General features: G+C 40.2%; 3 protein-coding genes across 6 annotated transcripts; 1 reads left to right on the plus strand and 2 right to left on the minus strand.

Annotated features, from left to right (window-relative positions):
* Positions 1-42,613: 42,613 nt before the first annotated feature.
* On the minus strand, positions 42,614-57,392 carry LOC310857533 (germ cell-specific gene 1-like protein; the record flags this gene model as incomplete). Its single annotated transcript, XM_083763241.1, has 8 exons — positions 57,270-57,392; positions 55,223-55,443; positions 49,068-49,262; positions 48,129-48,188; positions 47,346-47,504; positions 46,516-46,627; positions 42,968-43,322; positions 42,614-42,775 (listed from the first exon to the last, which is right to left on the minus strand). Exons 2-8 carry the CDS (start codon positions 55,422-55,424, stop codon positions 42,614-42,616), a joined length of 1,245 nt encoding a protein of 414 aa, XP_083619367.1. The 5' UTR covers positions 55,425-55,443; positions 57,270-57,392.
* A 5,542-nt stretch (positions 57,393-62,934) lies between these two features.
* Positions 62,935-81,712, minus strand: LOC310866681 (uncharacterized protein). Of its 2 annotated transcripts, none has more exons than XM_083776384.1 (10): positions 81,687-81,712; positions 79,624-79,732; positions 78,054-78,209; positions 77,158-77,286; positions 76,112-76,232; positions 71,815-71,990; positions 69,740-71,210; positions 68,401-68,553; positions 67,411-67,581; positions 62,935-66,619 (listed from the first exon to the last, which is right to left on the minus strand). In XM_083776384.1, the coding sequence occupies exons 2-10, from the start codon at positions 79,690-79,692 to the stop codon at positions 65,991-65,993; spliced, it is 3,075 nt and encodes a 1,024-aa protein (XP_083632510.1). In that variant the 5' UTR covers positions 79,693-79,732; positions 81,687-81,712; the 3' UTR covers positions 62,935-65,990. The 2 variants fall into 2 exon arrangements, with proteins under 2 accessions (XP_083632510.1, XP_083632511.1); XM_083776385.1 differs by lacking the exon at positions 81,687-81,712 and adding an exon at positions 80,893-80,921.
* Positions 81,713-86,726: 5,014 nt separating this feature from the next.
* Positions 86,727-125,954, plus strand: LOC310859933 (B-cell receptor CD22-like). Of its 3 annotated transcripts, none has more exons than XM_083766698.1 (12): positions 86,727-86,924; positions 88,446-88,506; positions 89,799-90,007; positions 90,700-90,859; positions 100,446-100,609; positions 101,504-101,645; positions 103,072-103,208; positions 120,315-120,453; positions 120,724-120,823; positions 122,236-122,254; positions 124,860-124,943; positions 125,690-125,954. In XM_083766698.1, exons 1-12 carry the CDS (start codon positions 86,916-86,918, stop codon positions 125,786-125,788), a joined length of 1,323 nt encoding a protein of 440 aa, XP_083622824.1. In that variant the 5' UTR covers positions 86,727-86,915; the 3' UTR covers positions 125,789-125,954. The 3 variants fall into 3 exon arrangements, with proteins under 3 accessions (XP_083622824.1, XP_083622825.1, XP_083622826.1); XM_083766699.1 differs by having other exon boundaries at positions 125,693-125,954; XM_083766700.1 differs by having other exon boundaries at positions 86,873-86,924; positions 88,441-88,506.
* Positions 125,955-144,179: the final 18,225 nt, after the last annotated feature.

A 144,179-nucleotide genomic window follows, 5' to 3' on the forward strand; every position in this document is an offset into this window, starting at 1 on the left:
TATCAAGTGAAAAGGAAATGTCGGGGAATCACCATTAACACCATTATCAAGCAGCGCAAACAAAAGACGAGAGGGGGAGAAAGGGTGACGGCGGTCGATTGGGCCGATTATAGTCTAAAATTCAAAAAACGATGGGCTATAACCCATCGTTTTTTTTTTTTTTTCATTTTTTTCAAATCCTCAAAAATGATGAAAAACGGCGTGCTATAGTATGCCGTACAGTATGGGCTATTAGACGAGCGTCTAAAAATGGGATAAAAACGTCTAAAAATAGACGTCTAAAACACGTCTAAAAATAGACGTGTTTTAGACGTCTATTTTTAGACGTTTTTTATCCCATTTTTGACCATGGGCTATAGCCCATACTGTACGGCATACTATAGCAAGCCGTTTTTCATCATTTTTGAGGATTTGAAAAAAATCAAAAAACGGTGGGCTATAACCCATCGTTTTTTTTTTTCTTCATTTTTTTCAAATCCTCAAAATTGATGAAAAACGGCGTGCTATAGTATGCCGAACAGTATGGGCTATTAGACGAGCGTCTAAAAATGGGATAAAACGTCTAAAAATAGTCGTCTAAAACACGTCTAAAAATAGACGTGTTTTAGACGTCTATTTTTAGACGTTTTTTATCCCATTTTTTACCATGGGCAATAGCCCATACAGTACGGCATACTATAGCACGCCGTTTTTCATCATTTTTGAGGATTTGAAAAAAAATCAAAAATTCAAAAAACGACGGGCTATAACCCATCGTTTTTTTTTTTCTTTTTCTTTTTTTTCAAATCCTCAAAATTGATGAAAAACGGCGTGCTATAGTATGCCGAACAGTATGGGCTATTAGACGAGCGTCTAAAAATGGGATAAAACGTCTAAAAATAGACGTCTAAAACACGTCTAAAAATAGACGTGTTTTAGACGTCTATTTTTAGACGTTTTTTATCCCATTTTTGACCATGGGCTATAGCCCATACTGTACGGCATACTATAGCAAGCCGTATTTCATCATTTTTGAGGATTTGAAAAAAATCAAAAAACGGTGGGCTATAACCCATCGTTTTCTTTTTTCTTCATTTTTTTCAAATCCTCAAAATTGATGAAAAACGGCGTGCTATAGTATGCCGAACAGTATGGGCTATTAGACGAGCGTCTAAAAATGGGATAAAACGTCTAACAATAGTCGTCTAAAACACGTCTAAAAATAGACGTGTTTTAGACGTCTATTTTTAGACGTTTTTTATCCCATTTTTGACCATGGGCTATAGCCCATACTGTACGGCATACTATAGCAAGCCGTTTTTCATCATTTTTGAGGATTTGAAAAAAATCAAAAAACGGTGGGCTATAACCCATCGTTTTTTTTTTTCTTCATTTTTTTCAAATCCTCAAAATTGATGAAAAACGGCGTGCTATAGTATGCCGAACAGTATGGGCTATTAGACGAGCGTCTAAAAATGGGATAAAACGTCTAAAAATAGTCGTCTAAAACACGTCTAAAAATAGACGTGTTTTAGACGTCTATTTTTAGACGTTTTTTATCCCATTTTTTACCATGGGCAATAGCCCATACAGTACGGCATACTATAGCACGCCGTTTTTCATCATTTTTGAGGATTTGAAAAAAAATCAAAAAATCAAAAAACGATGGGCTATAACCCATCGTTTTTTTTTTTCTTTTTCTTTTTTTTCAAATCCTCAAAATTGATGAAAAACGGCGTGCTATAGTATGCCGAACAGTATGGGCTATTAGACGAGCGTCTAAAAATGGGATAAAACGTCTAAAAATAGACGTCTAAAACACGTCTAAAAATAGACGTGTTTTAGACGTCTATTTTTAGACGTTTTTTATCCCATTTTTGACCATGGGCTATAGCCCATACTGTACGGCATACTATAGCAAGCCGTATTTCATCATTTTTGAGGATTTAAAAAAAATCAAAAAACGGTGGGCTATAACCCATCGTTTTCTTTTTTCTTCATTTTTTTCAAATCCTCAAAATTGATGAAAAACGGCGTGCTATAGTATGCCGAACAGTATGGGCTATTAGACGAGCGTCTAAAAATGGGATAAAACGTCTAACAATAGTCGTCTAAAACACGTCTAAAAATAGACGTGTTTTAGACGTCTATTTTTAGACGTTTTTTATCCCATTTTTGACCATGGGCTATAGCCCATACTGTACGGCATACTATAGCAAGCCGTTTTTCATCATTTTTGAGGATTTGAAAAAAATCAAAAATTCAAAAAACGATGGGCTATAACCCATCGTTTTTTTTTTTCTTTTTCTTTTTTTTCAAATCCTCAAAATTGATGAAAAACGGCGTGCTATAGTATGCCGAACAGTATGGGCTATTAGACGAGCGTCTAAAAATGGGATAAAACGTCTAAAAATAGACGTCTAAAACACGTCTAAAAATAGACGTGTTTTAGACGTCTATTTTTAGACGTTTTTTATCCCATTTTGACCATGGGCTATATAGCCCATACTGTACGGCATACTATAGCAAGCCGTTTTTCATCATTCAGGATTTGAAAAAAAAAAAAAAAACGGTGGGCTATAACCCATCGTTTTTTTTTTCAAATCCTCAAAATTGATGAAAAACGGCGTGCTATAGTATCCCGTACAGTATGGGCTATTAGACGAGCGTCTAAAAATGGGATAAAACGTCTAACAATAGTCGTCTAAAACACGTCTAAAAATAGACGTGTTTTAGACGTCTATTTTTAGACGTTTTTTATCCCATTTTTGACCATGGGCTATAGCCCATACTGTACGGCATACTATAGCAAGCCGTATTTCATCATTTTTGAGGATTTGAAAAAAATCAAAAAACGGTGGGCTATAACCCATCGTTTTCTTTTTTCTTCATTTTTTTCAAATCCTCAAAATTGATGAAAAACGGCGTGCTATAGTATGCCGAACAGTATGGGCTATTAGACGAGCGTCTAAAAATGGGATAAAACGTCTAACAATAGTCGTCTAAAACACATCTAAAAATAGACGTGTTTTAGACGTCTATTTTTAGACGTTTTTTATCCCATTTTTGACCATGGGCTATAGCCCATACTGTACGGCATACTATAGCACGCCGTTTTTCATCATTTTTGAGGATTTGAAAAAAAATCAAAAATTCAAAAAACGATGGGCTATAACCCATCGTTTTTTTTTTTCTTTTTTTTCAAATCCTCAAAAATGATGAAAAACGGCGTGCTATAGTATGCCGTACAGTATGGGCTATTAGACGAGCGTCAAAAAATGGGATAAAACGTCTAAAAATAGACGTCTAAAACACGTCTAAAAATAGACGTGTTTTAGACGTCTATTTTTAGACGTTTTTTATCCCATTTTGACCATGGGCTATAGCCCATACTGTACGGCATACTATAGCAAGCCGTTTTTCATCATTCAGGATTTGAAAAAAAATAAAAAAAACGGTGGGCTATAACCCATCGTTTTTTTTTTTCTTTTTCTTTTTTTTCAAATCCTCAAAATTGATGAAAAACGGCGTGCTATAGTATGCCGAACAGTATGGGCTATTAGACGAGCGTCTAAAAATGGGATAAAACGTCTAAAAATAGACGTCTAAAACACGTCTAAAAATAGACGTGTTTTAGACGTCTATTTTTAGACGTTTTTTATCCCATTTTGACCATGGGCTATATAGCCCATACTGTACGGCATACTATAGCAAGCCGTTTTTCATCATTCAGGATTTGAAAAAAAAAAAAAAAACGGTGGGCTATAACCCATCGTTTTTTTTTTCAAATCCTCAAAATTGATGAAAAACGGCGTGCTATAGTATCCCGTACAGTATGGGCTATTAGACGAGCGTCTAAAAATGGGATAAAACGTCTAACAATAGTCGTCTAAAACACGTCTAAAAATAGACGTGTTTTAGACGTCTATTTTTAGACGTTTTTTATCCCATTTTTGACCATGGGCTATAGCCCATACTGTACGGCATACTATAGCAAGCCGTATTTCATCATTTTTGAGGATTTGAAAAAAATCAAAAAACGGTGGGCTATAACCCATCGTTTTCTTTTTTCTTCATTTTTTTCAAATCCTCAAAATTGATGAAAAACGGCGTGCTATAGTATGCCGAACAGTATGGGCTATTAGACGAGCGTCTAAAAATGGGATAAAACGTCTAACAATAGTCGTCTAAAACACATCTAAAAATAGACGTGTTTTAGACGTCTATTTTTAGACGTTTTTTATCCCATTTTTGACCATGGGCTATAGCCCATACTGTACGGCATACTATAGCACGCCGTTTTTCATCATTTTTGAGGATTTGAAAAAAAATCAAAAATTCAAAAAACGATGGGCTATAACCCATCGTTTTTTTTTTTCTTTTTTTTCAAATCCTCAAAAATGATGAAAAACGGCGTGCTATAGTATGCCGTACAGTATGGGCTATTAGACGAGCGTCAAAAAATGGGATAAAACGTCTAAAAATAGACGTCTAAAACACGTCTAAAAATAGACGTGTTTTAGACGTCTATTTTTAGACGTTTTTTATCCCATTTTGACCATGGGCTATAGCCCATACTGTACGGCATACTATAGCAAGCCGTTTTTCATCATTCAGGATTTGAAAAAAAATAAAAAAAACGGTGGGCTATAACCCATCGTTTTTTTTTCTTCATTTTTTCAAATCCTCAAAATTGATGAAAAACGGCGTGCTATAGTATCCCGTACAGTATGGGCTATTAGACGAGCGTCTAAAAATGGGATAAAACGTCTAACAATAGTCGTCTAAAACACGTCTAAAAATAGACGTGTTTTAGACGTCTATTTTTAGACGTTTTTTATCACATTTTTGACCATGGGCTATAGCCCATACTGTACGGCATACTATAGCAAGCCGTTTTTCATCATTTTTGAGGATTTGAAAAAAATCAAAAATTCAAAAAACGATGGGCTATAACCCATCGTTTTTTTTTTTCTTTTTCTTTTTTTTCAAATCCTCAAAATTGATGAAAAACGGCGTGCTATAGTATGCCGAACAGTATGGGCTATTAGACGAGCGTCTAGAAATGGGATAAAACGTCTAAAAATAGTCGTCTAAAACACGTCTAAAAATAGACGTGTTTTAGACGTCTATTTTTTGACGTTTTTTATCCCATTTTTGACCATGGGCAATAGCCCATACCGTACGGCATACTATAGCACGCCGTTTTTCATCATTTTTGAGGATTTGAAAAAAAATCAAAAATTCAAAAAACGATGGGCTATAACCCATCGTTTTTTTTTTCTTTTTCTTTTTTTTCAAATCCTCAAAAATGATGAAAAACGGCGTGCTATAGTATCCCGTACAGTATGGGCTATTAGACGAGCGTCTAAAAATGGGATAAAACGTCTAACAATAGTCGTCTAAAACACGTCTAAAAATAGACGTGTTTTAGACGTCTATTTTTAGACGTTTTTTATCCCATTTTTGACCATGGGCTATAGCCCATACTGTACGGCATACTATAGCAAGCCGTTTTTCATCATTTTTGAGGATTTGAAAAAAATCAAAAAACGGTGGGTTATAACCCATCGTTTTTTTTTTTCTTCATTTTTTTCAAATCCTCAAAATTGATGAAAAACGGCGTGCTATAGTATGCCGAACAGTATGGGCTATTAGACGAGCGTCTAAAAATGGGATAAAACGTCTAACAATTGTCGTCTAAAACACGTCTAAAAATAGACGTGTTTTAGACGTCTATTTTTAGACGTTTTTTATCCCATTTTTGACCATGGGCTATAGCCCATACCGTACGGCATACTATAGCACGCCGTTTTTCATCATTTTTGAGGATTTGAAAAAAATCAAAAAACGGTGGGCTATAACCCATCGTTTTCTTTTTTCTTCATTTTTTTCAAATCCTCAAAATTGATGAAAAACGGCGTGCTATAGTATGCCGAACAGTATGGGCTATTAGACGAGCGTCTAAAAATGGGATAAAACGTCTAACAATAGTCGTCTAAAACACGTCTAAAAATAGACGTGTTTTAGACGTCTATTTTTAGACGTTTTTATCCCATTTTTGACCATGGGCTATAGCCCATACCGTACGGCATACTATAGCACGCCGTTTTTCATCATTTTTGAGGATTTGAAAAAAATCTAAAATTCAAAAAACGATGGGCTATAACCCATCGTTTTTTTTTTTCAGTTTTTTTCAAATCCTCAAAAATGATGAAAAACGGCGTGCTATAGTATGCCGTACAGTATGGGCTATTAGACGAGCGTCTAAAAATGGGATAAAACGTCTAAAAATAGACGTCTAAAACACGTCTAAAAATAGACGTGTTTTAGACGTCTATTTTTAGACGTTTTTTATCCCATTTTGACCATGGGCTATAGCCCATACTGTACGGCATACTATAGCAAGCCGTTTTTCATCATTCAGGATTTGAAAAAAATAAAAAAAACGGTGGGCTATAACCCATCGTTTTTTTTTTCTTCATTTTTTCAAATCCTCAAAATTGATGAAAAACGGCGTGCTATAGTATGCCGAACAGTATAGGATATTAGACGACCGTCTAAAAATGGGATAAAACGTCTAAAAATTGTCGTCTAAAACACGTCTAAAAATAGACGTGTTTTAGACGTCTATTTTTTGACGTTTTTTATCCCATTTTTGACCATGGGCAATATCCCATACCGTACGGCATACTATAGCACGCCGTTTTTCATCATTTTTGAGGATTTGAAAAAAAATCAAAAATTCAAAAAACGATGGGCTATAACCCATCGTTTTTTTTTTTCTTTTTCTTTTTTTTCAAATCCTCAAAAATGATGAAAAACGGCGTGCTATAGTATCCCGTACAGTATGGGCTATTAGACGAGCGTCTAAAAATGGGATAAAACGTCTAACAATAGTCGTCTAAAACACGTCTAAAAATAGACGTGTTTTAGACGTCTATTTTTAGACGTTTTTTATCCCATTTTTGACCATGGGCTATAGCCCATACCGTACGGCATACTATAGCACGCCGTTTTTCATCATTTTTGAGGATTTGAAAAAAATCAAAAAACGGTGGGCTATAACCCATCGTTTTCTTTTTTCTTCATTTTTTTCAAATCCTCAAAATTGATGAAAAACGGCGTGCTATAGTATGCCGAACAGTATGGGCTATTAGACGAGCGTCTAAAAATGGGATAAAACGTCTAACAATAGTCGTCTAAAACACGTCTAAAAATAGACGTGTTTTAGACGTCTATTTTTAGACGTTTTCTATCCCATTTTTGACCATGGGCTATAGCCCATACCGTATGGCATACTATAGCACGCCCTTTTTCATCATTTTTGAGGATTTGAAAAAATATCAAAAATTCAAAAAACGATGGGCTATAACCCATCGTTTTTTTTTTTCTTTTTTTTTTTTTTCAAATCCTCAAAAATGATGAAAAACGGCGTGCTATAGTATCCCGTACAGTATGGGCTATTAGACGAGCGTCTAAAAATGGGATAAAACGTCTAACAATAGTCGTCTAAAACACGTCTCAAAATAGACGTGTTTTAGACGTCTATTTTTAGACGTTTTTTATCCCATTTTTGACCATGGGCTATAGCCCATACTGTACGGCATACTATAGCAAGCCGTTTTTCATCATTTTTGAGGATTTGAAAAAAATCAAAAAACGGTGGGCTATAACCCATCGTCTTCTTTTCTCTTCATTTTTTTCAAATCCTCAAAATTGATGAAAAACGGCGTGCTAGAGTATGCCGAACAGTATGGGCTATTAGACGAGCGTCTAAAAATGGGATAAAACGTCTAACAATAGTCGTCTAAAACACGTCTAAAAATAGACGTGTTTTAGACGTCTATTTTTAGACGTTTTTTATCCCATTTTTGACCATGGGCTATAGCCCATACCGTACGGCATACTATAGCACGCCGTTTTTCATCATTTTTGAGGATTTGAAAAAAATCTAAAATTCAAAAAACGATGGGCTATAACCCATCGTTTTTTTTTTTTTTTTTTTTCAAATCCTCAAAAATGATGAAAAACGGCGTGCTATAGTATGCCGTACAGTATGGGCTATTAGACGAGCGTCTAAAAATGGGATAAAACGTCTAAAAATAGACGTCTAAAACACGTCTAAAAATAGACGTGTTTTAGACGTCTATTTTTAGACGTTTTTTTATCCCATTTTGACCATGGGCTATAGCCCATACTGTACGGCATACTATAGCAAGCCGTTTTTCATCATTCAGGATTTGAAAAAAATAAAAAAAACGGTGGGCTATAACCCATCGTTTTTTTTTTTCTTCATTTTTTCAAATCCTCAAAATTGATGAAAAACGGCGTGCTATAGTATGCCGAACAGTATGGGCTATTAGACGAGCGTCTAAAAATGGGATAAAACGTCTAACAATAGTCGTCTAAAACACGTCTAAAAATAGACGTGTTTTAGACGTCTATTTTTAGACGTTTTTTATCCCATTTTTGACCATGGGCTATAGCCCATACCGTACGGCATACTATAGCACGCCGTTTTTCATCATTTTTGAGGATTTGAAAAAAATCAAAAAACGGTGGGCTATAACCCATCGTTTTCTTTTTTCTTCATTTTTTTCAAATCCTCAAAATTGATGAAAAACGGCGTGCTATAGTATGCCGAACAGTATGGGCTATTAGACGAGCGTCTAAAAATGGGATAAAACGTCTAACAATAGTCGTCTAAAACACGTCTAAAAATAGACGTGTTTTAGACGTCTATTTTTAGACGTTTTTTATCCCATTTTTGACCATGGGCTATAGCCCATACCGTACGGCATACTATAGCACGCCGTTTTTCATCATTTTTGAGGATTTGAAAAAAATCTAAAATTCAAAAAACGATGGGCTATAACCCATCGTTTTTTTTTTTCAGTTTTTTTCAAATCCTCAAAAATGATGAAAAACGGCGTGCTATAGTATGCCGTACAGTATTGGCTATTAGACGAGCGTCTAAAAATGGGATAAAACGTCTAAAAATAGACGTCTAAAACACGTCTAAAAATAGACGTGTTTTAGACGTCTATTTTTAGACGTTTTTTATCCCATTTTGACCATGGGCTATAGCCCATACTGTACGGCATACTATAGCAAGCCGTTTTTCATCATTCAGGATTTGAAAAAAATAAAAAAAACGGTGGGCTATAACCCATCGTTTTTTTTTTCTTCATTTTTTCAAATCCTCAAAATTGATGAAAAACGGCGTGCTATAGTATGCCGAACAGTATAGGATATTAGACGACCGTCTAAAAATGGGATAAAACGTCTAAAAATTGTCGTCTAAAACACGTCTAAAAATAGACGTGTTTTAGACGTCTATTTTTTGACGTTTTTTATCCCATTTTTGACCATGGGCAATAGCCCATACCGTACGGCATACTATAGCACGCCGTTTTTCATCATTTTTGAGGATTTGAAAAAAAATCAAAAATTCAAAAAACGATGGGCTATAACCCATCGTTTTTTTTTTTCTTTTTCTTTTTTTTCAAATCCTCAAAAATGATGAAAAACGGCGTGCTATAGTATCCCGTACAGTATGGGCTATTAGACGAGCGTCTAAAAATGGGATAAAACGTCTAACAATAGTCGTCTAAAACACGTCTAAAAATAGACGTGTTTTAGACGTCTATTTTTAGACGTTTTTTATTCCATTTTTGACCATGGGCTATAGCCCATACCGTACGGCATACTATAGCACGCCGTTTTTCATCATTTTTGAGGATTTGAAAAAAATCTAAAATTCAAAAAACGATGGGCTATAACCCATCGTTTTTTTTCCCCATTTTTTTCAAATCCTCAAAAATGATGAAAAACGGCGTGCTATAGTATGCCGTACAGTATGGGCTATTGTACGAGCGTCTAAAAATGGGATAAAACGTCTAAAAATAGACGTCTAAAACACGTCTAAAAATAGACGTGTTTTAGACGTCTATTTTTAGACGTTTTTTATCCCATTTTGACCATGGGCTATAGCCCATACTGTACGGCATACTATAGCAAGCCGTTTTTCATCATTTTTGAGGATTTGAAAAAAATCTAAAAACGGTGGGCTATAACCCATCGTTTTCTTTTTTCTTCATTTTTTTCAAATCCTCAAAATTGATGAAAAACGGCGTGCTATAGTATGCCGAACAGTATGGGCTATTAGACGAGCGTCTAAAAATGGGATAAAACGTCTAACAATAGTCGTCTAAAACACGTCTAAAAATAGACGTGTTTTAGACGTCTATTTTTAGACGTTTTTTATCCCATTTTTGACCATGGGCTATAGCCCATACCGTACGGCATACTATAGCACGCCGTTTTTCATCATTTTTGAGGATTTGAAAAAAATCAAAAAACGGTGGGCTATAACCCATCGTTTTCTTTTTTCTTCATTTTTTTCAAATCCTCAAAATTGATGAAAAACGGCGTGCTATAGTATGCCGAACAGTATGGGCTATTAGACGAGCGTCTAAAAATGGGATAAAACGTCTAACAATAGTCGTCTAAAACACGTCTAAAAATAGACGTGTTTTAGACGTCTATTTTTAGACGTTTTTTATCCCATTTTTGACCATGGGCTATAGCCCATACCGTACGGCATACTATAGCACGCCGTTTTTCATCATTTTTGAGGATTTGAAAAAAATCTAAAATTCAAAAAACGATGGGCTATAACCCATCGTTTTTTTTTTCAGTTTTTTTCAAATCCTCAAAAATGATGAAAAACGGCGTGCTATAGTATGCCGTACAGTATGGGCTATTAGACGAGCGTCTAAAAATGGGATAAAACGTCTAAAAATAGACGTCTAAAACACGTCTAAAAATAGACGTGTTTTAGACGTCTATTTTTAGACGTTTTTTATCCCATTTTGACCATGGGCTATAGCCCATACTGTACGGCATACTATAGCAAGCCGTTTTTCATCATTCAGGATTTGAAAAAAATAAAAAAAACGGTGGGCTATAACCCATCGTTTTTTTTTTCTTCATTTTTTCAAATCCTCAAAATTGATGAAAAACGGCGTGCTATAGTATGCCGAACAGTATAGGATATTAGACGACCGTCTAAAAATGGGATAAAACGTCTAAAAATTTTCGTCTAAAACACGTCTAAAAATAGACGTGTTTTAGACGTCTATTTTTTGACGTTTTTTATCCCATTTTTGACCATGGGCAATAGCCCATACCGTACGGCATACTATAGCACGCCGTTTTTCATCATTTTTGAGGATTTGAAAAAAAATCAAAAATTCAAAAAACGATGGGCTATAACCCATCGTTTTTTTTTTTCTTTTTCTTTTTTTTCAAATCCTCAAAAATGATGAAAAACGGCGTGCTATAGTATCCCGTACAGTATGGGCTATTAGACGAGCGTCTAAAAATGGGATAAAACGTCTAACAATAGTCGTCTAAAACACGTCTAAAAATAGACGTGTTTTAGACGTCTATTTTTAGACGTTTTTTATCCCATTTTTGACCATGGGCTATAGCCCATACCGTACGGCATACTATAGCACGCCGTTTTTCATCATTTTTGAGGATTTGAAAAAAATCAAAAAACGGTGGGCTATAACCCATCGTTTTCTTTTTTCTTCATTTTTTTCAAATCCTCAAAATTGATGAAAAACGGCGTGCTATAGTATGCCGAACAGTATGGGCTATTAGACGAGCGTCTAAAAATGGGATAAAACGTCTAACAATAGTCGTCTAAAACACGTCTAAAAATAGACGTGTTTTAGACGTCTATTTTTAGACGTTTTCTATCCCATTTTTGACCATGGGCTATAGCCCATACCGTATGGCATACTATAGCACGCCCTTTTTCATCATTTTTGAGGATTTGAAAAAATATCAAAAATTCAAAAAACGATGGGCTATAACCCATCGTTTTTTTTTTTTTTTTTTTTTTTTTCAAATCCTCAAAAATGATGAAAAACGGCGTGCTATAGTATCCCGTACAGTATGGGCTATTAGACGAGCGTCTAAAAATGGGATAAAACGTCTAACAATAGTCGTCTAAAACACGTCTCAAAATAGACGTGTTTTAGACGTCTATTTTTAGACGTTTTTTATCCCATTTTTGACCATGGGCTATAGCCCATACTGTACGGCATACTATAGCAAGCCGTTTTTCATCATTTTTGAGGATTTGAAAAAAATCAAAAAACGGTGGGCTATAACCCATCGTCTTCTTTTCTCTTCATTTTTTTCAAATCCTCAAAATTGATGAAAAACGGCGTGCTAGAGTATGCCGAACAGTATGGGCTATTAGACGAGCGTCTAAAAATGGGATAAAACGTCTAACAATAGTCGTCTAAAACACGTCTAAAAATAGACGTGTTTTAGACGTCTATTTTTAGACGTTTTTTATCCCATTTTTGACCATGGGCTATAGCCCATACCGTACGGCATACTATAGCACGCCGTTTTTCATCATTCAGGATTTGAAAAAAATAAAAAAAACGGTGGGCTATAACCCATCGTTTTTTTTTTCTTCATTTTTTCAAATCCTCAAAATTGATGAAAAACGGCGTGCTATAGTATGCCGAACAGTATAGGATATTAGACGACCGTCTAAAAATGGGATAAAACGTCTAAAAATAGTCGTCTAAAACACGTCTAAAAATAGACGTGTTTTAGACGTCTATTTTTTGACGTTTTTTATCCCATTTTTGACCATGGGCAATAGCCCATACCGTACGGCATACTATAGCACGCCGTTTTTCATCATTTTTGAGGATTTGAAAAAAAATCAAAAATTCAAAAAACGATGGGCTATAACCCATCGTTTTTTCTTTCTTTTTCTTTTTTTTCAAATCCTCAAAAATGATGAAAAACGGCGTGCTATAGTATCCCGTACAGTATGGGCTATTAGACGAGCGTCTAAAAATGGGATAAAACGTCTAACAATAGTCGTCTAAAACACGTCTAAAAATAGACGTGTTTTAGACGTCTATTTTTAGACGTTTTTTATCCCATTTTTGACCATGGGCTATAGCCCATACTGTACGGCATACTATAGCAAGCCGTTTTTCATCATTTTTGAGGATTTGAAAAAAATCAAAAAACGGTGGGTTATAACCCATCGTTTTTTTTTTTCTTCATTTTTTTCAAATCCTCAAAATTGATGAAAAACGGCGTGCTATAGTATGCCGAACAGTATGGGCTATTAGACGAGCGTCTAAAAATGGGATAAAACGTCTAACAATAGTCGTCTAAAACACGTCTAAAAATAGACGTGTTTTAGACGTCTATTTTTAGACGTTTTTTATCCCATTTTTGACCATGGGCTATAGCCCATACCGTACGGCATACTATAGCACGCCGTTTTTCATCATTCAGGATTTGAAAAAAATAAAAAAAACGGTGGGCTATAACCCATCGTTTTTTTTTTCTTCATTTTTTCAAATCCTCAAAATTGATGAAAAACGGCGTGCTATAGTATGCCGAACAGTATAGGATATTAGACGACCGTCTAAAAATGGGATAAAACGTCTAAAAATAGTCGTCTAAAACACGTCTAAAAATAGACGTGTTTTAGACGTCTATTTTTTGACGTTTTTTATCCCATTTTTGACCATGGGCAATAGCCCATACCGTACGGCATACTATAGCACGCCGTTTTTCATCATTTTTGAGGATTTGAAAAAAAATCAAAAATTCAAAAAACGATGGGCTATAACCCATCGTTTTTTCTTTCTTTTTCTTTTTTTTCAAATCCTCAAAAATGATGAAAAACGGCGTGCTATAGTATCCCGTACAGTATGGGCTATTAGACGAGCGTCTAAAAATGGGATAAAACGTCTAACAATAGTCGTCTAAAACACGTCTAAAAATAGACGTGTTTTAGACGTCTATTTTTAGACGTTTTTTATCCCATTTTTGACCATGGGCTATAGCCCATACTGTACGGCATACTATAGCAAGCCGTTTTTCATCATTTTTGAGGATTTGAAAAAAATCAAAAAACGGTGGGTTATAACCCATCGTTTTTTTTTTTCTTCATTTTTTTCAAATCCTCAAAATTGATGAAAAACGGCGTGCTATAGTATGCCGAACAGTATGGGCTATTAGACGAGCGTCTAAAAATGGGATAAAACGTCTAACAATAGTCGTCTAAAACACGTCTAAAAATAGACGTGTTTTAGACGTCTATTTTTAGACGTTTTTTATCCCATTTTTGACCATGGGCTATAGCCCATACCGTACGGCATACTATAGCACGCCGTTTTTCATCATTTTTGAGGATTTGAAAAAAATCAAAAAACGGTGGGCTATAACCCATCGTTTTCTTTTTTCTTCATTTTTTTCAAATCCTCAAAATTGATGAAAAACGGCGTGCTATAGTATGCCGAACAGTATGGGCTATTAGACGAGCGTCTAAAAATGGGATAAAACGTCTAACAATAGTCGTCTAAAACACGTCTAAAAATAGACGTGTTTTAGACGTCTATTTTTAGACGTTTTTTATCCCATTTTTGACCATGGGCTATAGCCCATACCGTACGGCATACTATAGCACGCCGTTTTTCATCATTTTTGAGGATTTGAAAAAAATCTAAAATTCAAAAAACGATGGGCTATAACCCATCGTTTTTTTTTTTCAGTTTTTTTCAAATCCTCAAAAATGATGAAAAACGGCGTGCTATAGTATGCCGTACAGTATGGGCTATTAGACGAGCGTCTAAAAATGGGATAAAACGTCTAAAAATAGACGTCTAAAACACGTCTAAAAATAGACGTGTTTTAGACGTCTATTTTTAGACGTTTTTTATCCCATTTTGACCATGGGCTATAGCCCATACTGTACGGCATACTATAGCAAGCCGTTTTTCATCATTCAGGATTTGAAAAAAATAAAAAAAACGGTGGGCTATAACCCATCGTTTTTTTTTTCTTCATTTTTTCAAATCCTCAAAATTGATGAAAAACGGCGTGCTATAGTATGCCGAACAGTATAGGATATTAGACGACCGTCTAAAAATGGGATAAAACGTCTAAAAATTGTCGTCTAAAACACGTCTAAAAATAGACGTGTTTTAGACGTCTATTTTTTGACGTTTTTTATCCCATTTTTGACCATGGGCAATAGCCCATACCGTACGGCATACTATAGCACGCCGTTTTTCATCATTTTTGAGGATTTGAAAAAAAATCAAAAATTCAAAAAACGATGGGCTATAACCCATCGTTTTTTTTTTTTTTTTTTTTTTTTTCAAATCCTCAAAAATGATGAAAAACGGCGTGCTATAGTATCCCGTACAGTATGGGCTATTAGACGAGCGTCTAAAAATGGGATAAAACGTCTAACAATAGTCGTCTAAAACACGTCTAAAAATAGACGTGTTTTAGACGTCTATTTTTAGACGTTTTTTATCCCATTTTTGACCATGGGCTATAGCCCATACTGTACGGCATACTATAGCAAGCCGTTTTTCATCATTTTTGAGGATTTGAAAAAAATCAAAAAACGGTGGGTTATAACCCATCGTTTTCTTTTTTCTTAATTTTTTTCAAATCCTCAAAATTGATGAAAAACGGCGTGCTATAGTATGCCGAACAGTATGGGCTATTAGACGAGCGTCTAAAAATGGGATAAAACATCTAACAATAGTCGTCTAAAACACGTCTAAAAATAGACGTGTTTTAGACGTCTATTTTTAGACGTTTTTTATTCCATTTTTGACCATGGGCTATAGCCCATACCGTACGGCATACTATAGCACGCAGTTTTTCATCATTTTTGAGGATTTGAAAAAAATCTAAAATTCAAAAAACGATGGGCTATAACCCATCGTTTTTTTTCCCCATTTTTTTCAAATCCTCAAAAATGATGAAAAACGGCGTGCTATAGTATGCCGTACAGTATGGGCTATTGTACGAGCGTCTAAAAATGGGATAAAACGTCTAAAAATAGACGTCTAAAACACGTCTAAAAATAGACGTGTTTTAGACGTCTATTTTTAGACGTTTTTTATCCCATTTTGACCATGGGCTATAGCCCATACTGTACGGCATACTATAGCAAGCCGTTTTTCATCATTTTTGAGGATTTGAAAAAAATCTAAAAACGGTGGGCTATAACCCATCGTTTTCTTTTTTCTTCATTTTTTTCAAATCCTCAAAATTGATGAAAAACGGCGTGCTATAGTATGCCGAACAGTATGGGCTATTAGACGAGCGTCTAAAAATGGGATAAAACGTCTAACAATAGTCGTCTAAAACACGTCTAAAAATAGACGTGTTTTAGACGTCTATTTTTAGACGTTTTTTATCCCATTTTTGACCATGGGCTATAGCCCATACCGTACGGCATACTATAGCACGCCGTTTTTCATCATTTTTGAGGATTTGAAAAAAATCTAAAATTCAAAAAACGATGGGCTATAACCCATCGTTCTTTTTTTTCATTTTTTTCAAATCCTCAAAAATGATGAAAAACGGCGTGCTATAGTATCCCGTACAGTATGGGCTATTAGACGAGCGTCTAAAAATGGGATAAAACGTCCAACAATAGTCGTCTAAAACACGTCTAAAAATAGACGTGTTTTAGACGTCTATTTTTAGACGTTTTTTATCCCATTTTTGACCATGGGCTATAGCCCATACTGTACGGCATACTATAGCAAGCCGTTTTTCATCATTTTTGAGGATTTGAAAAAAATCAAAAAACGGTGGGCTATAACCCATTGTTTTCTTTTTTCTTCATTTTTTTCAAATCCTCAAAATTTATGAAAAACGGCGTGCTATAGTATGCCGAACAGTATGGGCTATTAGACGAGCGTCTAAAAATGGGATAAAACGTCTAACAATAGTCGTCTAAAACACGTCTAAAAATAGACGTGTTTAAGACGTCTATTTTTAGACGTTTTTTATCCCATTTTTGACCATGGGCTATAGCCCATACCTTACGGCATACTATAGCACGCCGTTTTTCATCATTTTTGAGGATTTGAAAAAAATCTAAAATTCAAAAAACGATGGGCTATAACCCATCGTTTTTTTTTTTAATTTTTTTCAAATCCTCAAAAATGATGAAAAACGGCGTGCTATAGTATGCCGTACAGTATGGGCTATTAGACGAGCGTCTAAAAATGGGATAAAACGTCTAAAAATAGACGTCTAAAACACGTCTAAAAATAGACGTGTTTTAGACGTCTATTTTTAGAAGTTTTTTATCCCATTTTGACCATGGGCTATAGCCCATACTGTACGGCATACTATAGCAAGCCGTTTTTCATCATTCAGGATTTGAAAAAATAAAAAAAAACGGTGGGCTATAACCCATCGTTTTTTTTTTCTTCATTTTTTTCAAATCCTCAAAATTGATGAAAAACGGCGTGCTATAGTATGCCGAACAGTATAGGATATTAGACGACCGTCTAAAAATGGGATAAAACGTCTAAAAATAGTCGTCTAAAACACGTCTAAAGATAGACGTGTTTTAGACGTCTATTTTTAGACGTTTTTTATCCCATTTTTGACCATGGGCAATAGCCCATACCGTACGGCATACTATAGCACGCCGTTTTTCATCATTTTTGAGGATTTGAAAAAAAATCAAAAATTCAAAAAACGATGGGCTATAACCCATCGTTTTTTTTTTTCTTTTTCTTTTTTTTCAAATCCTCAAAATTGATGAAAAACGGCGTGCTATAGTATGCCGAACAGTATGGGCTATTAGACGAGCGTCTAAAAATGGGATAAAACGTCTAAAAATAGTCGTCTAAAACACGTCTAAAAATAGACGTGTTTTAGACGTCTATTTTTAGACGTTTTTTATCCCATTTTTGACCATGGGCAATAGCCCATACCGTACGGCATACTATAGCACGCCGTTTTTCATCATTTTTGAGGATTTGAAAAAAATCAAAAAACGGTGGGCTATAACCTATCGTTTTTCTTTTTCTTCATTTTTTTCAAATCCTCAAAATTGATGAAAAACGGCATGCTATAGTATGCCGAACAGTATGGGCTATTAGACGAGCGTCTAAAAATGGGATAAAACGTCTAACAATAGTCGTCTAAAACACGTCTAAAAATAGACGTGTTTTAGACGTCTATTTTTTGACGTTTTTTATCCCATTTTTGACCATGGGCAATAGCCCATACCGTACGGCATACTATAGCACGCCGTTTTTCATCATTTTTGAGGATTTGAAAAAAAATCTAAAATTCAAAAAAAGATGGGCTATAACCCATCGTTTTCTTTTCTTTTTTTTTTTTTTTCAAATCCTCAAACATTATGAAAAACGGCGTGCTATAGTATCCCGTACAGTATGGGCTATTAGACGAGCGTCTAAAAATGGGAAAAAAGGTCTAACAATAGTCGTCTAAAACACGTCTAAAAATAGACGTGTTTTAGACGTCTATTTTTTGACGTTTTTTATCCCATTTTTGACCATGGGCAATAGCCCATACCGTACGGCATACTATAGCACGCCGTTTTTCATCATTTTTGAGGATTTGAAAAAAAATCAAAAATTCAAAAAAAGATGGGCTATAACCCATCGTTTTTTTTTTTTTTTTTTCAAATCCTCAAAAATTATGAAAAACGGCGTGCTATAGTATCCCGTACAGTATGGGCTATTAGACGAGCGTCTAAAAATGGGAAAAAAAAGGTCTAACAATAGTCGTCTAAAACACGTCTAAAAATAGACGTGTTTTAGACGTCTATTTTTAGACGTTTTTTATCCCATTTTTGACCATGGGCTATAGCCCATATTGTACGGCATACTATAGCAAGCCGTTTTTCATCATTCAGGATTTGAAAAAAATTAAAAAAACGGTGGGCTATAACCCATCGTTTTTTTTTTCTTCATTTTTTTCAAATCCTCAAAATTGATGAAAAACGGCGTGCTATAGTATGCCGAACAGTATAGGATATTAGACGACCGTCTAAAAATGGGATAAAACGTCTAAAAATTGTCGTCTAAAACACGTCTAAAAATAGACGTGTTTTAGACGTCTATTTTTAGACGTTTTTTATCCCATTTTTGACCATGGGCTATAGCCCATACTGTACGGCATACTATAGCAAGCCGTTTTTCATCATTCAGGATTTGAAAAAAATAAAAAAAACGGTGGGCTATAACCCATCGTTTTTTTTTTCTTCATTTTTTTCAAATCCTCAAAATTGATGAAAAACGGCGTGCTATAGTATGCCGAACAGTATAGGATATTAGACGACCGTCTAAAAATGGGATAAAACGTCTAAAAATAGTCGTCTAAAACACGTCTAAAAATAGACGTGTTTTAGACGTCTATTTTTAGACGTTTTTTATCCCATTTTTGACCATGGGCTATAGCCCATACTGTACGGCATACTATAGCAAGCCGTTTTTCATCATTCAGGATTTGAAAAAAATAAAAAAAACGGTGGGCTATAACCCATCGTTTTTTTTTTCTTCATTTTTTTCAAATCCTCAAAATTGATGAAAAACGGCGTGCTATAGTATGCCGAACAGTATAGGATATTAGATGACCGTCTAAAAATGGGATAAAACGTCTAAAAATAGTCGTCTAAAACACGTCTAAAAATAGACGTGTTTTAGACGTCTATTTTTAGACGTTTTTTATCCCATTTTTGACCATGGGCTATAGCCCATACTGTACGGCATACTATAGCAAGCCGTTTTTCATCATTTTTGAGGATTTGAAAAAAATCAAAAAACGGTGGGCTATAACCCATCGTTTTTTTTTTTCTTAATTTTTTTCAAATCCTCAAAATTGATGAAAAACGGCGTGCTATAGTATGCCGAACAGTATGGGCTATTAGACGAGCGTCTAAAAATGGGATAAAAACGTCAAAAATACACGTCTAAAACACGTCTAAAAATAGACGTGTTTTAGACGTCTATTTTTTGACGTTTTTTATCCCATTTTTGACCATGGGCTATAGCCCATACCGTACGGCATACTATAGCACGCCGTTTTTCATCATTTTTGAGGATTTGAAAAAAACCAAAAATTCAAAAAACGATGGGCTATAACCCATCGGTTTTTTTTTTCATTTTTTTCAAATCCTCAAAAATGATGAAAAACGGCGTGCTATAGTATGCCGAACAGTATGGGCTATTAGACGAGCGTCTAAAAATGGGATAAAACGTCTAACAATAGTCGTCTAAAACACGTCTAAAAATAGACGTGTTTTAGACGTCTATTTTTTGACGTTTTTTATCCCATTTTTGACCATGGGCAATAGCCCATACCGTACGGCATACTATAGCACGCCGTTTTTCATCATTTTTGAGGATTTGAAAAAAATCAAAAAACGGTGGGCTATAACCTATCGTTTTTCTTTTTCTTAATTTTTTTCAAATCCTCAAAATTGATGAAAAACGGCGTGCTATAGTATGCCGAACAGTATGGGCTATTAGACGAGCGTCTAAAAATGGGATAAAACGTCTAACAATAGTCGTCTAAAACACGTCTAAAAATAGACGTGTTTTAGACGTCTATTTTTTGACGTTTTTTATCCCATTTTTGACCATGGGCAATAGCCCATACCGTACGGCATACTATAGCACGCCGTTTTTCATCATTTTTGAGGATTTGAAAAAAAATCTAAAATTCAAAAAAAGATGGGCTATAACCCATGGTTTTTTTTTTTTTTTTTTTTTTTTCAAATCCTCAAACATTATGAAAAAGGGCGTGCTATAGTATCCCGTATAGTATGGGCTATTAGACGAGCGTCTAAAAATGGGAAAAAAGGTCTAACAATAGTCGTCTAAAACACGTCTAAAAATAGACGTGTTTTAGACGTCTATTTTTAGACGTTTTTTATCCCATTTTTGACCATGGGCTATAGCCCATACTGTACGGCATACTATAGCAAGCCGTTTTTCATCATTTTTGAGGATTTGAAAAAAATCAAAAAACGGTGGGCTATAACCCATCGTTTTTTTTTTTCTTAATTTTTTTCAAATCCTCAAAATTGATGAAAAACGGCGTGCTATAGTATGCCGAACAGTATGGGCTATTAGACGAGCGTCTAAAAATGGGATAAAACGTCTAACAATAGTCGTCTAAAACACGTCTAAAAATAGACGTGTTTTAGACGTCTATTTTTTGACGTTTTTTATCCCATTTTTGACCATGGGCAATAGCCCATACCGTACGGCATACTATAGCACGCCGTTTTTCATCATTTTTGAGGATTTGAAAAAAAATCTAAAATTCAAAAAAAGATGGGCTATAACCCATGGTTTTTTTTTTTTTTTTTTTTTTTTCAAATCCTCAAACATTATGAAAAAGGGCGTGCTATAGTATCCCGTACAGTATGGGCTATTAGACGAGCGTCTAAAAATGGGAAAAAAAAGGTCTAACAATAGTCGTCTAAAACACGTCTAAAAATAGACGTGTTTTAGACGTCTATTTTTTGACGTTTTTTATCCCATTTTTGACCATGGGCAATAGCCCATAACGTACGGCATACTATAGCACGCCGTTTTTCATCATTTTTGAGGATTTGAAAAAAAATCAAAAATTCAAAAAAAGATGGGCTATAACCCATCGTTTTTTTTTTTTTTTTTCCAAATCCTCAAAAATTATGAAAAACGGCGTGCTATAGTATCCCGTACAGTATGGGCTATTAGACGAGCGTCTAAAAATGGGAAAAAAAAGGTCTAACAATAGTCGTCTAAAACACGTCTAAAAATAGACGTGTTTTAGACGTCTATTTTTAGACGTTTTTTATCCCATTTTTGACCATGGGCTATAGCCCATACTGTACGGCATACTATAGCAAGCCGTTTTTCATCATTTTTGAGGATTTGAAAAAAATAAAAAAACGGTGGGCTATAACACATCGTTTTCTTTTTTCTTAATTTTTTTCAAATCCTCAAAATTGATGAAAAACGGCGTGCTATAGTATGCCGAACAGTATGGGCTATTAGACGAGCGTCTAAAAATGGGATAAAAACGTCAAAAATACACGTCTAAAACACGTCTAAAAATAGACGTGTTTTAGACGTCTATTTTTTGACGTTTTTTATCCCATTTTTGACCATGGGCTATAGCCCATACCGTACGGCATACTATAGCACGCCGTTTTTCATCATTTTTGAGGATTTGAAAAAAACCAAAAATTCAAAAAACGATGGGCTATAACCCATCGGTTTTTTTTTTCATTTTTTTCAAATCCTCAAAAATGATGAAAAACGGCGTGCTATAGTATGCCGAACAGTATGGGCTATTAGACGAGCGTCTAAAAATGGGATAAAACGTCTAACAATAGTCGTCTAAAACACGTCTAAAAATAGACGTGTTTTAGACGTCTATTTTTTGACGTTTTTTATCCCATTTTTGACCATGGGCAATAGCCCATACCGTACGGCATACTATAGCACGCCGTTTTTCATCATTTTTGAGGATTTGAAAAAAAATCTAAAATTCAAAAAAAGATGGGCTATAACCCATGGTTTTTTTTTTTTTTTTTTTTTCAAATCCTCAAACATTATGAAAAAGGGCGTGCTATAGTATCCCGTACAGCAGGGTTCCCCAATTAATTTTCCTCAAGGGCCATATTTTGACTAGCGTACCAGGCTGGGGGCCGAGTCTGCACGCGCGAGGTCGAGGTCTTGCCCTGAAAATTCATTTTCAGGGCAAGACCCCATTTGAAAAGGATGCCCAGTTTGACATGCATAGGCTACTGACCCCCATTTAATGCCATTTATATCTGGGACCCTTAAAAAAAAAAAAAAAAAAAAACCTTTTTTTTTTTTTTTTTTTTTGAAATTCTTTCATGGGCCACAAGGGGGCGCTCTGTGGGCCGCAAATGGCCCGCGGGCCGCCTATTGGGGTACCTTGCCGTACAGTATGGGCTATTAGACGAGCGTCTAAAAATGGGAAAAAAAAGGTCTAACAATAGTCGTCTAAAACACGTCTAAAAATAGACGTGTTTTAGACGTCTATTTTTTGACGTTTTTTATCCCATTTTTGACCATGGGCAATAGCCCATACCGTACGGCATACTATAGCACGCCGTTTTTCATCATTTTTGAGGATTTGAAAAAAAATCAAAAATTCAAAAAAAGATGGGCTATAACCCATCGTTTTTTTTTTTTTTTTCCAAATCCTCAAAAATTATGAAAAACGGCGTGCTATAGTATCCCGTACAGTATGGGCTATTAGACGAGCGTCTAAAAATGGGAAAAAAAAGGTCTAACAATAGTCGTCTAAAACACGTCTAAAAATAGACGTGTTTTAGACGTCTATTTTTAGACGTTTTTTATCCCATTTTTGACCATGGGCTATAGCCCATACTGTACGGCATACTATAGCAAGCCGTTTTTCATCATTTTTGAGGATTTGAAAAAAATAAAAAAACGGTGGGCTATAACACATCGTTTTCTTTTTTCTTCATTTTTTTCAAATCCTCAAAATTGATGAAAAACGGCGTGCTATAGTATGCCGAACAGTATAAGCTATTAGACGAGCGTCTAAAAATGGGATAAAACGTCTAACAATAGTCGTCTAAAACACGTCTAAAAATAGACGTGTTTTAGACGTCTATTTTTAGACGTTTTTTATCCCATTTTTGACCATGGGCTATAGCCCATACTGTACGGCATACTATAGCAAGCCGTTTTTCATCATTCAGGATTTGAAAAAAATAAAAAAAACGGTGGGCTATAACCCATCGTTTTTTTTTTTCTTCATTTTTTTCAAATCCTCAAAATTGATGAAAAACGGCGTGCTATAGTATGCCGAACAGTATAGGATATTAGACGACCGTCTAAAAATGGGATAAAACGTCTAACAATAGTCGTCTAAAACACGTCTAAAAATAGACGTGTTTTAGACGTCTATTTTTTGACGTTTTTTATCCCATTTTTGACCATGGGCAATAGCCCATACCGTACGGCATACTATAGCACGCCGTTTTTCATCATTTTTGAGGATTTGAAAAAAAATCTAAAATTCAAAAAAAGATGGGCTATAACCCATGTTTTTTTTTTTTTTTTTTTTTTTTTCAAATCCTCAAACATTATGAAAAAGGGCGTGCTATAGTATCCCGTACAGTATGGGCTATTAGACGAGCGTCTAAAAATGGGAAAAAAAGGTCTAACAATAGTCGTCTAAAACACGTCTAAAAATAGACGTGTTTTAGACGTCTATTTTTTGACGTTTTTTATCCCATTTTTGACCATGGGCAATAGCCCATACCGTACGGCATACTATAGCACGCCGTTTTTCATCATTTTTGAGGATTTGAAAAAAAATCAAAAATTCAAAAAAAGATGGGCTATAACCCATCGTTTTTTTTTTTTTTTTCCAAATCCTCAAAAATTATGAAAAACGGCGTGCTATAGTATCCCGTACAGTATGGGCTATTAGACGAGCGTCTAAAAATGGGAAAAAAAAGGTCTAACAATAGTCGTCTAAAACACGTCTAAAAATAGACGTGTTTTAGACGTCTATTTTTAGACGTTTTTTATCCCATTTTTGACCATGGGCTATAGCCCATACTGTACGGCATACTATAGCAAGCCGTTTTTCATCATTTTTGAGGATTTGAAAAAAATAAAAAAACGGTGGGCTATAACACATCGTTTTCTTTTTTCTTCATTTTTTTCAAATCCTCAAAATTGATGAAAAACGGCGTGCTATAGTATGCCGAACAGTATAAGCTATTAGACGAGCGTCTAAAAATGGGATAAAACGTCTAACAATAGTCGTCTAAAACACGTCTAAAAATAGACGTGTTTTAGACGTCTATTTTTAGACGTTTTTTATCCCATTTTTGACCATGGGCTATAGCCCATACTGTACGGCATACTATAGCAAGCCGTTTTTCATCATTCAGGATTTGAAAAAAATAAAAAAAACGGTGGGCTATAACCCATCGTTTTTTTTTTTCTTCATTTTTTTCAAATCCTCAAAATTGATGAAAAACGGCGTGCTATAGTATGCCGAACAGTATAGGATATTAGACGACCGTCTAAAAATGGGATAAAACGTCTAACAATAGTCGTCTAAAACACGTCTAAAAATAGACGTGTTTTAGACGTCTATTTTTTGACGTTTTTTATCCCATTTTTGACCATGGGCAATAGCCCATACCGTACGGCATACTATAGCACGCCGTTTTTCATCATTTTTGAGGATTTGAAAAAAAATCTAAAATTCAAAAAAAGATGGGCTATAACCCATGTTTTTTTTTTTTTTTTTTTTTTTTCAAATCCTCAAACATTATGAAAAAGGGCGTGCTATAGTATCCCGTACAGTATGGGCTATTAGACGAGCGTCTAAAAATGGGGAAAAAAAGGTCTAACAATAGTCGTCTAAAACACGTCTAAAAATAGACGTGTTTTAGACGTCTATTTTTTGACGGTTTTTATCCCATTTTTGACCATGGGCAATAGCCCATACCGTACGGCATACTATAGCACGCCGTTTTTCATCATTTTTGAGGATTTGAAAAAAAATCAAAAATTCAAAAAAAGATGGGCTATAACCCATCGTTTTTTTTTTTTTTTTTCAAATCCTCAAAAATTATGAAAAACGGCGTGCTATAGTATCCCGTACAGTATGGGCTATTAGACGAGCGTCTAAAAATGGGAAAAAAAAGGTCTAACAATAGTCGTCTAAAACACGTCTAAAAATAGACGTGTTTTAGACGTCTATTTTTAGACGTTTTTTATCCCATTTTTGACCATGGGCTATAGCCCATACTGTACGGCATACTATAGCAAGCCGTTTTTCATCATTTTTGAGGATTTGAAAAAAATCAAAAAACGGTGGGCTATAACACATCGTTTTCTTTTTTCTTCATTTTTTTCAAATCCTCAAAATTGATGAAAAACGGCGTGCTATAGTATGCCGAACAGTATGGGCTATTAGACGAGCGTCTAAAAATGGGATAAAACGTCTAACAATAGTCGTCTAAAACACGTCTAAAAATAGACGTGTTTTAGACGTCTATTTTTAGACGTTTTTTATCCCATTTTTGACCATGGGCTATAGCCCATACTGTACGGCATACTATAGCAAGCCGTTTTTCATCATTCAGGATTTGAAAAAAATAAAAAAAACGGTGGGCTATAACCCATCGTTTTTTTTTTTCTTCATTTTTTTCAAATCCTCAAAATTGATGAAAAACGGCGTGCTATAGTATGCCGAACAGTATAGGATATTAGACGACCGTCTAAAAATGGGATAAAACGTCTAAAAATAGTCGTCTAAAACACGTCTAAAATAGACGTGTTTTAGACGTCTATTTTTAGACGTTTTTTATCCCATTTTTGACCATGGGCTATAGCCCATACTGTACGGCATACTATAGCAAGCCGTTTTTCATCATTCAGGATTTGAAAAAAATAAAAAAAACGGTGGGCTATAACCCATCGTTTTTTTTTTCTTCATTTTTTTCAAATCCTCAAAATTGATGAAAAACGGCGTGCTATAGTATGCCGAACAGTATAGGATATTAGACGACTGTCTAAAAATGGGATAAAACGTCTAAAAATAGTCGTCTAAAACACGTCTAAAAATAGACGTGTTTTAGACGTCTATTTTTAGACGTTTTTTATCCCATTTTTGACCATGGGCTATAGCCCATACTGTACGGCATACTATAGCAAGCCGTTTTTCATCATTTTTGAGGATTTGAAAAAAATCAAAAAACGGTGGGCTATAACCCATCGTTTCTTTTTTTCTTCATTTTTTTCAAATCCTCAAAATTGATGAAAAACGGCGTGCTATAGTATGCCGAACAGTATGGGCTATTAGACGAGCGTCTAAAAATGGGATTTAACGTCTAACAATAGTCGTCTAAAACACGTCTAAAAATAGACGTGTTTTAGACGTCTATTTTTTGACGTTTTTTATCCCATTTTTGACCATGGGCAATAGCCCATACCGTACGGCATACTATAGCACGCCGTTTTTCATCATTTTTGAGGATTTGAAAAAAAATCAAAAATTCAAAAAAAGATGGGCTATAACCCATCGTTTTTTTTTTTTTTTTTTCAAATCCTCAAAAATTATGAAAAACGGCGTGCTATAGTATCCCGTACAGTATGGGCTATTAGACGAGCGTCTAAAAATGGGAAAAAAAAGGTCTAACAATAGTCGTCTAAAACACGTCTAAAAATAGACGTGTTTTAGACGTCTATTTTTAGACGTTTTTTATCCCATTTTTGACCATGGGCTATAGCCAATACTGTACGGCATACTATAGCAAGCCGTTTTTCATCATTCAGGATTTGAAAAAAATAAAAAAAACGGTGGGCTATAACCCATCGGTTTTTTTTTTCTTCATTTTTTTCAAATCCTCAAAATTGATGAAAAACGGCGTGCTATAGTATGCCGAACAGTATAGGATATTAGACGACCGTCTAAAAATGGGATAAAACGTCTAACAATAGTCGTCTAAAACACGTCTAAAAATAGACGTGTTTTAGACGTCTATTTTTTGACGTTTTTTATCCCATTTTTGACCATGGGCAATAGCCCATACCGTACGGCATACTATAGCACGCCGTTTTTCATCATTTTTGAGGATTTGAAAAAAAATCTAAAATTCAAAAAAAGATGGGCTATAACCCATGTTTTTTTTTTTTTTTTTTTTTCAAATCCTCAAACATTATGAAAAAGGGCGTGCTATAGTATCCCGTACAGTATGGGCTATTAGACGAGCGTCTAAAAATGGGGAAAAAAAGGTCTAACAATAGTCGTCTAAAACACGTCTAAAAATAGACGTGTTTTAGACGTCTATTTTTTGACGGTTTTTATCCCATTTTTGACCATGGGCAATAGCCCATACCGTACGGCATACTATAGCACGCCGTTTTTCATCATTTTTGAGGATTTGAAAAAAAATCAAAAATTCAAAAAAAGATGGGCTATAACCCATCGTTTTTTTTTTTTTTTTTCAAATCCTCAAAAATTATGAAAAACGGCGTGCTATAGTATCCCGTACAGTATGGGCTATTAGACGAGCGTCTAAAAATGGGAAAAAAAAGGTCTAACAATAGTCGTCTAAAACACGTCTAAAAATAGACGTGTTTTAGACGTCTATTTTTTGACGTTTTTTATCCCATTTTTGACCATGGGCTATAGCCCATACTGTACGGCATACTATAGCAAGCCGTTTTTCATCATTTTTGAGGATTTGAAAAAAATCAAAAAACGGTGGGCTATAACACATCGTTTTCTTTTTTCTTCATTTTTTTCAAATCCTCAAAATTGATGAAAAACGGCGTGCTATAGTATGCCGAACAGTATGGGCTATTAGACGAGCGTCTAAAAATGGGATAAAACGTCTAACAATAGTCGTCTAAAACACGTCTAAAAATAGACGTGTTTTAGACGTCTATTTTTAGACGTTTTTTATCCCATTTTTGACCATGGGCTATAGCCCATACTGTACGGCATACTATAGCAAGCCGTTTTTCATCATTCAGGATTTGAAAAAAATAAAAAAAACGGTGGGCTATAACCCATCGTTTTTTTTTTCTTCATTTTTTTCAAATCCTCAAAATTGATGAAAAACGGCGTGCTATAGTATGCCGAACAGTATAGGATATTAGACGACCGTCTAAAAATGGGATAAAACGTCTAAAAATAGTCGTCTAAAACACGTCTAAAAATAGACGTGTTTTAGACGTCTATTTTTAGACGTTTTTTATCCCATTTTTGACCATGGGCTATAGCCCATACTGTACGGCATACTATAGCAAGCCGTTTTTCATCATTCAGGATTTGAAAAAAATAAAAAAACGGTGGGCTATAACCCATCGTTTTTTTTTTCTTCATTTTTTTCAAATCCTCAAAATTGATGAAAAACGGCGTGCTATAGTATGCCGAACAGTATAGGATATTAGACGACTGTCTAAAAATGGGATAAAACGTCTAAAAATAGTCGTCTAAAACACGTCTAAAAATAGACGTGTTTTAGACGTCTATTTTTAGACGTTTTTTATCCCATTTTTGACCATGGGCTATAGCCCATACTGTACGGCATACTATAGCAAGCCGTTTTTCATCATTTTTGAGGATTTGAAAAAAATCAAAAAACGGTGGGCTATAACCCATCGTTTCTTTTTTTCTTCATTTTTTTCAAATCCTCAAAATTGATGAAAAACGGCGTGCTATAGTATGCCGAACAGTATGGGCTATTAGACGAGCGTCTAAAAATGGGATATAACGTCTAACAATAGTCGTCTAAAACACGTCTAAAAATAGACGTGTTTTAGACGTCTATTTTTTGACGTTTTTTATCCCATTTTTGACCATGGGCAATAGCCCATACCGTACGGCATACTATAGCACGCCGTTTTTCATCATTTTTGAGGATTTGAAAAAAAATCAAAAATTCAAAAAAAGATGGGCTATAACCCATCGTTTTTTTTTTTTTTTTTTCAAATCCTCAAAAATTATGAAAAACGGCGTGCTATAGTATCCCGTACAGTATGGGCTATTAGACGAGCGTCTAAAAATGGGAAAAAAAAGGTCTAACAATAGTCGTCTAAAACACGTCTAAAAATAGACGTGTTTTAGACGTCTATTTTTAGACGTTTTTTATCCCATTTTTGACCATGGGCTATAGCCAATACTGTACGGCATACTATAGCAAGCCGTTTTTCATCATTCAGGATTTGAAAAAAATAAAAAAAACGGTGGGCTATAACCCATCGGTTTTTTTTTTCTTCATTTTTTTCAAATCCTCAAAATTGATGAAAAACGGCGTGCTATAGTATGCCGAACAGTATAGGATATTAGACGACCGTCTAAAAATGGGATAAAACGTCTAACAATAGTCGTCTAAAACACGTCTAAAAATAGACGTGTTTTAGACGTCTATTTTTTGACGTTTTTTATCCCATTTTTGACCATGGGCAATAGCCCATACCGTACGGCATACTATAGCACGCCGTTTTTCATCATTTTTGAGGATTTGAAAAAAAATCTAAAATTCAAAAAAAGATGGGCTATAACCCATGTTTTTTTTTTTTTTTTTTTTTCAAATCCTCAAACATTATGAAAAAGGGCGTGCTATAGTATCCCGTACAGTATGGGCTATTAGACGAGCGTCTAAAAATGGGGAAAAAAAGGTCTAACAATAGTCGTCTAAAACACGTCTAAAAATAGACGTGTTTTAGACGTCTATTTTTTGACGGTTTTTATCCCATTTTTGACCATGGGCAATAGCCCATACCGTACGGCATACTATAGCACGCCGTTTTTCATCATTTTTGAGGATTTGAAAAAAAATCAAAAATTCAAAAAAAGATGGGCTATAACCCATCGTTTTTTTTTTTTTTTTTCAAATCCTCAAAAATTATGAAAAACGGCGTGCTATAGTATCCCGTACAGTATGGGCTATTAGACGAGCGTCTAAAAATGGGAAAAAAAAGGTCTAACAATAGTCGTCTAAAACACGTCTAAAAATAGACGTGTTTTAGACGTCTATTTTTTGACGTTTTTTATCCCATTTTTGACCATGGGCTATAGCCCATACTGTACGGCATACTATAGCAAGCCGTTTTTCATCATTTTTGAGGATTTGAAAAAAATCAAAAAACGGTGGGCTATAACACATCGTTTTCTTTTTTCTTCATTTTTTTCAAATCCTCAAAATTGATGAAAAACGGCGTGCTATAGTATGCCGAACAGTATGGGCTATTAGACGAGCGTCTAAAAATGGGATAAAACGTCTAACAATAGTCGTCTAAAACACGTCTAAAAATAGACGTGTTTTAGACGTCTATTTTTAGACGTTTTTTATCCCATTTTTGACCATGGGCTATAGCCCATACTGTACGGCATACTATAGCAAGCCGTTTTTCATCATTCAGGATTTGAAAAAAATAAAAAAAACGGTGGGCTATAACCCATCGTTTTTTTTTTCTTCATTTTTTTCAAATCCTCAAAATTGATGAAAAACGGCGTGCTATAGTATGCCGAACAGTATAGGATATTAGACGACCGTCTAAAAATGGGATAAAACGTCTAAAAATAGTCGTCTAAAACACGTCTAAAAATAGACGTGTTTTAGACGTCTATTTTTAGACGTTTTTTATCCCATTTTTGACCATGGGCTATAGCCCATACTGTACGGCATACTATAGCAAGCCGTTTTTCATCATTCAGGATTTGAAAAAAATAAAAAAAACGGTGGGCTATAACCCATCGTTTTTTTTTTCTTCATTTTTTTCAAATCCTCAAAATTGATGAAAAACGGCGTGCTATAGTATGCCGAACAGTATAGGATATTAGACGACTGTCTAAAAATGGGATAAAACGTCTAAAAATAGTCGTCTAAAACACGTCTAAAAATAGACGTGTTTTAGACGTCTATTTTTAGACGTTTTTTATCCCATTTTTGACCATGGGCTATAGCCCATACTGTACGGCATACTATAGCAAGCCGTTTTTCATCATTTTTGAGGATTTGAAAAAAATCAAAAAACGGTGGGCTATAACCCATCGTTTCTTTTTTTCTTCATTTTTTTCAAATCCTCAAAATTGATGAAAAACGGCGTGCTATAGTATGCCGAACAGTATGGGCTATTAGACGAGCGTCTAAAAATGGGATATAACGTCTAACAATAGTCGTCTAAAACACGTCTAAAAATAGACGTGTTTTAGACGTCTATTTTTTGACGTTTTTTATCCCATTTTTGACCATGGGCAATAGCCCATACCGTACGGCATACTATAGCACGCCGTTTTTCATCATTTTTGAGGATTTGAAAAAAAATCAAAAATTCAAAAAAAGATGGGCTATAACCCATCGTTTTTTTTTTTTTTTTTTCAAATCCTCAAAAATTATGAAAAACGGCGTGCTATAGTATCCCGTACAGTATGGGCTATTAGACGAGCGTCTAAAAATGGGGAAAAAAAGGTCTAACAATAGTCGTCTAAAACACGTCTAAAAATAGACGTGTTTTAGACGTCTATTTTTAGACGTTTTTTATCCCATTTTTGACCATGGGCTATAGCCCATACTGTACGGCATACTATAGCAAGCCGTTTTTCATCATTCAGGATTTGAAAAAAATTAAAAAACGGTGGGCTATAACCCATCGGTTTTTTTTTTCTTCATTTTTTTCAAATCCTCAAAATTGATGAAAAACGGCGTGCTATAGTATGCCGAACAGTATAGGATATTAGACGACCGTCTAAAAATGGGATAAAACGTCTAAAAATAGTCGTCTAAAACACGTCTAAAAATAGACGTGTTTTAGACGTCTATTTTTAGACGTTTTTTATCCCATTTTTGACCATGGGCTATAGCCCATACTGTACGGCATACTATAGCAAGCCGTTTTTCATCATTCAGGATTTGAAAAAAATAAAAAAAACGGTGGGCTATAACCCATCGTTTTTTTTTTCTTCATTTTTTTCAAATCCTCAAAATTGATGAAAAACGGCGTGCTATAGTATGCCGAACAGTATAGGATATTAGACGACCGTCTAAAAATGGGATAAAACGTCTAAAAATAGTCGTCTAAAACACGTCTAAAAATAGACGTGTTTTAGACGTCTATTTTTAGACGTTTTTTATCCCATTTTTGACCATGGGCTATAGCCCATACTGTACGGCATACTATAGCAAGCCGTTTTTCATCATTTTTGAGGATTTGAAAAAAATCAAAAAACGATGGGCTATAACCCATCGTTTTTTTTTTTTCATTTTTTTCAAATCCTCAAAAATGATGAAAAACGGCGTGCTATAGTATGCCGAACAGTATGGGCTATTAGACGAGCGTCTAAAAATGGGATAAAACGTCTAACAATAGTCGTCTAAAACACGTCTAAAAATAGACGTGTTTTAGACGTCTATTTTTTGACGTTTTTTATCCCATTTCTGACCATGGGCAATAGCCCATACCGTACGGCATACTATAGCACGCCGTTTTTCATCATTTTTGAGGATTTGAAAAAAAATCAAAAATTCAAAAAAAGATGGGCTATAACCCATCGTTTTTTATTTTTTATTTTTTTTCAAATCCTCAAAAATTATGAAAAACGGCGTGCTATAGTATGCCGAACAGTATGGGATATTAGACGAGCGTCTAAAAATGGGATAAAACGTCTAAAAATAGTCGTCTAAAACACGTCTAAAAATAGACGTGTTTTAGACGTCTATTTTTAGACGTTTTTTATCCCATTTTTGACCATGGGCTATAGCCCATACTGTACGGCATACTATAGCAAGCCGCTTTTCATCATTTTTGAGGATTTGAAAAAAATCAAAAAACGGTGGGCTATAACCCATCGTTTTTTTTTTTCTTCATTTTTTTCAAATCCTCAAAATTGATGAAAAACGGCGTGCTATAGTATGCCGAACAGTATGGGCTATTAGACGAGCGTCAAAAAATGGGATAAAACGTCTAACAATAGTCGTCTAAAACAAGTCTAAAAATAGACGTGTTTTAGACGTCTATTTTTTGACGTTTTTCATCCCATTTGAAAAAAAATCAAAAATTCAAAAAACGATGGGCTATAACCCATCGTTTTTTTTTTTCTTTTTTTTTTTTTTCAAATCCTCAAAAATGATGAAAAACGGCGTGCTATAGTATGCCGTACAGTATGGGCTATTAGACGAGCGTCTAAAAATGGGATAAAACGTCTAAAAATAGACGTCTAAAACACGTCTAAAAATAGACGTGTTTTAGACGTCTATTTTTAGACGTTTTTTATCCCATTTTTGACCATGGGCTATAGCCCATACTGTACGGCATACTATAGCAAGCCGTTTTTCATCATTTTTGAGGATTTGAAAAAAATCAAAAAACGGTGGGCTATAACCCATCGTTTTTTTTTTTTTTTTTTTTTTTTTTCAAATCCTCAAAAATGATGAAAAACGGCGTGCTATAGTATGCCGTACAGTATGGGCTATTAGACGAGCGTCTAAAAATGGGATAAAATGTCTAAAAATAGACGTCTAAAACACGTCTAAAAATAGACGTGTTTTAGACGTCTATTTTTAGACGTTTTTTATCCCATTTTTGACCATGGGCTATAGCCCATCCTGTACGGCATACTATAGCAAGCCGTTTTTCATCATTTTTGAGGATTTGAAAAAAATCAAAAAACGGTGGGCTATAACCCATCGTTTTCTTTCTTTTTCTTTTTTTTCAAATCCTCAAAATTGATGAAAAACGGCGTGCTATAGTATCCCGAACAGTATGGGCTATTAGACGAGCGTCTAAAAATGGGATAAAACGTCTAACAATAGTCGTCTAAAACACGTCTAAAAATAGACGTGTTTTAGACGTCTATTTTTAGACGTTTTTTATCCCATTTTTGACCATGGGCTATAGCCCATACTGTACGGCATACTATAGCAAGCCGTTTTTCATCATTTTTGAGGATTTGAAAAAAATCTAAAAACGGTGGGCTATAACCCATCGTTTTCTTTTTTCTTCATTTTTTTCAAATCCTCAAAATTGATGAAAAACGGCGTGCTATAGTATGCCGTACAGTATGGGCTATTAGACGAGCGTCTAAAAATGGGATAAAACGTCTAAAAATAGTCGTCTAAAACACGTCTAAAAATAGACGTGTTTTAGACGTCTATTTTTAGACGTTTTTTATCCCATTTTTGACCATGGGCTATAGCCCATACTGTACGGCATACTATAGCAAGCCGTTTTTCATCATTTTTGAGGATTTGAAAAAAATCTAAAAACGGTGGGCTATAACCCATCGTTTTCTTTTTTCTTCATTTTTTTCAAATCCTCAAAATTGATGAAAAACGGCGTGCTATAGTATGCCGTACAGTATGGGCTATTAGACGAGCGTCTAAAAATGGGATAAAACGTCTAAAAATAGTCGTCTAAAACACGTCTAAAAATAGACGTGTTTTAGACGTCTATTTTTAGACGTTTTTTATCCCATTTTTGACCATGGGCAATAGCCCATACCGTACGGCATACTATAGCACGCCGTTTTTCATCATTTTTGAGGATTTGAAAAAAATCTAAAAACGGTGGGCTATAACCCATCGTTTTATTTTTTCTTCATTTTTTTCAAATCCTCAAAATTGATGAAAAACGGCGTGCTATAGTATGCCGTACAGTATGGGCTATTAGACGAGCGTCTAAAAATGGGATAAAACGTCTAAAAATAGTCGTCTAAAACACGTCTAAAAATAGACGTGTTTTAGACGTCTATTTTTAGACGTTTTTTATCCCATTTTTGACCATGGGCAATAGCCCATACCGTACGGCATACTATAGCACGCCGTTTTTCATCATTTTTGAGGATTTGAAAAAAAAAAAAAAAAATCAAAAAACGATGGGCTATAACCCATCGTTTTTATTTTCTTTTTCTTTTTTTTTCAAATCCTCAAAAATGATGAAAAATGGCGTGCTATAGTATGCCGTACGGTATGGGCTATAGCCCATGGTCAAAAATGATGAAAAACGAGGATAAAAAAAATCGAAAATTCAAAAAACGATGGGCTATAACCCATCTTTTTTTTTTCTTTTTTAATCCTCAAAAATGATGAAAAACGGCGTGCTACAGTATGCCGTACGATATGGGCTATTAGACGAGCGTCAAAAAATGGGATAAAAAAGTAAAAAAATAGACGTCTAAAACACGTCTAAAAATAGACGTTTTTTTAGGTGTCTATTTTTAGACGTTTTTTAGACGTCTATTTTTTGACGTTTTTTATCCCATTTTTGGACGCACGTCTAATAGCCGGCTATTGCTCAGTGGGATGGTCAAAAATAAGAAAAAAGCGTCTAAAAATGGGATAAAACATCTAAAAATAGTCGTCTAAAACACGTCTAAAAATAGACGTGTTTTAGACGTCTATTTTTAGACGTTTTTTATCCCATTTTTGACCATGGGCAATAGCCCATACCGTACGGCATACTATAGCACGCCGTTTTTCATCATTTTTGAGGATTTGAAAAAAATCTAAAAACGGTGGGCTATAACCCATCGTTTTCTTTTTTCTTCATTTTTTTCAAATCCTCAAAATTGATGAAAAACGGCGTGCTATAGTATGCCGTACAGTATGGGCTATTAGACGAGCGTCTAAAAATGGGATAAAACGTCTAAAAATAGTCGTCTAAAACACGTCTAAAAATAGACGTGTTTTAGACGTCTATTTTTAGACGTTTTTTATCCCATTTTTGACCATGGGCAATAGCCCATACCGTACGGCATACTATAGCACGCCGTTTTTCATCATTTTTGAGGATTTGAAAAAAAAAAAAAAAAATCAAAAAACGATGGGCTATAACCCATCGTTTTTATTTTCTTTTTTTTCAAATCCTCAAAAATGATGAAAAATGGCGTGCTATAGTATGCCGTACGGTATGGGCTATAGCCCATGGTCAAAAATGATGAAAAACGAGGATAAAAAAAATCGAAAATTCAAAAAACGATGGGCTATAACCCATCTTTTTTTTTTCTTTTTTAATCCTCAAAAATGATGAAAAACGGCGTGCTACAGTATGCCGTACGATATGGGCTATTAGACGAGCGTCAAAAAATGGGATAAAAAAGTCAAAAAATAGACGTCTAAAACACGTCTAAAAATAGACGTTTTTTTAGGCGTCTATTTTTAGACGTTTTTTAGACGTCTATTTTTTGACGTTTTTTATCCCATTTTTGGACGCACGTCTAATAGCCGGCTATTGCTCAGTGGGATGGTCAAAAATAAGAAAAAAGCGTCTAAAAATGGGATAAAACGTCTAAAAATAGTCGTCTAAAACACGTCTAAAAATAGACGTGTTTTAGACGTCTATTTTTAGACGTTTTTTATCCCATTTTTGACCATGGGCAATAGCCCATACCGTACGGCATACTATAGCACGCCGTTTTTCATCATTTTTGAGGATTTGAAAAAAATCTAAAAACGGTGGGCTATAACCCATCGTTTTCTTTTTTCTTCATTTTTTTCAAATCCTCAAAATTGATGAAAAACGGCGTGCTATAGTATGCCGTACAGTATGGGCTATTAGACGAGCGTCTAAAAATGGGATAAAACGTCTAAAAATAGTCGTCTAAAACACGTCTAAAAATAGACGTGTTTTAGACGTCTATTTTTAGACGTTTTTTATCCCATTTTTGACCATGGGCAATAGCCCATACCGTACGGCATACTATAGCACGCCGTTTTTCATCATTTTTGAGGATTTGAAAAAAAAAAAAAAAAATCAAAAAACGATGGGCTATAACCCATCGTTTTTATTTTCTTTTTCTTTTTTTTTCAAATCCTCAAAAATGATGAAAAATGGCGTGCTATAGTATGCCGTACGGTATGGGCTATAGCCCATGGTCAAAAATGATGAAAAACGAGGATAAAAAAAATCGAAAATTCAAAAAACGATGGGCTATAACCCATCTTTTTTTTTTCTTTTTTAATCCTCAAAAATGATGAAAAACGGCGTGCTACAGTATGCCGTACGATATGGGCTATTAGACGAGCGTCAAAAAATGGGATAAAAAAGTCAAAAAATAGACGTCTAAAACACGTCTAAAAATAGACGTTTTTTTAGGCGTCTATTTTTAGACGTTTTTTAGACGTCTATTTTTTGACGTTTTTTATCCCATTTTTGGACGCACGTCTAATAGCCGGCTATTGCTCAGTGGGATGGTCAAAAATAAGAAAAAAGCGTCTAAAAATGGGATAAAACGTCTAAAAATAGTCGTCTAAAACACGTCTAAAAATAGACGTGTTTTAGACGTCTATTTTTAGACGTTTTTTATCCCATTTTTGACCATGGGCAATAGCCCATACCGTACGGCATACTATAGCACGCCGTTTTTCATCATTTTTGAGGATTTGAAAAAAATCTAAAAACGGTGGGCTATAACCCATCGTTTTCTTTTTTCTTCATTTTTTTCAAATCCTCAAAATTGATGAAAAACGGCGTGCTATAGTATGCCGTACAGTATGGGCTATTAGACGAGCGTCTAAAAATGGGATAAAACGTCTAAAAATAGTCGTCTAAAACACGTCTAAAAATAGACGTGTTTTAGACGTCTATTTTTAGACGTTTTTTATCCCATTTTTGACCATGGGCAATAGCCCATACCGTACGGCATACTATAGCACGCCGTTTTTCATCATTTTTGAGGATTTGAAAAAAAAAAAAAAAAATCAAAAAACGATGGGCTATAACCCATCGTTTTTATTTTCTTTTTCTTTTTTTTTCAAATCCTCAAAAATGATGAAAAATGGCGTGCTATAGTATGCCGTACGGTATGGGCTATAGCCCATGGTCAAAAATGATGAAAAACGAGGATAAAAAAAATCGAAAATTCAAAAAACGATGGGCTATAACCCATCTTTTTTTTTTCTTTTTTAATCCTCAAAAATGATGAAAAACGGCGTGCTACAGTATGCCGTACGATATGGGCTATTAGACGAGCGTCAAAAAATGGGATAAAAAAGTCAAAAAATAGACGTCTAAAACACGTCTAAAAATAGACGTTTTTTTAGGCGTCTATTTTTAGACGTTTTTTAGACGTCTATTTTTTGACGTTTTTTATCCCATTTTTGGACGCACGTCTAATAGCCGGCTATTGCTCAGTGGGATGGTCAAAAATAATAAAAAAGGAGGATTAAAAAAAAATATATATAAATAAAAACGATGGGCTATAACCCATCGTTTTTTTCCCATTCTTTTCAAATCCTCAAAAATGATGAAAAACGGCGTGCTACAGTATGCCGTACGATATGGGCTATTAGACGAGCGTCTAAAAATGGGATAAAAAACGTCTAAAAATAGACGTGTTTTAGACGTCTATCACATCAAAATGATGAAAAACGAGGATTTGAAAAAAAGACGAAAATCACTGCGAAAATCACTCTGAGTGATTTCCGCCTTTTTTTTTAATCGAAGGATTTGAAAAAAAGGTGAAAATCGAAAGGCTATAGTCCAAGGGTGCCCAGACTTTTTGGACTTGAGAGCTACTTTCAAAATGACCAGCTCAACAAGATCTACAAACCAAAAAGTTCTCACAATTGGTTCTAGTGAACAGAAAGAATAAATTAATAGACTTGGTAACCTAACTGTAGGGAGTACAAACACAGTAAAGAACCTGGGGGTTATCATCTATGAAAAGGCAACACAACGAGCAGAAATTAAAAATCAACCATGTAAATACAACAAATTGAGTAGGGCACAGCAGGGAGTTGAACCCCGTTCCGGTAAACCAGAAGTACCACAACCAGGGCCTTAGTTTGTTTTACAGGTCCATTCGTTGAAATGTAAATTTTACATTTCAACAGTAAAGTAATTTCACAATTTACATTGTAGGCAATAATTAATAACGGTATATAAGGAAGAAAAACACAGAAGCACAAAACTAACATTTTCGAAGTATGTTTTGGCTAACATTGGCTTTTAAAGTTTGCAGGATTTGCCCGTTTTGAACAAAAAGCCTTAAATCATGAACGCAGCGTGCAATTTACGTGAAATCTTTCACAGACTTTCCTACTAGGCTGAGGAATATATCCCACCCTTTTCACATTGGCCTGTTATAGCCGTCACTTTGGGACAACTAGCAGCATTTTTTTCCCTCAAGACTATTTGAATAGTATACAACAATCAGATTTAAGAACGCACTCGTGGGCGGCGCTTACTCACGGTCACATATTAGCAGCGATCTAAATGGTAAATGGTGCATTTATATAGTGCCTTTATCCAAGGCGCTTTACATAGATTGTGCATTACATTCACCCATTGACACACACATTCATACACCGATTGCGGCGGAAGCCATGCAAGGTACCAACCAGCATATCGGGAGCAATCTGGGGTTCAGTGCCTTGCCAAAGGACACTTTGACATGTAAATAGGAGGAGCCAGGATTCGAACCGCCGACCCATGGATCATTGGACGACCTGCTCTACCTCTTGAGGTACAGTCGCCCCTCAGTGATCTAGCCATTCGCCTCAAATCCCAACGATAGTTATTTTTCTAACAACCACGGACTACTCTTTTACTATAGTTTTCCCCCCACCAACTGTTTTTTTTGTGAGGTTAGGGTTAGTGTTAGTTTGACATGAATTAGGGCTACAGACTCCCATGGCAAATGAATATTTATTGGTACTGTGATATTTTGTAAATTGTGGAAATTCAATGAAATACTTTAAAATGTTCAAAGGAAATAAAGCATGCACCTCCACTCTAGCCCAGGTGCTAGACAAAAGGCAGTACAAGTACAGACAATCTAATTTGATCTACGAAGATAATTTTTGTAATATAGGCCTATATTATGTCAATAATGTTGAATTTCTAATAATAAATCTTCTCTTCTGGGGGTCCCTGGTACAACACATTTTCAGATGGGGTCCGTGGCCAAATGTACTTATGGCCTACATTAATTTTAGGGGTCCTTGACATGAAAAGGTTTGAGAAGCACTGATTTACAGCACCCATAAGCTTCAGCCACATGCAATGTCTGCTGGTGAACACTAGATGACAGAAAACGTCGGTTTTCCAGTCTGTCCATGCCATGTCACTACTAACAATTCAGGCATTTAGCAGACGCTCTTAATCCAGAGCGAGTTACAGTAAGCAAGAACAAAAAACATGGTAATACATCAAATACATAAAGCTCTGGTTTTATTCATTATACCCCCCTAGTCCCATCTATAAACAATGGTAACAATGACAGTTTATACAGTATACAATCAAAATAACCACACATTCAATTAATTTTATAGTTCACAGCAATGTCAGTCATTTAACATTAATAGGTTTATCCAACCAGCTACAGTATAAATCTAACAATTATTGGCCATTCTCATACAGGAGAGTTTATTGTCATTACAATGACAATCATGAAATCCCTGAAGCAGTCATTTGATAACTTTCTAAACAGCACATAACATTGTTTCCCTGTGCTTGTCCATGCAAACTGTTAATAAAGTATTCAATCAATCGATACATATTGGAATAAATGCGTTCAACAAGAAGAGGAGATGTACAGGAATTTGTCTAAGTAACATTGTTGCAAAAAAAAAAGAATACTAGTACTACTAATACTAATAAAAAGTATGAAAATCGCAGTGACAGACCGAAACCATCCAAACAATGAGGCAACCAGTTGCACAGGAAAAAACGATCATGTTCTGGTCTGGAATTGATTAGTGAGGTCACCCAGTGACGAACCGACTAGTAATGGATTAATCCTTGCCCGTTTTTAACCCCATGCCATCAGGATTTGATTATGTCATCGCCAGCTAAACGTCGAAAAACAACCGATTATTAGTCACATATTTTCTATAACCCCCTCCACATACCCATGAGCATACTTTCCTTTGCAGGTAATGTACAACATAATCATTCAGCATTTTGTTTAAAAAAAAAGAAAAAAAAGGGGGGAAAAGGGGAGGAAGGTGTGTTGACAAATGTTGACCATCTTATCATGCCATTTAATCAAGCTTACGGAATCTTACTGAAATTGACTGAACAAAGCAGAATCATGACAATGTTTCAAGACTTAAAATCATCAGTTCCTTGGGCATCAATGTCTGCTATGCCCCTCCCTCCCTGCCTGCCTCAGCACATGGAGCCCTCCCTGTCTCAGCACATGGAGCCCTCCCTGCTTCAGCACATGGAGCCCTCCCTGTATCAGTACATGGAGCCCTGGAACGACGAATTAGACCGTTCCTCACCCAGGAATCAGCCCAGCTCCTAATCCAGACAACAGTCTTGTCAAAACTCGACTATTGTAACTCCCTCCTTACTGGCCTACCAGCATGTGCACTTAAGCCTCTCCAGCTGATCCAAAATGCCGCAGCACGCTTGGTCTTCAACCAGCCAAAATTCTCACATGTCTCCCCCCTGCTCCGCTCCCTCCACTGGCTCCCGGTCGCTGCCCGCACAGAATACAAAACTCTGATGCTGGCATTCAAGGCAACCAAAGGTATGGCTCCCCCATATCTTGCAAGTATGATTGAGCCCTACAAACCCTCCCGCGCACTCAGATCAGCCAACGCAGGGAAGCTGGAAGTACCCTCACTAAAAACGCCGGGACAACGCTCCACACGTCCCAAACTCTTCTCCCTTCTGGCTCCAAAACTGTGGAATGCACTTCCCATTGCAGTCAGAACTGCAGCATCACTCCCAATCTTCCGCCGTAGTCTGAAAACCCACCTTTTTAGACTCCATCATGGCCCATAGCACTTACCCTACCCCCTTAGATAGCATTTCTGTAGACTTAGACAGCATCTGATACAGACTTATAGCATGTTATGTAGTCGGCACTATAATTGCATTGTATATAGTCATAGCATGCCATAGTACATATGTACTGTATAGCATAGTAGTATATATATATAGCTTATATGTATAGTCTCATAATATAGATATTCCACTGTTACTTTCTTAGCTTACGCATGTTTTATGATAAATGCTTTTGTGATGTATTCCCATGCTTTTGTTACTGATTATTGTAAGTCGCTCTGGATTAAGAGCGTCTGCTAAATGCCTAAATTGTAAATTGTAAATTGTAGTACATGGAGCCCTCCCTGTCTCCCTGTCTCAGTACATGGAGCCCTCCCTGTCTCCCTGTCTCAGTACATGGAGCCCTCCATGTCTCCCTGTCTCAGTACATGGAGCCCTCCATGTCTCCCTGCCTCAGTACATGGAGCCCTCCCTGTCTCAGCACATGGAGCCCTCCATGTCTCCCTGCCTCAGTACATGGAGCCCTCCCTGTCCTCCTCCTGCAGGTCGTAGTCCATGTCGTCCATCTCTCTCTCACAGTCCTCGCATCCCTCCAGCCCACAGCCCTCCACCACCCCGCTGTGAGGCTGCTCCACCAGCCTCCCTCCCCCCCATCCCTCCAGCCCACAGCCCTCCACCACCCCGCTGTGAGGCTGCTCCACCAGCCTCCCTCCCCCCATTATCATTCCTCCCGGTCCCGCTAATCCCACGCCCATGACTCCTACTCCTGCAACGGCACTTCCTATCCTCACTCCCGACATCCCTGGCCCCATTCCTGGCCCACCTACCATCATTCCTGGCCCAATTCCTGGCCCTCCTACCACTCCCATTCCTCCCACCCCGATCCCTCCCCCGCCGACCACCAGGGCACCGCCGGCTCCGCAGGCCAGGGGCCCCACGGCGGGGCCCACACCTCGGGGCCACAGTGGGTCCAGCAGCACCCCCCGTTGGGCCAGTTGCATCAGCTGACTGACTGAGTAGACTCCGGCTTCCAGTCCGATCAAGCCGCCTCCTCCTCCTCCCATCACCACCTCGTCATAGGAGGGGGCGTGGGAGGCGGCCTGGGCCTCCTCCAGGCGCATGCGGGCGCGGTGCCCCATCTCGATCAGCGTCTTGGTGTAGGAGTTGAGCGTGGCGACGGCCGCCGCCATGCAGCAGCTGAACGACAGCCACGCCATGCTGGGGAGGGTTGGGGAGCAGTGTTAATCTTTTCACAATATTTGTATTTAGTCTTAAACCCAAACCACACCAATGGGTCGAGACGCAACAAAGCGGTTTAGCGGTGTGTCCCAGTGGTGCGATATGTCCTGATGCACGGTGGTGCATGGTGGCGCATGCCGACGCAAGGCGAGTCGACCCAAGTGATTCAATTCAATGGTTGAACCTAAATATATTGACAATTTCGTCAACAAATAAAAACTAGACTAAAATGTTAGGGAGGGACTAGCGGAGAAGAGAATTAAGACGATACAAGTCATTTTTATGTTTGGTTGCACTCGGGTGTTGCACTCTCACAACTCGGCTATTTGCCTGTTAAAATACATCTTTGTTGACAAAATCAACTGTTAGTCGACTAAAATCTAAAACTAGACTAAACTAGACAAAAACGTTTCAGATGACTAAAATATGACAAAAACTAAATGGAATTTTAGGACTATGACAAAAATTGCTGTCAAAATCAACACCGAGAGAGACAGATCTTGTTGGTTTTAAGCAGCCTCTTTTTGACTACAAGATATATACGACCGTGTCGTGAACTGTATTTCACAGGTGGCTTTGTTTCTATACGTTTGGTAAATCCATAAATCCGGCTACCCAATACTCTGACCATAGAGCCCCATACTAAACCCATCCACAAACCCTAACAGACCATAGAGCCCCATACTAAACCTATCCACAAACCCTAACCCTAACAGACCATAGAGCCCCATTCTAAATCCATCCACAAACCCTAACCGACAATTAGAGCCCCATACTAAACCCATCCACAAACCCTAACAGACCATAGAGCCCCATACTAAACCCATCCACAAACCCTAACAGACCATAGAGCCCCATACTAAACCTATCCACAAACCCTAACAGACCATAGAGCCCCATACTAAACCTATCCACAAACCCTAACAGACCATAGAGCCCCATACTAAACCCATCCACAAACCCTAACAGACCATAGAGCCCCATACTAAACCTATCCACAAACCCTAACAGACCATAGAGCCCCATACTAAACCCATCCACAAACCCTAACCGACAATTAGAGCCCCATACTAAACCCATCCACAAACCCTAACAGACCATAGAGCCCCATACTAAACCTATCCACAAACCCTAACAGACCATAGAGCCCCATACTAAACCCATCCACAAACCCTAACAGACCATAGAGCCCCATACTAAACCTATCCACAAACCCTAACAGACCATAGAGCCCCATACTAAACCTATCCACAAACCCTAACAGACCATAGATCCCCATACTAAACCTATCCACAAACCCTAACAGACCATAGAGCCCCATACTAAACCTATCCACAAACCCTAACAGACCATAGAGCCCCATACTAAATCCATCCACAAACCCTAACCGCAAGCGGAAGCCACGGTTGAGTCTTAACCGGCCACGTAGTCGGACTAACGGGATGTCGGACTAGTTTCAGGTTATGAAAGGTTCGGTTTTGATTGATTGATTGATTGATGTATTAACAGTTTGCAGAATTACAGTACATTTCAAGTACAACTCAATAGAAAAACTGTCAACTGTGAGTGGACGACCCAATAAAGCATTACACTTGTTTACAATAGGGCCCACCATTTTCAATTCATCAAAACATTTAGAGACGTACGAATAGTCAAAACAGGAAAGCATCATAGAGGTAAAAAGGGAAAAGAAATATATACAGTGAGGGGGAAAAGGGGTGGGTGGGGGATTCAGATTTTACGGGGACCAGTTTCGAATTGCAGCCGTCCGTAGGTGCCCTTTGAGAGCGGTTTACCCCTGAAAAGTGCCTTTGGATCCCACTGGCCCGGTAGACCAAATTCAAACTTGACGAGGGCTTTAAATCAGGGGCCAATTTACATCTGTGCCACCAGGACAATCCGTATAAGTACAGTACAAATGGTCTAGTGAGTTGAGAACTATACTGCTTTTAAAGGATAGTCTTATAGTTCATAAAATGCTACTTCTGAAAATGTGATCAAAGTACAGCCAACTAGTTCAATTTGATCTATTTTTGGATAGGAAACAACTGGAGACATTATTGATTAATTGTATTATGATTTGGTGTTATGGATTGGTGGATAGTAGTTGTCTCATTATGTCCATCTTCCATAAAATGCCAAAACCAAAATAAGTGTGCGGAGGCGTGTGTACACTGACTGTACAGCCCACTAGTTCAATGTGATAATTTTTTGGAAAGGAAATAAATTATTGGTTGGGAGACATTATCGATTAATGTTATTATAATTTGGTATTATACTAGTCTAGACTGTTCAGCAAAGAATGGTCTCCTATAGCGAGTCCGATGTGACGTGATGATGAGCTTGTAGAGCTGCTATTTTTAAACATTTAACACCAGATAGGCTATCTTGTAAGGGGGTCCCTGGCACAAAATGTTTTCAGATGGGGATACACAGACAATTACATATTAATCTGGACATGAACATGTTTGGTTAAAAGAACATTATTATAATGATATGATGATATGAACTTTATTTGTATAGCGCTTTTCAAAACATAGTTCCAAAGTGCTGCACAGAACAAGATTAAAAACAGCAAGAAACACACAATAATAAAATGATAATGGCACACAAAACAATAACAAGCATGTACAGTATGTACAGTTGGCTATTAAGTAGTTAAAAACACTCTGTATAAAGGTGGGTTTTCAGGCGTGACTTAAATAGGGGGACGGATGGTCCTACCCTAATGTGCACTGGCAGTGCGTTCCACAGTCTGGGTGCCCAAGCGGCAAAAGCCCGGTCACCCCGGGTAACTAGGTTTGTACGAGGGAACAACCAGGAGGGCCTTATCCGAGGATCTGAGGGTGCGCCCGGATTTAGGGAGGGATAGCATCTCACGGATGTAAATAGGGGCCAGCCCATTTAGGGCTTTGAACGTGATTAATAGAATATTAAAGTCACATCTGGCGCTCACTGGCAGCCACAGTGCAGATTAGGAAGTAAGCCCAAATAAGCACATTTTAGATCAAGCCCAAAACCTTAGATTTCGCAACACGCAACTACCAATAGATATTTACAAGCGACTTTACAGACATGGTGAGTGGACAGATGAGGTGACTTTACAGACATGGTGAGTGGACAGATGAGGTGACTTTACAGACATGGTGAGTGGACAGATGAGGTGACTTACGCAAAGGACCAGCCATAGTCCCAGGTCTGTGGCCTCCAGTCTTTAGGGCCTATAGTGACGGTCATCTGGAACACTGTGGAGTACATCATATGAGCCACCATCCCCATCATCCCTGAGGAGAGAGAATACAGTACATCATATGAGCCACCATCCCCATCATCCCTGAGGAGAGATAATGCATGCCCGGATACTTCATTTATTCAATTTCTATATAACCTTGAATCTGTAAGTACATGCCATTAATTTGTCAGAACATAAAGCGTTCAGATTTTTGGACTTAAAGAGCTGTAGGAAATACTTTTCCATTAATATAGTGGTTGCAAGATATTAATTGATTCCCTGAGTCCTGTGGTGGGGAGTTATGGTCTTGTTTTGGTGAATGTTAAGTAAAGTAGTTCCGTTCATTTTTTGAGGGTCTGAGGGCCACGCATTCAAAATAAATTGTTCCACAAAGCGTGATTTGTATTGTTGACATATTTCTACCATTTAGTGCAACTTTTGTTCAACTTCGAACCCTCTGTCACATCCAGAAGTGAGAAGAGTCTGGGACATGTACGTCGTACGTGTCCCAGACTCTTCTGTCGTACATGTCCCAGACTCTTCTACTTTCTGGCTCCCAAACTGTGGAACAAACTCCCCATTGCAGATAGAACTGCAATGGGGAGTCGGTTGTGGAGTGATCGATTATCAATTAGTGCTTCAATCGATTAGTTTGAAAAACTTCTGCACCCCTATCTCCATCTCATCTCATCTCTCCATCCATTCTCCATCTCATCTCATCTCTCCATCCATTCTCCATCTCATCTCTCCATTTTATCTCATGGTCTGACCTGAGAGGATGGTGCACATGGCGGCGAAGGCGTTGATCTTGAGGGCATTCATCTCCCTCTTGGCACAGAGACACAGCACCTCCACCCACATCAGCAGGAAGCCCATGGCCAGCAGGCCAATGTACGTGCACTCACTGTACACTGAGAGCCACAGCACCCCTGAGAAGAGGTGGAGAGAAGGGCAAATTGGGTTGCAGCATAGACAGTACATCAAACAAATGAAACCATACAAATAAAAACATAAACAGTACACATGCAGATACCAAAAGTACAGTAAAGTGCACGTTAACCATTACAGTGCTATGCAATAAGTGCACGTTGGCCATAGAAAGTGCGTTTGCATAGGCACGAGACCAATAAAGTGCTCATAAGGATAAAGATATGTTCTAGGCTGTTCATCTGTGAACCAATTACCATAGAGGCCACTTTTACAATATTCCCAAGGGAGTTCTTGTCTCTGATACAAAGATTACCATACCAACAAATAATCGAAAATTAAATGACAGACTCGATGTAGGCACTGTCGACATTGAACTTAGCCAGTTTCCTTAAACAGTATAGGCGTTGTTGACCCTTTTTATACGTCACATCAGTGTTTAGGTCAAATTTGGTTACGATATTTCTGTGTTTGTCCATTGACAGGGAAATGGATCAATGCTACTGTTACATGACAATTTAATGAGCCTAGTACTGTATCTGTCCCCCATACCACCGTCATATTATGCGTACTGTACTGCATGTCTGGTGGCATACAGTACAATAAAGTGAATAAACAGTACAAACCCCGGGTCTCTCCTGGTGTCAGCTCAAGGAAGCTTCGACATTTCTCCTCCAGGTCATCACCTGAAAAAATAAATAAAAATAATATAATTATATGTATTGTGTGCGTGGTAGTTCAAGCACAGCACAATCACCTAATGTAACTTTACAAAATTAGCAAAAGCGCACACACACACACACACACACACACAAATGACTTAGTTACATTCCTGGGTCTTGAGCTCTGCAGTGTTGCTATAGTCTTTTTCAACGTAGGTGGACCACTTCCATTCCATTCCTTCCGGTTACCTGACCCAGTGCCCAGCCAGCCTCATCCTTCTCTCCCTCCATAACCTAGTCCATGACCCGTGGGAGCCTCCATAGAGGACCATGGTCTTGATGTGGTCTGCCTATGTTACATCAAGAGCCATTCGTAACATTCTTGTGTAGATGACATCCCGGGGTCTTTTCATGTTGCAATGAGAGTGTCCATCAGCCCTGTAAAGCAGTACCGACTCCACTTTAGCCATAACTGCCACGCAGAAGACTTGGATTAAAGGCCTGGTCACTGTTGACTTCAACTGTTCTGTCAAGCTGTGAGCTCCTTGTGTGTTTTGTTTCAACTGACATGGGGTCAAGTAGATTCAATTCAATAGCAGGAGCCCGTTCTCTCCTGCTTCTGTAGCGTGAGGCGGCTGGATGTCCCCCAGCCATGATGTAGTAAAGTAAATCTCCCTGCTATATGACGTCTAGTACAAGTACACCCCCCTGGACATGACGCTAGTGTGTGATAATGATTGATTATTATAAACACCCTCTGAATGCACTCTGCGCACCCATTTGACCACTTAACATCAAGCAGGCCCCTGGCTCTGATGCCATTGCTATACCTTTATGGCATGCTGATGCTGCTAAGATGTCATAAATCCTCAAGCGTGAACACTAGTCTGAACACTAGCTCACCGTCGTTGTGTTTCTCACAGGACTGCCAGAAGCCGGTATGGAAGTATCGCAGCATGTATTTGTCCTCTCCGGTCTCCCAGATGTACTGTACAGCGTTGGTCATCTGCCTCTTCCTGATCCGGGCCAGCTCCTCCCTCTGCTGCGGGGACTGGGTGATGTTGGGCGGCATGGTGGTGGGCTCCGGGGTCGGGGCCTCTGTAGGGTGGGAGGGGGGGGGGGGGGGGGGGGGGAGAAAGGGAGGATGTTTAAGCCATTTAGGACGGGAACCCACTTTTTGTGTTTTAAAGGACCACTTCACCACTTTTTAACCTATCTTCAATAGGTCCTCACTAATAATCATGATAAAACACCACAATTTTTTCCCTACTCAGTCTGTGTCTCATAGGAGGGCTGTGGGCAGTTTAGAAACAGTCTTCCAGTGACATCATCATTAGGCAGATTATTTTTTAAACAAGATTTCTTTACAAAGATGTTTAGATTTTCATTATCGTGAGAACGATGGCTTCCATTTTCGCATTGCAACTTTTCAGGACTATAAATCCTGCAGTTTTTATTAGCTTGTATTCCCCATCGATGATGTCACTGTAAGACGGTTTCTAAACTGCCCACAGCCACCGATCGAGTAGAAAAGAATTGCGCCATTTTTTCAAGATTAGCGAGGATCTATTATATGAAGATAGGTTGAAAAGTGGTGAAGTGGTCCTTTAAGCATTATGTTAGCTATTGAAAAATAACAGATCTACAAGCTCATAGCGCGCTACGAGCTTGTAGATCTGCCATTTCTTTAGAAATCGTGAAAATATGTGCAAATCTTTGAATATATATTCTTTCACAGTGAACATTTTTAACTCAAATATTTGCTTCTGGGGGTGGGGGGGGTCCCTCCTGGAACAACATATTTTGAGATGGGGGTCGGCGGCCATCATTCTGGGGGTCCTTGACATGAAAAGGTTTTTAGAACCACTGATATAGAATTATAGAAAACTATAATTATCAGAAAACTGTCATGATTTAGACATTTCTAGAATCGGTTCTCAGGTCTAAAAGGGTAAATCGAAAATAAATATAGTACTCAATGAAAAACTGACACGGACCACCTGAAGCTTCAAACAAAGTAAAGACCTTTGTTACTGTAACACACCACACCACACCACACGACCACACCACACAATACTGTGTGACATGTTTTCCCAATGCAATTTTATGGAAGCATGCAGACAGCAGTTGACTGGCCACAGGCTGAGTAGTTTCACCCCGCTAATAATCCATCATCTGTAGCTCTCAGGAAATACCTGAGACACAATACTGCGAAAAGAGTTTTCTACACTGCTCTTGGACGGGCTCTCCCAACACGGAACCTCTTCTCGGAGCTAATAGCGAAGGGTGAGGTTCCAAACGGGGCTATAGGTCAACCATAAAGTATAAATAGGGATTAAAGAGATATTTCACTTTCAAAAAATCTTTTGGTCATTTCATCGTCTATTCAGGCTCATGTGAACACCCCGGACAGTTTTTAAGTTGCTTGATTCAGTATATAGATATTTGATATTCATTTTAACTGCTCTGCCCCCTTCCTATACAAACCCACCGTAACTTCGAACTCCATTTTAACCATGATAGATTCATCGAAAACACCCGTCCTTCTTTTCTGGTGACTCATAGTGTCCTCCTAATACGTGAGGGGGCCGTGTTTTTTCCATTTACTGTATTCATTTTATTTTATCGATAAAATGCCTGCCTGTGTGGGTCATATCACAGCAGACAGTCAGTCACAGCAGACTGTTCTCGTATGTAAGCTAAGCTGCCAGTTTTATACGTGTAGTGAGGAAATTGAATTGAAATGGGCTTAACCTCTCTGCAGAGGATGAGCATTGGAGGTTGTTGGCTGAATCCAGATAACACAGATACAAAGACTTGGGAGGAGATTAGGAACAAAGCTTGGATTACACAGCCACTGCATACATGCAGTGCTATAGAGACTTGTGGAATGCTTAAACGCAGGTCTGGGAAGAAAACAAACAAGAACAACATGAGGTTGCCAAACAATTATATCGGGTAAATGTACAGCATTAACAACCACATATAAAACAACTTCTTGTGACATATATATATATTATGAAAACTTTAGCAATAGATGACTAATAGATGAGATGTTTCAGTCCAGTTGGCCTCCATCATAGCCTACATGATCACACACACACACACACACACACACACACACACACACACACACACACACACACACACACACACACACACACACACACACACACACACACACACACACACACACACACACACACACACACACACACACACATCTTGAGCAAGGTACTGGACCATATTGCTTTTGTTTCTCAAGGATGAAACCCCATTTCCCATTAACTGAGAGCGGAACCTGTGGTGCAGAGCATTGACAAAGTGCTTGTTGGTATTCTTCAGATTAATTGTAAACATACACAATGGAACGGTGCAGGGCTACACTGACTACAGCACACCTCGACTCTAGAATACACTGGTAGAAGAAAGGCACTGGAGCAGACTCAGACCGTTAAAGCCCTTATTTAGTAGGGTGCAAGTAAAAAACTAATCTTTGTCGGGCACTCTATAATCCTCACATTCTGTCATTATTAAACAACTCCCTGATCTCCGGCTCTGTTCCCTCATTTTTTAAATCTGCCATAGTCGGGTCATTCTCACGAAACATTGGTTTTCAATTAATTAATTTAGCTGGGTGCCCCCTGGAACTCCCTCAGGTACCCCTGGGGGTCCCCGGACCCCACTTTGGGAACCACTGACCTAGGGGGAGCATGTAGAGGGAGAATAGTAGAGGGCCGAGGATCGAGCTCTGGGGGACCCCACAATGTAGGGGGGCCTTCGATGATGACACATTGCCGATGCTGACCGAAAAGTGTCTTTTCGGTTAGGTAGGAGGAGGTGAACCATTGGAGAGCCACACCGGAGATTACCACGACTGTCTCCAAACGATTGAGGAGGACAGTGTGGTCGATGGTGTCGAAGGCAGCCGTTAAGCCGCTAAGCTTAAATGTGAAAGTTCATTATTATTGATATTTTATTCATTTTTAGCCGACATTCTCATTACCGCAATGCGGCAACGTTAATTTTAGTGGTGCTTAGACTGTATTTTAGATTGGATGAGCTATATGGATTTTACTCAAACTGAATTCATATTATTAATTATGGTTTGAAAAAATATAAAATGTATTCATTAGAAAAAAACACATTTCAATTAACTCCTTCAGCGCCACCTGGTGGTCACCAGTTTAGGCTCTGAGTGCCAATTCTCCCATTATAAAAAAAGAGAGTGCGTTTAAAAAAAAAAAAAAAAATTACGTCTTGTCGTCTTTGGCACTCGACACACGTATTGGGAAAATAGGTGTCGTCCACAGTCACAGTTCTCATCCTCCGCTACATTTTTGAAGGACTGTTTAAATACACACAGATGATTGCAAATAAAGTTAGATTTTGAATGACTCAACACCAGTGTAGTAGGTCTCTTTACATGTATCCAGTGTGAAGTTAAAATCTCTGTTAAAAAAGTCTGTTAAAACTTTTTTGGTTATCATTACCGATATTTAGAAAATAGTTAGAAAGACTTTTTTTGGTGACAATATACTTTATTAATGTCTAATTCTGTACATTGAGTAAAAATTGCCTCAGCCATCATGGCTTCTCTGTTGTTAGCAAAACATGCTAATGTTTCTCATCCTCCACAACACCCTCATACACCGCTATACTTTTAAGTATGTTGTGGTAGAGAGAACGTCTGTTTCGGTAATGATAATTTAATGTGAGACTATATTTTTAAACAAATCATGTTTATATTTAAATCAACTATTAATTTAAATATTATTCATTAACTAGATAATTTCCTTTTTCATAAAAAGAAAGATTTAGAGCAAAGACTAGGCTGTCAAAATTGAGAGAAATCGGCTAACGCTTTCTATGAAGCCCATGCCTATAATACATTATAAAAACTATAATGCACTATAATCTATTTAGAATATGGCATAATTGTATGACATGTCAAGTAACATTATACTTCATTGTTGGACACTCATTGCAAGGATCATAGTGTATTTTAATTATCGAACTAGAAATCTCTGTGTGTACGTGTGTACGTCTGGAATCCATGTAACTCGAGAACCGTTCGCCCCAACAACTTCAAATTTGACACACACATTCCACACCACCACAGGGGGTGCAGTGCTCTGTGTCGAGTCAGTCAGACCCACGGTTGTCCAGAACAGACCCAAAAAGGCCTCTGCCCGGGCTCTGGACAGGGCCCCTGCCCAGTGTCCAGAGCTTGCCTGTTCTGACATTCTGTCTGCATAGACTGCATATTTGGGCATACCATTTGTACACTCTCAGAGTTAAATTATCATTGATTTTACAATATAAATTGGGGGTCTCAGAGATAGAAATGCCATTAAATGGTGGCCCGTAGACTAATGCATGTCAAACTGGGGGTCCTTGAAATTATACTGGTTGAGAATCACTGCTAGAGCCGTAAAAATCTTCTCTTATGGGGGTCCCTGGCATATCTTTTCAAATGGGGGTCCATGGGCTAAGTAGTGTCAATTTGGGGGTCCTTGACATGAATACGTTTGGGAACCACTGCCCTAGGTGACATAATCCGCAGTTATAACATCCAATTCCACTGTTACGCTGACGACACACAACTTTACCTACCAATAACCCCGGACAATAAAGATAGTGTAGCCACCCTCCACAACTGTTTAACCGATATAAAGAACTGGATGTTCAATAACTTCCTTCAGCTCAACGATAACAAATCAGAAGTCCTAGTGTTTGGTACCCCCTTGCCAGAGCCCACATCGAAAATAACCTTGGCCTATTACAACCCAATCTCAAACCCACTGTCAGAAACTTAGGTGTCATCTTTGACCCAGACCTCAACCTCCAACTACATACCAAGAAGGTTGTCCAATCTTCATTCTACCAACTCAGAGAAATGTTTCTAAAATCAAACCATTCCTCACCACCTCCGACCTGAAAGTATAAGTAATTCATGCCTTCATCTTCTCCCGCCTAGACTACTGTAACTCTCTCTACACCTGCCTCTCAAAGAAATCTATCCACAGTCTCCAATTAGTACAAAATGCCGCTGCCCGTCTCTTAACTGGTTCAAGAAAGTATGTATGATCACATCACACCCATCTTAGCTTCTCTGCACTGGCTGCCAGTTGAATTTCGAATTAATTTCAAAATTGTACTCACCACATTCAAAGCCAGCCTAGGTCAGGCTCGCTGAGTCGGTTCCACATTTTAAATCTCTACTTAACTTATTTTTATAGACTAGCTTTTAATCCTAATTTCTCCTGATTGTGTTCTATTGATTGTTTACTCTGCCTTAACTTCCTGCTTCTACTACTCTGTACGGAATTGATTGCCTGTATTATTATTGTTTGCTTTGCATTGTTTTTATTTTATTTTCCTGCTTTATGTCCGGCTTACTTTTGCGGTTTCCTTTTGTAAAGCACTTTGTAACGTTGTTTTGAAAGGTGCTATAGAAATAAAGCTTTATTATTATTATACACTGTCATACAATAACCTTGTATCTCCATATTTCAACTTTTTATGTATTTTTCAACATTTGTCGCACAGCAGCAAAATAGCAAAAATAGCTCATCTGCGATTTTCACTAATTTGTGGGGCGAATTTGTGGTTGAGTTTGGGTGTCACTGGGTTTTGTGTAAGTTAAGAAGAGCTTGTGTGTCTTAATAATAGCTACATCGGATCTACTGGAACACAGTCGGGTTGTTTTTTCCATTTCCTGAAAAGTAACAGTTTTGGACACACTCAGGTTTATGTAGACATTTTTAAATCTCAACTCAAGACTCACCTCTTCACCCTTGCTTTTAGTTGAGTTTTATTTTTATTTTATGTCTTTTTATTTATTTTATGTTCTTATATTCGGTTTTTTTTCTCTGCTATTGTTTTATCATTTTAACTACTTGTGTTTTTATTGTATTTTATTTTTGTGTCCTGCCCTGTGAAGCACTTTGAGCTGCATTTATGTATGAAAAGTGCTATACAAATAAAGTTTATTATTATTATTATTATTATTATTATAACGCATACAGTACAATAATGTGGCTTCCCTCCCTTACCTGTACTGATGGCCTGACCACCATGGCTTTTCTGTCCACAGTTCTTCATCTTGACCGCGGACAGACAGAGTGGCTTGACCACCTTGTGGGTGCCCTCGATCCAGTAGGAGGTGCAGAAGGCCAGAACGGACAGGGCCAGGGCCAGCGAGGTCAGGGACAGGGACAGCAGGGAGCGGTTGCTCCTGGACATATTCTCCAACATCTTGGCTGCTGGTTGAACCCTGCAGGGAGGGGGTGAAACTAACAAATGAACAGGAAGACAGAGATACATGACTTGATAGTATGCAGCCCTACTGTACTTGGACAGAAAGATGAGAGAGAGTGGCCTGGGCCGTGGCTCAGCGGTCCAGGCACCTTGGCTGGTAATCCAGTCTGGCAGTGTGCCGCGGGTTCGACTCCCGATCCCGACGGCCTTTACTGCGTGTCACCCCCCCACCCACCCCCCCAGAGAGAGAGAGAGAGAGAGAGAGAGAGAGAGAGAGAGAGAGAGAGAGAGAGAATTGTGGATGCAATGATTCGCAATTAGGTAAAGAATAAGCATGAATTTTCTACCTAGTCGTGACCCATTGCATCCATGTCTCAAAATCTAAATTGACCAGATACGATGGAGAACCCAGATTACTTGACACATCAGTGCTGGCCAATCAGAGCGAGCGACAGGAGGGTGACAGGCGAGAGTAGACACAGAAAAGAGGAGGGGGGGGGGGATGAGACACGTAGAGAGATGCGGGGGATTAAGGGTGTTTGAGTGGGTGGAGAGGAGAGGTCAGGGAAGAAGATGAGATGGGACAGGTCAAGAGGCGGCAATAGATGGACTGATGAATGGAAAGCAGTGTAGGACACTGAGAGGGGGAGTGACAAAGGGCAACAGAGTCATGGATGTTAAGGCGATGGCATTTAATCACCACCAGAGTGTGACTGAGATTGAGAGAGACAGATGGGTAAAACTCAAGATATATGGGAGGAGGGCGGCTTGTTTCTCTTCATGTCCACTACCCAGAGAGAGTGACCCCGTAACAGAGACAGAGCGAGAGAGGGAAGAGGAAAAAGACAGTAAGAGATGGGTAGGGTTTGGCATCACTCTGAATTGAGTGGGCACAACTATACCTACATTAAATTGTTTATACTAAGGATCAATATAAGTAAATAAATATATGATAACACTTCCACAGTAGTAACCTTTTCATATTTTACATTTCTTGCATATTTTCCTATACAGCCTAATGCCTCATTTGCATATTACAAATTTAAAATGTTGGAATACAATAAATCGTTGTCTTTGTGTAAGTAATCAACTGGGGAAGTTTCATGGTGATAACAATCTAATATACGTATATGGTTTTGCACACTCAAAACTAATTAATGTTCCAATTTTGGAGCTCTGGCTCATGGACTAAGAACCAAAAAGAACTGAACCGGTTCCCATTGGGAACCAACCGGTGGAAAAGGGGTCTTATTGGCTCACTTTAAGTGTGATCCTGCTTCAGAAGCAGCAGCTAAATATAATTAATTAATTTAGTCTCCCGGTGTAGTTTAGCAAAATACAAACCAAGAATGTGTATCAAGGTACATTCCTCGAAGGCATTGGGGAGTCAAAAACATTCTCTCTTCTGGTCGGTCAGGGAAAGACCTCGTCATCAAAGAATTGGTATTGCAACTGTAACTAGGCAGTTCAAAAAAGCTATGAGGAGCTAAACATGAGCGGAATGACGCAAAAGAAACGTGGATGAATCTATCTGCATTATCTTGCGGTCAACAGAAAACGCTCACCCCATCTCTCTGTCCAGATGCCCAACTCATGTGAACAGGTGAATGTCATCACTATTAGCGCCCCCCAGCTCCGGTGATCACGCCCACCACCTAATGCCAGTGCAGTGCCCAGTCTGTCAATTAACCTTTATTACTTATACCATTTATGTAACTTTATATAAAAAGTGACATATGGCTCCTACAATTGGCATCTGTCTATTGTATAGATGTCATGACATGACACATAGATCTACAGTATGAATTAAACAAGGACAGTGAGCGAACAAACAAATCTTACTGCTAGAATCCAGGGATTTCTGATCAGCCCCAAGGTGCCTCCATTCTATTCATATAGGGTGCATCTTGATATGTCCTCCTTTATTCTTCCTCCCACTCTCTGTTCCCTCAATCCTCTGAGAGGGAGGGAGGGACGTCGGAGGAGGTTGTAGCAGAGTGACAAGTCTCAGTCCACCGCTGGATTTGTCGATCAGTGTTAATCTGACCGAGTTAGGTGCATGTACAGTAGTTAATCCCCCTAATTGTCAGTCTCAGTGTGTGCTGCTGAGTCCGGCCTGTGGAAACCTGAGTGGGGAAGAACACAAGAGGATTACATATTCAATCTAGATCAAGTCTCCAAGGAACTTGCTTTCATTATTAGAATCAGGGAACCTCGATTAAACTTTGTGGGGGGAAAATGACAACTATTGTCATTGTGGGAGAGCCAGTGTAGTTACTGTGATCATCATCATCAGAGCAGCGACTAAACAGATGCAGCATAATTTTTGTTTTAATAATGAAGTATTCAGACATATGTATTGGGGTAGTAGGCTAGTAGCAGGGAAGACTTAGACATTAGTTACTGTATGTCATCGTCATTTGCAATATTGGAGCAACAGTTAATGGAACTAATCAATTATCTGCTCACTTATTCGCCGTAACATTATTGTGTATGCTGCTGTATGAATACTCTCTCCTTATTGGATAAAATCGGTATACCAAACTGAAAATGCATGTTATGTTAACTAAAGCACTGGAGAGACAAGGAGACCACAACAAACACTCTCCTTTAATCCTATGCATCAAAACAGTTCAGAATTACAATGAATGAATCAATCCTAATTCGAGCACTGATTCTTATTCTAATTCTATTCTCATCTCTAAAGCCAGTTCAATTGAGCTGTGCCTGTAATCCATGTGTGCGTGGTGGTAATCAATGCTGTACCACTGATAAAGCAAAGGTCCCGCTCGGCTTTTGAATGTAGATAATGCCGGTCTGTGTTATGGAGAGAAGAAGCTTAGCATTTAAATAATCTCAGTCCAAGAGATTCTTTTGAGTAATGCAAAAACTCTTTTTCTATAACATACAATTAAATCAGCCAAGCATGTGTTTACAGAAGTGCCCTGTGAAAATCTATAGTTTTGATTTGTGGGACAGTGATTCTGAATAATTTTCCAATGATACTTCTAGTAGATCAACATCTTTTTTTGATAACAGTAATTTAGGTGACAACGTTCAAAAAGCAGATCCAGTTGTCAATCTCATCACATTATGAAAGACAAGACACAGTCAGCCAGAAATGATGGGTTTGCTGTAACAGGTATATTAGTGCCTTTATCTAAAGCCCTTTACAAAAGATCATTACATTCACCCACTCATACACCGACCAACGGCAGAGAAAACCATGTGAGCAGGGGCGCAATAACCGCAGGGACGCATACCATATATTTGATCCACCCCTGTTTAAATCCCAAAATGGTTTGGCCCGTTCTGTATTTTCGGAAGTTTGGGAGTTGTTACACCGCCATCAGTGACCCAATGTGCTTTGCACTCTGTAATGATTCTAATAATACAGGAACAGGATTCAATAGGTCACTGCTTTTGGTGTCACGCACCACTTTTGATAAGTCGTGTATTGGCTATCAGTAGATGAATGGATTTACTTTATCCTTTTCATGTTAAGGACCCCCAAATGGACACGTATTAGCCCACGGAACCCCCCATTTGAAGAGAAGAGAAGGACCCCCATAAGAGAAGATTTATACAGCTCGGACGGACCATATTTTAATGCCATTTCTAGCTGTGGGACTGCAATTGATAATCAATGTTAATTAAAAAAACTGAGAGCGTCCACATGACGCCACAAACTATCATGTAGTTGTACCCCCTGGAACTCGCTCAATGTCCTCTGGGGGTCCCCGGACCCCGCTTTGGGACTTATATTATTACACCATTTTGGGATTTATGGGGAAGGATCCGAGGAGATCGACGCTGCTAAATGCGCTAATGAAAGCACAACTGTCAACACCAGGTAAGGCGCTGCAAGTTTTTCTTTCCTCTCAAGTTGCATGGGTTTAACACCAACTACATTAAAACATCCTCTCCTGAAAACCTCCCAGGTGTTGTACATTTTATATAGGATAGGCTAACTTACAGATCAGATGGTCAGTGAGTTTTGACTTGTTCGAGGCGCTGCTGATAATGTGGTTAAACTTTTACGTTTTGAGACAAATGGGGAGGAGGAGGAATCACAGCCAGGTAATTCATAATAATAATAACTGTGCCAAAACGCAGTTTTGTATGTACATTGAGTCACTGGAACAACCTCTCTGTAGTCCGACCCCAAACCCTAACCATAACCCCACGTTTTTGTGGTTAGACCCCCCCATCCCCTAGGGTGGTGGGGGGACGGGGGGGGACGGATTTTTCGGCGGCGCCTAGCGTTCGGTCCGTGTTGCGCCACTGCATGTGAGGCAACCTGGTCAACTGGTTCAGTGTCTTGCTCATGGACAGTTTGACAAGAAGAGCCGAGGATCAAGCCAGGGATTGAACCGAGAACCTACCGATTCCCAAGCAGCCACTCGACCTCCTGAGCCGCAATACCTCCTCATTCATGGAGAGCTTTGATGGTCTCAAAATGTTGGAGACAGACGTTTCTAAGGAAACGCCCAAGTTACCTTAATCTTGGCCCAAGTGAAAATGGGAACCATTACAGGTATACGTTCAAATGTAACTTTAAAAATGAACACTTTTCTGTGAAGAACCACATGAAACCCAGCTGGCTGGAGACCAAATTGTACCAGCACATTCTTCTAATCTAACACCTCCTCTAATATGCCGTCTCCCTCAAAGTTTTCTTCAGATCAAAAGTCTTAAATTATTGGAATTTGAACGCTGCCGGGTCAATTCCTGCCCGCATGGTGATGTGTCCTTGAGCAAGACCACTGAGCATTCTGCTCCTGATGAGCAGGTATACATGTGCCTTGCATGGTTCCGTCTGCAATCGGTGTGTCAATGTGAAATACACTGTAAAACGCTTTGGAGAAAGGCACTATAAAGTTTACAACTGATACAACAGTATACAGTAGATGCCTATATCTTTTTAATTTGTTTTCCAATACCTTTGTACTTTCACTCAAGTCAAATTTATACAGATAAATCTAAATACTTGTGAACAAGAGTGAACATCTTGTCTCAGTCCAGCTTCACATGCACACACTGATATGAATGATATAAACTCACCATATTTGGCCCCTGGGGACTTCTGTGTGTTCACATCTCCATCGTCTTTCTGTCACCACGGCTCTTCTCTCATTCCTCCGCCTCCATTCCAGGCTGTCGTTCTTGGGAAACGTTCGACAGCGTTCGACCCAGATGTACCCGCTTAATCCGCACAAGTCCATCTGCTCCTCGCGCCCTCCTCTTATACTCCTTTTAGGCTCCAATACTGTGGCTGTTCATCCGGACAGCCATATGTAGCTCTCACCCTCGGCCACAATACTTCCATGGCTCTCTGCATTGGTGAAAGAAATCCTGAGATTATATATGTTTTTTTACTCAAGTAAAAGTAGAAATAATACAATATAGAAATACTCTGTTACAGGTAAAGGTCCTGTGCATTTTTTTATTACTTAGTAACAGAGTATGCACTTGAGTTAAAGTACAAAAGTAATACAATCTTTCAAAACGTGCCAAACCTTTTCGAAAATAGCAGGTACCGTTACCGAAAAGGCCTTTAAGTACAAAATAGGGCTTAAGTGGTTAATATGTTTGCTTTGTAATAATAATCAAAATCTTCAAAGTAACTGGAAACTAGTAACTATAAGTAAAAGTAAAAGTAAAAGAAAAAAAGTAGCCAAGTAAGCACGGTACTTGAGTAAATGTACTTAGTTGCTTTCCACCACTGAGGCTCTGTCACCCAGTAATCCATGAGCCCGTCTTCTAGTGGTCATTGTAAAGTAATTAATTTCTCTGTGGAACAGCTTGTCGTGCAAGGAGTATAGAGAGAGAGATCTGTTGATGTGGTCACCATGGCGACTTGACTCGTGTATTGTCCTGCAATGACGAAAAGCAGTAACTGTATTCACTTAACGTTTTTGAAATCCCAAATAAGGCGATGAGCAGGTCTTGCAGACGAAATGAAAGTCTGGGTAACGAGGCTAAGCAGGTCTTAGTATTTTATTTTTGAGGGGCACTAGCCCCTCCTATGCCCAGGTTTCAGTATTTGTGTAAACACATTGTGCAAAAACATTGATGAGTGTGTGTAAACACAAACATTGAAGACAAAAGTGGGGACGCATATTGTGATTGGCCAGAATGAGTTGATGTATGATGATAAGAGTGCCCCTCACTTCACTCGGGTGTGATTTTTAATAGATTTTACCATCACTTCTTGATAAGGTGCCGAAAAGGTGTTGGTCTTTAAAAGGTTTCTTTTTAAAGGGCACATCACGGTGAAGGGGGCCTCTAAGGACCAGGGATCCTTAGAGGGGTAGCAGGGGACCCCCTGGAACCCCTACAGGGGTAGCAGGGGACCCCCTGGAAGAACCCCTCTAAGGACCAGGGATCCTTAGAGGGGTTCCAGGGGGTCCCCAGCTAAATGTGTTAAAACTGCATCACAATCATTGTAACTACTTTGTCCATGCATACGTTGGCTATTCCAAAATACTGAACTGAAGTTTTGCATTAAAAAATGTTTTGAAAAAAACACTGCAAAATACATTAACTTGGGGGTCCTTGACATGAAAGAGTTGGTCCGAACCTAATAACGTTCATATATTTAAAGGTATATTCAGTGATTTCACTCAACAAACCTTCAACCGTCCAATCAGGATAGAGAGTCAAAAACGAAACCTAAGGTTTTTTGACCCCCAGGGGTTAACTGGGGACAGGGAGGAACTCCTTATATGGCCAGCACACTCTATAGTAGGGAGGATTATCACAACAAAACAAAAAAATAAGTGATATTTGAATTAAGTGAAATCACTGAATATACCTTTAATATAAAAACACCATGGCAGCTTCCTAAAAACATTCATATATAAAAAGTAAAAACACCATAGCAGCTTCCTAAAAACATTCATATATTTATATAAAAACACCATAGCAGCTGCCTAAAAACATTCATATATTTATATAAAAACACCATAGCTTCCTAAAAACATTCATATATTTATATAAAAACACCATAGCTTCCTAAAAACATTCATATATGTATATATAAAAACACCATAGCAGCTGCCTAAAAACATTCATATATTTTAGGAGCCAATTGTGTTCATAATTGGGTAGGGTTATGGAAATCACTTTTTCCAAAGCAAATCTGTAATTTTAACTTTTGTGCACGAGGCCCTCTTGTGGCAATGCTAAACTACAGCACTACTGCGTTACTAGGCAATGCATGCCTACACTACAGTAACACAGCTTTACTCTGGAGACCCAGAGTGTACGGTTCATTGGGGGTCTCAATTAAACTAGTGGGGGTCCCCCACTGAATGCAATTTATTCAATCACTTGAAACCATGTGACTCCCATTGGAATTGCATTGTGGCAGCCATTAATCACAGCCAGAGAGTTTGACGTGTATGAGGCCTCAAAATGACACTTGAACAGAAGAACAGTTTGATGACCGTGAGGAAATAGACAAAGGGAATACAGCAATCTAAATCAGTATTGAATCATTTTATTTCTCACATATACCATCACAGTTGACAACACAGCCTCAACTTCGAATGCACAATAAAATATATATTTTTTAATCTCATACAGTATAAAATTATAGTGATACCAGCTATGATTGGAACAAAAACAAAACGACTAATAGGTCACTTCCATTAAATTAATCCCAATCAAAGTTGACATTTTAGATAAAGTAGCTGAAGTGAAAACACAATGATTTGTTAAAGCCGTTCCTCTGAACTGCTTTGAACGGACCGAGCAAACGAACACAAAGGCCATGGACAACTCAACACTATGGAGAGACGACCTCGTGTTTGGAAAGGAAACCTAATGATTACAAAGAATATGCTGCCGCTTACAGAGGAGGAAAAAAATGCCTATAGCTTCTATTGTGCAGCAGGATGTTGGAATTACAATGTCAACCACTAAAACCCTAATTTATACTGTACTTTGTCATACTGTGTTGACTAGACATACACAATATGAACCGGATTGGAAGTGGAAATGGCGTCACACAATCAAGTGACACGGTCATACGATTGCAGACCCATATCCCAAAATCACAAAAGTTTCTGCCAGGTTTCAAATGGATGAATTTAGAGACATTTTGACACTGGTCAAGTCAAGGGTTTCACAGATCATGAGGCCAAAACAAACACAGTCTTTGTAATGAGTTATATTTTAAATGTACATTGTGCATTACCTTTGTCCAACAGACACACACGTTCGTATTGCTATAGTTGGGAGGACGTTTTAGGATGGCAATCTTAATAGAATAGCCGATGTACATAACAAGCTCACAGTGTGCTGTTCTGCGGTCTGTAGCTTGTAGATCCACGTCTGGTGTGCAACACTGGCACGCAACCAAGTAGGAATCAAGCATGATGAGTCTAAACTCTGAATACCTAATCCTAACCTGAATTCTACCAATTGTTTGAAACATACATTTCTCTCAATGTCTTTCTCAAATTTGCCAGGACATTTGGCCCTCACGCACGCACGCACGCACGCGCACACACACACACACACACACACACACACACACACACACACAAAACTATCGTCTCTGACAGCATGCACATTGAAGAAAATTATGTTTTCATTGGGTTTTCATTCAGCTAACAGCTACAGTACGTCATAGTGTACTTCATCTCTCTAACGACACTGGATACAGATGTAATAAATAAAGGGAGAATGAGTACAAAAACACTTTACGAACCAAACATTGAAGGAAGATTAAAAAAAGCCACGATTGGTTATCAAGTTGATAGAGGATGCCATTATTGGGAGAAACGGGTAGTTTGCCTGCCCCCCCCCCCCCCATATGTGGATCTAGTCCATTCAGGTGAGAGCCAGTCACATGGTGACAAGCGCTTGCCACTCTCAGATTGATGGTGTGGTGGTTCTCAACCTGTGGGTCGGGACCCACATGATCTGGGTCGGGACCCACATGATCTTGGGGGGGTCCCAGATGATTAGCTTGATGTGCAACATCGTTTTCTGCTCACTCAACAGTAAACAAGGTATCTGCACATTTCCAAAGTTACAATTTAATGACTTTTAAGACCTTTTAAATACAAAATACTCTCGGGAGTTACACACCTGTAAACTGTAATTTGGTTCCAAACTATCAATAATTTAGCTGACGACCTCCTGGAAACCCCTCAAGGACTCGTGAGTCCCCACTTTGAGAACCACTGGTGTGAAGCAAACAGATTTCACGACAAGGAATGTAGTGTGAAGATTTCTGGTTTTCAAACAGATTTCTCCCAAATATTGCCCAAATATTCCATACAAAAAAAGAAAAAAAATAATAAATTAAGCAAATCAAGTAATCAATCAATAAATAGATCAATAAATAGTTACTCGTCATGATTGTAACACTCTTATATATAGTTCTCAAGGTTTAACTGTGATAATACTTCCACTATTTACACAAAACACAACATATACACGCACGGTCACACCCCTCACACACGGCCGCAAAATCTTGCAAACTGTACTCGTTTGAAATGTAGTTTCTATCTAGAGCAATTCTGGAATTGCTGTAGAGAGATACAATAATTGTGTATACTGGACCATGCTGTCTCCATTATGGACGCTGAAACTGAAATGTACGACATATATATTTATATTACGTTTTTACAAGTGATGTAGGTAGCCTTGGAGAACCAGACTAGTAGTTTGCATTCTAGGCGCCTAAATCAGGGGACTAAGCTTAACCAGGGAAAACCCATATGAATGCGGTTAACAGTCTATAAAGAACAGAAAACTGGCTCCAATCTGGGTCCCCCCCCATGGCCTTTATATTACGGGCAGTTACCGGAAAACACAAATAACTGTATGTGTCCTTTTTTGTGAAAAAGTGAACCGGTTGTTCATGTCAACTGCCATCACAGATAGTAGCAACTCAAGCCCCCTCATTTACTGTATAACAAGCATGAATTATGCTGAAGCCCATGGCGCAGTGGTGTTGCCATTCAGGCTTTGCGCATGCCATGTGCCGTCGCAGTTTGTCCATTATTATTATTATGTCCACAGCACCTTGAAGGCCGGTGCAGCAGGACGAACAGCAGTATAATAAGAAGGTTGCAAATAACCGCCCGCAGTCTTTTCGTTGTACAATATATTGATCGAAGCATACAAAAATGGTCTTTAATACGGTGTGGCTCGTGACACTGACAACATGATTTCTTATTTCTTTCACTTGGGGAACCAAAACAAACTGGACTAAACTCAAGTTCAGTGAAATGGCTTTTTAGTTCCCAACAGGAAGGAAGTGAAGCCATTCGGTTTCTGTAATTCATTCTTTACTATATTGGCTGTATACATTTGAACCATATGCATTACCATGATTGTGGACGGGTCTTGAAGCAAGCAGTGGAGCTGACTTGATTTGAGAGATTAACAGGCCCACGCATACTGCAGTTTTAGGTGATAAGCTACTCACCTTTGCGGTGGTTAGTAAAAACAGACAGATGTGTCGTAGTTTTACCAACCTCCGCGGTGAGTAAGTGATCACATAAAAACCGGAGTATGCGTGAGCCTTTACACGTCAAGTTGTCAGAGTAGGAACGGATTGGTGTCAGTTATGGGCGTGAGCTCACCTAACCCACTGACCATGTGGGGCTGCAAGGGGGCCCCCCCTCCCATCTGTGGAATGGAACCTCCCGCTGGAATGGAACCTTCCGCTGCAGTGAATGCTACCCAAGGACCTCCTGCAGTGGGACCGGGATGTACCTGTACCACTCCAGCCCCCGTGAAGGGGATAGCAGCCCCCCCTGTAGGCAGAGGATTTCCCCCGGCGATGGCCTGTAGATGGCCCCATCCAGGCCCCATGATGTAGCTGGACGGGGCGATATTAACCTCCATCGAAGGAATTCCCCCCATGGCAGCGGGCTGTACCATACCGCCTCCAAAGAAGGGGGGATACATACTACTATGAGGTCCCAATGTAGGCATAACGTGGCCGGTGGGCGATGTTCCCATCGAACGGGAGGGTGGCTGAAATGGGGAAGTCCCCACAGTGGCATGGGGAAGCCCATAGGAGGAGGATGATGATGCAGGGACATAACCAAAAGGACTCGAGTGAAGGGCTGATGGCGTCCCAGTAAAGGACACCCCTGAAGTAGGCATGGTTCGACCCAAGAAGGGGCCACCACCAACAGCCGCAGCTGTGCCCTTTAAAACACCTGGGAAAAAGTCCAAATTGGAATAGGAACAGCGACAGAATCGGAAGAAGTGGAGAGGATTGGGGGGAGGGGATTGAGGGAGGGGTATACAGTAACAAAGCATTCCAGTAAGAGGGAAATGAAGCAGAGCAGAGACAGAGGGAGGAGAAAAGAGTTACAACTTGAAGCTCAATGGGATTAAATGTACACTAGCTTATCTACCTATACAGGGTTGTTACAATAGCTCACTGATGCTAACAGGTACTGCACATATATATAACAACCACAGCTATGCACTACAGTGGGGACACAGTACACAGGGAAAGGCATGACTACGCAAAAAAGAACACTCGTCACAGCTAGCTCGTCATACAAACCTTTTGCTGAATATATATATAATATTATATTTGTACTCGCTCTTCCCCCTCTCTCTCTCTCTCTCTCACTCACTTCTTTGTAATCTTTCTGGAATTCAGACCCACCAGGGCTGACTAGGTTGAATATGCATTTTTAAACCCATTAGAGTCACTTGGGTTTTTCAGGGATCTCCCCAAGAGATTCTTCCATTGTTGGGTCAGTTCAAACAAAGCCCAAAAATATTTGGGTTTATAGGTTAAACTCTGTTATACTTGGATGTTGTGGCTGATGGCACACACCAGGCAAAAAATAAAAAAGTACATCTAAATTTGTCCGACGAACTAAACCTATGATCAAAACACAAACGGCGTTCAAATGCTCATCTTCTGGGCCTGCTCGGTGTGAAGACATGGGATTTGCAGTAGCATTATGCTGCGCGCTCTACCTCTCCTTACCGGGGCGTGGTATCTGAGGGAGGGTGTGTGTGCTGGTGGTGAGGGGGGGTTGTTTGGGCTGAGGGTCAAAAGAGAGGAGAGAGTCCAAGTTGACGAGGGACGCTCCGACCGAGCCCAGGAACGCCGCCGTCTTTCGGGCCAACTCGTCCTCCTGTGCTGCTTGCTTATTATCTGCAATGACATAAAGGTCCAATTCTCTGCTCTAAAAGGTGTTTTCTAGCGGGTTGCAGGTGACGGGACGGTGGGCAGGTTTCAGCGGGACACACAGGGTCAAGGGGGGGTAAAGAGAAGAGAGCAGAGCGGAAGACAAGAGTTAATTGATTAAAGTCGTCAAGCGAGAGGCGATTGATGGATGGAAGATGGAAGTGAAACCAAGGAGGTGGATTGGAGATGTGACATGTGAGGTAGTAAGCTATAGTAGAAGCGTGTGCACGCACATGCAAACACAAAAGAGTACAACAGCCAAATGACTTTACAAAGAATTATGCCTGCGATTTATTATCACAAGCAGCATGCACTCAGTCAGAATAAAGGTCCTTACACACCAGGATCACTCTGAATATTTCCCATAAAACAATTGACCTGGCAATTCATCTGGGAAAAATTGTCAATTTTGAATATAACATTTATCGTCCCGTTACATTCATGTTGTATGTGGATGGACTCAGTATAGCAGTAGCAGTTTAAAATGTGATAAATGTGACACAATCACACAATAAATTAAACACTCCCGACGTGTAAGGACCGTTAAAGTTAAAATCAGTAGTAACAACTGTTATTGGCTCTAGATTATTGGATTAATGGCTGATTAAAGTGCACATGAATTACACAGAAACATTAAAAAAAAGTTAATAAATAACTGATTTAGAGCAGAGTAGGGCATAGATAGGCAGATTTCATGTCAAAAAGAATTTGACTGATAGAAGGGAAGATTAATGGAAGGGTGGGTGGGTGGTCAGATGAACAGAAATGTGCAGAGTAGAGACTGACCTGTGCCGTTGCTCGGTGTGTTGCTTGGCGTGCCCCAGGGGTCACCGCTAGTGCTTTTAGAGGCCGCGTCTCCAAAGGGGTCATCGGAGGTGGCGGCGTCTGTGGGCGGGGCAGAACCCCACGCATCGCCAGCGCTGTTGGCCGCCGTGGGAGCTACAGCACGTGAGAAATGTGTTACGGATCAAAGTAGGTACAGTACAATTATAGTCTTTGTATTTGTTGACGACATGTATTGTTGTGTAATCATTTTATGCAATGGGGAGGCTTAGGGGTAGAGTGACCGGATGGGAACCGCAAGGTAATTACTCCCGATGTGCAGGCATGGTTTCCTCTGGCATCGTTGTGTTAATGGGTGAATGTAATGCACAATCTCTGCGCTATATAAATGCACCATTTACCATGTTGATGAATTGCATACATACAGTATAGGACCACAATGGAAAACAAGTCCCCCGGGAATTAAGTATTCAATCAATCAATAAATCGCTGAAATTTAACTCCATATAACACTATGACAAAAAACGAAGACTATATTTAGAGCAGGGATTGTCAAGTACATTTGGCCTTGCTTGGGCCAATTATTTTCTAAGCCATTAGATGGCAGGCTAGGACACAATCAGGCTAATTTAAGGAAGATGCAAAAAAAAAGAAAAACACTGTACATAGTATACACAATAACTAAATTGCTATAAAAGTTAATAAATAAAGATGAGTGTTGTCTATAGAATAATTACTGTCACCAGTCTGGACGCCTGTTGCATTAATTTGACCACAAAAGGACAATTAAATACCTTGCATTAAATTGTAAGGAAAGCTGGCCATTTCTGTAGAGAAACTATATTATTTTCTAACTCTTTCATTATGTTTGCTACAGTTTCAGTCATATTTTAGTAATCTGAAAGGATTTACTTTTAGTTTACTAAATATCATGAGATAGACTGAATCTACAGTTGATTTAGTCGACTAACATGTATTTTGGCAGTGTTGTGCTTGGATTTTCCGAGTATAACGCTTAAGTGCAAAATTAGCCCTACACTAAATCCCACCCCAAAAAGCGATTGTCCAATGCAAATCCAAATAGTTTAGCAACGGTTTCTATGCAGGTCAAGCTTTCTTTGCTGCTAACGTGCCTATTGGACAAGGATGGGTTGGGGAGGGACTCGGTGAAGGGCTAATTACTTGACCTTTAGTTCTACTGGATCCACTAGTCGTTCCCTAGAATTTTGTAGTCTAGTTTTTACTTGTCGGCGGTGAAAAAAGGCAGTCGACACCATTTGCTGGCCATCTAACCGTTTAATTACGTTGGCCTGTCCTTCTCCTCTACTCTCATCACTCTTACCTGTAGCACCCCACGGGTCACCGTCTGGTTTGGATGTGGCCCCAAACGGGTCGCCGCCAGCGTTGGTAGGGGAGACGGCTGTGGCCCCGTCGCCCCAAAGATCTCCCTGTGCTTTCGCTCCCGACGGTGCTCCCCAGGGGTCGGAGCTGGGGGGGGGCGAGCTGGCCGGGTCACCCCACGCACCCAAATTGTCTTTTGATAAAGAGGCGGCCATGGAAGCGCTGAACGGGTCGGAGGAGGAGGCAGCGTCTTTGGGCGGACTGCACGGCACCGCGAAGGGATCTTCCTTAGGCGGCGTGGTTGTCAGTGGTGCGCCGAACGGGTCGTCTTGAGGGGCGTTTGACGCTGAGGAGAAAGGGTCTTCTTTAGGTGGTGTTGTAGGTATAGCAAATGGATCCTCTTTAGGTGGCGTCGTGGGTAACATAAATGGGTCTTCTTTAGGTGGCGTCGTGGGTAACATAAATGGGTCTTCTTTAGGTGGCGTCGTGGGTAACATAAATGGGTCTTCTTTAGGTGGTGTCGTGGGTGCCATGAATGGGTCTTTAGGTGGCGTTGTGGGTGCTGCAAATGGATCTTCTTTAGGTGGTGTTGTAGTGGGTGCAGCGAACGGGTCTTCTTTAGGTGGTGTTGTGGGTGCAGCGAACGGGTCTTCTTTAGGCGGTGTTGTGGGTGCTCCAAATGGATCTTCTTTGGGCGGTGTTGATGCTGCTGCTGCCGTAAAAGGATCAGCATTGGCTGCTGGTGCGGTGAACGGGTCATCTTTTGTTGTATTGAACGGGTCGTTCTTTGGAGTACAGAATGGATCATCTTTAGCTGTGTTAAATGGATCATTTTTAGGTGCGTTAAATGGATCATCTTTAGCGGTGTTAAATGGATCATCTTTAGCGGTGTTAAATGGATCATCTTTAGCGGTGTTAAATGGATCATCTTTAGCGGTGTTAAATGGATCATTTTTAGGTGCGTTAAATGGATCATCTTTAGGTGTATTGAATGGATCATCCTTTGGGGTATTAAACGGGTCAACTTTTGGTGCACCGAAGGGGTCATTTTTGTCTTTCGGGGCGGAAAACGGATCCCCCTTGCCTGGTGCCGCAAACGGGTCAGCACCATCTGTGGCGGCATCGAACGCCTCAGCCTTAGGCGCGCCGAAAGGATCAGAGTCATTTTTCGCTGCAAACGGGTCGCCTCCGTCCTTTGGCACAGCAAAGGGATCTTCTCCGTTTTTCGGCGCCGCGAACGGATCTTCGTCTTTCGCCGCCGTGAAGGGATCTTCCGGCGTTTTGGCCGGAGCACCCCAGGGGTCGCCGCTGCCTTTGGCTGTGGGTTTGGCGGGTGCGCCCCAGGCATCGGTGGTGGCCTCCTCTTCTTTGGTCTCTTCCTCGTCTTTTGACGATCCTGCCCAGGCTGATGGTTTGGGCTCGTCACCTTTCCCAGCATCCTCCCACAGCAGCTCGTCCTCACTCAGCTTGCCCTGCAGTGACAAGGACACAAACAATGGAAATGTACCGAGGCCTTTGTATTCAATAAGACGTGTTGTCTGTTCATGAATCCTAATTTAGTTGATTATTCAACTATTGGTTGCTTTCAGCTGACTGACTGATCAGGTTTAATTAAGTTAAGAATAATAAAGTTATGTGAAACTATAGTATACATTTGTTCAGACGCTTTTTGGAAGTTAATTGGGTATGGCGAAAGTTTAGTCCTCTCTTTTTCTCACATGTTTATACATTTTCTAAACATATCAAGGTGGAGCTCTAAATCTACCTTTTTGCTTGCAGCAGAAGCATGTGGAAGTCATAATTTCTTTTTTTTTTATGTTTTCTCTTGTGGCTTTCGCCTTTATTTTATAGAGGAACAGTAAGCCGACAGGAAATGGGGAGAGAGATGGGGGAGTGACATGCAGTAAAGGCCGTCGGGATCGGGAGTCGAACCCACGGCACACTGCCAGACTCGGGCTACCGGCCAAGGTGCCTGGACCGCTGAGCCACGGCCCAGGTGGAAGTCATAATTGTACAATAATGCTAATAGACTTGCTTCCTTCAACTCCTCTAATAAAACAATTAAAACGTGCTCACCCTTCTCTCGGTCTCTTTCTTCTCGTGCTCCTGTCTGAGACGCTCTTGTTTGCGAGCCTCAAAGGAAGCGGTTATTTCAGCCACTGAGGGGATGTTGTCGAGCGAGGGGAGACCAGTGGCCCCAGCGGTATAGACAGGCTTGTAGTTGGGGTCTTTCTGGGGGTCCGTGGATGAAGCTGAAACGAGGATGATGGGGAGAGATGACAGTGTGGTTTTAAATATTATGTCAACCAACGGAAGTACCACATTCAACACATTTGAGCATAAATATAATATCTGAATATAGACATCTACAGAATTAAAGGGAGACTTGACCCTTTTTGCAAAACAATATATGTTAATAAGGTTTAGAAGATTTAGAACACTTTCCTGGGGGTCCTCATGTGTGCAATACCCGTATGTGGTTTTAGATTATAGCAGTGAGCCCAGTGTCACTGTCCAGGCTCACTTACTTCCTGGACTACATGTTGTCTCAGTAAGACAGCCCTCACCCTATCCACAGGAGCAGTGTGCCAACGCATTATGAAAATGCCCAGCTTTGTGTGTATCACATTTGTGATGATTTGATTGGCTGAGCATGGAATATGACGTATGATGATGTATGATGATAAGAGCACCCCTCACTTCACACAAGTGTGATTTTTATTTATTTCAGACCATTACAAACATCATCCTTAGCAACTAATTTCTGCAGATTTAAAATAATTTTATCCGATGGCATTTGTGGCCTTAAAGTGGGTCTTGCCCTGGCTTAGGAGAATTCCATGCTAGAAGGCTTTCTTACCTTTATTTGTAGTTGTTACGTCCCCACCAACCAGGTCCAGGTGTTATTTTAACTACAAATAAGGTAAGAAAGCCTAGCACGGAATTCTCCTTTAACATTATCAAAGACTTAGTTTATCAAACTTACTATTTTAATTTAAAACAAATTAATTGAATTAGACCATTTCATGATACTCTCTTAGTGGTGTTGACAGAGTTTTATAAAGTATAAGACAGGTTTACAGTTTCAAGGGAGTGATTACAATAGAGATTGAAATAACAAGCATGGGATGTTTTGAGAATTGATCTCCAATAGGAACAGATGCCAAGCGATAAGAAATGAGTATGAATGAAAACTAATAATAAAACTAGTAGAAATTCACTCTGTCGAGGTGCCAACCTGCGCCATTGCACACAAGTAGGCCACATGGCCTACTTGTGCGCAACTACTGCTACTAACTAATTTATATCACAACTGCTGTTCGAAATCATTTATACCAATTACCAACCTTGAAACATACCTTAGTTACGTCACCATCAACAGCCAATAAGGGACCACCATTCTTACCCCGACATACATACCAAACCGATCACCAAATGTACCTTAGTTACAGTACGTCAGACAATCCCTAATTGGCCGACTGACACCACAGACATCCTCAGCCGATTACAGTACTTGCGCGCTCTGCTTGCGCAAGTAATAATAGTTTTAGTAGTGGGCAACTTGTTTTATAGCCTACATTTAGAAATATTCAAACTAAAATGTTATAACGGAGGTTATGGGCCTGGGCTGTGATCGTGTTCAAACAGTGCCCAAATCTGTAGTCATACATCATAGACACATCTAGACAAGTCTGGTCACATTTTATGTCCTTTAGGACATATAAAGGACCTTAAGATCTTTTGCCTTATGCGGTCTACCTCCCTGTGTGGACCTGCCGATGCTACATGGTCTCCGACCTGTTTTGCTCACCTCCCTTTCCCCTTCCCTTTCCTGTAAACTATGAATGGTGGAGCTTGCACAAAAACTAATTTCACGCACTTACTTACACCTGTAAACCATAAGCATAAACCTAGGATGTGACAATAAAATGTATTTTGGACTCTGTCCGAGATCCAATATTAAAGCCAAGTCTGAGATCCTCCATATTGGGGTCACGCCACTTATATCTCGAGATCCACATAACATATGCATCTCACACCAGTGTGTCTGGAGCTAAATTCTCAAAATCACTGGACTGACCGAAACTCCCTGCTCCTATTCTGCAGAGAGCTGATTATCTTGCCACTGAGGCGTGTTCACTAGAATTTCAATGTGGGGTTTCACTCTCCTGCAGACTCTGTCAGAATAGGAGTTGTGTTTATCACACCTTAGATGACCTTATTAGCTTTGTCCAGAGGTGGCGACAAGATCGAAAACGTATCTGCATTTGTTTCTGGAATATCAGTACGAGAACTATGAATTTCAAAATACCAATAAAAATCACAAGATTTCATACTTAAAAAATAAAATACTAAATCAATCAGCAGCAAACGTGAGGGCTGAAATAGCAGAGGGTTAAGCGTTTAGTTTCCATACTTCATAAACTCCCATTCCCTGTTGTCTAGAGGGCACACATTTCTGGTCTTCAACCAGCGAGAGATACAGTGGAAGTGGAAAGCGTGATTGCAGACTCCCCAGGCAACCTTACACTCCTCGGTCGTGTCGCTAGCGCTACCTTGAACGGCCTGGCACTCTATACAGGGATCCATGATGTGATTGCGGCAGATAGCACAGTTGTTCACTACAATGTCCCAGGACCACATTGTCACGGCATTCCACTTCTTCACTTCAAAAGGTTTCTTGTCTCTGCTGCCGCTCTTGGCATTTGTTGTGCTAACATCCATAACCGTCTTGAAAATAACTTCTCCCACTGTAGTAGTTTTAACGCAACAAACCTGTGATGCGATAATAATAGTCCTTTATTCACCTCCGTCCCTTTTAAACAAACATCTCACGTCATCAATTAAAACGTCAGTCTTGCCTAAAAGAATATAAAAAACATAACACCCATGTGAAGTGAGGGGCACTCGTCATCATACAAATCACATTCCGGCCAATCGCAAATTCGCCTCTTGACTTTTCCGTCTTGACTTTTGGTGACTTGCAACGTCGGTCAGAGAACCGGAAACACTTTGTCGACGCTGAAAGTTGCAGCGTGGGTTGAGCTGAGTGAGGGGCTCTAATATATTAAAGTCTAACTCATGTTGATTAGGTGATGTAATGGTGATGTAAAACAAACGGTGGCAACACAAACATTAAACCCCACTAACAATAAAGAGACAATATGACGTAATGAGACACATTATGACATACATTTTCCCTTCATTGTCAATGGCGTTTACAAAACAAAACATTGAACTAGAGACAAACATTAAACCTGTGTATAGGAGGGGCTAGCTAGCGCCCCTCAAAAACCAGGAAGAAAACAAATTCCTGACGCGAGCGGCGTCTGGATGCAGTCTTTTCGGTCCTTACTTTTTATTTTCCAGATGTACTTTGCTCAGCCAATCAAATCATCGCCATGGGGTGATCAGCCAATCAAATCTTCTCTATGATTCACACAAAGCTGGTCATTTGTGCCCCCAAAAAAATTAAAGTCACACTTGTATGATGAAATCACCCAGGTCTAGACCTGGGTGATTTCATCATTTGAGCGCCCCTCAAAGAGTTTCACACATTTTTTTGAGGGGCGCTAGGCGATATAGCGATTTGATTGGCTGAGCACCGTATAGCGATGATTTGATTGGCTGACCAACTGTTTTAAAGTATTGTACAGTAACAACTAAAGTCTCTTTAATGTTTATGTTGTACTATAACTACAAAACAATCTAAAATAAAGGGATTTAAGATCATTAAAGCTGGGCTGTTGCCTGGGTCCAATGCATTTCTGCCTACTTCCGGTCCAGGACTTGTCCCAGTTGGTTGTCCCCACTCTCAATAGAAGTATATGTAGGAGAACCGCCATTGGACTGGCCCCATGAAGTGAACACAGTTTGTGTAACTCTGTCTATATGGCTCTGGCCTAGCGCCCCTCAAAAAGTGACAGAAAAGTGAGGACGCCAATTGTGATTGGCCGGAATGTGATGATGTATGATGATAAGAGTGCCCCTCACTTCTGGCAATTGGAAATATCAGGTAACGATTACAATTTAGGCATTTAGCAGACGCTCATAATCCAGAGCGACAATGGCAACTGGGGCAGGGGGGGAAACGATAAATCGAACTAATCGATGAAAATAATTTGGACAACTCTGAAGTAAAGTAACCTTAAATGCTTATTCGATTCATTGATCTATGAATTTGCTTTAGATTTTATATCAAATTATATCAGGAATCTCTGTATATGGCCATAAAAGGAACAAGGGCAGGCAGATACAGATATCTTTCTCCATATATGGGCATGATAGGGACAAGTGTATATATATATATATATATATATATATATATATATATATGTGTTAATATGCTTAATGCTTTCATTTCATTTCTCACCAGCAGCACTCTTTGATGTCTTCTCTCTGGTCTTGAGGGCAAAGTCTCTCTCCTGTTTCAGCTTCTCCTCGTCTTCCATGAGGACCAGGACAACCTTGGCCTTCTCTCTTACATTTCCACCCTGTGGATTGAAGACGCATCAGTTCTCTGTTAGAGCCTCCCATCACTGGAACAGTCTCCCTACAGAATTAAGAGAGACCTCCAACTATCTGACCTTCAAATTCAACCTGAAAAGGTGGCTAAAAACAACTCAAATTCGTAATCACGAGTAACTAACTATCAGCACTATTTAGTATTTATCACCGGTGTCATTTCCTGTACTGTATTGTGTTTTTGTATGGATGTAGTGTTGGGTGCTTGCACATATGCACACATGGCATCAACGCATGGTGTTGTGTGCAGGCACACTACACTTTGTCTTTCTTTCATCTGTATTGTATTGTGTTTTGTATGGACGTAGTGTTGGGTGCTTGCACATATGCACACATGGCATCAAAGCATGGTGTTATGTGCAGGCACACTACACTTTGTCTTTCTTTTATCTGTATTGTATTGTGTTTTTGTATGGACATAGTGTTGGGTGCTTGCACATATGCACACATGGCATCAAAGCATGGTGTTGTGTGCAGGCACACTACACTTTGTCTTTCTTTTATCTGTATTGTATTGTGTTTTTGTATGGACGTAGTGTTGGGTGCTTGCACATATGCACACATGGCATCAACGCATGGTGTTGTGTGCAGGCACACTACACTTTGTCCTTTTTATCATTCATTCATTTTTTTAAGAGCCTGCCCAGGGACTACAGATGCAATTTAGCTTCGTTGAGAACCCCTGGGCTAAAGAACTGACCACAAAATCGTAACATCCAGGGTTTGAGACCTCAAAATCTGTGTTGCATCATGCCACCTCACACCGGCGTGTGAGAAAACGTGAGATACGCCTGAGAGTCCAACATGTCAGACGACTACATATGAGCAGTGTGTGCTGCTGCAACAGTAGTGGTTGCTAGGCAACAGCATCACCAGGATGTCAGCAATCGTCACCTGATCTTTGCCGTCCTTCTCGACATAGCGGAACTCTGTGAGAGCTTTGACGATGTAGACGTTGTCCGTCAACTTCAGGAGCACCCGGTCATCACCCATCTTCAACAGGTACTCCAGCAGGGTCAGTGACTGAGGCAGGAATACAACAAACAATGAACAATAATGAACCAAATATGCATGTTTAACATCCAACTTTAATTATACACACTACAAGGAAGTAAATATGAAATACATAAACTGAACATTTCATTTACCCCTTAAGCCCTATTAAGAAATCACACCCGTGTGAAATGAGGGGCACTGCTAGGATTAGGTGATGTAATGATGATGTCAAACAAAAGGTGTCAAAACAAATTAAATTCTCTTTATTGTTAATGGGATTTAATGTTTGGCGTTTTTAAAACAAACATTGAACTAAAAACAAAACTTAAACCTGTATATAGGAGGGGCTAGCACCCCTCAAAAAGTTATAAAAGACCAACCCATTCTACACCTAAAAATAAAAATAAATCACACCCGTGTAAAGTGAGGACGCAAATCACAATTTGCGTCCTCACTTTTGTCTTCAATGTTTGTGTTTACACAAACTCTCAAAACTGTCCATTCATTATCAATGGCATTCAATGTTTGTGTTCACACACCCCCTCAAAGCTGGACATAGGAAAACAATCACACTTGTGTGAGGTGAGGGCCGCCTGGTCATGTTTGTTTAAAGTAGTCTAAACATTATAGTCCATTAAGTCCATAGACTTGGCGGAACACATGACGTCACGTTATAAGGGCTCTAAACAAACTTCCATAGACTTTATTATGACGTAATTCCGAAACCAGACGCTGTGTGCGCACATGCATGCGTGCATGCGTGTGTAAGGAAAAGAAGGTTGGGAACCGCCAACCTTTTGGATGTGTCTCCAGTTCTTGTCGTCCTTCAGCCGTTTCCAGAGCATGGTCATGATCTCGTTACAGGCCACCACGTTGTAGGTCAGGTCTGAGATGTCTGCCATCTGAGAGCTGGACGGACCCCACGGGTCATTGGACGTGGCCTCCCTCACCTGGAAAACACACAAACATTACAGGGAAATGTCCAGTGTTTTTATCACAATCGGCCAATACCGAACTTGTGCATAAGGGGAAAATTTGGATATTTCCAAAATTATTATGGCAATGCTCCAGTAGTCTACTGATCTACCGCAACCGTCTCCAGCAAAATGTTATATTGTGACGTTTTGGAGACAATGAGTAGGCTGCGTTTATCATGGCTACTCTTTAGACAGCAGCGACGCGTATTGTCTGACATTACAAACCAGAGTAATGAATGCTCTGACTTGTATACCACTTAAATGGTATATAAATATAGATATTATTGCTGAGACCTGGTAGAGATACTAATGGAAGATTGAAAGGGTAAAAACGGAGGTTATGCCCTCTGTATTCACATTTTCTTCACTGGCAGTAAGCTGAGCAGGAGACAGTGAAGGAGAAGGAGAAGCAAATATGGACACGGAAATAACTCTGAGCTCTGGGTATAGACCTCTACTGCATGTCCTTGGAGCTGTAAACCTTACGACACATTTTCATATTCTGCAGCAATAAAGGAATTTGAATGAACAATATTATGGAAATGTAGGCTTTTTATTTTACCCCGGCTAAAAACGTCAGGGCGCTCACCTGCAAGCGCTTCCAGTTCGAGGCGTCCGAGTTGAAAATATTTTAGCAGTCGGCAGGCAGAGCAAACGATGTGCGTGCACACATGCGAGCGAGAGGCAAATCACCAAGACCACGCCAAATTGCTTGAGTTTCCAAAAAGCGTGATGCCGGTTGGTTCCCAATGGGAACCGGTTCAGTTCTTTTTGGTTTTTAGTCCATGAGCCAGAGCTCCATAATTGGTGGGCAAACTATACCCTATATTAAATTGTTTATAGGATCAATACAAGTAAATTAATACATGATAAACCTTCCACAGTAGTAGCTTTTTCATATTTTTGATTATTGCATATTTTCCTACATAATGCCTCATTTGCATATTTAAAAATGTAAAATTTGTAATACAATAAATCATTGTCTTTGTGTAAGTACTCAATTGGGGAAGTTTAATGGTGATAACAATCTAATATAGGGATGGTTTTGCACACTCAATTCATAATTAATGTTTCAATTTTGGAGCTCTGGCTCATGGACTAAGAACCAAAAAGAACTGAACCGGTTCCCATTGGGAACCAACCAGTGGAAAGGGGCCTGAGAGAACAACAAGGACACAATAAATCCTTTTCACTCCTTTATTTACCTCTCCACAGACATAACAACGGACGTGTTTCAACCCAACAGGTCTTCCACAGCGTTGTGAAAAGGACATGAATTATGTGCCGACTTATTTTCTCTGTTCCTATCTATTATAATATAGGCACACCATTTAGATATGTTACGGGTGAAACCAATGACCCTCGTGAGTCGGGCTTTCCTTATTACCTTGACCTCGGCCTCAGAGTAGTTCTGGACCAGGTTCTTCAGCTGTCTGCGTAGCATGGAGGACGTCATGGTGTCTGACGGGAGGACGCAGGGATCAAACCACCGGGATCTAAATGGACAGTACCGACAGGACAAGAGGAGAAGTGCTTTTCTTGAATGAATAAATGACACATGATACATTTAATATGGTGCCATGAGAATAGCGCTACTGTTTTTATGGTAAAGTTACATTCTCGTTTCCATTTATTTTCTTTCTGCTCTCTGTCTTTCCACAGAATACTATAAAAGTATGGAGCACGGACAAAAATAAAATAAAAACATCACACATCTTTACATTCTTTACACCTGTAAACCTGTGAAGTGACAATTCTGATTCTGCCATGACTTCACCCTTTTTGCTAGGGTTTTCAACTTTGCAATGTTGTCACATCTGCCGAGCGGCAACCATAACTGAGGTGTCAATCGGCTCAAAATGAGAGCCGTATTGACACCGCAGTTGTGATGGCGCCCAGGGCATCGCTCAGCGGATTCAACTATAGCATTTTCAGAGTGCCACCCCTAGATTTTAACTGGCAACGTCAGGTCCCTGCTCTGACTAAGCATGTCCTGCAGGCATCACTGCCATGAAAATAAAATAATGGGTTAAGCGAAATGAACACAAACAACAAATTTCTCACACACACAGGGTTGCAACTCACATTGAACTCTAAACTGCAGCTAAACTAATGACTACAGTATAACAATAGGTCCTTTGTGAAATACACATGCATGCAGACAGATTGACAAAACAGTCAGACACTCACCTACCCTCTTACACTAACTGCATAAGTTGACACTACAAAATATGCACACACACACACACACACCCCTACCTGTCAATTTTTTTTTGAGGGGTGCTAGCCCCTCCTATATTCAGCTAGTGTAGATTTTTGTCAGTGAAGGGGGAATTTACGTCATATGTAGACGAGCAAATCGTCAGTTTTGTCCTAACACAAAGATTAATTCCCATTGTCAATGAATGAAGATGTGTATGATGATAAAAGCGCCCCTAACTTCACACGGGTGCGATTTTTCTTTTTCATCTAGCTCTGTGGTTCTCAACGTGGTGTTCAAGGACCCTCAAGTGTTTCTTGGGGGAGGGGGGGGTTCTAAATGATCCCTGTGAGAACCACCGTTCTAGCTGAATTACACGCTCATTCTGTTCTCTCTCTTCCCCCTGACTGACTGACTGCATCAAACCCTCCAAGCACAGCAGAAACCTGATCCTACAACTACAAGGAAACAACAGGATCAATCTGGTGCACATCATCATCAGTGGCTGCTATTGAGTCACAAACAATCAGCAAAATCAGGGATGCAGCTAGAAAACAAAAAAATAGCAAACATTTGATAAGGCAACTAGGCAAGCATGTCCATACGTTGCAAGTCACTCCGTGAGTGTGGTCAGGCTTGCTACAAAACAAGTCATCCAGCATCTACACATTAAAAATGCTCAAATGCTAATTTGAGGATTTCAATAAATGTAACCACATGGTCCCTACCGTCCCTTACCCATGTGTAACTCCAAAATTATACCCTGTCGGGTCTATCTTGGTGTTCATTTGTAGGCTACCCAGTCACAGAGGTAGGATTTTGCAGTGTTATTATATACGTCCACTACACCAGTCTGGTTTTACACTGGACCTAGTCAGGGTCACATGCTAGCTACGGTGCGACAGAGAACGAATGATCCTCGCTCGAGACACACACAGACTTGGTTAGCATTGCGCATTGGGTGTCAGAAAGCATCTACATACTGGGGTTGATCTCTTACTGTCACGACTCCCTTTTCAGGACCTTGGACAGCGAACTGAAGATAGCTATAGCCGTTAGCATCATCGTCAATTACGGCTAGTGTTTGTTTTCAAGCCGAGCTGCCCTGTACCACCCAAAAAGCTCGCTACGGAAATGGCTGTATTCATTTAAGCAACGCCCGTGCGGGCTTTGCTTCAACATCAAGTCCAAAACGAGGCCGTCAATTCATGCAAAATAATGTAATTTCAAAGAAAAATAAAAGCACTAACCCCTGACGCTGCCTTCGAGGAGGAGGAGGATGAGGCGACGATGACTTCCGCTTCCGCAATATACGACACCTGCCAAGCCACGCCCCCAACTTCAAATGGCCTTTAGAAACATTGTAGCTACTTTGTGGGTTTAAACTTTAAATGCTATTTAACAAGTGTTCAAACAAACCTTTTTCAATTTGAACATATCACTAGTCTCACTGTATGTTAGCAATGTATCCAAGTGTAAGCCACTCATCTGCAGTGATGAAAGAAAGTAGGTCTACTCACATTTTTTTTTACATAATATGGTAAGTAAAAAGTATCAAATATACGGTACTGTTTTACAAGTAAAAGTCCGGAATAGAAAAAAGTATGCCATCAAAATGTACTGTCAAAGTACCAAAAGTAAAAAGTACTTAGTCATTATTCAGAATGTCCTATTTCAAATGTATAAAAATCATCTGAAAACAGCATATCTACAAGCTCAATGCCTCGCATCACAATGTGAGGCATTGTGAGCTTGTAGATCGGCTATTTTCAAATGTTGGTAGGATAGAAGTGGTTAATGTACATGTTTTGTAATAATAATAAACATCTACATAGTATAAACCAGTAGGCCTACCTACGTTTTTTTTAAAGGCAGTGGAGTAAAAACATTATTTGGATTTGAGATGCAGTGGAGTAGAAGAAAAAGTATTGGAAATTGTAAATACTCAAGTACAAATATCTCAAAATTGTACTTAAGTACAGTACTTGAGTAAATGTACTATAGTTACTTTCCACCACTGCTCGAAACATGATCCTGCGGGGTTTTTTTTGTCTTTTGTGGAAGTTCCGGAGATTATGTGCATTTATTCTAAGATATAAGAGCTTGTGCTGTCATCACAGAGCCACCAGATGGCACTGCACTGCAGCAAGCAGAGCTCACCAATTTGCCTCCGTTCTTTCAAAGAGTCAAAGCCTCAAAGGGTTGTGCTGTGATGTTGAAGTATACAACAACAGAGATAGTATCATAGTAATTTATCCCACTTCCCACATCATGTAATTTAATGTTGTAGTCATCTTATTTATTGTAAGCCAGAATCAGCACTTTTCCAATACTACCCATATATCTCTGCTGTCGGGAAGAAACGACGTACCTATAACTCCAAAATGTTCATTTTTCAGGGAAAGGAAAATATATATTTTTCAGGAAATTAAGAAAACCTTATATTTTGAAAACAAAGCAATATACTGCCTCATTAAAGTTGGTGTTGTGACTTTATATATTTTCAATTACTTGCATGAGAGGGGGAGAGGTGGTGGAGTTAGCTGTTTTAGCAGACAGTTTGAGGGTCCAGTGGAGTTTACCACTTTCCATTGGTTCGATATTTTCTAACGCGTGCATGCGTGCGCGCGTGCGTGCGTGTAAGGTGCATAACATAGATGAGTCAATCGGACTTGAGTCTAGACTCTCGCCTAAGATTGTATGTGAGAGAGTCTCTCTCTCTCCCTGTGAGCACATCTAGCCGTCAGCAGGCGTGAACTTGAAGCTCAAGTTTTCTTCTTCGTGGGTTTTTTAGACAGCTGGTGGATGGAAAATAAGCTCCACCTCCGCGCCCGACCGACGCGACGGACAGTCTCAAATGGACGCGACGGACAGACTCAAATGGAAGCCGCGCACAAGCGTGAAAATGAAGCGCGTCACCCGGCAGTGATAGGCACTAGCCAATGGAACAGATGCAGCCTGCAGCCCATCCACTGGGAGGAGTTATACTTGTAGTTGTCTTCTTTCACGCTGTCAAACGCCCCCTGGGAGGGAATTGTGAAGCCATGTCAAGGGATACAGGAAGACATCTGGGCAGTGGGCAGCTCGAACTGCTCGAAGTAACATTATGTCCAAATTGTTAACAAAACATTGAAAAATCGTCTGAAGAAATAAAGTAAAGCATTGGTTCTCATGTTTGCTTCAGATCACCCCTGTAATCTTTTCATCCATGGCACCCCTGGCTGAATTACATTGTCATTTACTGTAACCCTGATCCATGACATTGAAAATAACTTTTTTTTTATACTTTATAAAATAGCCCGTTCTCTTCATCATGTGCTGCCCTTCTCATCATCATTATCCATCTCCGTGGTGGTCTAGTGGTTAGGGTGCGGCGCTCTCACCGCCGCGGCCCGGGTTCGATTCCCGGTCAGGGAACACTGTTTTATGATGAATTCCTGTTCTGTTCTTTAACTATATAGAAGTGTCTATTTGTACGTCTTTAATGTTTTGATGAATTGAACAATGTGGACCCTGTTGTAAACAAGTGTAATGCTTAATTGGTTCGTCCACTCACAGTTAACAGTCTTTGTATTGAGTTTGTGCTTGAAATGTATTGTAATTCTGCAAACTGTTAATAAATATTTAAATCAATCAATCAAAAATCTCCTTCTCACCGCCGGGTGACACACGCTTGTCGGCAGCTTACATCTGACGCCGCGCGGAGGAGAGCGTCAGATGTAAGTTGTCCGTCGCGCAAGTCGTCAGCGAAAACAAAACTAGTTTTAAAACTCCTCGGCCGGGAGGCGTACCCGGGTCCCCCGTTCCAAAGGCACGTACGTTAACCAGTCGACTAAACAGCCATGATAGCGAAGTAGCAACAGAGCAACTTATAGCCTACATTAGAATGCGCCTTTGTCTGTGTCAACATCTTGTCACTCAAACGTCCCTCTCACGCCCACTTCGCTAACGAAGAAATAGAGGACTACAGGCGTTTAAATAGGCTTCCGTGTGCGTCTCCTCTAGGAACCGCCCAAAGCCCCGGAAGGATTTAAAGTGAGACCTGACGCGACGGACAACTGAAGCTTTCACGCCTGCCAGTGTATTCACAGCCTCTGTGTGTGTGTGTGTGTGTGTGTGTGTGTGTGTGTGTGTGTGTGTGTGTGTGTGTGTGTGTGTGTGTGTGTGTGTGTGTGTGTGTGTGTGTGTGTGCATATTTTGTAGTGTCAACTTATGCAATTAGTGTAAGAGGGTAGGTGAGTGTCTGACTGTTTTGTCAACCTGTCTGCATGCATGTGTATTTCACAAAGGACCTATTGTTATACTGTAGTCATTAGTTTAGCTGCAGTTTAGAGTCCAATGTGAGTTGAAACCGTTGAAACCCTTGTTGTCTAGAAAATGTTACATACTGTACATTGTTCTCTCCAATTCTAAAAATTTATCAGTGGTGCTCAAACTTTTAAATTACAATGACCCCATCAAACATTTTGCTTGTGCCAGGTACCACCAGAATCAAATACCGGTATTTGAGAAAAGGTTTGTGGGAGGGACCTCCCAGAAGAGAAGATTTGTTTTTCATAAATAGCAGCGTGATGGGTCGTGATCTGCTTGTATATCTGCTGTTTTGAAGTGTTTTCTGAGAACCACTGTTCCAAACCACTGTTCAAAATCCTAAGATTTGTTTTTTTTTAAACGTATGTTATTTTTAAACGTATATTATAGCTAAAATCTAAAATAACACGGTTAAAATATCTTCACTGAAAGTAGCCGATTGAAGATTCAATTGTGAGATTGTCGAGCTGCTATTTTTTCCAAAGGTTTTCCCCAGGAATACGGATGCTGGGATTTAAAGCTCTTTTAGCGACACCTGGTGGTCACCAGTTTAGGCTTTGAGTGCCAATTCTCCAATTATAAAGAAAGAATGTGTAATTCTATTATGCATGTAATGTGCATGTCATCACCTGTACACCAGATTAGAGGAATTTTCAAAATATGCATGAAAAAAAATATATATATATTTTTCTTTTAATTAAAAAAATTATAATTTAATTCCCAAGGGAAGACGTCTTGTCGTCCGTGGCATCCGGTACTTAATTGCCAGTTAGACGGGATAACGTCCCTGGCACTTAAACAGCTTTAGGTTGGCGTTTTATAGCAATGTCACTTATTTGAAATAACTTATAATAACTCTCAAGTGCATTTTATTGACTAGCTTGCCAACAAGTTCTAAGTACACACCTCGCCTTTCCCTTTTCTTTGCTCCCATTGCAAGCATGGGAGCTTGAAAGTCCTCCCAGCCCGTCTGTCCACCATGGGCTCAAGAGCCTTCAGCCGCTCTGCCCCTCACCTCTGGAACTCCCTCCCCCCTGACATCAGAAACATGGACTCCATCACCATATTTCAAACTCACCTCAAAACCCACCTGTTTACTGTAGGCAGGCTTATGACTCTGTGTGACCTCTGTGTCTTCTGCTGCAAGCTGTGCCCTAGTTTTGTTCTGCTTTTAACTGTGTTCTTGTACTGTTTTTAACCTGTGCCCTGAAAGGCGCCTTATAAATAAAATGTATTATTATTATTATTATTATTATTATTAAAATAGTAATATGCCCCGTTAACCAGTTTTCATTTGAAATGACATTCAATTCAGTTCAATTCAATTCAATTCAATTCAATTCAATTCAATTTGATTAAAGTGTCAAATCACAACAAGTTGTCTCAAGACACTTTACAACCAACAAAGATCCACCCAGAGCAAGCAATATTGCGACAATGGTAACGAAAAACTCCCCTTTAGGAAGAAACGTCAGGCAGAACCCGACTCTAGGGTGGGCGGCCATCTGCCTCGACCGTGTCGGGGGAGGGGGGGGGGGGGGGGGGGGGAGAGAGAGGGGGAATAGGAAGAAAGAATAGAAGAGAGATAGACAGGGTGGGCTCCATGGAGGGGCCTGGTCCACGTCTGGTCCAGGTCGAGCTCTGTGAGGCCGGGTCCATGGTCACACTTCTGATGGGCTCCATGAAGAGGCCTGGTCCACGGTCACACTCTGCAGTCAATTGGGGGTTAATATTAGAGGTCCACGGAACTGCGAAGTGGAGGACAAAAAGAGACTCCGGGGAGGGATTCCCCAGATGTTGGGTTAGTGGCAGGCCTTACTGGAGCCTATACAATGTATATTACAAGCACTGCTGGGAGACAAACACACACAAACAATGTACGATTATGGTATTTAGCAGACACACCAAACATTCAGAGATTTACTTCTGCTTTTGCCTTTTTTTAAACCATCAATAGGATATGGGCTGTCAGACAAAAAATCCCTGCCACCAGGGAAATTAAATTATTTGTGTAACACCTACATTTGAGAAATAGGAAGGCAGCATTTTGCTTGTTGTGCAAATTAATTACTCAACTTCCCTTAGAAAAATGATTTGAGCATCACTCTCAGCTACAATAATTTGCATTGTACAGTCTCATAGCTCTCCCGTTTTTGGACATACTGTACATGTTAAAGGTAGGAACTGATCTTTCAATTTCTTCTTGCGTCAAATTAACGGGTCTTCCTGACACTAGGAAGTCGCGACTAAAAAGTTGCGACTTGTTAGTCGCGACTAAGAAGTCGCTCCTCCTCCTGACGGCTTTTTTACTAAAATGGAAAAGTTGTTTCGTAATTTTATTTGGAATAACCGACGCCCCAGGCTCCGTTTATCTTTGTTATATTTACCTTATGATAGAGGAGGGCTAAAGTGCCCTAATATGTTATGGTACTATTGGGCAGCTCAGTTGAGAACTATAATGTTCTATTATACAGAGAAGGGATCCCCCACATGGAGGAACATTGAATCACACTCTTTGAAGCTCCCACTGCCTGAATATCTTTACTCTAATTCGAGTAAAAAACTGATCAAATATACAGCTAATCCTATTGTTAAAAACATGATTAAAGTTTGGCAGGATGTCAGACTTTATCTTTTGGATATCCAACCCAGTTTTCGATTCAGCCCAATTTGGGGAAATGAATATTTCACCCCAGGAAGGGCGGATGGGGGCTTCAAGATATGGGCCAAGCAAGGGATTAAACAATGGAAGGATGTTTTTGACAAAAGGGGGAATCTACTCTCTTTTGATGAACTAGCTGCTAAATACAATTTACCCCGTACACACTTCTTCAAGTATTTACAACTCAGAAGCTTTATAGGGCTTTATAGGGGTTTATAGTCGCGACAAAAAAGTCACGGCTAAAAAGCGCGACAAAAAAGTTGCGGCTAAAAAGTTGCGGCTAAAAAGTCGCGGCAAAAAGTCGCGGCTAAAAAGTTGCGAATAAAAAGTAGCATAAGCAACTTGTTAGTCGCGACTAACAAGTCGCGACTAAAAAGTTGCGACTAAAAAGTACAAAAATGTACAAAAGAAATTACAAAACATTTACAAAAAGTTTTTTTTTTTTTTTTTTCCTATTTTTTCCTAGCGCGAGTGGTTTTCTTATTCTTTTTCCTATTTTTTCCTAGCGCAAGTTTTTGTTTTTTTTTCTTATTTTTTCCCCTATTTTTTCCTAGCGCGAGTGGTTTTCTTATTTCTTTTCCTATTTTTTCCTAGCGGGAGTTTTTTTTTTTTTTCTTTTTTTTTTTCCTATTTTTTCCTAGCGTGAGTTTTTGTCTTTTTTCTTTTTTTTTTCCTACACCCAATGAATACTAAACTACTAAGGCAGGACAATGCGACAAGGTTGTACAGTAAAAAGTAAAGACTATTAATCGGTTAACAGAACGGGGAAAAAAATGAAAAGATTGTGACATCCCACAATCAATCTCAACAGACACATTTTGTTATTGAAACAAAACTTGACCCCACCAACAGAGCTTAATAATAACTGTAGGCGTTTACTTTGTCACTATGTAAAAAAAAATATTTTTTATTATTATAATTTTTGATCATTCCTACTCCTAGTGTTGCTTGTAAATCTCTTTTAAGTGTGATATTCTGTGTATGAAATGTGATTTCACACCATCATCATCATCATTATTTCCCCCTGGCAGAGCAGAACCAAGAAGACATGGCTGTGATTGTGACGTGTGTTGCTTTCTTCATGTATCTGATGCAAGGTCAGTGGTTTCCAGAACAGTGCAATAGTTGGAACACCCAGGCTTGTGCGGTTGACGTTTAATTCAAAACCCTTCCCCCTTTTCAATCGTGTGTGTGTGTGCGTGCGTGCGTGCGTGCGTGCGTGCGTGCGTGCATGCGTGCGTGCGTGCGTGCGTGCGCGCGTGCGTACGTGCGTGTGTGTGTGTGTGTGTGTGTGTGTGTGCATGTGCATGTGTCTGTCTTTACAACCAGTCAGAATGCATATAGTAGAAGTGGTTTTCAAAGTTGTGTCCAGGTACCCTAGGCCTAGACATCGACATGTTGTTGCCAATTATTATTTTTTCCTGTCTTGCCGAATATTATCTATAAATACACCTCATCTCTGTGTGTACGTGTGTGTGTACGTACGTCTGAAATCCACGTAACGAGAACCGTTAGCCCCACCGACTTCAAATCCGACACACGCGTTCCACACCACCACAGGGAGTGCAGTGCCCTGTGTCGAGTTGGTCGGACGCACGGTTGTTCAGAACCACCACAAAAGGCCTCTGCCCGGGAAATGGACCTGATCACCCCTATATCTCCATATATGGAGCTGGCCTGTTCTGACATCATTCTGACATCTGCATAGACTCCATATTTGGGCATGCCTGATAAAGGCATAAAAGGGACTGGGTGGCGCACGTTCTGACAGCTATCTGCATAGACTCCATATTTGGGTATGCCTGACAAAGAACTCCATTATATGGGCATAAAAGCGACACAGACAGATGGAACGGGTACTCTGACAACGAGTACAACAGGTATTGCATTGCCAGGTGGGGCATGGATTTCCAACTTCGATCGTTACCGTCTCTGAGCTCTACAGCCGGGCACCGGTCTAGTGTATAATACATGAACATACATAATTGTGATGTCAGAACAGGCCAGCTCGATATATGGATATATGGGTGATCAGGTCTAGATCCCGGGCAAAGGCTTTTGTGCTGGTTCCGGACAACCGGCTATCCGACAGACCAGGCACTCCCTGTGGTCGGTGGGGCGAACGGTTCTCTCTCGGTTCACAGTTATGTGGATTACAGATGTACAGTACGTACGCGCACACACACACAGAGACGTGGTGCATTTATAGATATAGATACAGTAGCTAGACAGGAAATGGGGAGAGAGATGGGGGGGAAGACACACGGCAAAGTTTGTCGCGATCGGGACTCGAACTCACGACACACTGTCATGCTGGATTACCAGCCAAGGCGCCTGGACCGCTAAGCCATCCCATGCCAAGATGTATCGTTCTACATGCCGTCACCAGGTGTCCTGTGTAACCAGTGGATTGTGGTTCTGCCCGGGAGCATCAGGGCCTTAAGGGAGTCCTGTGCCACTGTCCCCTGTCGCTTCGAGGTCCCCTCCTCCTTTGACAGGGAAGTACAACCTAACTGCAGCGTCATCTGGCGCAGGGCCTCTGTGTCCGGTCCCGTCGTGTTTAACTCCACGACACCAGACATCAGGAACGGTATAAAGGTCAGAATCACTTCAGTACCCTCTCAGCATGCATTGCATGGTAAGGTCTGTCTGTTTTATTTGTTTGTTTGAGCAAGAGAACTTTAGAGCAGATGGGCAGAGTATATCGTCTCTGTCGGGTGGAAACCTCATAATGTAAATAATAAAACTGTAAAAAAACAGCAAAGGTAGCAGATCTACAAGCTCAAAATGGGTCGCCTTGTGCCCGTTTTGAGCGTGAGGATCTGCGACTCTGTAGTATGATCAAGTAGAGCATTAACTTACGAGGAGAAAACACAAAAACTATTCCACAATCTCCAAATATCTGGAACTACATCTCCTGAATGCCGAGAATGTAACAGCAGGAAGCTGGCATCGGTTTGTAATTTCCCGTTACCAAAGTAAGATAATAAGATATCTTTACGTTTTTCTTTTTTTATTATTTTAATTTAATTTTTGCTAAGAGCAAGCTTAGATGATTTCGATTTATCCATTTTTATTTATTTATATATAATTATTCATTATTCATTATTATATATTATTCACTTCATGCCTCTCAATGATGCAGCCTGCACACATTGGAATTTCACCCACTTGTAATGTGATAATAAAGATTGATAATGATTCTGATAGCAGGGGCTAGGAGAACTAGAATGCTTATTAATAATAGTACTAGTAGTACTGTATCATATTAAATCTAACTGTGCTTCCAGGGGGAGTTCACAGGAGACCTGAGGAAGAGGGACTGTACCACAGTTTTCCATAACTTCCTGGAAATACACAACGATACCTACTTCTTCAGACTGGAGTGTCCCAGCAGTGGACAGCTGAAGTACAATTTCGGTTCAGGGGTCTACATTAGCTCACATGCAGGTACAGTATACACACAAACATTATTTTGGATGCCAGTTAAAGAACACCTCTGACAATCCCACCCCTCTTTGCTGTATCTTTCTTAGCTTCCCCCTACACAGCAAATTGTGTTTTTCAGGTATGAAACAAACTTAATTTGGCTATTTTTAGTGCATGACAATGTCTTAACCCTTGGACTACCAATCCCAATTTTTTTGTTTGGGTAACAAATTGGCATATTTTTAATTCATCATTTTCACATTAATAGAAAGATCTGGTGGTTTGAACAGATGTTTTTTTTTATTTTCTTCATTGCTAGTGTATTCTCTCGAATTGCCACCAGATGGCGGGAACGCACCATTATGCTGATTTTGGCCAAAATAGACGAATCTTCCTAAGTCACTTCCGGTTCAACGATCGACAACATCCGGTATTATTTTGACCCTAGTCACTAGCTTGGCTGGTCCGGATTGCTAAGCTAATGCTATATTTTTCATAACTAAGTCAAATTAACCTCAAATCAACCCCAAAACATCGCAAAATAACACATTTTTTACAGCAACGCACATAGAGACGGCGCGCGTGCACGATAGCGCATGATCACGCGGATTCCGGCAGTTTTTTGGTAAATTACATCCAACATTAGTGATATTAGCGAAAAAATATTAATTTTTGCTCCGTTGAACCCTAGATAACTGACATTGATTCCGTTAATTCCGTGAACGGGAGGTTTGTATTTTTAGAAATATTCAGTTTTTTCCGTTAATTGTAGCCCAGGGGTTAAAAGGAAGTATGAATCACTGTTGTTTTTGGCAGCAGATTTAGATTTTAGTTTTAGACATAGTCTCTTGAATAGTTTTCATTTAGTTTTAGTCAAATTTTAGTCAACTGGAATGTTTTAGCGTTAGTCTAGTTTTAGTCGACTAAATGTCATGCCATTTTAGTTGACTAAATCTACAGTTAATTTAGTCTAAAATGTATTTTGGTGGGCCTTGATGCCGACTGTTATAACGCTTGCTGAAAATAGCCCATCTACAAGCTCACAACGCGTTGTAAGCTTTTTTCAGCATGTAACTAAGTGTAAAATGACTTGTATCTTACATATAGACAAATCCACAGAGGGGTGCCCTGGGCGCGGCCATTACTGAGGTGTAATCCATGGAGCAGGTGCTCCGTAGGCCAGGTGTGGCTAATCAGTGCTGTAGGTTCCAAAGCCCGTGAAGCAGTAAGCTTGACTCCAAGAAATAATCCACGTCCACACGTCCATTGTAGTTTAACTTTTTAGTTGACGAAAAAGGTGTACAGAACAACAAAACATGTGATACAAAAAAAAGTGTTAATAAAAATAAACGATTTCTGAAGTGTCTTAATATTTTTCAACGTGGTTTAGTATTCTCCAAAGTGGGTCAAAAAACTGTAGCTGCTCTCAGGCTTCCAGCTCTGAACTAACTAAAAACCTGCTGGACCCAGCTGCTGATAATGCACACTGAATTAACTGGCTTGCTGGCTTCTGCTCCAAAAGGCTGAATTCTTAATTGGCTCTATTAACTCAGTTAAGACTCAGGCTGCACAAAATGTGTAATCAAGAAATGTCCTTCAATATAGTACACACAAAGAAATAACTCAAATACACTCATAGACATTTTCTGTTCTAAATATGGCTCTCACATTTCCGGCCCCTAATTGGCTAGGCGGGAAGCATAACAATTATGACATTACTTAGAGCCATTAAACATTACTATCAACAAAAACAACTTAAGTATATTCTTCACAGTTCAAACTGCCTCTTGTAGCAGACAGAGTTTTGTAATTGGTCTCTCAAGGGTGCTGGTTTTCGTCTTCACGCTGACACGACGCACAACTCCCCTTGAATCTGGCATGATCTTGAGTATTCTTCCCATCATCCATGAATTCCTCGGAGCGGAGTCATCCACAATCAAAACGACGTCTCCAGGTTGGAAGTTCCTTCTTGCTGTCAACCATTTCTTCCGTTCCTGAAGGAGCGGCAAGTACTCATGGGTCCATCTTGACCAGAACAGATCAGCAAGGTATTGGATTTGTCTCCATCTTCGGCGCGCGTACAGATCTTCTCTCTTGAAAACTCCTGGAGGCACACTTGGTTGTGTCTTCAATAACAACAAATGATTCGGAGTAAGTGCCTCGAGATCGTTCGGGTCATCCGACACCTTGGTGATGGGACGATCATTGATGATGGCCTCGACTTCACACAAGACGGTCTGAAGACCTTCATCATCCATGGTCTGCTGCTTGAGCACTGAATTGAGAATCTTCCTCACCGTTCGGATCTGCCTTTCCCAAACCCCTCCATGGTGGGAAGCAGCTGGTGGGTTGAATGTCCACTTGATCCCCTTCTTCATCATCACATCTTGAATCTTGGACTGATCCAGCTCCTTAATAACTTCACGCAGCTCCCTCTCTGCTCCGACGAAATTCGTACCATTGTCGGAACGAATAACAGCCACCTGTCCTCTTCTACTGATGAAGCGACGCAGAGCGTTGATACAAGAATCAGTATCCAGAGAGTGAGCTACTTCAATATGAACTGCTCTGATTGTCAGACAGGTGAAGATTACGCCGTATCGTTTAACCATGCTGCGTCCTCGTTTGACCTCAAATGGTCCGAAGTAATCCACCCCTACATTCGTGAAGGGGGGTTTGTCAGGCAGCAAGCGGTCTTCCGGCAGATCTGCCATTTTCTGCTCTCCAACCTTGGCATTCAATCTTCTGCACACAGTGCATTCCGAGACGATTCTTCTCACTGCAGAGTTAGCTTTCGGAATCCAATACTTCTGCCGTAACTTTGCGAGCATGTGATTCCTTCCACAATGCCCAACTCCCTGATGGATGTGTCGAAGGATGAGAGTAGCAACTTTTTGGTGCTTTGAAAGGATGGCGGGATGCTTGGCCTCTTCTGGCATAGCAGACTTGTTCAACCGTCCACCTACTCTCAACACTCCATCCTGTAGGATTGGATCCAACTTGTAAAGTGGGCTACTCCTCTTGACATATGCCCTTCTTTGCAAAGCCTCAATTTCCTCAGGGTATGAATGCTTCTGACTGAAGAGAATTAACTCTTTTTCAGCTATGTTCAGGTCATCAACTGTGAGCGGCTTCTTTTCCAACTTTGTTCTGTGTTTATTCAGTTGTAGCTTGAGAAGCATCTGTCGCTTGACAGGGTCATCTTCAGAGTGACTGATGATCGCTTGTAGCTCTTTCCTTTTGCCACTTAGGCGCAGCAGCAATTCCCTTAGCCGGAGAAACCAAGCCACTGCTTTCTTCAACTGATGCCAGCTTGAGTAGTGATCAATTAGCTTACTTAGTGTAGCAGTGCTCTCCTCCGTGGCAAGTAGACTGACTACAGCTGACTTTTTGATCTCCACGTCATCTTCCCGAATATGACTGGACTGATCTGGTCTTTCTGGCCACTCACTTTGATTCTTCAGCAGGAAACTCGGGCCATGAATCCAACTCTCACTCTGGCACAAGTTCTCAGCTTTCAAACCTCTTGAAGCTTGATCTGCTGGGTTAACTGAGGTGTTTACATACCTCCACTGGGTCGGGGTAGTAGCCTCACGGATGATCGAGATTCGGTTGGCTACAAAAGTCTTGAAGCGAGCCGTATCATTCTCAATGTACTTCAGTACAGTAGTACTATCCGTCCAGAAGACAGACGGTTCAAGTGGTACCTGAAGCTCCTGTCTCATCATCTTGTCGACCTTGACCGCGACGACAGCGGCCGTCAATTCCATCCGAGGTATCGTTACCTGCTTAAGCGGTGCCACCCTGGACTTGCCCATCAGAAAGGAGATGTGTTTCTTGCCTTGTGCATTTGTCTGCAAGATGTAGGTAGCTGTGCCATAGCCATTCTCACTGGCATCCGAAAAATGGTGGAGCTGTGCCATCTTTGTAGATCCAAACCCTACAGGTTTGAGGCACCTTTCCCAGCGAAAACCTGTAAGTTGCTGCAGGTCTGCTAACCACTTCATCCATCTTTGTGCCTGTTCTCCCTCGATTTCTTCATCCCAGCCTTTCTTCTCTCTACATAGATCTCTTAGTAGAAGCTTCGCAGGTAGAACAAAGGGAGCCAGAAAACCGAGGGGGTCATAAACGGAGCTGACCACGGAGAGAATCCCTCGTCTTGTGACTGGTTTATCCTGTGGCTGCATCTTGAACTGGAACGTATCTGATTCCGTGCACCACTGGATACCAAGAGCTCTCTCCATAGGAAGCTGATCATGGCTCAAGTCTACATTTTTTACTTCGGTGGCTCTGTCTTCTTCTGGGATAGATGACAAGACAACTCTGCTGTTGCTGACCCACTTGGTCAGGCGGAAACCTCCACTGCGACACAAGGCACTGAGGTCCCTTGCCAGGGCAACAGCATGACCTTCTGAGGATACAGACTTCAAACAATCATCAACGTAAAAGTTTTTGAGGACTGTGTTCACCACTTCCTGTGTCGTTTCATTCCTTCTGTCTTCAGCTGTTCTTCTTAAAGCATATGATGCACAACTGGGAGATGATGTGGCTCCAAACAGGTGCACAGTCATTCTGTAGTCTTCTACGGGTTGACTCAGGTCGCCATCGGGCCACCATAGAAAACGCAGTAGATCAGCATCTTTGTCTGGAACCCTGACCTGATAGAACATCGCTTCTATGTCGGCCATCATAGCGACAGGCTCCTCTCTGAACCTTGTCAGGACACCAATGAGGGTGTTAGTGAGATCAGGTCCCTGAAGCAGCTGATCGTTCAGTGATGTTCCTTGGAACCTTGCAGTGCAGTCAAAGACTACCCTGATCTTGTTTTTCTTTGGATGGTAAACCCCATGGTGAGGTATATACCATACACGTCCATCCTCACGGCTAAGTTCCTCTTCAGAGACTTTCACGGCATGGCCTTTCTCTATTATTCCTGCCATGAATCCCTTGTAGTCTTCATGGAAGTCTGGGTTCTTGCTGAGCTTTCTTTTTAGACCAACTGTACGCTGCTCAGCTACACAGCGGTTGTTCGGCATGATGGCAGTCTCATTCCTCAAAGGCAAGCCGATACAGTAATGCCCATCAACAAACTCAGCAGACTTAGTGACTGACCGCATGAACTTGTGATCTTCTTGAGACATCTCTGTTTTGTCTTCACAGCTGTGCTCTGGGAAGTCTGTATTGTACTGTTGGACTAACAGTTCTTCAATGCTTGCTACAGAAATGCGGTTGACTGTGTGACTGTAAACACCATCCACTGATGTGATCTCATCCTCTCTTCTTACAGGCCCATTTACCACCCAACCAAGGATGGTCTTAACTGCATAGGGTCCGTCCCCTTCACTATTAATCACCTGCCATGGCTCCATAGCTTTAGGCGAGTTGGTCCCGATCAGCAGGCCGACTTCTGCTTCGAGCTGCGGGATTTGTACCTCTTTCAAGTAGGTCCATCTCCTCACATCTTCTGGCCGGGGAATGTTTTCCCTCTTCACTGGTATGTCCTTATGTGTGAAGGCTTTCGGTAGGTCGATGTAATCTTTCGACTCAAGCCCACACACTTCCAGGTCAGACAGGATGTAACTGGGAACCAGCTTCTCCTGGCCCATAGTTCGAAGAAGGATCTCCGTCTTCCTGCCTCTGATGTTCAGCTGTCTCATGAGTGCTTCAGTACAGAATGTGGCTGAACTTCCCTGATCCAAGAAGGCGTATGTCTTCACAGTCTTCTCACCTTTCTTGGACTTAACCATTACAGGTACTATTGAGAGTATGCACTCATCTCCGGCCCCAGTGCGTCCACATGTCTCTTGCTCTAGTGACACAAGGGCGCTTGAGACACTCGAGCTCCTTTCCTCAGTGTTGCTGTCCTCATTCTTCCTTGACTGAACACTGTCTTCTTTGTCAACATGCAAGATGCTTGGATGTTTCTGAGAACACTCTTGACATGTCATCCTGGCTTTACAGAATTTACTGAGGTGTCCCTGCGTAAGGCAACCAAAGCAGAGTCCTCTTTTCTTCAGAAACTCAACTCTGTCTTTACCCTGTTCTTCTATTATATTTCTGCATACATCTAGTGAATGATTCTCCTGGCAGAACAAGCAGGGTTTCTGGAAAGCATTTACAGCGTGGGACGGTAGATTCTTCTTAGGTGAGTCATGTGACTTCTCTTCAGCAGGAGTTACAGTTGTAGCAAAACTGCTTCCCTTTGGATTGATAGACTTCAGGGTCCTGGTATCAAAACTGCTCTTTGGTTTTCCTTCAGTAGCTGTGCCGCTGTCTTGAATATTTCCGAATAGCGGATCACTTGCAATCTGTGCTTGTCTGTAGATAAACGTCACCAAGTCTGAGAACCTGGCTCTTCTTCCTTGTCTTTCTTGAATGTCAAACGCTGTCACCCTCCACTTCTCTCTTATCTTGTAAGGAAGTTTTGAGATAACAACTCTCATATTCGTGGGGTTGTCCATCTCACTCATGAACTCAATATCTTCCATGGTATTTCGACATCCGATCAGGAAAAGTGCGTATGTGTTCATCGCTTTCCCGTCCTCCGACTTCATCTGAGGCCACTTCAGAGCCTTTTCTATGTAGGCATTGGCTATCTTCAGCTCGTCACCATAATGCTTCCGAAGTAGTGCTCTGGCTTCTTGATAGCCTCTGTCCGGGTCCATGTGTTCACAGCTGCAGACCAACTGGTGTGGTTCTCCGCTGGTGAACTGCTCCAAATAATACAGCTTGTCTCTGCTGTTCTCAGCCTTGCTGTCTATTGCATGATCAAAGGCTCTAATAAAGGACCTGTAGGTGAGCGGGTCACCCTGGAACACAGGTATGTCTCTTTTCGGGAGATAAGACAATTGTTGCTGTGTGATGAGCATCTCAGTAATCTGATTCTGACGCCTTATCACTTCATAGCCATCTCTGTCACTTCTTGGTGGCAAAGCAGGTGGCAGAGCAGGCTGCAAGGCAGGCTTCCTTTCAACATGTGTCTGAGACCGCTCCTCTGGCTCCTTAGATGCCTTTCGGGGTCCTCTTGTTCCTGTCTTCGATGTCTTTGAGCCTGCTTTTGATGTCTTTGTAACATGTGACTTGTAGTAGTCATTCATTCCATCCTGGTGGGTGCTTTCATATTCTTCATATTCTTCAAATACTTGTAACTTGGCATCAGACTCTGCAATAGCTGTATCTAGCTCCAGTTGTTCTTTTTTAGCTTTCAACTGGGCTTCTTCAAATTCAAGTGCTTGCTTCATCTTTAACATTGCTGCACGTGCCAGCAGTGCTGCCCTTTCTGCTTCTACTTGTCTACGTGCACGCGCAGAAGACGTAGTAGAGGATACTTTTGAGTGTTGCACATTAGAAGCACTATCACCAGGCTTGATATAGTTGTCTTCTTCATCCTCTCTGGGAGGGCCTTTTTTATTTATTTTACGCACATCTTCAATCCATTCATCAGTGGCTTTAACATAATTTAGGATTGATGCTTGCTTAGGTTCGTACCAATTAGTCTGATCAGCAGTAACCTCATCTTCAGGTAAAAGAGCTGTCACTTCTTCATTGACTTCACCAAATTCTTTACACAGCTTAACAAGGTTATTCACACTCAATTGTTCAACTTTATCCACATTTCTTACATCTTTCTTCAGAATATCCAATTCGTTAATCTTGTTAGTTATTTGCCCTGCTTTGGCTCTCCTAGATGCAATCAGTCTATGGAGTTTCTCCTCCAAAGCCTTTTCTGTGGGTATTGACATCCTCTTGTGGTGGCTAGGCGTATCTGCAGCCTTGTGTGTTGCTTCATCTGGCATTTTCGTTTTTCAATGCAAACAGTGTACTGTATAATGCAATGTTTAAACTTCACAAAAAAAGCTTCCAATAAAACTTGCAAAAACTGTTACTTAAATGCACTGTCTTCTGATATAGGCTTGGATATATCTTCAAAACGGCAATGATAAAATCAGCATTATTCTTCAGCTCACCAGAGCAAACTTCTTTTCTTTTTCCTCTTCCTTTACACAAGATTAACTCTCTTTACCTTCTTGTAGCTTCCAGTGATGTTAGGTTTCCACTTGCTTCTCTTGAGCTAGTTTTTTGACAAAATGTAGGTTCCAAAGCCCGTGAAGCAGTAAGCTTGACTCCAAGAAATAATCCACGTCCACACGTCCATTGTAGTTTAACTTTTTAGTTGACGAAAAAGGTGTACAGAACAACAAAACATGTGATACAAAAAAAAGTGTTAATAAAAATAAACGATTTCTGAAGTGTCTTAATATTTTTCAACGTGGTTTAGTATTCTCCAAAGTGGGTCAAAAAACTGTAGCTGCTCTCAGGCTTCCAGCTCTGAACTAACTAAAAACCTGCTGGACCCAGCTGCTGATAATGCACACTGAATTAACTGGCTTGCTGGCTTCTGCTCCAAAAGGCTGAATTCTTAATTGGCTCTATTAACTCAGTTAAGACTCAGGCTGCACAAAATGTGTAATCAAGAAATGTCCTTCAATATAGTACACACAAAGAAATAACTCAAATACACTCATAGACATTTTCTGTTCTAAATATGGCTCTCACAAGTGCTGCTGTGCTTAATGGTACACCTCAGTAATGGCCGCACCCAGGCAACCCTCTGTGGATTTGTCTATACTGGATCTCTTGTCCACTAGTCCCTTGCAAACATTTTAGTCAAGTTTTTATTTGTCGAAGAAATATATTTAGTCTCACTTTTAGTCATCGTAGCTTAATTTTCATGTAGTTTCCATTTCGTTTTTGTCAGTGAAAAACATTTTTCGTCTTAGTTTTAGTCGACGAAATCGACGAAAAAAAAACAAACACTGGCATGGATTGTATAGGTTATCTGCTTTTGTGACAAAGTATGAGTCAGGCTTAAATGGTGCTTCACCAAGCACCATAGCGCTGGCTTAGATCTTTGAAGCAAGCCTGAACTAATGGCCAGATCTGATATTGTAAGCTTGGCACCTAAAGAAAGGGCTTGAAATGCCCTGAAATTCGAGTGTGCACGCTTCCAGCTCAAATCTTCCTGATTTGGGACTAACCCCAGATGCAGGAGGACTGAAGGAGAGTGTAGCCTATACTATACTCCTGCAGGGGGAGGGGAGCATGCACCGGTTCAGTTCTTTTTGGTTCTTAGTCCATGCGCCAGAGCTCCAAAATTAGTGGGAAAAACTAGACCTATATTAAATTGTTTATAGGATCAATACAAGTAAATTAATACATGATAACCCTTCCACAGTATAGTAGCTTTTTCATATTTTCAATTATTTTTCATATTTTCCTACACAATGCCTCATTTGCACATTTAAAAATGTAAAATGTGTAATACAATAAATCATTGTCTTCGTGTAAGTACTCATTTGGGGAAGTTTCATGGTGATAACAATCTAATATAGGTATGTTTTTTTATGGTTTTATACGTTCCAATTTTGGAGCTCTGGCTCATGGACTAAGAACCAAAAAGAACTGAACCGGTTCCCATTGGGAACCAACCGGTGGGAAAAGGGGCCCATGGGTGAAATGAATAGATGGGAGCGTTTGGGTCTGACTTGTAGTTTTTTTATAACTCCATATGGGCTTCACTCACCTCTCACCATCTCCTCTGCTGTAGACCCTCCACCTCCTGAGTTGACCACCCCCAGAAGAGACCTGGTGGAAAGGGAGACAGTGAGGATCCAGTGTAAAGCCCCAGTGCCGTGCCACGGCCAGGTCCCTGCCATCTCCTGGATGCCCCCCATGGAAGGGATGAACATAGGGGAGGAACGCATGGACACGGTGACTATAGGCTATAAACGTATTGTTTGATGATGGTTTATTCATTGATAATAATTAATAATTGACTAATGAATCAATTAACAGCATTTAAGCATTAATAGCCTTTTAACTAATGATTAATATGATTGTTGAGATCGATACCAATACAAATAGATTCACCGATATGATATGGTGGGATATTATCTACTTCATTACAACAGTGGTTCCTAAAGTTTTCAGCTCAAGACCCAAAAGAGAGACTAGTTGGCTTGTGGTCGACATTTTTGTCAAAATTAAAAATTTGTCACAGACGTACAAAATGAGCGGACAATAGAGGGCACTATGCACATGCATAAAGTGAATGGCAAATCGGGTGTCAAAGTGAGTTTAACATTGTTTAACGTTGTTTAATGCCATCAGATAGGACCTTTCTGTTTGGATGTATGGGCTGACAAGGCCAGAAGGTTTTTGTTTGCCACGCAGTACTGGCATTCCTGCATAACTTTGATGATGATGTCACGCGCATACCCTCTATAATATTACCAAAAACACATCAAGAGATAGCCCTGAATGACCATAAATAGTCTGTAACTCTGAGAGTGTGCATTTGTACACTTAGATTTATGGGGGGGGGGGGGTCTAGGGGCTGCAAATAAAACATTTGAGAACCGCTAGTACTAGTGGACTCGTAGTACATTAGTGTCACATTAGTGTCATACATGTTCTGAAGAAACCCTGGAGATTGATATTCAGTAATTGGGTCAAAATAAGAACTTTAATGGTGTGTATAACAGAAAATAAAATATAAATGCCACGGACACATTCTGTCCGTGTACAGAACAGTGGGTCCCTCCGACCCACTGTTTGAGAAACAGTTTGGGAGGTTTAAACTCTCTTCCGGCTTTGAACACACAGGCGGAGGATGGACTGATCACATTGACCTCCACCCTGACCTTCACAGCCACGGCCAGCTACCACGACAGCACCATCACCTGCTCCGTCAGATACCCACTGGACCAGGGTGTCAGCATCCAAGCGCAGACGCTCACAGTTAAATGTGAGCAGAGGTGGTTGGGTATTCTTCTATGTCTGGTTCATTGATTTGTTTGTTTGCTTAACCGATGGATCTGGTTCATTCAGACACAAATGTTTCGCCTCCGTCCGTCCGTCCGTCCGTCCGTCAGTCTGTATGTCCATCCGTCCGTCAGTCACTTAGTAGAATGTCAAACACTTTTTGCACACAACAGATTTGCACAAAACGTTGATTGGTCAAATGAGGAGAAGGTACACATACACACATCACAGGCCCTGAGAATGAACTTTTGACTTTGACAGATTTGGCAGACAGGAACCTTTCTGTACCCCAGCCAGTGTTCTGAAAAATGCTGAGCTTGTCAGGGCTTGGCCTTGGCCGTGTCTTTCCTCACACTATTCAGTTACAGGAGAGGGAAGGCATCCTTTGGTTAGACATAAGGTATTGGTGGACTAATGACTGGTCTAACCAATGACTAGTCTAAACTAAGTACTGCACCCACAGGAGAGGCGTTCCAACAAAGGTATCCCAGGTGGTGGAGGACACTCCCCGGGAATAGAGAATACTGATGCCTCTTCCAGGAAGTTGACAAATTAATAGCCCGGAGGGGTTGATTTATTGATAGAAAAATGTATTAGTCAGAGATGTAAACAGCACAATATACAGTCAGACATTTAGGCTAAAATGATAACACACTTTGTGTGCCTACACCTTTCCAGGAAGGTGTCAAATTGAAATAAGCCCTTGTTATGATATATTATACGTTTCAGGCATTTGTCTGAGAGTGACTTGCAATAGAGACATTTTACCCCAGATGCGTCTGAACATTTTGCTAAAGCAGTGGTTCTTTAACCCATTCTGACCGGGCACCCATTTTGGTGTTAGCATCATGTCATGCTTTAGCTATTTAAAAATAGCAGATCTACAAGCTCATATCGCGCCACCGAGTGGCGCGATACGAGCTTGTAGGTCTGCTATTTTTGAAAAAAATCGAAGAGCGACTGACATTTTTAGAATCTGATCTCAGGTCAGAATGGGTTCATCAGACCAGTGTGTGTCCGGCGGAAACCTCGTATGAATCTGATCTCAGGTCAGAATGGGTTAAGTGGGGTTGGGGGACCCCTTGGGGTCCTTTAGGGCTTTGCAGCCAGGGCGTCCCCAGCTAAATATGTACAGAATCAAAATCAGTTTAACCACTTTAATCCTATATGCATACAGTAGGTTAGCTGATCTACAAGCACTGCTTAAAAAAATACAATTTGGGGGTCTGAAATGAAAACATCTGGGGGTCCTTGACATGAAAAGGGTTTGAGAACCTGAGCTCTGTTTTACTGTAAATGGTCTCTCTAGTCTGCAAAACGTCTGCTGTTGATTTGGAAACTATAGGCTACTTTAAACAAACTAAAAGGACTCTTATTTGTTGTGTTTTTGTACGCTGTCTGTTTCCCAGTTGCCCCTCGATTGACCACAGCAACCCAGATTCCACCTGGTCCCATTAGGATTGGCCAAGCTGTGACCCTAACCTGTTCTAGTGAGGCCAACCCACCTGTGGAGCGATACACCTGGTTCATAGACAACAGAGGGCAGGTGGGAAACGGACGCACGCACTCACACAACTTAGTATTATTTTAAGAGTCCACTGACACTGGGACTAAAGATGCCAGCAGAAATGATGCCTTGGTTCAGTTGTGGTTTGTAGGCCCCTCTATGGGACAACGTGTGCACTGCAACATCCCAGAGCACTTTGTCTGTTGTGGATTCTTGTCCTTGTTCAGTGTTTTCATTGAAATTGAGTAAGCTTTAAATGACAATGACTATAAGACAACCAGAGAATCATGAATTTCTAATTCGAAGACAAGGAAGTCCTTCACCAAAAGAAGCAGATTTACTGTACAAGCCGGAGTGGGTTTGTAGCTCTTTTCACCACACAACAGAATTGTGTGATGGATAGGGCTGAGCATCCATCCGTCTTCAACTAGTTATCTGGAGTAGGGTTGGGGGGGCAACAGTTCCAGCAAAGAGCTCCGATCCATTAACCCATTAAGACTTGAGGCCGACTCTACAAATGCATTCAAAATCAGTAGGTCTTTAGTAGTAGTAAGGGGTACTATTATTCCCCAGGGACCTCGATGTCCAATTTCGGCATTCTCAGGGCACTCCCTAGAGACGAGGGGGGCGGGGCCTAACCCTTTTTTTCCGATGACGTCATTATATTGATTTTGCTAATGGCACTTTGCCAGTTTGGCAGTTAGTGTCATCATGATTGTAGTTCTGCTTTTGTGTGAGGATCTCATCATATTGATCGTGTTTGGGTGGACTTTGCCAGTTTGGCAATCAATGATCATTAGTTCAGACTATCTTCAACCTTATTTACTATATACGTTTATTCATTAACCAGTGGTACTGTGTACATGCCAGTGAAAGTAATTCTCGCCTCCTCTGTGGCAGTAGGTTCTCCACAGGCTGTGTCTGTGTGTGAGTATTGATTTTGCATGCTTGGATCCAAATGAGCTGATCGTATAGATTTTGCTGGGTGTGTGTGTGGTGTGTGTGTGTGTGTATTGCTCTTACTCCCATTTTTGGGAAAATGTAATGAATGAGTTATAAGCAGACAAATTATAGCGATGGTTTTTAACAGCTTAGATTATTTCCAGTTTGGTTATAAAAGTCAGAGAGGAACTGATGATGCAACTATCAGCCTGCTTATCCCCATCTTACTAGGCCAGCTTTTTATTGATTTTACGTTTCCTTTCAACCGCAAGCAGTGGTCTCAGTTGTCTTACTGAGGAAGGGGGGACAGTGGGGAGGAAGCATACAGAGCATATCTATTATCTCTTCAGAAATGGTGCGGGGAAGAAAAAAAAAAACTCGTTAGGGATCAATGTGACAAAAACAAAAGAACTTGTCATTCATGAAGAGGAACCTGTGCAGGCCATTACAAGTGGTGGACAAATAGTGGAGGTAGTAGACAGTTTTAAATACTTAGGCAGATATATTGACAGCAAACTCATTTTCAGTGAAAATACTGAACAGATTTTTAAAACTTGTAACCAACGTCTCCACCTACTACGCATGCTCAACTCCTTTAGAGTGAGCAAGCATATCGTGGAAACAGTCTATAAAAACCTGATAGAGGGAGTCTTGTGTTTTAACATGGCAATGTGGTTTGGCAATCTAAGGGTCAAAGGAAGAAGCAAGCTGCAGCGAATAGTAAATCTAGCCTCAAAAATAATTGGGAAGAGACACCAGCAATTAGGCTGTATCTACAATGAGATACTTCGTAAAAAAAAAAAAACTATCAAGATAGCAAACGACCCCGTCTCATCCACCCTGCACCGACTTCCAGCTACTTCCCTCTGGTAGACGGTACAAACTAGGCATGCCATGGTATGAGATTTTACAGTACGGTACGATGCCGATATTGATAATCTATACCTCGGTATTCCAAGGTATTTATATTTATAAAAATAAAATAAAAAGATTGCCCCCCTGACCTATGTCTAGTGACTACCTCCACATCCTTATAAGCCCTTCTTTGTTCCCCAACATGCAGGCCTACACATATATATCACCCATTCTTGAGATAAGGGACAAAACTTTTTTCAAACTGGATTTTTTTTTTTTTTAAGATACATTCAAATCAAATGGATGTATTTGTAGACACAGGTCTCAACTACCAATATTGAGAAGGAACAGGTTTTTCGCATAACATTTCTTTCTAAAATGGGACATTTATGCACTTAATACCCGATTCATGTCAACTCCGTCAGACACACTAAAATACCTTTTAATTGAATTTGATAATTTCAACAATAATATAAAGTCCTCAGTTATCTTATAATGGCTTTCAGTAATCAAGTTAAGTAATACAATTATTTTAATATTGTTTTGTTCCAATATCACACTATTATGAAATATCCAATTTCTCAAATCCGTCATTTCAACCTTTATTTTCAATATTATAACATGAAAACCATGTAAAAAAAAAAAAAAAACATCATTACGTATCATTTCAGTTGGTGTTTCAATACATAAGCACAAAAGATTTAACATCGAATTTTCTATTTCTTTGGAAATTAACAAAAACATCACGGGACGAACGTCTGACGGAGTTGACGAACATCTGACGGAGTTGACAAGTTTAACTGATTTAGGTTCTAGACCACCTAGGATCTTGATTCTGGTGACTAATCCCACATCTTCAAGGATGAGGAATACAGTGGTACTATTTATATTGGCCCTGTGACCATGGCAGCCATTTTCAAAATGGCCGCCACCTGCTGTTATTTCCCAATAACAAGTTCTACACCACCTATGATCTTGATTCTGGTGACTAATCCTACATTTTCAAGGAGGAGGAATACAGTTGTACTATTTAGATTTATCCTGTGACAATGGCAGCCATTTTCAAAAATGGTGGACCTGCTATTATTTTACCAATTTAGTCAGGGAATATTATCAGAATAATGTCAAATCTGTGAATACATTTCTTACCAAGAACTTTTTCACCAAAGTGTTTGTAAAGGTGTCTACTAACATATCCCACATTGGTTTCTATTGAACCACCCCAGGGGCATTTTTGACAGCTGCTGAAAGTTGGTTACCATACCAAGTGGCTATGGCCAAACTAGGGGTCAAACCCCTTGGGCTAAATTCGGCCATATATCCACTTGCCCAAATGTGCTGACCTCATTTTGTAATGACGGCTATGGCCGTTTTCAGCCCAAGGAGTGTTCTTTGTGCATAGCTAATGCTTGGAATGCATTCAGAATCATGAAAACTCCCTAGTTTGACATGTCACATGCTACTTAAAGCATAATGAACATTTTGCCTTATATAAGTTGTTGATGGTACCCCAACTTTCAGCAGCTGTCAAAAGTTCCCCTAGGGTGGTTGAATATAAAGCAATGTGGGATATGTTAGTAGACACCCTTCCAATCACATTGGTGAAGAAAATTCTTGATAAGGAATTTATTACCAGATTGTATTAATATGCCCTGACTAACTCATCTTCTAGACCACCTAGACCCGACTTCGCCAACAGAGACCCGATTGACACCTAAACAACAAGTTTGGACAGCCCCACCAATTAGTGTTATGGAAAATAGCAAGTGTCTACCCTAGGCCCAGAGGGAGACACAGAACTTAGATGCCAAGCTGCCACCAGAGATGAGAGCTGAATTCTGCCGCACAATGCTCTGCGGCCCAGGAGCAACCAACACCATGTTGGAGTTCTCTGAGTGGTTGACGCACGAGTCCTAGCCATATAGCCTGTGCAAAGGCAAACACCTTGAAGACCTGCTTGAGGTGAACAGTGAGCAGTGAGCGAAAGACTGAAGACAGAAGATCTGCCTTCAGGACTATCAGGCAGGATGTGCAGACACTGAAGGCATCAGTGTCGTTCTATGTCCCCAGCATGTCAACCAAAGCAATGTTACCAAATCAAAGGAGCCTTCACCTCAAGTCACCTGGGGCTGGGTGAGCAATCGTATCCTGTATCTAGCCTCACAACTAAATACAGACACTTGGCCAGACTGCCGTTTGAAAGGGTCAAACCCTTCATCCTGATTGGGGAAGACCACCCCACCTAATCACACCAACCGAACAAGTGAGGTTGGGGCCTCCAGGTGGGCCAGCAGCCATCTGCACAAGACTGGGCTGGACCCTGCAGGAAAGCAATCTCCAGCCAAGACAATGTAAGTTGACTATAACAGAGCCCCAGAACACAGAGCTCATGAGAAGGATGGAGAAACACTGGCAGGAGGCCACCAAGATACAACGCCACACTGCAGTGGCCAGTGAAGTCAAACTGTGCGTCTGTACCTGAAAGGGACAAGTCAAAGGCCAGAAAGCCCACCTCCTTTTAATGTCCTGTCAGTAGCAACTCAACCTGCACCTGAAATAAGCCCTTCATTCTTGAAAATGTAATGATTAGTCACCAGAATCAAGATCCTTGGTGGTCTAAAACTTGAGTTATTGGTAAAATAACAGCAGGTTGGTGGTCATTTTGAAAAACAATGGCTGCCATGGTCACAGGACAAATCTAAATAGTACCAATGTGTCCCACATCCTTGAAAATGTATGATTAGTCACCAGAATCAAGATCCTAGATGGTGTAGAACTTGTGTTATTGTAAAATAACAGCAGGTGGTGGCCATTTTGAAAAATGGCTGCCATGGTCACAGGGAAAATCAAAATTTTACCACTGTATCCCTCGTCCTTGAAAATGTAGTCTTAGTCACCAGAATCAAGATCCTAGGTGGTGTAGAACTTGAGTTATTGTAAAATAACATCAGGTGGTGGCAATTTTGGAAAATGGCTACCATGGTCACCACGAGACAAATATGTGATGGCCCTATAGCCAAAAATGTTCCTTAAGGCATGCTCTAACTGTGTGCCAAATTAGAATACGTCCCATTATTCAAAAACTATAATTTTATTGTTTTAGGAACACTTTTGTCAACTCCGTCAGATACATGTCAACTCCGTCAGACACAAAACCTGACGGAGTTGACGTCTGACGGAGTTGACAAAATGTCATTTGTTTTCATCCTAACCCTCTGTAGTACAATGTAGCCATTTTGTTTTTGCTTCATTTGTTAGCTAAACCTAACCCTAAACTTTTATAATAAACATTATTTTGGAATTCTTAACAAAGATCATAATAATGTCCTGACGGAGTTGACATGTAAAAGCTGTGACCACCCTGATATCAACATTGTTTGTTTAAAATATCAAACAATTTAATGCTTGTCAGACCAGGTGCTCCACTGTTGCAACAAATACAAACGGGACTTGGAAAAGGAGTCTTCAGGCTAAATCTGTCGACAATATTTTCTGATTAATTTAAGACTTTTAAAAAACCTGACGGAGTTGACGGGAGACGTGGGACACACATTTGATATGAGATATCTAATGGAAAATACAAATTAAAATTATTGTGTATATTGTTTGCTATGTTGTTGACAATCTACTTTAATTTAGTATGTATATTTATGTGATTGTGACAGTATTAGACACTTTTTTAGCAGTTTGAAATTATGACCACTTGCTGGGGACAGGCTAAATACAGGCGTTTTTGGGTACAGTGCCTGCTTTTAACTAATTCAGATGGCATATGAAAACAATTATAATTCAATTAATGGCATAATAATGCACAACTGTATTGCATTTAACTTTGCAAGTGCTTTTATTTTTATTAAATTTATTTATTTTTAACAATAATAAGGCTCGTATGTGTGGGACATGTTTTTTCCACTTTTGTCCCTCATCTCAAGAATGAGTGATATATATATATATATATATATATCATAATATATGCCATGATTATGAATTGATTACCCTGGACCGAATGGAAACAAGACAGCAAGGACTTTTATCAGTGATCCCTTTGGATATGTGGTTGACTGTATCCTGTACTGATTACACTTCTGCCAATAATGTATTCAGTCAGTGAATCAATAGCTATTCCCCAGTCCCCATTGTATTTCACTGTACTATGGCTCCCCCTAATGGCCGTTTTGTCCCCAGTATGGTGGAGCAGAGGTGATGCAATCTGCGCATGATCACAACTGTCAATGTGTGCCTCCGTGTTGACAGTCCACACTTAGTTACTACATATGGAAATGTGGAATATACATTTGGATCTGGGTGTTTTTCAGCAACACTAACTCAAAGGTAGGAAGCAACTTTTCAATCTACTGCATCTGTGGGGTGAAAATATTTGTGTTAAGTGTTGTTGATGGTGTTGTAACCGTTTGTTTTTTACTGTTTGGTAAAGTTTTGCATGGTTCAGGTTGTCTTAAGGTTTTGTTTTAATGTATGACTTGGATTATTTTGGTACGTGGTGGCGTATTTTGTGACAGTTGCATGGTTCACGGTGTCTTAAGGTTTTGTTTTAATGTATGACATGGGTTATTTTTGGTATGTGGTGTGGTATTTTGTGACATTTGCACGGTTCATGATGTCTTATTGTCTTGGTTTAATGTATGACTTGGGTTATTTTTGGTATCTGATGTGGTGTTTTGTGACATTTGCACGGTTCACGGTGTCTTAAGGTTTTGTTTTAATGTATGACTTGGGTTATTTTTGGTAAGTGGTGGTGTATTTTGTGACATCTGCATGGTTCATGATGTCTTAATGTTTTGGTTTAATGTATGACATGGGTTATTTTTGGTACGTGATGTGGTGTATTTTGTGACATTTGCATGGTTCATGATGTCTTAAGGTTTTGTTTTAATGTATGACTTGGGTTATTTTTGGTAAGTGGTGGTGTATTTTGTGACATCTGCATGGTTCATGATGTCTTAATGTTTTGGTTTAATGTATGACATGGGTTATTTTTGGTACGTGATGTGGTGTATTTTGTGACATTTGCATGGTTCATGATGTCTTAATGTTTTGGTTTAATGTATGACTTGGGTTATTTTTGGTATGTGGTGTGATGTTTTGTGACAGTTGCACGGTTCGTGATGTCTTAATGTTTTGTTTTAATGTATGACTTGGGTTATTTTTGGTATGTGGTGTGGTATTTTGTGACATCTGCATGGTTCAGGTTGTCTTAATGTTCTGGTTTAATGTATGACATGGGTTATTTTTTGGAAGATGGTGGTGTATTTTGTGACATTTGCATGGTTCAGGGTGTCTTAATGTTTTGTTTTAATGCATGACATGGGTTATTTTTGGTATGGGGTGTGGTGTTTTGTGACATTTGCATGGTTCAGGTTGTCTTAAGGTTTTGTTTAATGTATGACTGGGGTTATTTTGGTACGTGATGGTGTATTTTGTGACATCTGCACGGTTCAGTTTGTTTTAAGGTTTTGTTTTAATGTATGACTTGGGTTATTTTTGGTAGGTGATGGTGTATTTTGGGACATTTGCACGGTTCAGTTTGTTTTAAGGTTTTGTTTTAATGTATAACTTGGGTTATTTTTGGTATGTGGTGTGGTGTTTTGTGACATTTGCACGGTTCATGATGTCTTAATGTTTTGGTTTAATGTATGACTTGGGTTATTTTTTGGTAGATGGTGGTGTATTTTGTGACATTTGCATGGGTCAGGGTGTCTTAAGGTTTTGTTTTAATGCATGACATGGGTTATTTTTGGTACGTGGTGATGTATTTTTGGTATGTGGGTATGTGGTTGGGGAATTTTTACATGGTTCATGATGTCTTAATGATTTGTTTAAGGTATGAGTTGTATTATTTTGGTAAGTGATTGTATGTTTTGTGGCATTTGCATGGTTCAGGTTCAGGCATGCCGCGGGCATGTCTGTGGCCGTTTGAGCTGTGAGGTTGGGGGTTAATACTGAGTAATGTACGGTTAGTTCATGCTAGTAGGGTACATTTAAAGTAATCATGTATATCATATTGGCGTAACTAAATTTGAAATGAGTTGAGTGGACTATGTATTTTTAGATGAACACACTATGTTGTTCACCTACAATTATAGGGATCGATGACTAGAGTAGATTGACGGCATTTTACAATAGCTACTATTACGTATTATTGACATTTAAAGTTAGATAGACTATAGTCTATACTACATGGTGGTATAGGCATCCATGGATTTCCAGGGAATTCAACCCGAATCTGTAGACGGGGTCTGTACACAAAACACAAGGTTTTGTGTTGACAATAACTACGAGGCAATAACAGCCATCATACTAGTAAATATTATGTATACTAGTTAAATTATCTAAACTCTGTGATTTGGCATAGACATTTTTTTCACGACACATAGGAAGAGTCTAAACTACATGCATAATAATAAAATATGGTTGAATGTTTCAAATACTGGATAGTTAGAATGGGTCATGCATGTTTTTAATACAAGCACCTTAACATCACCATGTCTGATGGTGCAGTGTGTAAATGTAACAGGTTATCTACATGGTGTATACTAAAGCATGTAATACTGATGTACCGATGTTTTTCCAAGAGTTCAGATCGTATAGTTTAGAAAATTGTGTAAGTCTATACTATACGAGGTCTTTAGATCATGGTCAGCACCAAATATCATACCAAAAGTCTGTATCTTATGTTTATCAGGTTTTATTTTGATCAGAAAATAGACAATTATGCAGATGAACATACACTGTAGCACAACATGGAGCAAAATGTACAAGACAATGAATTCACCAGGACATCAAATATACTCAGTCATCAACTATTTATAATGTATGTATGTATATATATATATATATATATATATATATAGATATATATACACAACGATGCAATCAGGTCAATCATAGTGGCAATAGTTATGTCCTTGATTATTATTTTTTGGATCATATCAGGGTAAATCCTTCCAGTAATGCAAATAAGATGTACATAGCCTATGGATTCTTGACATTGGCAGTGGTCCTACCTCAATACCGCTAGTTCTCAATACCTTAATAACCCTCGGTATAAAATCATCAGTCCACAACTTGTTCATTAAATCTTTAAAATGATTGTAGAAGTAATATTGGGGCGTAATATTTAAACATGTGTGCTCGGTTTGACTAGAATGGTCTATGCGGCAGCCGTTGCAATCATCCTTCATCTGTTCGATTATAGCGTTTGCGAGTAGTTGACCAACATGTATTTTCAGAATATCTGTAAGATTTGTGGGGTTTGTCCCAGCAAACTCATCCAAAGTCAGTGGCCAATTCAGGGGGTATGGCGGCGAAAGCAATGGTGTGTCGGAGGCTGGTGGGTCATGGGGACCAGTTGAATTTGGGGGTGATAGGTCTACCCTCTCAAAATACTCTGTGTCCCCCGCACCATAGCCCCAAAATGCCCTCTCAAAATGTTCATCGTTCTCCGGATCATAGTCGCAAAATGCCCGGGCATCATCATATTCATCGCTGTCCGTATCTGCAGTACTGATGTTATGCCACCACGGGGGGTGTATACACGGTCCATTGCGGGTCCATCCACCATGAGAGGTCCCTTCATTCGAGTTTGATTCTCCCAATGAAGAAGTAGAATCCTCCATGGTCCGTGAATGGCGCAATATACCGGCAATAATGAGTTAGCATTTTACCTATAGTGTAGGAGGGGGTGGGCTGGTAGCTGCAATTGTTGGTCCATCGGTTTCTAGATCAGAGTGGGGCGTGGGTGCATCGTTTTCTAGGACGCTGTACGAATCATGATTTACAGGACGGTTATCCATTGAGAATAATGTAGCGCCAGCTGGCTTTGGGGGATCACCGAGCGAGAAGCTACTATGTCTGGGATTACCGAACGAGAACCCCGTAGGTCTGGAATGGCTTGTCTGGTAATCCACAAGCCTCAGTTTCTTTTCATTGAAGTAGTCCAATGATCGTGAATCCACACGTTTGGCGCCTCTAAGGTAGCCTTCCAGTAGGTCCAAAGATTGATTCTCTATAGTTGTGAAGAAATCCAAGGCTTCACACATCACATGGTTTAGAATCCCTAAATCATCCACACCAACGGCTAGTTGGATTGGAAAGCATTTCTCTTTCTCCATGATACTCTTAGGTCTTTCAACTGGGGTACCGCAATGAGATTTGTATCTTAGTAGCAACCATAAGTTTGACCTAGAACAGTCAACGATGAAGCCCTCAGTGTCACTACGTGAGTGTATTTCAGAGCTCACCCGTACAAATCGAGATGGCTTGATATAGCCAGGGTTTATCTTTGTATCCAATTGCAGGTACTTACAGAACTCAAGAATAGGAGGGACCAATCGCTCAAATTCAGATGCATAGATGCGTATGTAAGGCAACCGGTCTTCAAAGATACTGTCGCCTGTTTCCAATGTATAGAGTTCAATAAATCGCTGATTCTTGAAGGGAAAAAAAGACAGACGAATTTTCCGGCCGTCGGATAAGGTCCAAACTTTCCTATTCTCATCTTGGTAGCAGGTAGAGTACATGTTGTCTTTCTTTCTTCACGGGCAGCTAGTGTCTCTATTGTAGGATTACTCAGTTATGTAGGGTTATTCTCCGTATTTAACAACATCCCCGGAGAGGTGGAGCCTAAAGAATAACTGCCATATTAATCATGGCCGACCTTTGAGGTCAAACAGGGTTTTGTATACAGTACCGGATACGTTACACCCTCCCCAACAAAAGAAGGAAGGATCATCACCAATGCATAATCCTGATTAGTTACAATAGTCGCAAAGTTTAGTATACTACCACCGTAAGAACCTAACTAGAATCTAACAGCGTTAATAGTGTAAATATATATATATATATATATATATATATATATATGAAATAAAAACAACAATGAAGATATGTTGATTTTTGTTTTTGTTTTTATTACTGAGAAACATAGCACGTATTTACACAAGTATGTTACACATTACATTTAATAGACATGTTCAGTTCATTCCCATTCGCTTTGGGATTTCAACCAGGTAGAGTTGGGTTTCAACCATCTAGTTTTTAGGTGAAGCAGACGCTGTGATCGTCGACATGCCTTGGGTGCAGACAGAGGGGAGGGTACGTCCTCATCACCAGAGTCTGCAGGGGATGGTGGTGGATTGGAGTAGTTCTCTGGTTCAGAGTTCGGTGCTCGGGAGGACGGGGTTGTAAGGGAGAGGTGTACAAATTCCGCATTTTCGGACAGTCCAGGAGTTTTCTTGCTCGTAGTCATGTCCAATGGTTCGATGCTAGCAAAATATTCCTCATCCGTATCGATTATTAACCCGTCCGACTCGAAGTCCTGCTCATCAATTCTCGACATATGGTTACTTAGCAGCTCCGCGGCCATGATCTCGTCCTCTGCCCTCTCTTTGTATAATTCAAAATCACGGGTATAGGCAAATCTACCCCGTGTTGAATTATATTCCTCTAGTCTGAGAGGGGTAATATACGGGCTATATGACTGGTGCTCCACAGGTTCAACGGGGTTACGTGGTTTACCCATAGCCTCCATGACTAATACTGAGAGGAGATAGTTGATGACAAATGGTGTTTCCTGAGAAATTATCTCCTATAGCCTTATCCTCTGGTGTGAATAAGCCTTATCCTCTGGTGTGAATAAGCCTAACTCTCTTTGCTCTATACATACATCTAGATCTGAGCCCTCCCTTTTAATTAGTTTGTTCCTTAGCTATACACCCCACCCCTCTCAGTGATTATTCATGGTAGTGTCTACAATACATTTACACTGATACATTTCAACTAGGCTATTAACTTATGTTGTCGTCAGCAGTTTCAAACCAGTATCTAAAAAATAATGCATGTTTCTACATGTACATGTATCAATTTTTGTTAATTATTAGCCATACGATTTTGAACAATATTGATCAATATACTTTATAATTTAAGCTTGGAGAGTCCACGGCATAGGCTATATAGAGTAGATGAATAGATGTAGATAATATCCTTATTGCCGGTATATTGCGCCATTCACGGACCATGGAGGATTCTACTTCTTCATTGGGAGAATCAAACTCGAATGAAGGGACCTCTCATGGTGGATGGACCCGCAATGGACCGTGTATACACCCCCCGTGGTGGCATAACATCAGTACTGCAGATACGGACAGCGATGAATATGATGATGCCCGGGCATTTTGCGACTATGATCCGGAGAACGATGAACATTTTGAGAGGGCATTTTGGGGCTATGGTGCGGGGGACACAGAGTATTTTGAGAGGGTAGACCTATCACCCCCAAATTCAACTGGTCCCCATGACCCACCAGCCTCCGACACACCATTGCTTTCGCCGCCATACCCCCTGAATTGGCCACTGACTTTGGATGAGTTTGCTGGGACAAACCCCACAAATCTTACAGATATTCTGAAAATACATGTTGGTCAACTACTCGCAAACGCTATAATCGAACAGATGAAGGATGATTGCAACGGCTGCCGCATAGACCATTCTAGTCAAACCGAGCACACATGTTTAAATATTACGCCCCAATATTACTTCTACAATCATTTTAAAGATTTAATGAACAAGTTGTGGACTGATGATTTTATACCGAGGGTTATTAAGGTATTGAGAACTAGCGGTATTGAGGTAGGACCACTGCCAATGTCAAGAATCCATAGGCTATGTACATCTTATTTGCATTACTGGAAGGATTTACCCTGATATGATCCAAAAAATAATAATCAAGGACATAACTATTGCCACTATGATTGACCTGATTGCATCGTTGTGTATATATATCTATATATATATATATATATATATATATATACATACATACATTATAAATAGTTGATGACTGAGTATATTTGATGTCCTGGTGAATTCATTGTCTTGTACATTTTGCTCCATGTTGTGCTACAGTGTATGTTCATCTGCATAATTGTCTATTTTCTGATCAAAATAAAACCTGATAAACATAAGATACAGACTTTTGGTATGATATTTGGTGCTGACCATGATCTAAAGACCTCGTATAGTATAGACTTACACAATTTTCTAAACTATACGATCTGAACTCTTGGAAAAACATCGGTACATCAGTATTACATGCTTTAGTATACACCATGTAGATAACCTGTTACATTTACACACTGCACCATCAGACATGGTGATGTTAAGGTGCTTGTATTAAAAACATGCATGACCCATTCTAACTATCCAGTATTTGAAACATTCAACCATATTTTATTATTATGCATGTAGTTTAGACTCTTCCTATGTGTCGTGAAAAAAATGTCTATGCCAAATCACAGAGTTTAGATAATTTAACTAGTATACATAATATTTACTAGTATGATGGCTGTTATTGCCTCGTAGTTATTGTCAACACAAAACCTTGTGTTTTGTGTACAGACCCCGTCTACAGATTCGGGTTGAATTCCCTGGAAATCCATGGATGCCTATACCACCATGTAGTATAGACTATAGTCTATCTAACTTTAAATGTCAATAATACGTAATAGTAGCTATTGTAAAATGCCGTCAATCTACTCTAGTCATCGATCCCTATAATTGTAGGTGAACAACATAGTGTGTTCATCTAAAAATACATAGTCCACTCAACTCATTTCAAATTTAGTTACGCCAATATGATATACATGATTACTTTAAATGTACCCTACTAGCATGAACTAACCGTACATTACTCAGTATTAACCCCCAACCTCACAGCTCAAACGGCCACAGACATGCCCGCGGCATGCCTGAACCTGAACCATGCAAATGCCACAAAACATACAATCACTTACCAAAATAATACAACTCATACCTTAAACAAATCATTAAGACATCATGAACCATGTAAAAATTCCCCAACCACATACCCACATACCAAAAATACATCACCACGTACCAAAAATAACCCATGTCATGCATTAAAACAAAACCTTAAGACACCCTGACCCATGCAAATGTCACAAAATACACCACCATCTACCAAAAAATAACCCAAGTCATACATTAAACCAAAACATTAAGACATCATGAACCGTGCAAATGTCACAAAACACCACACCACATACCAAAAATAACCCAAGTTATACATTAAAACAAAACCTTAAAACAAACTGAACCGTGCAAATGTCCCAAAATACACCATCACCTACCAAAAATAACCCAAGTCATACATTAAAACAAAACCTTAAAACAAACTGAACCGTGCAGATGTCACAAAATACACCATCACGTACCAAAATAACCCCAGTCATACATTAAACAAAACCTTAAGACAACCTGAACCATGCAAATGTCACAAAACACCACACCCCATACCAAAAATAACCCATGTCATGCATTAAAACAAAACATTAAGACACCCTGAACCATGCAAATGTCACAAAATACACCACCATCTTTCAAAAAATAACCCATGTCATACATTAAACCAGAACATTAAGACAACCTGAACCATGCAGATGTCACAAAATACCACACCACATACCAAAAATAACCCAAGTCATACATTAAAACAAAACATTAAGACATCACGAACCGTGCAACTGTCACAAAACATCACACCACATACCAAAAATAACCCAAGTCATACATTAAACCAAAACATTAAGACATCATGAACCATGCAAATGTCACAAAATACACCACATCACGTACCAAAAATAACCCATGTCATACATTAAACCAAAACATTAAGACATCATGAACCATGCAGATGTCACAAAATACACCACCACTTACCAAAAATAACCCAAGTCATACATTAAAACAAAACCTTAAGACACCGTGAACCGTGCAAATGTCACAAAACACCACATCAGATACCAAAAATAACCCAAGTCATACATTAAACCAAGACAATAAGACATCATGAACCGTGCAAATGTCACAAAATACCACACCACATACCAAAAATAACCCATGTCATACATTAAAACAAAACCTTAAGACACCGTGAACCATGCAACTGTCACAAAATACGCCACCACGTACCAAAATAATCCAAGTCATACATTAAAACAAAACCTTAAGACAACCTGAACCATGCAAAACTTTACCAAACAGTAAAAAACAAACGGTTACAACACCATCAACAACACTTAACACAAATATTTTCACCCCACAGATGCAGTAGATTGAAAAGTTGCTTCCTACCTTTGAGTTAGTGTTGCTGAAAAACACCCAGATCCAAATGTATATTCCACATTTCCATATGTAGTAACTAAGTGTGGACTGTCAACACGGAGGCACACATTGACAGTTGTGATCATGCGCAGATTGCATCACCTCTGCTCCACCATACTGGGGACAAAACGGCCATTAGGGGGAGCCATAGTACAGTGAAATACAATGGGGACTGGGGAATAGCTATTGATTCACTGACTGAATACATTATTGGCAGAAGTGTAATCAGTACAGGATACAGTCAACCACATATCCAAAGGGATCACTGATAAAAGTCCTTGCTGTCTTGTTTCCATTCGGTCCAGGGTAATCAATTCATAATCATGGCATATATTATGATATATATATATATATATATATATATATGTGTAGGCCTGCATGTTGGGGAACAAAGAAGGGCTTATAAGGATGTGGAGGTAGTCACTAGACATAGGTCAGGGGGGCAATCTTTTTATTTTATTTTTATAAATATAAATACCTTGGAATACCGAGGTATAGATTATCAATATCGGCATCGTACCGTACTGTAAAATCTCATACCATGGCATGCCTAGTTTGTACCGTCTACCAGAGGGAAGTAGCTGGAAGTCGGTGCAGGGTGGATGAGACGGGGTCGTTTGCTATCTTGATAGTTTTTTTTTTTTTACGAAGTATCTCATTGTAGATACAGCCTAATTGCTGGTGTCTCTTCCCAATTATTTTTGAGGCTAGATTTACTATTCGCTGCAGCTTGCTTCTTCCTTTGACCCTTAGATTGCCAAACCACATTGCCATGTTAAAACACAAGACTCCCTCTATCAGGTTTTTATAGACTGTTTCCACGATATGCTTGCTCACTCTAAAGGAGTTGAGCATGCGTAGTAGGTGGAGACGTTGGTTACAAGTTTTAAAAATCTGTTCAGTATTTTCACTGAAAATGAGTTTGCTGTCAATATATCTGCCTAAGTATTTAAAACTGTCTACTACCTCCACTATTTGTCCACCACTTGTAATGGCCTGCACAGGTTCCTCTTCATGAATGACAAGTTCTTTTGTTTTTGTCACATTGATCCCTAACGAGTTTTTTTTTTCTTCCCCGCACCATTTCTGAAGAGATAATAGATATGCTCTGTATGCTTCCTCCCCACTGTCCCCCCTTCCTCAGTAAGACAACTGAGACCACTGCTTGCGGTTGAAAGGAAACGTAAAATCAATAAAAAGCTGGCCTAGTAAGATGGGGATAAGCAGGCTGATAGTTGCATCATCAGTTCCTCTCTGACTTTTATAACCAAACTGGAAATAATCTAAGCTGTTAAAAACCATCGCTATAATTTGTCTGCTTATAACTCATTCATTACATTTTCCCAAAAATGGGAGTAAGAGCAATACACACACACACACACCACACACACACCCAGCAAAATCTATACGATCAGCTCATTTGGATCCAAGCATGCAAAATCAATACTCACACACAGACACAGCCTGTGGAGAACCTACTGCCACAGAGGAGGCGAGAATTACTTTCACTGGCATGTACACAGTACCACTGGTTAATGAATAAACGTATATAGTAAATAAGGTTGAAGATAGTCTGAACTAATGATCATTGATTGCCAAACTGGCAAAGTCCACCCAAACACGATCAATATGATGAGATCCTCACACAAAAGCAGAACTACAATCATGATGACACTAACTGCCAAACTGGCAAAGTGCCATTAGCAAAATCAATATAATGACGTCATCGGAAAAAAAGGGTTAGGCCCCGCCCCCCTCGTCTCTAGGGAGTGCCCTGAGAATGCCGAAATTGGACATCGAGGTCCCTGGGGAATAATAGTACCCCTTACTACTACTACTGTCTTTCTTTTCCTAGCCAAGAACCCCCCAAATTGATATATATTTGGCCACGGACACCCATCCGAACATGTTTTTTTGCCAGGGCCTTACATGCAGAAGAGAAGATTTAGTGGAAAAAATAATAATAATCAAGATTTTTCCAATAGTTAAAAAAGAGCAGATGTACAATCTCGCAGCTCAGCACAAAGTGACGCATGGTGAGCTTGTAGATCTGCGATAATCTTGATATTTGAAGCCATATTATCGGCCAGCCCTAAAGATAGTTATACAAAAATGTAGCTTTACATCCTCCTCCTTCACACCATGCAGGTGAGGAGGACGGCTGAGGGGGAGCGTCTCCTGCTGCTGGCCAGCTGGGAGGACAGTCAGGTGTACGTGTGTGAAGCCCGCAACTCCAGAGGCTCCGAGCGCTCCGGTCCCATCGCCCTGGAGCTCAACCTCACTCTAGGTAAACCCAGAGCAACAACAGCCCTTCCATCAATGACATCTGACAGTCACTTTGAATAACAATCAACTTTGTACAGCAGCACCTTTTTCTGAAAGCAGAGAAAGTAGCAGAGATAATGTATGTGTGCGCACGCGTGTGTGTGTGTGTGTGTCTGTGTGATGTGTGTATGTGTACTGTATATAAAAAAAAGAAAAGCGCTTACTGTACTACAGTGTTAATTTAAGTAAATGTACACTCAAATGTACACGTCAAACGTACACTGTCTTCCAGACAGCGGTGAGTGTTCCTCCATAGTGCCCTACATCCTGTGTGGAGTGCTGCTGCTTCTCTACACTCTGACTGTCATGGTGGCCATGTGCAAGTGTCACAGGTAAGGCTGTGTTTGGGATCCCCCTCATACTGGGTATATCTATCACGATTCACCCTGTGTCTGTGGTCTTAACCTTCCCTTCATCGTCCTCCTATCAAGTTGATTGAACAGGAATCCAAGGCCATGATCCTGTATTGATTGACCTTTTTAAATACTAAGCTACTAAGCTAATAGCTACTAACTAGGTTTCACTTTTATTGCGCCTTGTTTTGAATGAGTTTCTTAAAAAGAAAACAGCAGATCTGCATGCTCACAAATTCAACAATGCGACACGTTGTGTGCTGCTACTTTCAAATAGCCGAGGTATATACAGTACAGGGCTTCTGTATGTTTTGTAATAATCTGAATCTACAAAGTAACTAGTAACAAAAAATGTCACATACTTGTGGGTTAGGGTTAGGTTAGCTCTGGTCCATAGCTCTAATACGTTGCATTTAGAGCTATGTTACTCTCAACTTCCGCTGCTCGCATGAATGCAGACCAGCCTCTCGTCTTTAGCGTAAATAAAAATAACGTTTTTGCTACTCACCTTAGTAGAAGCACTCTGAGCACGTATAAACGGTACTTTTTGGCCAGAAAGGGATTTTCTTTCACCGGAGAAAAAATATTCTCTGGGCAATATCGGTAGAAGGCGCAGAGGAGTAACTACAATAAAATAAAAAGTACCTTTTATACGTGTGGTGGGGCTCAGAGTGCGTCCACTAAGGAAAGTAGGCTTTCTAATGACACAACCTGCCTTTGTTTTGGTGAGTAGCAAAAACTTTCTTTTTATTTACGCTAAAGACGAGAGGCTGGTCTGCATTCATGCGAGCGGCGGAAGTGGAGAGTAACATAGCTCTAAATGCAATGCATTAGAGCTATGGACCAGAGCTATATAGGGTTAGGTCAATCTTAGCTTCGGTATACCCAGGCTTTTACTTCCGTTAGGTCAATCTGGGAACCCATTGGCAAAGGACACATTTGCCTCAGAGATGTATAGTGGAGTAGAAAAGTGAAAGTACAGAAAATTGGATTAAGCACCATGGCTCATCGTTGAACTTGATATGTGACCTCCAAATTATGTCATAATGCTGCCTGCGTTAGATGTGTTGTGATGATGATGATGATGATGATGCTGTGCATTGAGTCACCATGGAGAGAGTGGTATACAGACACAGTCACACACACAGACACACACACACACACACACAGACACACACACACACACACACACACACACACACAGACACAGACACACACACACACAGACACACACACAACCTCATTTTTACAATAGTTTTGCAATCGCTTCAGAGCTCAACTCATAACGTCATTGATCTTCTACAGAGTAAGCTATATGATGTCAGCCTTCACTATTAGTTATTCATAAGTGTCTTTGTGGGTTGTTGTCCCCCCCCCCCCTCTCTGTCAAGGCTTTCCAGCAGACTGAAGGTATGTGGAAAGATTTTATACAGAGAGAGAGAGACACGCACGCGCACCCTCTCTCTCTCTCTCTCTCTCTCTCTCTCTCTCTCTCACACACACACACGCAGATATTAAATTATGTAATTATGTATTATTTATTAAATTACATAATTTTTTATTATTATTTATTCATGAATGTATTAATCAGACCCCGACACAGTACATTCACCGTGACGCCGCCGCCAGCATGATAAGATCTGCAGATTCAGGCTACGTCACGCTCTACACACAAACACACACACACACACACACACACACACAGTGGCGGTGTCTGGCTGCCATCCTCGTCTTCCTCATGGTGAAGCAACAGGCTGCAGCAGCACCATGACTAACACACTGCTTTACTGTAGCATGACTACGTAATGCAACGGGGACCTCTGCTGACGCTCTGCCTTGCTCACAGAGAGACTGTAGGAAAGTTAAAACATGGGACAGCATCTAGAAGAACTGTGGTTTTCAACCCTTTTCATGTCAAGGTCCATTATTTATTCTGCATTTAAGCCACGGACCACCACGTCATGACATTTAGGGCCCTATTTTCATTCAGTGCTAAACCCCTTATCCCTAAACTTCTTTGCCTTTATTTTTTTATATTTTGAAAAACATTAAAATGGCTAAACTAGCCGATCTACATCAACACATCGTGAGCTTGTAGACTGGCTAATAGTTCAAATGTCGTTGAACTATTAGCCCGGGAATTCTGTGTTTTTCTAATGTTTTAAATGGGAATGGAATAAGACTTGAGGCCCATTCGACAAATGCCTTCTAAATGAGTAGTTTTCAGGAAAAGGAAAGGAAAGGTACTATGTTTACCCAGGGTAACTGGACTAAGCTCAAGAACTTGTTTACAGCCAGGCTCTGCTCATAGAACATTTCATGGTAGGGGTTCAATGCCTTGTCCAAGGACCCGTGCCAATAAGGACCTGCAAAAAGATATGCATTTAGCCATCTGATCTGAATATGTTTTGTGCCAGGGACCCCCCAGAACAGAAGATTTGTGTTCAAAATGATTTCAAACTTTTTCAAACACGTTAAAAAAATATAGCAAGCTCTCCGTGAGAATTTTTGAATAGCCAATGCTAAAATATAAAATGACATAGATACTGTACAGATACGCTTTCCCAGTTTCAATGGGTTAAGCATGATGTACAACTATGTCGCTTAAGCATTGTTCAGACATAACAAGGTTAAGACAGATCACTGCTAAAGATAGGAAAAAGAACCTCGACATTTTGGCGCTACGGTGATTGTTGTGTCACACTATGACGTACTGGGGCATTTGGCTTTCATTTCAGAATTACAATGAATTCCATACTTCTAAATTCTGCCTCATATCTGCAGATTATCAGAATATATATATATATATATATATATATATATATATATAATATTCTGAGAGCATGTTGGCCTTCTCCTCAACAATGTGATTTGAATGTAGCAACAACTTGGCACAAAGTATGCAAAAAATAAATGCAATGCTGATCTTCCCTGTACTGTAGTATGAATTCCACATGAACTGATACGAGCCGAAAAGACTCACCAATAATTCCACAATAAAGGGTGAAAGATATGATGACTTTAAGAAGCGCTTCTAGAAAAGTAAAAACAACAAAAGCTGCAAGTCTGAGTTCTGTTCTATATGGTATTTGGAGCCAATCAACATCGATGCAAACATGAACTCCTTTTGCGCCCAGGAAAAATGATGTTATACTCTGCAATGTATTTATACATGCCCTCTCATGCACGGCTCTGTTTGAACAAGATGGAATGTTCAACGCATGTTTTGGCCAATGTCCAAGTACAGACAAAGTGAAGAAAGGTGATGTACTGTACTGTACTGTACTCTCCAACTAACCTGGATTGGAATTATCTGCACTTCAGCCCTGAAACCATCCGGTTCTGCACCTATAGCCAATGCTGGGGCCAATGGCCATAAAGGCATCTGCCTGTACGGTCAACGCCCTCTCCTGCACGGCTCTGTTTGAACAAGACAGAATTTTCAACTCGCAATTTTCAACACAGACCAGTTACAGGCAATATTTGACACCATCAATGTCACCTATAAATAAAATGATCCACTCCCGGGGCGTAATTTGGCGTCCAAAGGGAGGGCAATTGCCACCCCATAGCGTTCACACATTTAACAATAATTTTTTGCAGATAAGGTTGATTTAAAATCAGTGCTTAATCGGTGACCGTCCATTTACATATGACGTAACACGTGTCATAGACCTGTTTTATTTATTTATTTTTAGGGGGTGGGGGAGTTCATACATTCATGAACCACTGTTTCCACTTTTTTGTTTCTTTCTAAAACAAAACGCCGCCTGCGGTCTCCGAGGTTACTGTCAATGTGGCAGCCTTGTATTGGACATGACCATTTCGCCGCACATTTTTTACAAGAGTTGTTTTTCCTTTTTAGCGAGAAAATCACGTCTAGAAGCTCACACTGCGAATGCATGTGGAGCTGGTATAGATCCACTATATTTTTGCTATTTATTTTAAATGCAGGGGCTTCAGCGATTTATTTATTTGTATTTTTATTGACCTCTTTTCCTCTCCCGTCTCTCAGCATCTGGAGCTGAAAGGGAAAGAGGAACACACCTACAGTAACCTGAGGGCCTCCACCATAACCCCGGACTACGACCGAATCCAGGTAGTCACATCTTCACCGATACATAACATATGGCCTCGGTTCGGGTGGAAACCTCATACTGTATGTCCAAAACTGTTACTTTTCAGGAATCGACTGGACTCAATGTAGTTATTATTTAGAAAACTAAAAAAAACTAAAAAACAAACGCAATCTGCAATGTAGTGTTTCTCTCTGAAGAGACCTTGAACAGAAGAAGAAGAATCTATGAAAGGGCTCTTGTTTAGCGTTGTTGTGTCTGCACTGCAGATAACATTTTATCTTTTTATCTTTTAATGAAGTAAAATGACGTATAGGCAATATTGTTTGAAATAGCTCTTGTTTAGTGTTTAAAGTGTGACTGCAGATAAAAAATTATATGTTTATCTTTTCAATGACGTTTTTCTTCAACGTTTTACTGTCTCCATACTGACGTAGCAAATCGCTTCTCGACATATCATATCAGTTGCCTGTTCTTCTGCAAGAGTTTTCCCAGAATACGGATGCTGGACTGGGTTAAGAGTTACACTTAAGCATTATACTGTGTAGGCCTACCTGCAAATGTTTCATTTAGTTGAGTTTATTTGCTAACAATTTGCTAAAGCAAAAAGCGATAAATAAAACCTGTGTGGTGTGGTGTGGTGTGGTGTGGTGTGGTGTGTGTGTGTGTGTGTGTGTGTGTGTGTGTGTGTGTGTGTGTGTGTGTGTGTGTGTGTGTGTGTGTGTGTGTGTGTGTGTGTGTGTGTGTGTGTGTGTGTATTTATTGACAGCAGCCCAAAACTGCAGCAGCCCAAACTGAAGTCCCCAGTTATGAGGACCCCAATTATGAGAACCCCATCATTGCGATGGGCTTGAGTGACAGACCCTGACGGCAGACATGAACCCTCATCAACACACTGGATATGTAGCGACTACTAACTACACCAGTGGTCGTCAAAGTGAAGGGGTTCCCCAGCTAAATGATTGACAATTAGGAACCAACCCTTAATAAGTCTGTAAATCTGAGAGTGTACAAATGGAGCCATGGGTCCATTTGGTTCCATTTGTACACTCTAGATTGGGGTCCAAGAGATAAAGAATCGTACTGGGGGTACTTAATAATAATAATAACTGAACTATACACGGTAAATGTTATTGTGATCATTCAGCCTGTATAATACAGTATCTATTCTTTTTTTAATTTATAATTTTTATCCATGTTTTTGCAACCCATTCTTTCAGCCAGTGTCAATTATCTAATGTAATCCTGGGCGCTACACTTCCTCTGGGGGGGGGGGGGGGGGGGGGGGGCAGCAGCGGACAGACCTCATGCTTCCTTCTATGCATGAGGAGTCCAAGCTGTTTCTTTTCACCTGACAGGGGGGAGTTTCCCCGGCCGGACGTAGCACGTGGAAGGAACACGTTATTCGACCAGTTCCTTTCCCCTCCATCAGGTGCCCCGGCTGGCCAGGGCAGTTTTAGAGACCAGGATTACTGCATGTTTTTGTGAAGGTACCTACCCTAGGGGACACGGGGAGAACATGCAATCTCCACACAGAAAGGCCCTTTTGCCATCCCCACCTCGGGTATGGGCACTGATGACGCGGAGGAGGGAAACACGCCCCCAGTGCTCACAGCGTCCCCAGTGGGAATCAAACCCAGGACCTTCTAGCTGTGAGGCGACAGCACTACCGACTGTGCCACTGTGTCTTTTTTTATTTATTTTTTATATAGTTTCCTCAGATTTTAGTCGATATGCCTTGTATCATCAATACAAGGTATAGTTGCCTTGTTTTGCTATTTCATATATTAAATTTGTATTCAAAAATTGCATCTTGGGTTTTGGTAATCAACAAACTCTAAAAACGGGTCAAACACTGCATGGCCAAATTGTTAAATTACATACTTTGAAAATATACGACCTACAAATATACGACCTACACTTGTAGATCTGCTATTTTCACAATATTTACCTGTGGAACCAAGTCAAACAAAATGTTATGCCTCAACTCCTACATTCCAACTAAGTGCTTATCAGGGTGGAGGGTCCCCAGTTCAAATATGATTATTTTGTGGGGTCCCCCATGCAGTTCAAATATGATTATTTTGTGGGGTCCCCATGCAGTTCAAATATGATTATTTTGTGGGGTCCCCCATGCAGTTCAAATATGATTATTTTGGGGGGTTGCGACCTGAACAGGTTGAGAACCACTGGGTTAATGCACCAGAGGACTTTTCCCCGCACGGGCTTCCCCAGACTCACAATCTGTTTGTTTCTTTTTTTTTTTTTTACAAATATTGCGCAATTAATAGAAGATTCCCTAAAATGGATAAACGTGAAGAGGCTTTCCTGTTGCTCCTTTCCTGTTTTTATGATGTATTCTTTATCTGGTATTATCAAAACATTTGATGTGGCCTCTCCTCTATGCATTCATACGTGTTTTGTAATAGGAAAAGATTACCACGATCTGTGTGAACCTTTCATCTATTTTTATCTGGTCATTTGTCTATTTAGTGTTTCCCAGCTCTCTGCTTGGAAAGGTCATGGACTTTTTTTTAATGAATAAAATGTAATGTTGTCCAATCTGTACAGTATGTAGTGCAGGGGTGCCCGCACATGTTTGACTTGAGAGATACAGTACTTTCAAAATGACCAGCTCAACAAGATCTACCCACCCAAAAAAGAATTGCTGAAAATAGTTTACATTTTTAAATGTTACCTGAAGGGGCTTTGGAATAGTGGTGCTGGCATTACAGACACACTCGGAATGGGAAATAGGGAGGGAAATGGAATTGGTACAGTTTTGTCTTGTATAACTTGTGTAATGCTACTGATGTTTGTGTGCAACACTCGTGAAAACAAAAGTATTGCATTGTGGGTTTGAATTGAGCTGACAGGCCATTATTTGATGACGTCAATCAATGAAGTCACCTTAATTCAATATTGGCAGATGCCCTTTTTCCTTTTTTATTATTATATATTTTATAATAGGGCCATGTCATGTGATCTACTTGCACAGCCTTTGTGATCTATTGGTAGATCACGATCTACCTTTTGGTCACCCCTGATTATTGTAGTGTATGTTAATACAATATAACTTAGTAAAAATAGGGGTGGTTGTATACTGTATTTGTCGTCTCCTTGCTCCTCTATTGTGTCTATGTCTCACCTACTACAGACACAGGTTCTGACCCAGGTTTTGACCCAATGGTCAAGACAATGGTCAAGATTGCAGGCTCAATTAGCTCAATGGGAAAATAAATCAACACTTTTGCAGAAAACTGGGTTAAAACCCATTTTGGGCGGGAACCCCTTTTGGTGTTAGCATTATGCTATGCTTTAGTTATTGAAAAATATATATGATGTAGATATATATACGGTGTATGTTGATGCACAGTGAAACCTCGAGCTCAATGCGACGCATTGAGCTTGTACATCGGCCATTTTCAAATACCCGATATGAATATGGGGCGGCCTGACCTCAAAATTTGAAAAACATCTTCTAAATCCTCCAGTTTTCAGAAATAAATATTTTCACGATTTTTCAAAAATAGCAGACCTACAAGCACGGTGGCGCGCTATGAGCTTGTAGACCGATGTCGATATGATCTCATTCTGTATTAAAAATATATAATAACTTTGTCCATTCTGAAAAATACATGTAACAGGGTATCTGCACTGCAGGCTTAGGCAAGTCAGATTTAACTTTAATACCTTATATTTAATATTGTGAGCTTGTAGATCCGTTCAAGCTGTTACTTTGGGCTTGTTTATCTGTAAAGACAGAACGATTAATCGGACAGATTAATTAATCTGTCTGATTGATTAATCGAACTGCTGCCGATTAATCTAAAAAACGACTAGAATCGGCTGATACCGATGTGTTTGTCGATTAATCTCCCATCACTACTTGTAAGAATAATCAAAATATACGGTTTTCAAATAATTGTAGTGGAGTAAAAGTACAATATTTGTCTCTGAGATGGTAGTGGAGTAGAAGTAAAAGTATTGGAAATTATTTGGATATACTCTGGTTAAGTAAAAGCACCTGTAAAAGAAAAAGCACTGCAAATTGTACAGTATACTTGATTAAATGTACTTATAGTTACTTTCCGGCACTTCGAGTTAAACAAACAGTGAGGATATTAAGCACTGTGAGAGGATGAAAAGGTCATGAAACAGGTCGGTCAGTTGCAGCTGTCAGTCAGTCACTTGGTCCAGGCCGTGTGCGCCGCGCCTCTCCCCAATTCTCCGACGCATTCCTCACATTCCTCCAGAGGAGTTGGATCAGGGCAGAGACAGAGAGAGGGGGGGGGGTGAAGCGGTGTCAGGAGGGAGAGATACCGCAGAGTGGCGGAAAGAGGAAGTGACACAGAAAGAGAGAGACAGAAACACCTAATGAGGGTGAGATAAAAGGATGTAGCCTACTGTAGGAGAAAGTGCAAGAGAGACAGAGAGCGTGGGTGGCTCGGGAAATGATGAAACAAATTGAAACGGCCATGAAGTAAAAGCGGTTTGTTTGTGGGACGTGACCCCTTCATCCTGCGTAGTCTGTCCCGCCCGGCAGCCCCCCCTTCCCCCCTGCATCACACCATATTTGGGGGGGGAGGCCGGTGTGGCCTAATCTATGATCTCAAACGTGACGTGATGATAAATGATAATACTGATAAACGTCCCATCCCTTTGTGTACTACTGTATGTGGACGTGCATGGTTGAGCAGCATGTGTGCATAATCGGCTCGGCATCATCGACACACACATAATGTGACGGTATAGTTCAAGCAGGCACTGCTGATGCTGCTGTGAGTGACACAGTTCACTGGAAGTTTGGAGGAAACTGGTGAGTTCTCATCTCTCTTGGTAGTCATCTCGTCTTTGTGGTAGTGGTGCAGCAAGGAAACATTTTGCTGGCACGGGGGGGGGGGGGGGGGGGGGAGGAAGCCAGCATGGCTTTATCTTTGATGTCAGACATGACGTTATGATGACTGTGAATTCTGCAGAATTCGAGTTAAAGACCTATATCGTCGGGTGGAAATCTCATTATGTCCTAACCCCCTGCCTGCCTGCGTGCGTGTGTGCGTCCGTGCATGCGTGTGTTTTGGTAAAGACAAGGTAAAGCTCCATCTACCCTGTTAGGAAGCTCATGGTTCGGATCCACCTGGTGGACAAAAGTGGTGGTGCTGGGTGCAGAGTGATTTTAGGCTATTCCACTATGAAGCGCATCCGGTTTTGGCGTCCATCTTGAATGCTAAAATATTAGTGTTAATTCTACCGAGCTAAGATGAGGTCCATACTTGCTCTAGAAAACGCCAATGTTCCAGTCGCGTTCACCGGATAATCAGAAAAGACCTCCGGACATCGCCGATCAGTTCAACACCACGGACAGCGGAATAGTTTCAGAGAAAAATCCTTCAAAGATGCGGCCTAAAATAGAAGCGAATGACTATTGACAAAGAAAAGCAGTGTGGGCGGGGCCATGGCAACCATGCATAGCAACCGAAACGGTTCCAAATATTTAACACTGCGAGGCAATGTCGATATCAAACGCCTTAAGACGAGCCTGCACGTCATCTATACCCGGTGTAATAAATGTATATGACAGCCATACTCGTCTTGTGTTAAGAATAGCCAAATTGTATGGTCTAAAACTTCCATCCCAAACTCAAACTATTAAATGCTTAATTTCCCATCTATTATAGATTGTACAGTGCGATGACCGCAATTTCCAAGACAACTCGTCGAGTTTGTTGATATGGCGTCACCTTAATTTGCAACACTTTGGCAAGGATATTGACTCGCCAGGAAATGGAAAATACAAGAGACAAACTCATTTCCACAACTCATTTTCTCTAATGTAACACTGACTGCATTCAAACTCAGTAAAAAAAACCTCTATACACTTGACTAATACTCACAGGGATAAATGAACACAGATTTCACAGTGAACTAGCCCATTCTGACCTGAGATCAGATTCTAAAAAGGTCTTCTACATCCTGACAGTTTTCTGAAAAAGCTGTGTTTCTATGTCAGTCGTTCTTCGATCTTTCAAAAATAGCAGACCTACTACTTGTAGATCTGCTATTTTTCAATAGCTAAAGCATAACATAATGCCAACCAAAAGGGGTTCCCGCCTAAAATTAACTAGGTGTCCCAGGCCTCAATTACTGCCCAGTACGATGGCTGTATAGCAGGGGTCCTCAACTAGAAATGATGAAGGTCCACAAATATTTTTTTGAATAAGACAGAGGTCCAGTCCCATGCGCGGCGTCCATCGGAGAGCGGGGCTCTATGCCCGTTTAGTATGGTCAAGCCAAGCTTATACAAATCAGATCCCCTTCCACCCAACCAATAATGGGGTGCAGAGTGCAGGCCCGGAGTGGAACTCCAAATCAGGCCGGTAGTTATACGCCCTGGCAGGCCACACTGTGTCCAGAATTTTGGGGGCCCTTGGGGGACATTTTGGGGGCCTTTGCAGCAATTTCACATGAGAAATGTATACCATCTGATGTTATTTATATTATTAACTTAAAAAAAAAAAAAAAAAGGGTGGTCCGCAAAGAGGTGGTCCGCGGTCCGGTCGCGGTCCGCCAGTTGAGTACCCCTGCTGTATAGCATTGGCTCTCATAGTGGGGTCCGGGAAACCTCCAGGGTCCTTGTGGGAGTTCCAGGGGATCCCCTGCAGCAAAAAAAAACCAGAGCGTCAAAATACGTTTAATGATTCGCGTTGGTAATCCTCGTCACTAAACTGCCTCCCCCTGGCCAGCCGGGGGGCCTGATGGAGGGGAAAGGAACTGGTTGGAATAACGTGTTCCTTCCACATGCTACGTCCAACCAGGGAAACTCCCCCCTGTCAGGTGTAAAGGAGCAACTTGGACACTCAGGCATGAAGGAAGCATGAGTTCAAGTCCGTTGCTCTCCCCTTGTCCCCCATATATGGGGACTAGGTTGGTGGAGGGTGTGTAGAGCCCAGGATCACATTAGATGATTGACACAGGGGTGAAAAATGGGTTACAAAATTGTGGGATAAAAAATATATTAAAAAGAAAAAAGATTTGCGTTGGCTATTCAACAATATCAGATGCACAAATTCACAGCGCTAGAAGGCCAAATACATATCAATCTTTTTTTCTTTTTTTTTGGGGGGGGGGGGGTCAAGTCTGCATTGTTTAAAGTAGGCTACAGTATATTGATTTTTCACCATCTCCTAGTTCATTTTTGGTGCTCTGGTCTTTTTACCTATTTCACACACAGATATACATTTTGTATAAACACAAAAAGGTAAAAAGAAGCGTTTGTTCTCATATATATATATATATATATATATACTATATATATATAGTATAACATACACCCGAGGAGCCGAACCAAAGTATTTTTTTACTCTTACGTAGCTGTACACATGTGACAATAAAGAACCTTGTAAATAAAGGTAACAAATACATAAAAGGTAAATAAATAAACAAATAAATATGACATTTGACATTGACATTTCAGTCACAACTGAAGGACCTTTCCTCCTTGAGATGATTCATTTATGAAGTTTAAAAATAGGTGGTGAAGATGACAAAAGTGAAGGTTGTTGTGTCATTGATGAATGAATGGGACAGAGTTTGTGAATGAGGTGGGGGGGTGGGAAGAGGGGGAGGATGGGGGAGGATGGAGGCGTGACTATACTGTAAAAAAAAATCTCTATTTCAATTCATGTCATCTTACGTATCATTTGGTGCTATTCGATTCAACCCCTGTTGTCTTTATTTAATTGATCGATCATCCAGTGTGAGTTCACACTTTAATCAGTTTGTGAAATAAAACAAAAACTTAAATGACGACACCAAACAAAGGGAGAAAGTGAAGCTTTTCAGATTGGTGGTGGTGGTGGTGGGGGGGGGGGGGGGTTAAGAGGGGCAGAGAGAGAGAGAGGGATGGGATGGGATGGGGGATGGGGGGGGGGGGTAGTCCAGCGTGGGTGTGCAGGCTGATGACTCAGGTGATGTGTCATACACATTCTATAAAAGGGAACTTTTACATTTGTCCAAAGCATTAGACACGCTTCTTCACACTCACTAGTCACTCACTGACTTAACTGAACTCCAGCAGGACTGAGAGTGATTCTGGAGGTTTGTTTACAAGCGGTGGAACCAAAGCAAAGCAAAGCAAGCCAAGCAAACATGAGAAGTAAGTCTGCCTGCCCTCCGAATGATGCCTTGTTTTTATTGGATGTGATTAATGACTTGTAATGATTTTGTACACTCAAGTGGACCAGAGAGGGTCCATTTGTACGCTGTCAGAGTTTAATTAACAGTGTGGCTTTTAAAGTGTAAGAGCATGATGCGTGTGTGTGTGTGTGTGTGTGTGTGTGTGTGTGTGTGTGTGTGTGTGTGTGTGTGTGTGTGTGTGTGTGTGTGTGTGTGTGTGTGTGTGTGTGTGTGTGGGTCAGTAATATAAGAGACTAAATTTGTGTTGTGTTTGCTCTGTTAACATGTTTATGAGTGAGTGAGTGAGTGAGTGAGTGAGTGAGTGAGTGAGAAAGTGAATAGCAACTATTTTAGTCAAGAACTAGTGTGTCACTATATATGCAGCGCATTGTGAGCTTGTAGATCTGCTATTTTGGAAACATCTGAGTACTTATTTTGGCACGTTAAAGTATATTTTGATGCCACTGCTTTGGTACTTTTACCCAAGTTATAAAAAAATTACTTGTAGACCATACATGGTGTGTTGTAGTTTTACTTACTGTAAGTAACAAATGTCAGTCCTTGTTCCAGCACTGGTGAACAGGATATTGATAAAGTATTAGTAGTGTAGCTGTCTGTCTGAAAGGATGACATGCTCAGACAGATCACTCATGCTTGCATCATCAGCAGACCACTTCTCCAGCCAGTCAGCCAATCAATCAGTTAGACAGAAGAAAGCATGATTTAAAGGACCAGGCACATCATTTGTGTTTGCTTAAATGAAAGCAACAATAAATCATCATCAGACTGGATTGACGCATACTCTATTTTAGTCATGTTTTACTTTGGGCACGCTGCTGCAGACATTCCATGTGCAATTGTTTTATTTGATCTGCTGGCCTGGGAGATGGTCTCACTATGGCTGCCAGTATACTGACATCAAAGTCTGGAGGCAGCCACGTGCTGATATGCACCAGATCTACAGTAGGACAGGTGATTCTCAGGTGACCCCCCTGATTAGAGACCGATATGGGTCCATTTGGTTCTTAACTCCATATTTTAGCTGGGGACCCCCTGGAACCCCCTCAAGGACCCTTGGTGAGTGAGGCGTTCAACCTGTGCATTTAAAAGTGTATAACCTTTAGACCATTTCATTATACGTATATATATATAAATAATATGTTAGCTGTAATTTCCCTCTATCAGCCACTATAATATTAGTGTGCTGGTGTGTTTTTCCCCACAGAAAGACACGCCCCTCTGGCTATATTTTGGTTTTGATTGTTCCCCTGTTTGTTGAATTGTGGTTCAGTTTAGGGTACATGTGGTGCTTGTACTTAGTTGACCGAAGTCCCTTAGAGATCTACTAGGGACCACTCCCCCCCCCCCCCCCCACCCCACACCACACACACCAAAAATAGCTGATCTACAAGCTCACAATGCAGTGCTGTGCATTGTGACTGTGAGCTTGACCATTATTGCCAAAATGTTGATCGCAAAACATGGATAACTAGAAAAAGTGCCCTTCCAGGCACAGGTCTCCACCAGGTTATCCACAGATCCGTGCAGTTAGAGGTAAAAACACTTTTCGGCCAGTTATAGCGCCACCTTGAGGCTGAGTTGAAATTGTTCATGTGGCATTTCGTCCTCGGCCTAGTGGGAATGTGGGTGCACAATTTCAGGGAAATCACGCGATGTGTTCATGATTTGCAGCATTTTGTTTGAAACTGAGCACTCCTGTGAACTTTGGAAGCCAATCTTAACCAATCAGGATGGAGTCTGATAAATCTGAAAGACCCGTTTGGTTGAATGGCTCTAGAGAGACTGTGTACCAATTTGCGTGATGTTTGGACAAAATCTGTAGGTGTACTGTGCAAAAACTTGTTTTGCACAAAGCGGCCTCCTGGTGGCGCTATAACAGGCCGTTCTGGAAAGTTTGGGGCAGAGGTTCATGGTTGGCATCCAGGGAGTGTGTGTGCAAAATATGGCATCGACCGGGTTAACGGTGGCCGAGATTAGCTGTTCACGGACACACGGACACACGGACGGACGGACGGACGGACGGACGGACACGCGGACGGACGGAGTGCAAAACATACTCTCCCCACATGCCTTCGGCCTGGTGGAGACAATCATTGTGCAAGTGGGTCACATTATGAAGAAACATAAAAAGATGAAATACGGAGATAAGGTTTTCTGCCCGACAGCGACAATATGAGAGTGATCCAGGCCATGTGAAAACAGCATTAGTTAACATTCTTCGAATAAATAGTGAGTCAGATACAGTGTCGTCTTTCGAGAAAGAAAATGCAGGATGAGTTCCATTGCGGTTCTTGGAAAGTTAATTTGGTGTCATGAGTTATTCATTTTGAAAATAAAATAAAAGTTGCTTATGATGAGAAGTCCAGGTTTTGTGTTTTACAGTAAGAGGTTTGCTTCATATCATGATAAGAGTCAGATGTACAGTTTACTAGCGTTTACTAGCAGTGTCGTTTTCAGATGAGTTCCATCATATTGCAGTTCTTGGAAAAGTTACACTATTTTGATGTCATGAGCAGTGGTGGAAGTATCAAAACTGCAATGTAGAAATACTCTTTACTCTTACAAGTAAAAGTCTGGAATTCAAAGTCTACTTTAGTTAAAGACAAGTACAAAAGTTTCCAAATCGCCGAAATTATAGGGTTGAAGTGGTATGTTTATGTTTTGTAATAACACTCAAAGTCTTCAAAGTAACCAGTAACTAAAGTTCTCAAATAATTGCAGTTGAGTAAAAGTACTATTTGCCTCTGAGACGCAGTGGAGTAGAAGTACTGTATAAGTAGTCCTACAGACATTTGGCGTTACTCCAGCGACGTAAAAAGTCAATGTATACTTAGTTACTTTATGAGTTATCCAAGAAAAGTTGCTTATGATGTAGTATAGTTGTATTTTACAGTAAGGGCTTAATGACTTCACGATAAGACGAGTTAACATGCGTCTGCAGGGAGAGAACAGTTTAATATGAGGTCACTGCAGGGTCACAGGAAACCCAGCGCTGCCGCTCGGCATCCGTATCAGCATTATCACACACCAACTGGGACGGAAACGCTGTGTGTGTGTGTGTGTGTGTGTGTGTGTGTGTGTGTGTGTGTGTGTGTGTGTGTGTGTGTGTGTGTGTGTGTGTGTGTGTGTGTGTGTGTGTGTGTGTGTGTGTGTGTGTGTTTTTTATTTTTATGTTTGGGTGTGTTACATGTGTGTGTGGGCGTGTCTGGGTTATTTATGTATGTAGGCTGCAATGCGTTTGTGAATGTGTACAGGACTTATGAAGAGTCACAGTGGATGTTGATGTGCGCATGTGTGTGTGTGCGTGCGTGTGTAGTGTATTGTATTAGTTGACCATTTTTTTAATGGCATGTATGTGTCTGTTAATTGATATGCAGGTAATTCAAATCCAAACCAGAAAATTGCTCGTTAATCAACGCCCCAAAATCCGACCGGATCTATAGTTTTTGGTTTGCGCCCGGGGTTGGTTGGCCCACCCGAACACTGCGGTAATTGCATCTGAAGTGTACCTGAACCGGCCTGACCCGCAGGCCGACCTGTGTGACCCGCGGGGCTGAGGGTCCACCCACGTGTCAGTCACTAATGTCTGTGTGTGTGTGTGTGTGTGTGTGTGTGTGTGTTCAATTAGTCAGAGCTTCAAAAAGGTTAGGTTAGGGGTAGAAATTGTAAAGATGTCATTCCTAAAATCGGCATCATAAAGCATTGGTCCTAGCAATAACAGCGTGTGCACGCACGCAAGTGTGTGTGCGTGCACCTGCGAAGGCGTGTGTGTGTGTGTGTGTGTGTGTGTGTGTGTGTGTGTGTGTGTGTGTGTGTGTGTGTGTGTGTGTGCAAGTGCTCACGCGCCTGTGTAAAGGCACGTTCTGACACACTAATTGTGCCCAAAACTTGTTGCTTTTCCTGTGACTGTTTCACTTTGCATGCGTTCACGTAACGCAGTGATGAAAAGACAAGCTGTTCTTCGACTGAAATGACATCATAGGGGGGGGGGGGGGAGGACAACACACACATACACACACTCACACTCACACACACACACACACACAGTGTCTCATCTTGCTTCTAAAGCACTTTTCATGTGTGCACATTCATGCTGCCACAGCTCTCACTCTGCCAAATAAATGACTGTACAGTAAAAAGTCCAGAGGCCCGGGGACTTTTTTTTTTCCTCCTTGTTTTTGTGTTGATGTCTCCACTTTGTCTTTTTGTGTTGATGTCTCCACAATTTTACTGATGAGCTTTGTTCAGTGAAAATGGGTCGCAGGCATGCAACTGTGAAATGGGGGGAAAAAACCTGTTGATTTAAGTTGAGAGTGGATAAATTGACTGGTTTTGAATGGTTCCATTTGTACAGTCTCCGAGTTAAGTCACCATTCAAGGCTGTGTTGATCTAAAGAAAAAAGTGCTTATGGCTCGATTAAGCAGTTTGTGGAACAAATAATTTATTATATCATTGACATATTTATATCCAAATGTACAGCCTGAAGATTGCATTAGGCACAAACATGGCGCTGCAAATTTGGGGTCTTGAACGTAAAGTGATTCACAAGCATACTCCATGGGTGTCCTCACAGGCGTGCACTTGTGCGTGTGCGTGTGCGTGTGTGTGTGCGTGTGTGTGTGTGTGTGTGTGTGTGTGTGTGTGTTAGAGACAGAGGGCAGTCGGGTAGAGGAGCAGGTGGTGTGAGTGCAGAGGACTAACGGTAACATGGACCAGAGGGTCACCAGTACAGTGAACCATGTAACATTTGAAACATAACAGAGCAGAGCGGCTGGGCTACAACCCAGTATGGCCTCTTTCTTTTTGCCTCTTTCACGTCGAACCCTCCCTATTTACTGCAGATCTACAAGCTCACACACTGGCGTAGAGGGAAAAAGGAGGGAGTCTACTGTAGCTACTAGCTAGTATACACCCCATGGGGGGGCAACAAAGTATGTAGGGTTTATGAGGTTACGGTCATATGCTTTTATAGGACCTTTGCTGTTCGGGAGGTCTTTCGTTTACACAAATGATCATAATTCATGTCTCGTCTATTCTTCACCATAACTTTTTTGTGTAAAATCTTGAGTAAAGCAACTGTATGCTTTGTCAGATAATGATAATGATCTTTATTTAATTAGCACCTTTCATACATAAAATGTATGAAACATTACAGTAGTAGTTATCCTATTAATCACTGATAGTCGAGACTAAACAAATACGTCTTATTAAGTGATACGGCAGCATCAAAAAAGAATGAGGATTTTCCCTCCAAAACAGCAGCCTGACTGACTGAGGCACAGGGCCGTCTGTCTGACTGACTGGTGATGTCATATTGGGACGATTAATGTGAACGCCGGATTGGCTGTGAGTCACACGTTTCCTTTCTCCAGCGCGCAGACAGACAGACTATAGGGAGGCCCTCTCAGCTAGACTAGGAAAAAACGACAGCATACCTCTCATTCCTTAATGCTTAACACGGACAGCTCGGCTCTTTGTTGCTGTTCATTTCTCAACCTGCGTAAACTTTCTCTGTGTGTGCGCTCGCGTGTGCGCGCCCGTGTGTATGTGTGTGTGTGTGTGTGTGTGTGTGTCGGGGGGAGCATTAAGCTCTCATAAATCACGGCAGTAAATCACAAACCGGAATCCTTTAAGTGAGCAAATGCCCCCCCCCTGAAGTTTACAATACTGACAGAGGGGTGGATGGGATTTTTGTGCTCTGCAATAAATTCACAGAAACGTTTATAAAAGTATAAAATAAAAGTATAAATGTGTTTCTAGTTGGGTTTTTTTTACTGAAAACTCATTAATTACCGTCAACATTTCTAGGATTATGTGATTTAATTGATTGAAGGTTATTTGTGAACTCTGGGGAACATAACTACAAGAAGATAAATTAATACTCGAATTACTAATGAATACATTTGTCAGGTCTCTGGTGTAATTCAGCATTAAACAAAAAGATCAGTTTCTCAGCGGTAAGGTCTACAACAAGCGTCTTGAAAACATATCAACATTTACATGACCCAAAGGAAATGAAGAAGATTCCGTAAGGTTCCAGACAGTTAGGTCAGAGTCTCAGAGACATGAAATATACGACAGACAGTTCGTGAACTCTTTGAAGTATTTGACAGACAACATACATATGTATGAGCATGACACATGCTCAGCATCATTCTGGTACATTCAGTGGAAAACAGCGTCCTGTCATGTTTGAAACGTTGGGCAAATGCAACTATTATGATTAATTAAACTTGTAAAAGGTTGTACCATAACTTTCTAAAAGCTTTAATGGTTTTTCCATAACAATTACAAACGTGTTGATGTTTAGAAACTGTCCAATCCGCTATCCCGTGTGTGTGTGTGTGTGTGTGTGTGTGTGTGTGTGTGTGTGTGTGTGTGTGTGTGTGTGTGTGTGTGTGTGTGTGTGTGTGTGTGTTGTAAATGTGAGTGTATGCATGTGTGCATGTGTGTCTGTAGCCTACTGTATGTGTGTGTGAGTAATCCATGTCCTCATAATGAGGCGTTGACAGGCTGTTTTTCTACTGAAAAGACATAAAAAAAACATCCTACTCACCTCCAGAGATCAACTAGTTCAGCTTTACTCACATAATGACAGAGAGGAAACAAGTAAATATGCAGAGGAGTTCAAAAACGTGGGAATGGAATTCCCACGAACATATCTTTAGAAGAAGATAGAGGGTCAGCAGTCGGTCAGAAAAATACACTCCAAAGTCCACACCAAAAACAGACATTATCACATCAACAAAATGCACTTGTGAAATGAACGAAGACCAGCTGCGGATGAGAGTGTTCCGTGTTGATTCAGCTCTGAAAACAGTGTGGGCCTTAACTTTAAGCCTATAATTTATACCGCCATGTCACCTGCCGGAAAGAACTTAATTTCATGTGAAAACTGCCATGCAGGAGCAATGACACTACCGGTATATACTGTATACAGTATCTTCAGGGGAATTCCTGGTTGTAGGCAGTTCCACTTTAGTCACGTTTTAGTTTTAAAACAGGTTTTGCACTTGAAACTTGAGACTACAACACATTCCTAACCACTTAAGCCCTATTATATAATGTGTCGTAGCAAAAATTTAAATATATTAGGCCTGTAGATATCTGCTGTCATTGAAAACATGACATGACTTGCCAAAAACAGCAATGCCAAGTTGAAAGTGGCTGCAACTTGCAGAAACGATTGGACATGACCGATCTAAAAAATGATAGCTATGTATGAAATGGTTTAGGATTAACATTGATTTGTTTGTTTTGCTTTCCTTTTACAGCATTCCCAGAATCTGTCCCTGTGCTTCTCCAGCTGCTGCTATTGGCTGAGCTCTTTGTCCAGTCAGCGTGCCGGCCCGCCCCCCTGTGCCACTGTGCCAGGTTTACACCAATGATCCACCAGATGACCAACATGAAGGTGCTCTGCAAGAACCTCCATGGTCTGGTAAGGCTCACAGCTAACTTAACCGCTTGGTTTTTACATCTGTTAGTTGGGTCTATGGGACGCTGCAAGACCCACATACAGTACCGTACAGTAGCCTATAGAATAATGATAATGTATTGTATTGTAATGTAGGAGATGAAGAAATGAGAGTGCGTGCGTGCGTGCGTGCGTGCGTGAGTGCGTGCGTGAAGCAACTAGTCGACTAGTAAATCGACCTTGTATTGTTGGTACTAGTTGACTAGTTTTATTTTTTATTTTTTTCCCGATTTTGTAGGCCTCAAGATCAGGTAGATTATAGTTATAGTCACCAATGTACATAGTTTTTAAATGTACAAATATTTATGACTAAAAATAAAAATGACTAGAAGTGAATGCCCTGGCGTTCGTGAGTGTGTGTGTGTGTGTGTGTGTGTGTGTGTGTGTGTGTGTGTGTGTGTGTGTGTGTGTGTGTGTGTGTGTGTGTGTGTGTGTGTGTGTGTGTGTGTGTGCGTGCGTGCGTGCGTGCGTGCGTGCGTGCGCATATATAGTTCAAAGATTAAATACATCTTTTGTGAACAATACTACACCTTTCCTTAAATACTACACAGTTCAGATACTCTGAATTGTTGGGGAATTAAAGTAAAGACATCCTTCATATACGTATAATTATTATAACACAGACAGAATCTCACACCGCCATATGGAACTCATAATAATGACCTTTCAGTGTCTAAGTCTCGGCTAACACCACTCATATACAGCCGAGGATTAAGTTACTAATAATGAACATGTTGGGCTTTCCCACTTTGGAACAGATGCATGAGGCAGATATGCCAGTGTGACTGATTGAATTATTTTGAGCAGCACTTCCAACCCGTATTATATGTTATTCAAACCCTTGTTGCCAAAAGCTCACCAAGATCTACAAGCCTGTACACCTGCTATTTAAATTCTCGCCTATAACCTGCCCAAAAATACTTTTCAATATATTATAATTAACAGTGGTTCCCAAAAATTTCAGGTCGAGACCCAAAAGAGAGATTAGACATTTGCCCGGGACCCAAACTAGTGAAAATAGCAGATCAACAAGCACACAACACGTCGCTTTGTGCCGCGTTGTGAGCTTGTAGATCAGCAATTTTCACTACTTCTTAATTGATTTTATTCATGGAATGTCTTAGATGTGTTTCTTTGTTTTAAAATGTATACATTTCTTAACAAATGTATATATTTAAAAAATTTAACTTTTGAAATATATAAATTTTTCTAAATAAAATGGGATTTTTACTCCAGTCGTGACCCATACAATTGTGTGCTGCTATAGCAGTCAAATGGAATCCGACTTGAACCTTCCTCTCTCTCTCTCTCTCTCTCTCTCTCTCTCTCTCTCTCTCTCTCTCTCTCTCTCTCTCCAGACAGATAGTGAAATGGACACCATAGGTTTTGTGGACGACAACCTGGAACATCTTCCTAAGATGGAATACACAGTTTCCCTTTTCAACTCAATGAAGGTAACTATGACGACAGTGTGTATACACGCACATTGTGCCATAACTGTATGCAATATAGGCTTTCATTACAGCTAAACACTACAACAGCTGATATCACTAATTAGCACGTGTTGTGCATTATGTGTGTGCGCGCATGTGTGCATGCATGTGCGCGGCACTGTTGTGAACCGAAGTCAATATTTACCAGTTGACATGTCAGTCAGCAAAGTAGCACCTCTATCTTTAATACTCTCTACAAACAGATACAGTATGTGCAGTGTCTGCAGTGTCTGGCACTTTCCCATTTTCTAACGTTGCGTCTGTGTCTCTCTCTGTGTCTCCCTGTCTCTCTCTCTCTCACACACACACACACACACACACACACACACACACACACACACAGCTCAACGAGTCTCTCTCACAGCTATATTTGGACCTTCAAGCCTTCAGACTTCACACCGACTGGCTGGAGCAGGCCAGAGTAAACGTTAGCCTGCCACACCCGTCCCAGAAGGCAGGGGTCGCTAGTAAGCGACTGCAGCTCCTCTCCAACCTCACCAGTGCTTTTCTGCAGCAGGTAAGGACTTGTAGCAGTAGTAGTATAGCCATGGAAGACCCACAGTTTTGTTTATTTCCCATTTTAACCCGTAGACAACGTCAACATGGTGTGTCATATTGTTGCAGTCGGATGGAAACCTTGTAGGTACAAAACTGAATCCAATGTAGTAATTATTTAGTCACAATCTCTTGTTTAAAAATGTTCTAAAATATATTCAAACACACAAATATATACCGGTGTTTGTGTGACACTGACTGCACTATGACAAAGTAGGGCATTCATTTATGAAAACAGCATAAGATTAAGAAGTTAAAATATGGAGCCTACATTGCATTGTTCTTGCATGTTCTAGTTATAGATTTTAATATAGATACATTTTATTCATAGTTATTGATTTTTAACACTGATCACATTGAGGTTTTTAACAATGAGTTTACGTTTAACACTTTTATCTCTTCTTGAGACTGTAGTTGTTGTGTGAGGTTTAGTGCAGAGTGAATTTCACCTGCCTTTTACCTCGTGAACGCTATTGTTGACAATTAAGTCGAACCTTGATCTTTAACTGCTAGCGGTAGAAATAATTGTACCTACTCTAACTAACCTCCAAATCTTCCGTCACTATATGTTTTCAGATCGACACGAACATTCCCGAGCTTCCTCCCACCCCATCCCTCCCCGAGGTGTTTACACGCTTCGACGTGGTCCGCTATGCCTTGGAGATCTCCGAGCGGCTACAGAGCTTCTGTGACTGGTCGGTCCGAGTCTTGCGGCACCTCAAGTCCCAGTGTAGATGCCGTTAGGTTCTGTCCACCCCTCCCCCCCTTTGAGAGGGTGACAAATATCTCGTCTATGCAAGCGCTGATAACTTATAATTTAATTTATTTATGTCTTAGTTTTGTTAGGCTATTATTATTGTTGTTATTATTATTATTATTGTCGTTTTGTACTTTTTTTATTTTTCCTATTTATTTCTTATTTAATTTCATTTTGGGGACTTTTTTATGTGACTTGTGGTTTTGACCTGGCAGTCTTTCCAAAAAGGGGAACTCAGTTCAAGTGCACTTTGCCGAAGGTCTGTGCCTATAATAATGCCTGATTCATGCTTAAGTTGCATGCCAGTTTCGCACACTAAAATAGTAGATCTACAAGCTCGCCGCGTGTCACCTAACATTGCAAGCTTGTTAGTTCTTATTATGTTCAGCGTGTGACACCGGCACGCTGAACGCTGAGTATGAATGAGGCTTTAATATTCTGTTGCCTTTGCTCTTTTGTGAGCTTGTTTACAAACCCAGCAGTCTTAAAAAGGGCCTTTTCAAGTATGACTGTTTACATTCGAGTAATGTGACTTGGATAAAGTCAAACTGTTTACAGTGTTTTTTCTACTACTTACTGTTGTTGTGATGATTATTATTTATGTTTAGTCTATGATGTAGCCGAAATACGTCCTCAGCTCTGGTTCTGTGGACCTAATGCGCTGCATTAGGCTACTAGTTTTCATGCCTTATTTTAGACCGGTGGTACTGTATATCTCAAACTCTTCTCTTATGGGGGGCCCCTGGCACAAAATATCTTCAGATGGGGATCCACGGCCTAATA

This window comes from Protomyctophum parallelum (assembly GCF_964188405.1).
Source record: "Protomyctophum parallelum genome assembly, chromosome: 1".
Taxonomy (NCBI): Eukaryota; Metazoa; Chordata; class Actinopteri; order Myctophiformes; family Myctophidae; genus Protomyctophum; species Protomyctophum parallelum.

Coding starts and splice junctions, on each gene's coding strand:
- LOC310866681 (XM_083776384.1), bottom strand. CDS start 79,692: ATGACGTCCTCCATGCTACGCAGACAGCTGAAGAACCTGGTCCAGAAC. Junction 78,210..79,623: donor ACTCTGAGGCCGAGGTCAAG/GTAATAAGGAAA, acceptor TGTGTTTTCCAG/GTGAGGGAGGCCACGTCCAA. Junction 77,287..78,053: donor ACTGGAGACACATCCAAAAG/GTTGGCGGTTCC, acceptor TTCCTGCCTCAG/TCACTGACCCTGCTGGAGTA.
- LOC310859933 (XM_083766698.1), top strand. Junction 90,860..100,445: donor CTACATTAGCTCACATGCAG/GTACAGTATACA, acceptor CCTCTGCTGTAG/ACCCTCCACCTCCTGAGTTG. Junction 120,454..120,723: donor GGAGCTCAACCTCACTCTAG/GTAAACCCAGAG, acceptor ACTGTCTTCCAG/ACAGCGGTGAGTGTTCCTCC.